The following is a 140,579-nucleotide window of genomic DNA, read 5'->3' on the forward strand; positions in this document are numbered from 1 at the left end:
TACCCAAACATAGTGAGTTAAGAGGGAGGGAGGGGAAAGGGAAACTGAGGTTTGTTTTCTTGGGTAATCTGATTTTATGGAATTATATAAAGATTTTTACTTTCTCTAACTATGGTCTTAGATTATGTCAAATGTGGGCCACTGTCTATAAAAGGTTGGCAAGAAAAGTCTCCTGTGAGATGGGACAGTGTCCTGAGGACACAGACACAAATCAACAGAATAAAGTTAATATGGAAATAATAGGAAAAAATAAGGAATCCAATTATAACTTAGCTGGAGAGAGTGACTTAGGTAAATCACCCTGGACCAGCTTTGGATCATTACTTTTTAAGTGATAAAAAAGGAGTTCATCACCCTGTTGCTGAGGGCCATCCCTGCCCTATGATTGCTTTGTCCCTACTTATTGGGTCACTTGCTATTCTGTTCAAAGAACAAAGGTGGGCAGTCACTATCCCACAGTTCTGTTCTCAGCCCTTCCTCGGGTTGCTCAGAACACCCTTTAGGAAATTCTTATGACTTTATTTTTTGCCAAAGACCAGACCAATGACAAAAGGAAATTTTGACTCAAATATAGAAACATCTCTAGGGAGGGGCTACAAAAATGTCCACGTTCTAAACAATTTTACCAAGGAGTGGCATCCAAATGATAGGACCTGGCTATTTTTAGTATAGTCACATTTCCATTCATGTAAATATTTTCTTCCTCCTCCTCCTCACCCCCACCCCATGTTACTGGGAATTAGAAACAGGGCCTTGGTATGCTAGACAAGACTCTATCATTGAATTACATCTCCAGTACTTTTTATCTTTTTCAAAAAATTTTATTTTTATTTTTGGTACCAGGGATTGAACCCAGGGGCACTTTACCACTGAGCTACATCCCCAGCCTTTTTAAAAAAATGTTTTGAGACAGAGTCTTGCTAAATTGCTTAGGGTCTTGCTAAGCTGCTGAGGCTGGCCTCAAATTTGCAATCCTCTTGCCTCAGCCTCACAAGTTGCTGGGATTACAAACTCTACCACCATGCCTGGCATATCTTTTATTTTGAGACAAGTTTTCTCCAAGTTATCAAGGCAGGACTTGCCTCAGTCTCTCACATAGTTGGGATCACAGGTATGTGCCTTTTCTTTAAGGACAGGGGAATAGAGTAGAATTAGTTATATTTCAGTGCCGCCTTTAATGATTTTTTCAGGCCTATAATGTTCACCAGTTGGGAGAAAAAAAAATCCAGAAGGGCTGGCGGGCCAGCCTCCAGCAATGCTCAAAAAGGCAGGCAGATCCTGAGTCAGCAAATGGGAAAAGAAAACATATTTGGTTTTAAAATGGTCCCATCTCCAAGCAGTATTTGGGGCATTAAATCAAGTTCTGAATTGGTACTAAGCAACTAGACCTAAGCCTTGGTACTAGCAAATTAATTTCTTTAAAACAGAGGTTATAAAGATAAAATCTCCAATGCTACAATATTCTTGAACTATTGGTATAAAATAGCACCTTAACAAACTGATATTTAAGGCCATTAACTATTAACCACCATGAATATGAGACCTACTTTTCATTTATTTATGATCTTGTAAAAATCAATTTTCTCTAAACAAGTGGAATTTGTTACTCTACTATTATCTTCAGAATCACTGTAATCAAAATCTTATCTGATGGGCTGGGGATAGGCACAATTGGTAGAGTGCTTGCCCAGCATGCACAAGGCCCTGGGTTCAATCCCTAGCACCACAAACAATACAAAACAAAACAAAAAAACCTTATCTGAAAATGGTAATACAAAAAAGAACTTCAAGGTCTTAAAATACCAAGCAAATTATAATAACTGACATTAACAAACAAGGAACTGGGCATAGTGGGGACTAGGGCCTGAGGTCCTAGTGACCTGGGAGGCTGAGGTAGGAGGATGCAAGTTGTAGGTCAGCTTTAGCAACTTAGTCAGGTCTTGTCTCAAAATTTTTAAAAATTATAATATTAAAAAGGGTTAGGAATGTGGCTCAATCCCCAGTACCAAAAAAACAAAAGAAATGGGCTGGAATGTAGCCTAGAGGTAGGGTACTTGCCTTGCAAGTAGGAGCCCCTGGGTTCAATCTTTACATAGAAAATCAGCAACACGTCACTGAAGGCTTGGCCCACTTTGTCCTTCTTTTATTTGGCTCCTGGCCTCTTCCTTGGGACTGTGGCTTTGAAAGCCTGTGTGTATGAGAATCACCTGGAAAGTAACTGATCAAACACAAACCTAGGATTCTTGTGTGTGTGTGTGTGTGTGTGTGTGTGTGTGTGTGTGTATGTGTGTGTGTTGCTGGGGATTGAACCCACTGCTCTGTGCATGAGAGGCAAGCGCTCTACCAACTGAACTATATCCCCTGCCCCAAATGCAGAATTCTTTTTTGGGGGGTACTGGGAATTGAATTCAGGGGTGCTTAACCACTGAGCCCACATCCCCAACGCTTTTTTATATTTTATTTAGAGATAGAGTCTTGCTGAGTTGCTTAGGACCTCAATAAAGTGCTGAAGCTGGCTTTGAACTTGTGATCCTCCTGAGCTGCTGGGATTACATGCCTGCACACCATACCTGGCAAACCCAGGATTCTTTACACAGTAAAGACCTGACTCTCAATTTTTACAAAGTTCTCCAGCTGTGGTTTCCAAAACTGGTCATTCAGAATTACCTGGGAAGCTTTGACAAGAACAATGTATTCCCAGGCTGCACCCCTGGAAGTTTGATTTACTAGATTTGAGACTGGGATCCCTAAAATCTTAAAACTTTAAGAAATTAAAAAAAAAAAGTTTCCCAGGTGGTTCTGATGAGCCAGACTTAGGACATTTATTTAAGGTCTACCAAAGAACTTAGGCCCGGATTCACTACGAATATGCATAACCTTGGGTAGATTGTAAATCACCATCCTAGGAAGAATTTAACAAATTAAACCGTCTAGAAGTGATTCGGCACTAAAAACGCTGCCCAATTTAGTGCTTAAATTACCTAATGATTTTCTGTCTATCCACTCTCCACCCCCAGGCCAAGGCCTGTACATAATATTTGATTCCTATGGCTGTGCTAGCCACCCACACTGTTCCTAAAGTTGCTGCAGTGGGTTCTGTTCTGTTAATCTCGCCCCTTTTTTCTTCCATTCAGGTGCCCCAAAGCTTTGAGGAACAAGGCCCCTTGAGTATTATCAAGCCAACTGATAATACAGCATCATGCCTCAGAACATCAACCCAGAAAACCCAGAAAATCCTAATGTGGATTAATTTCTTTGTGAAAAGAAATGCTCTCATTACACAAGGCAGGCAATTTAAAAGCTTGACTATTTTTGAAGCTGAGAGAAAATTAATCATGACTAGAAGTTTCAAAAATAGAGTAACTACAGTTCACCACCAGTAGCCTCCAATCCATAGATGTTCAGCCCCCATCTTCTACATCCCAGAATCAGATGTTTAAATTCCATGTCCAAGACAGAAAGAATCTGAAAGCAATTGGCCTATGAGGAATTTAGGAAAAGACAATTGATCTCATTTTTCTCTCAATCATATATCAAGTGGTAAAATAAGGTCAAAAGTAGATGACAATTATTTTTTTTATTTTCTGGTACTGGAAATTGAACCTAGGAGCACTCTACTTCTGAGATACATCCCCAGTTCTTTTTATTTATTTATTTTGCAGTACTAGGGATGAACCTAAGGGTGCTCTACCACTGAGCTATACCCCAGCCCTCCAGCCCTTCTTATTTTTTATTTTGAGACAAGGTCTCACTAAGTTACCCAGGCTGGCCTCCAATACTTTCTTTTCCTTCCTTTTTTTTTGTCCCTCACCTGTACTGTGATTTGAATCCAGGGCCTTGTGCTAGGTAAGTGCTCCAACCACAGAAATACACCCCCAGTTTTTTTTTATTTTTTTACTTTGAGACAGGGTCTCACTAAATTGCTGAGGTTGGCATCAAACTTGTGATCGTCCTGCCTCAGCCTCCCGAGTCTCTGGAGTTTCAGGTGTGCACCAGCACACCTGGCAGAGAATTAAGACTTTGAAAATACAGATGCTGATTTCTAATTCTTCCCACAAAGTTCCAGATCACAAATTGAGGGATGAAGTAATCATTCTTTCACAGAAGTCACTGACTGGACCACATGAGCCGGCAGCAAGTCAGAGCCAATATCCAGGAGATGCCGAAATACACATGGGTCCCAGGGGTCTTTTTAAGCCACAATGGCCCTTCTTACTGGATAGCTGGCAGGAGACAGTTCGAATATTCTTAATGAAATTGCTGGGTGGGCCCAATGGGAGTAAATGGAAAGGCCTTCTAGAACTGGGATAGAAACAAGTCAAATTGTACTAGCAGCAGGCCCAGCTGGAAGAGGACTTGGTTTGTAGATTGATGTAGTTCCCTTGGGTGGACAAAGACATACTGTCTTCTTTGGAATTGCTCATCATCTTTTCAATGAGGACTCTACAAATAAAGAAATGAAAAATCTTGAGCAAATGGATGGAACAAAAAGAGATATAGCAGGCAGATTCATAAGCAGATGACATTCTATAAAGCTATAGGTTTAAAAGCTCTTGGTCCCCAGTCATTATGGGAAAGAAGACAGTATTCCCGATGTTCAGGAGTTGGCATTCCAGTGGTTCAGTCTTGCTTCATCAGAAGCAAGAAAAGATGGTACTCAGGGCAACGGTACACGATGGGTAAATCTCTGTGCCTGTCCCCAGGTCAGCATGAACTACTCACCTCATGGCTTCATTAATATTTTTATTCTCCTTGACTGATGTTTCTGTCCAACCTGTGAAACCATTCTCTTTACTGAACCGGTCAATCTGGTCCCGGCTTACTGCCCAAGGGGACAGATCACACTGACAAAGAAAAATACATAAAATGCAACACCATAAACTTCCTAGGAAGAGAAACATGTCTCAGATACCTGTAGGCTTAAAACAATTCTCTACCACTGGCTAAGAACATCAGTATCTAAACTCTACAGTCAACATTCTTCCCAAAGAAAGTCACATTCTCTGTGGGGGGAAGAAAGGGGGAATGGGAATGGAAAAGACAGTAGAATGAATGGGACATAACTTTCCAATGTTCATATATGAATTCGTGACCAGTGAAACTCCACATCACGTTCAACCACAAGAATGGGAAGTTATACTCCATGTATGTGCAATATGTCAAAATATATTCTACTGTCATGTACAACTAAAAAGAACAAATAAAAATTTAAAAAGGTGAGTTAAATGGGAAAATAAATAAATAAATACATGCATACATACACTGGATCAGAAATATATGTAAAACAGCTGTAGTTTAATTGCTAAAATGTAGAAACAACCAAGTAGTTGATGTATACTACAATGGATAAATTTTCTTTTTATTTGTTCTAATTAGTTACCTATGATAGCAGAATGCCTTTTGGCATATCATAAATAATTGGAGTAAAACTTCTCATTCTTCTGGTTGTACATGATGTAGCGTTACACAGGTCATGTAATCATATTTGCATATAGAGTACTAATGTCTGATTCACTCTACTATCAAAGAACACATAAGTTGTCATTAATATAATGAAATGTTATAGAGCAATGAAAATGTGCAAAACCTTCATATTTTAGCTCTAGATGGACACAATACCTTTTTAAAAAAATACTTATTTTTTTAGTTATAGTTGGGCACAATACCTTTATTTCAATTAAAAAAAAACTTTTGCTGCATGAAACAATATGGGTGAATCCTACAAATGTATGTGACATTGAGCAAAAGAGGAGACACAGAAAACTGTGAGCCATATGATTCCTTCTGTGTAAGGTTCAAAGAGGCAAAATCAACATATTACATTAATTAGTAATTAGGATGAGGTCACCTTTGAGGAAAGGGAGAATAGTGGTTAGGAAAGATCACCAGGAAGTTTCCTGGGTTATTTTCATGTTTTATTTATCACTTCAAATGCAGATGAATAGACATATTCATCAAATGTGTACATTTCAATTTGTTTAACTTTTTGTAAATTATAAGATCTAATATTTTTTTAACAAAAAAGAAAGAAAGAAAGAAAGTCACATTCTCTACACCTCTTCAAAGGAAGTAGAGAAGATCTTGCCAACTCGAAAAGGGGAAACAGAGGTTCACTATCACAGAGCATTCTTAGATCCACTTTCTGACCACAGAGGCCAGGGGTCATTTTTCTTAGATTGGCCATGTACCTTGTTGGCCAAGAGCAGACAGGGCAGAGGTTCCCCATTGGGCAGTGTGATCTTGCTGTCCAGGTCCTGTTTCCACCTCTGGCTGTTGCTGAAGGTAGTGGCATTGGTAACATCAAACATAACAACACAGGCGGAGGCATCTCGATAGTATAGTCGTGTCATGGATGTGAAACGCTCCTGCCCTGGGGAGAAGAGAAGTTCTTGAGAAGGTGACCCTGACAACCACTTTCAGTGTCCTCTGATGCCCTGCCTGTCCTTCCTTCACTGTGGGCCAGAGCAGTTTGCATATAGGTGGTAGAGGACTCCTGGTTTTCTATCTTAGATTTTCTATCCTTATTAAGCCCAATTACCTCCAAGGCAGATTCTGCACTCTGATTGCTCTAAGTCCAAATCCCTGCCCTGCCATTTGTTATCTATGTGACTTTGAGCAAATCAGACTCAGTGCTTCAGACTTCTCATCTGTAAAGTGAAGATAAAAGCTTTTATGATAGGACTGTTAGAATTAATGAATCAGTAAATTTGAAATACTCAGAAGAATGGTAGCACATAATACAGATTCACTATTATTATTGTCTATTTTCTGGGGATCTTGTTTCTATGGTCAGCTGAAAACCTACAAAAAGCACCCACTTTCTGCTACAGAAGCATCTACCTAGGGTCTGGACAATCCACCATCTCACAAACCCTTCCATACAGACTGCTTTTCATTTATTCAGGACAAAACATCTAAAAACATCTGCAAAAGTTCTATCTCCTCATTCCATGTATCCTCAAAGCAGCTCAATCATTCCAGCTTCAGAAGAAAAAAAAAATTCTGATTTTTGCTGCTCCACTTTTTTTCTGAGATCTTGTTGCTTAAACCAATATTTCTTCCCTTGTTCCTCTCTGGCCTTCCCAGTTTACCTGCAATATCCCACAGCTGGAGCCGTACCATCTCGGTGTCAGACCACTGGAGAACCTTCAGAGCAAAATCCACTGAAAAGATAAGTTTATTATACTTTAATAAAATTTACCTTTAAAAAAATCCAGGGATAGATAGGCCAGGCACAGTGAGTGATGCACACCTGTAATCCCAGTGACTTGGGAGGCTGAGGCAGGAGGATTACAAGTTCAAGGATAGCCTCCGCAACTTAGTAAGGCCCTAAGCAATTTAGGGGGACCCTGTCTCAAAATTAAAAAAAAAAAGAAAAACAAATGGCTATAAATGTGGCTCAGTGGTTAAGTACCCCTTGGTATAATCCCTAGTACAGAAAAAAAAAAAACAAAACAAAAAACTCAGATCACATATGCAGTTACAACTCAAGGGACATGCAACTCTAATCTCATTTATGTATGTGTAAGCCTTGAATGGGCTGAGATGAGCCTGCACTTGTACATTAAGTGTGGGACAGATAATTCATATTCTCCAAGGAGATCTCCAGCTATTCCTCTCCTGTCAAGCCAATTTATTTTGCTACTACTTGTCTCCAAGGCTGAGGTCAGGTAGTGACAGTGATTATGAATTCAAGTATTCTCAAATTAAACAGTTTCAGGAGATTTAGGGGATTTTCTCAGGGAGGAGTGTTGGGGGTGGGGAATAGAGGAAATGAGATGAACACGGTCCCATTTCTACTATCCACATTCAATTTCACTGTTGGTTTCTAATTAAATTGTATTATGAAAAAAATCACCCTGGGGAATTCTACATCCATAAGGCTGTAGGTGAGAACATGATATATGAAGAAGGTCCCCAAGGATTCCTAAGAAGAGGGCACTACGTAGATGATGCTTAAGAGTTATGCCGATAGGGCTCAAGTTGTAGTTCCATGCTGGAGCACTTGCCTAGCATGTGTGAGGTACAGGGTTCTATCCTCAGCACCACATAAAAATAAATAAATAAAATAAAGTACCGTGTCCATCTGCAACTAAAAATATTTTAAAAAAACAGTTATGCTGAAACCCTACCAAATCTGGAGATACCGAGACTCTGAGAATTAAGGATGAACAAGTATGGGGGTAGGGGAAGCTTTTTTTTCCCTTCATATTTTAGCTGTAGATGGACATAATACATTTTTTTAAAAAAATATTTATTTTTTAGTTGTAGTTGGGCACAATCCCTTTATTTCACTTATTTATTTTTATGTGGTGCTGAGGATCGAACCCAGGGTCTCGCACATGTGAGGCGAGCACTTTATTGCTGAGCCACAACCCCAGCCCTGGACACAATACCTTTATTTTATTTGTTTATTTTGATGTGGGGCCTCACACATGTGCTCTACCACTGAGCCACAACCCTGGCCCCAGGGGGAAGTTTTTAATAAGGAAATAGAATAATTCCTGAGGTTGGCAAATATATTTTTCCACATCTGTGACAGAAATAAAAGCCAGATCCAATTAAATTATTTACTAAGAGAAAACTAGAACAATTCATAAAGATGAATAAGCAGAACATTTTAACCCAAATCTATGAAATAAGGTCCCTCATGTTATTTAGGAGTAAGGGGTCAGAGTGGTATGGATATAGTCTGAAACTTAAACAATTCTGCTGGAGATATGTATACACACACACACACACACACACACACACACACACACACACACACATTTCTTTTTGGACAGGGTTTTTGCTAAATTTGCCCAAGCTAACATTGAACTTGTCATCCTTCAGACTCAGCCTCCTGAGTGTTTGGGATTGCAGGCATGTGTCCAGCTGCTGGATTTTCTTAAGGAGGATATTTTAATTGCAAACTAGATGGTTATTAATTAAAAAGAAAAAAAATTCACATGAACCCCAGGACACATTTTCAAAATTTACATTAGCACAAGTTTTTTTTCCTCAACAAAGTTCTTGTGTGTGTTACTGGGGATTGAACCCAAGGACTTGCACATGCTAGGCAAGTGCTCTACCACTGAGCTACATCTTCAGTCCAAAAAAATTACTTTAAGAGATAAGTTTTTGAGTTACTCTTTTCCATCACCAGCTCTTCTTAGTTAAATATCTTCTAATGAATAAAAAGACATGTCTACCTCTAGAAAAAAAAACAAACTGCTCAGCTGATTCCAAAAGGCCACTCTTTAGTGAATTAACTCCTTAGTGTTCCCTCTCTTCCCCAGTTTGAGAGGAAAAGGAGTGGGAATATAGGTCAGAAAACTGGTATATTTTACATTCTTTGGAGAATTTCTCACATTCTTTGAAGAATCCCTAGGTTACCTTCACTCAAGTGATCAGTGGACAGAAGGCAGAGCTTATTGGCTCCGATGAGCATTTGACAGTGTGGCAGACGGCGGAGGCTCTTTGGGTCCCAGTGCTGGCCCCATCCTTGGGTCCTTCAGACCAGTTGGCCCCCTAAATTCCCTTGTCTCGGCCATGTTAAATCCTCTCTACTCCTTCTTCAACAGCTGTCTGTAACCTCCCGTGAGAAGCTGGGCAAAGACCCCACTGGCACCTAACCGGCCCTACAGAGGGTCTCAGCTGCCTCTGCTCTTCAGAGACTGGCCCTGGACTGCTTGAACGCTGCGGGAGTTCGCAGTTGGTCATTGGTATACAGCAATTGCTCACTTGGACTCTCCCTTCCCCATTTTTCATCTTTACACCTTTGCCCTCTTTCCAGGCAGGCGATTCCGACTGGGAAAACCTGGCTGGGGAGACCCAAGAGAGACATGCAAACCAAACTTCACTCCCTCGAGGATCCCAGACACCTACTTCCTGACCCCCAACAAGGATCGGGCACCACGCACCCGACGTGGTCCCCATTTCGGGTTCCATTTGGGGCCCAGGTCCTGCCCGCCCCTCCCCCTGGAGACGTCTCACCTCCCACGGTGGATTTGTAGTGTTTGCTGAAGCTGTCCTGGGAATATCGCTGGACCAGCGACGTCTTGCCCACTGCGGCGTCCCCCACCACCAGCACCTTGAACAGGTGATCTCGGCTGCCCATGGCCAGCAGGGCGTGCGTTTTCGGGAAGCGGGAAATCGCCTATTTTAATCCGTTTGGCTTTGAGCCCGCTTCAAACTAAAGTGAGGCATTCTCAGACCCCAGTCCTTTTAAGCTGCTCTGACGAGAAAGCAGAAAAGGAAACTTTGTGCTAAACCTAAGTGCGCTTCCTCCCCGTGCGGCCGCAGCCTGGGTGGGGCGCAGGGTGCCAGCTCCAGCTCCGCGGTTTGCACCTTCTCACCAGCCCGACCCGGCTGCCGAGAAATCGACCCGGCTGCCGAGAAATCGGACCGGCACCACCGAGCCAAATCCACCCGGATTTCCCCCCGAGTGGTTCCAGCCAGTGCCGGGACGCGGGCCAGCTTATTATACCGCTAGGGACAGACGATGGGTGGCCTCCTCTCACTGAACACAACAAATTACAGACTAGGCGCAGCCCACACCTAGATACCCCAGACCCGGTCCTGCCCCTGCCGCGAGGTGCCTCTGGCCTTCCTACGTAAGTGTCACGTGCGGGCTGCCCAGAGCACTACATTTCCCACTACACTTCGCGGAGAAGAGACCTAGCCGAATGCGTAGACTTGACGCCAGGCCTCCTGGGAAATGTAGTTTCTTCACTATTTTTGTTTAGGGAAAACCACTAAATTCGAAGGCTCTTAAAACTCCTTCAACTTTCTGGAATCCTGTTTTAAAACAATTGTAGGTCAGTAAAGATCCCTTCAGAGATTTATTCGACACGATCTCACCTATCTAAATCTAAATCCAGATATTTTTCTCATATCTTTAAACATTTTATGGAGTTAAGATTAAAATGTTTAAAAAATTAAAATTTATTTCATTAATAAAAGTCCAAACTGACACTGGGATTGGTGGCACACACCTGTAATAATGGCTCTTTGGGAGGTGGAGGCAGGAGGATCGCAATTTCGAGATCAGCCTCTGAAACGTAGAGAGACCCTGTCTCAAAAAATTTAAAAAGGCTGGGAATGAGGCTAGGGATGTAGCTCAGTGGCAGAGTGTTTGCCTAGCATGTGTGAGGCACTGGGTTGGATCCTCAGCACCACATAAAAATAAACAAATAAAATAAAGGCATTCTGTCTATCTGCAACTACAAAAAAAAAAAAAAAAAAAAAGGTTGGGAATGTAGCTCAGTGGTAGAGCGCTTCTGGGTTCAAACCCCAGTATTGCAACAAACAGAAAACACCCAAGCCTCATCCATCCTGCTCCCAAAGAAGTTCATTTCTTGTTCCTTCGAATAGAAAGACAAGTCTAGAACCTTGTGAACATGGTCTCATATTTTCCGTATCACACTACGCCAGGCAAATGCAGGAAAACTTGACCCGTGAGACTAACCATTAGGAAAACTCATGCTAAAAGTTACAACACTTAATAACTAGCCATAGCAATAAAGACCAACAAAAACAAGAGACAGTTCCTCATTCACACTTTCACAATCCCTATAGCAGTATATACTCATATATCATTCTAGTTGAAAGCCAATTTGAGTATACTTCTCCATTTGTTGCTGCTATTGCTCCTGCATAATAATAAAACTACAATTGGGCAAATAATTTTAAGTTTTCAGGCTGTAGTTTTTCTGACTTGCCTGACCTTTAGTGAGACATGAGTTTCACGACAAGCAAAATGAGATCCACTTTTAGTGCTTTTCCGGGGAATAGAGGAAGAGAATCTTCACGCTGTGGTATGACAGCCCAGGACCTGACACCATGAAATTCTACCCAGGACTCCTGATAGAGAGGCTTATAGTCTTTGAGGAAAGAATTTTGCATAGTGTGCAACATATTTAGTTCAAAATGTTTGTTACCGAGGTACATAAAGTTTAGTTCAGCCACTCATCTTTTTTTTTTTTAATATTTTTTAGTTGTCAATGGATCTTTATTTATTTATATGTGGTGCTGAGAATTGAACCCTGTGCCTCACACATGACAGGCAAGTGCTCTACAACTGAGCTATGTCCCCAGCCCCTTAGCTACTCATCTTTAAGGATCCAGTCTTCTTAGTTCCTGTTTGCTCTGACATAGTTGACCACACCTTGGCATGTATTTCCCACATAACTTTTGTGATGCTAGTTTTTCTTCTTCATCCTACTTCTCTGATGATCAACATTTTTAAAATTATTTTTTAAGTCTGATTTGTTTTTTAAAGAGAGAGAGAGAGAGAATTTTTTAATATTTATTTTTTAGTTTCCGGAGGACACAACATCTTTATTTGTATGTGGTACTGAGGATTGAACCCAGCACCACACACATGCCAGTCAAGTGCGCTACCGCTTGAGCCACATCCCCAGCCCTCAACATTTTTTTAAAGAAATTTATTTTAGTTTTAGGTGGACACAATATCTATCTATTTTCTTTCTTTCTTTCTTTCTTTCTTTCTTTCTTTCTTTCTTTCTTTCTTTCTTTCTTTCTTTCTTTCTTTCTTTCTTTCTTTCTTTCCTCCCTCCCTCCTTCCTTCTTTCTTTCTTTCCTCCATCCCTCCCTCCTTCCTTTCTTCTTTCTTTCTTTCCTCCCTCCCTCCCTCCCTCTCTGTCTCTCTCTCTCTTTCTTTCTTTCCTCCTTCCTTCCTTCCTTCCTTCCTTCCTTCCTTCCTTCCTTCCTTCCTTCCTTCCTTCCTTCCTTCCTTCTTTCTTTCTTTTCTTTTCTTTCTTCACTGAGGATCAAACCCAGTGCCTCACACATGCTAGGCAAGCACTACCACTGAGCCACAACCCTATCCCCTGATGATCAACTTTTAATTTCTGGTTTCTTTCCATCCATCTTCCTTTTTGGAGGAATGTCCTTCACATACCAAAGCTGGAGAACAGCCTTCATCATCAAAGATGGGTAATTGGGGTTGCAGTAAACCTGAATAAACAAATTCTCAAGTAAACCTTGTCTTCCACTAGCTTCTACCTCACCTGTATAGATTCTCTTAGTAGAAATCCTAGAATTTACTACTCTAAACCAGATATCCACATGTCCTGTAATTCCTTTACAAATGCATTGTTATTTGTCTAAAAAGTATTAAAGCATCATGATTTAGTCATTTCTTTGGACTTCACTCTCTTTAAAGATCATTATGTACATATAAATTTAATAAAACTTTCATGCTTTCTTTTGTTGATCGGGTCTTATGTAAATTAGGTTCCTAGATCAAAGAAGCTACATACAAAGGGGTGGTAGAGTGGATGTCTCTGTCCCCTATATTGGATTATTGCAGTTACATATTCATTGGTATTCTTGATTCTAGTTTTTTCTCTTTAATTCATCCTATACAACCTGGCCTAAAACACCACTGTTTGTTTCTTCATTGTCAACCAACTGTCTTCCCCACACTGGCTAATCTCCCTGTGAGAGACAGGCCAGGTGTTTAGAGCTTTCTGTACACCTGCTTGCCTCCTCCACTAACCAACTTTACCTCACCTGATCGTAAATGGGAATTTTCCTCTTTCTACAAAATGAGGGCCCTTATACTCTTTAACAACTCAGTTTCAGTTTTTATTTTGTATCTTTGTTTAGGATGATTCACTCATCAAATACTCTTCAGGTTTAGCTGAATGCAGTGGCACATGCCTATAATCTGAGCTACTTGGGAGGCTGAGGCATCAGGATTGTAAGTTCAAGGGTAGCCTTGGCAAAATAATGAGACTCTGTCTTTTTTTTTTTTTTTTTTGAGAGAGAGAGGGGGACAGAGAGAGAGAGAGAGAATTTTAACATTTATTTATTTTTTCTCAGTTCTCGGCGGACACAACATCTTTGTTGGTATGTGGTGCTGCTGAGGATCGAACCCGGGCCGCACGCATGCTAGGCGAGCGCGCTACCGCTTGAGCCACATCCCCAGCCCCCGAGACTCTGTCTTAAATCAAACAATAAAAAGGGCTGGGGATGTGGCTCAGTGGTAGAGGGCCAGTGGACTCAATCCTCAATATTGAAAAAAACCAAACAAACAAACAAACAAACAAACAAAAAAACAAAAAACAACCACCCTCAAACCAAAAAGACTCTTAAGGTTTCTTTCCACACATCTAAATCTTACCACAACTGAAATTCTCAAATGTTAGCATGCACGAGGATCATCTGAGGGTGCTTTGTAAATATGGATATTCTGATTCTGTAGGGCTGGGGTAGGGCCCAGAGGAACCTGTTTGGGGCAAGTACTCATGTGATTTTCAGTTCAGACTCTGTGTTGAGAAATGGTACTTCAAGGCCTGACTTCAACATCAACTAATTTTTGAATATTTTCCTTATTATGTCAGGTATTATTCATCACCTGTGGCATTTACGTTCTATTTGACTTTTGGTCACCTAACTATGTGACCAATTTATAATTATTTACCTTATAAATAACTCTCATGTTGCAAAGTAAACAGAGACTTCAACATTTTGGCTTTGATCCTGGTAATCTGTGAAAGGAGCTACCATTTTTCCAAATCAGAACCGTAGGGGAGATAAGACTTCGGAGGGAAGATTGGCAAGTCTCAGTCCCTCCCCTAAATCACAGAGTTTCCACCAAAGGAGTAATTTTATCACTTTTTTTGGTGGAGGTGGGAAGTGCATTTCTTCCATACCAAGTTGCAATTCTGATGGTGATTTCTCAGAGAGACAGTTATAAATAAGAGAGGGAAAAAAACCGTGAAGTGCCAAACAACTGCTTTGCATGTGTATGTTTGGAACACCGTGTTTTGGAAGCTATGCCTTGCTCTCTTACTATCATGCTTTTGATGGGGGTCTGTACCTCTCATTTTATGCTTCCCACTTTTTAAAAAAAATTTAAACACATAGAAAAGGTAAAAGAGGAGTACAATGCGTACAAGTATGCCCTCCACTGTTTTACCAATTACTAACATTTTGTGACCTCATACCTCTCTTTATGTATACGTTGAACCATTTGAAAGAGAATAGCAGCACTCCAGCCTTGAATACTGTAGCATCCAGTTCCTAAAAATGAAATACTCCTACAAAACCAAAACATTATAATCACACCTAAGAAAATTACCCTTAGTTCTATAATGTCAACTGAGTAATTTACATTTATATGTATTGTCATGGTTTGGATGTGAGGTGTCCCCCAAAAGCTCAAGTGTGAGACATTGCATGAAGGTTCAGAGGAGAAATGATTGGGTTGTGAGAGCCCTAACGCAATTAGTGAATTAATCCCCTGATAGGGATCAACTAACTGGGTGGTAACTGAAGGCTGGTAGACTGTGGCTGGAGAAGGCGGGCATTGGGGTATGTCTTTGGGGTATGGATTTTGTATGGTGAGTGGAGTCTTTTTTTTTATTGGTTATTCAAAACATTACAAAGATTTCAGAATCACATCGGTTACACATCCACATTTTTACATAATGCCATAATAGTAACTGTTGTATTCTGCTACCTTTCCTATCCTCTACTATCCCCCCTCCCCTCCCCTCCCATCTTCTCTCTCTACCCCATCTACTGTAATTCATTTCGGTGAGCGGAGTCTTTCTCTCTGCTCTCTGATCATCAAGTGAGCTGCTTCCTTCCACCACATTCTTCCCCCACAGTGTTCAGCCTCACCTAGAGCCTTGAGGCATGGAGCCAGATTTCTATGGACGAAGACCTCTGAAACCATGAGCCCCCAAATAAAATTTTCCTCCTCTACAATTGTGCTGGTCAAGTCTTTAAGTCAGAGCGGCGAAAAAAGCTGACTAAAACATTTAACTATGGTCTCCAAATATTTTTCTCTTCCACCACGGATCCAGAATGCAATCATGGCCCATGCATAACATTTGGTTTTTCTATTTCTTTCAGTCTCTTTGAACCTAGGATTATGCTGTCTCTAATATGTAGGACCTTGTAGCCATGTGGAATTACATTTATACTAATTAAAATTAAATATATTAAAAAACCAATTCATTAGTTTCTAGCCACATTTCTGTGTGCAATAGCCACATTAGGCTAGTGGTTCCTATTGAGACTGCATAGACGTGTGCTAGTTCTATCACCCCAAAAGGTCTATTGGACAATACCAGTCTATACCACTCATCAGCCTTTTTGTTTGTTTGCTTTTTATAACATTGACTCTCTTTTTAAAGACTCCAGGCCAGTTTTGTAGAAAGTCTCACATTCTGGCTAGGTTGTGGTGGCATACACCTATAATCCTAGCTACTCGAGAGGGCAAGGTAGGAGGATGGCAAGTTCCAAGCCAGCCTGGGCAACAGAGGGAGATCCTGACTCAAAATAATTTTTAAAAAGGTCTGGATGTAGCTCAGTGGTAGAGCACTCACCTAGCATGTGCGTACATGAGACACTGGGCTCAAACGTGCACTTAAAAAAAAAAAAAAAAAGCCAAACCTCACATTCTGTATCATCTATTTCCTCAAGATTAGAAAAAACAGGAAAAACTTTTTTTTCACAGAGAACATGATGTGCACCTTAGTATGTCAGTAATGTCAGGTGATGCCTATTAGAATGAATTCAACAAACATTTGCATAAAGGAGACGGTGTCAGGCAGTCTCCTAAGGGCTTGGAAACTTGACTTCAAATCATTTATATAAGGTTCAGAGCCTGGGGATCCACCAATGTCCTATGAACAAAGTAGAAAAATGCTTTGAAATATGAAATGGAGACCCAGGGGACCTGGTGAGTGGCCCTGCAGCACACAGGAGAGGGATAGACCCAGAGAAGGGTCAGGTGGTGATGTTACAGCTGACCCTCAGCTCCATGCTGCAGACTCCCTTCAGTGATCACAGCATTTGGTGACTGCTGAGGATCCTGGAAGGCAGCTTGGTGAAATGCCCGGGGGCCCAGCTAAGCATTCAGGGGGAAAGCTGTGTGCCAAGGTGCCAACTCTCTCTGGAGAATTCAAAGGGCAACCTGCCGATCACTCCTCTATCCAAGTTTGTGCCCAAGTCTAGGGCTACTTTTGATCCTGGGAGGGTCTAGGCAAAACACCAAATTATAGTTTTCACTGCTTTTGTTGCCATATTTGGCTCCTTGTGAGGACACCTTCCAAACAAAGGCCAGGGAAAGAAGAAGGAAAGGAGCAGAAGCTAGAGAGAAGTTTGGTTTAAAGAGCTGCATGTGTGGTCCCAGCTCTCAGGGTAGCATCTGTCAAAGGAAGAAGCTGGAAGAATTCTATTGAGTTTCCTATGTCCTTCAAACTCCCTAGGACACAAGGAAGCAGAGGTTATCGTTCCTGTGGGTCATACATAGTTGCCCACTGATAACTTCCCTCCCCAGGCACTTAGAAATATTAAGCGAGGACACTGACAGAAAGTATAAATATATCTAAAGAAGGGGTGTTGATCTGGGAAGTTAGTGAGCCTGAAGGCAGAGAGAGTCTGCAAAAATCGCGTCTTAGGGCTCTGTCTGGCAGAGGGACCACAGTATTCAGGAATAGCTGGCCCTCTGTTAAGTGTCCCTATTAAAGAGACTCAAAAGCCAACAAAAAGACTTTGGAGTTTCAAAACGAATTTCTCTGTTGGAATTCCAGACTTCCCAGTACCTTCCGGTTATTTGCCTTCCTTGTAGCTTGGGAACAGGTGTGGCTGGAAGGCTGATGTGTCTGTCTTACCCACTGACCAATTGGCATCTGAGCTTTTGCACAGGTCTCTATGAGTTTGTGGGTCTGAGTCAGCCTCCCTGCTTGAGATGATTTCTACAGGGACCAGGTTTCTGAGTCTCAGAGCATAGGCCAGGCTCAGAGTCATGGTGCATGTACCCAGTGGGGACCTCTCTGTGAAGCTGGCTGGTGCTCCGCTCTGCAGAGCCGTGTCCCACTTCAACTACCTTTCCATCATGGATGAATAAAACCCAGGCTTAGCTGGCATGGTAGCACATGCCTGTAACCCTAGAGGCTCAGGTATCTGAAGTCCCAAACAAAACAAAACAAAATCCAAAAATTAACAAACCCAGGGTAGCACAGGGTCTACCAACTTCTTCACTCAACAGTTCCTTCACATTATCCTACACTGTGTATTGTGAACATTTCTCTTCTTGCTCTGATAATTCAACTAATTCAACCCACATTATGTCATCATTACAATAAAAGTATCTATTCATCAAATCTTCTGTGTGCCCAACCACCCCACAGAGAAAGCATGAAAGCTTTCGCTGTGTGTCTACCTCTCATTATTACTATGTTTTAAAATGAAGCTGTGTGTGGGAACTTCAGGAGACATCCCAAGAGAAGAGTTTGCCATCCTCCATGTGCTTTCCAGGTTTTCTCATTCTGAAACTGGACAACATGATCCTTATTTTCTGAAGGAAAAAGAGGAAGAATATGGTCCTGACTGGAGAAGGCAGCCTGGCAGTTGTATCTAGTTGGAGGAGGAGGAGAATTCTGGGTAGACCCTGGTGTACTGCAGTAGATTCTGGCTGCCAGTCTTGACCCAGATACAAAAAGATGATAACCTAGGTGCTAAGCCCTTAAAGTATGCTCTCTATTTGTTCACTTCCTCTACCTCACATTTGAACATAACGCAAAAGAAACCGAACTGTGGGTAGATAGATGCATGATGGATTGTTCTGTCTTCTACAGCATGGGAGTAGAGGGAGAAAGAAGAGTGGCTACACTTAGCTTGGGAGTGGGAACTCCAAGAGTACCTCAGGCTGTAGTGACAACTCCCTCCATCTTTCCGAACCTGTATAGAAGGGTACTTTGGTTTTTGGCCTGCCACTCAGGAGATCATAGTTAATGTTTTGTTTTGTTTATTTGTTTGGTTTTGGGACCAGGGATTGAACCCAAAGGTGCTTTACTACTGAGCCACATCCCTGGCCCTTTTTAAATTTTTTTTTAATTTTGAGACAGGATCTTGCTAAGTTGCTTAGGACCTCGCTAAGTTGCTGAGGCTGGCTTTGAACTTGTGATCCTGCTGCCTCAGTTTCCTGAGTCGCTACGATTACAGGCATGCACCACAGCGCCTGGCTAATGTTCTGTTTTTGACACTTTGGGAAGGTCAGTTATTTCTTAAAGCTTTAGTTTCTCTTTTGTTGGATTTCTAAGAAGCAATCACTTCATTTCTGCATATTCTGTGAGGTAGTCAGCACCTTAGGAAATATGCTTGAAGTAATGCACGTGACAGTTGGGTTAGATTCAAGGACAGATTATAGCCCGGAGTTCCCTTAAAGCATGCTCTCTATTTGTTCATTTCCTCTACCTCACATTTGAACATAATGCAAAATATTTGTTCAAAATAAGGAATTTATACCATATGAATATGATGCAGCCTGACCTAACTCTCAACTTATTTTTCACTTAACTTTTTAAAAATGCCACCAACAGCTAGTCATCAATCATCCACATTTAACTAAGTGTGAATATAGCCAGAGTCTTTCAAATTATATTTAAGAATTCTTTTCTGGTTGGTCAAACTATCTTCACTTTTCTGCAATTTCTGTTTTCTTTCTAGTGCTTAAAACAAAACAAAACTTTGAAGTCAGACATTTCCTTGGGAGCCAAATTAGATTTTTTTTTTTTTTAAACCCAGGGCCTTATATATTGGAGGCAAGCACTCTACCAACTGAGATATAGCCTCAGTCCTTAAGATTTATATTTAGATAATAAAATATAGCTCAGTGAAAGCACTGTACTGTGCATTATTCAGTTTCTGAGTTTTAGGGGAAGGAGACAACTAACTTCTGGACACTGTCAATTATGTTGCAAAAATATCATCAGTGAAAGGCTGGTGCCTGGGAGGTGTGTTTTAAAATGTCCATTGGAAGAGACTATTTCAGTAGACAATTAACATTTTGAAGTAATGTAAGGTGTCTCGAAAGCAAACCTGAGATAGTAGGCACCATAGTTTTTTTTATTATTTCTGCTGTTTAGTGTTCCTTTTAAAGCTGTACCTGGCCAGTCATCTCATCTGACTCCAAGCAAGGTAGGAAAACAATGGGTTGAGAGATCTGGTTGTGAATATAAGACTTTGGGCAAGATAGTTAACCTCTGAGCCTCAGTTTCTCCCTTATAAAATGGTGATAATAATCTATTTTGAAGTTATTATAGATAATACTGAAGTTGTAAATAAGGCTAATATTATTTAAAAGCATGTTATATACCATAATATAGTCTATTGTAAAACATGATATAAATAATTAACAGGCAATTATCCTTTCTCCCTAACCTTAATAGCCTTTTAACCGATGGTTACTTTGAAGAGTTTTCTAGAGCCCAGGTTTGCTATAAAGACTGGTTTCTGAGGTCAGCACGTGTTCATATGCTCTGTAATATTTTGTAGTCGCCTGTGGTGCCAGCGTTCTGGGTGGGCAGTGGTTCCCATTAGAGGCTTTGCAGTCAGACCTGTACTCTGACACTGTCTTTTTGTATCTGCCATCTCCAAATAATTGCCTCATCACCAATATGTGCCCCTCCTAAGGTTGTGTGGTCACCCTCTGCACTCGGACTTTTGGTACTGTGATTCCCAAAAGCATCAAGTTCACTTCCTTTTGTAGTGCATAGTTCCTTCTGCAGGATGGTTCTTGTGCTTTTTGCTAGGTTAACTCTTATTCTCTGCAGCCTCCAAGAGGCCTTACGTCCCTGACCCCCATGACTTGACTAGGTGCCCTTTCCATCTACCTGCTCCCTGGACCACCTTCCATTTAGTCCTGTGGGCAGCGTATGGACATGGCCTAGCCATTGGTCTACAGTGCTCCCCCACTGCTATAGCTTGGATCTGGAATGTCTTCTAAAGGTCTCTGTGTTAAAGGTTTGGTCCTTAGCTTGGCACAATTGGAAAGAAGTGGAAACTGTTAAGAGGTGGGGCCTAATGGGAGGTTTTAGGTCACTGGGGGTGTGCCCTTAGACTATGGAAAACTGGTCTCTTCCTCTCTGTTTGCTTCCTGGCCACTATGAGGCAAGTAGTTTGCTTCCCAGTTAGCTCCCTGCCATGATGTTTCACCTCACCACAGGCCTGAAAGCAATGGGGCCTACTGCCCATGGATTGAAACCTGGAACTGTGAGCCAAAATCAATCCTTCTTCTTTAGAAATTGATCACCTTAGGGATTTTGTTACAATAATGGAAAGCTCACCAACACATTCACCGTAATATTGATTGGCACTTTTGGGTTTTGTAAGTACCAGGCCCAGAACTTGGTGCTTCATGTTCACTATCTCATTAAAATCTCTTAACTATACTATAAAAAAAAAGTTTATTTGCACAGATAGGAAACCGAAGCTCAGAGAGGGTCAAGGATTTGCTCAAGGTCCTAAGATACAAGCAGGAAAGCTGGGATTTGAGCCCAGGCTTGCCTTGACACCAAACCTTTTGTAGTCAATTGCAAATTCCTAAGGGCTCACAAGGTTGAGCACAGTGAAGACACATAGTAAATATACAACAAATAATAGCTATTATCATTTTGACCTTGTCCAGTTGTAAATCTCTGAATAGAAAAGAACACAACCCAAAGATGCTCACACCCCTGGCACAAGAAAGTTGAGGTAATGTGTGGTGACCACAAGATGATCTCCTGAAAGCAAAGATTCCACCTTTGCCTTCGGGAATGATTCCGAGCACCACTGATTCTCAACAAATGTCTAATATGTTTTCTGTCACACAATCTTTGTACTGAAGAGATGCTTCGGTGTCCATTAGCACTTCGGTCCCTTCCCATTTCTGAGTGAGGAAGGGGTTTGACTTCAGAGGGGGCCAAAGAAATGGCTGGAGTTTCTTTTTGATGAGACACACAGGATGAGAACCATTTAAATAAACGTCCTCTTTATTTTACCAAATATAATTTATCAGTTAAGTTGACATTTGTCAATTCAGTTATAGTAACTATAAATAATTCTCTGAAGACAGTTCTTTAACTTTTGAAGGATACAAGAGTAAACCAATATTGCTCCTTGCAGCCAGGCCAAGGGTACATGCAGTTGGTACAATGGGAGGTGGCGGGAGGGGGAGAAATGAAATCTATTGATGTCAACTTCATTTTCCTTCTCTCTCGCCCCATGGTCCTCCTCTGCTCACACACTCAGAGCAGGGGGTGTACCTGCTTTCTGCTTTCTGGGCAAAGGAGGACTGATTCTCCAGGGACAGCCTGGCTGAGCTCCAGAGATGAGGAAGGTATGAGAGGCTGGAGCAGGGGTGACTGAAAATCACAGGGGTACAGCCTCAGGGTTTGGTGCCTGTACAAGAGTCTGTGTGCAAGTGTGTACTGAGGTGGAAGAAAAGATGAAAGGAGGTCAGAGGGAAGAGCAGAAACAGGCCCAGGCTGGTGTTAATGAACTCTGTTGGACACAACTCCAACTAGATAACCTCTATGATTCCTTCCAGTTCTAAGGATCTAGGATTCCAGAAGGTGGCCTGGGAGGAAATGGGAGAGAAAGAACAGTCTCTAGAGGTCTGGGGCAATTTCCCAGGGTAAGGCCTGGTGCTGGTAGAAGCAGGCCTACTGCCTAGCCTTCTTCCCTTGGAGGTGGCCCTTTAGGTTACAGAGGAGAGGGTTTACGGGGAAAAAGCCTGACAGGCCAGAAGAAGTCTGCATCCTCATGCCCAGATTGGCACATGTGAGTGTGGACAGCTGTCTGAGCTGTTTGGAGCTATGTGCTGGAAAGAGGCAGAGGCTCTGGATTTCTCTCAAGTTTTTTTTTTTTTTTTTTTTTTTTTTTGCTAGGCTGAGAAGCAGAAGAAGCCAATTGGTGTCTGTACTGCTAGTTCTAAATCCTCTTTGGGATGATTAGGGAGGAGAGGGACAAGAAGGGAGAGTGAAGGATGGTAGTTTAGAGATACAAACACTGGTTAAGTAATGGAACTGGTGGCTTGAGGTCTGATCAGCACTGCAGTGTTGGAGTCTAGGAAGAACAAGGCAAGGCCTGGTGTGGTGAAGGAGAAGCAAATGCCTACAATGAGGAAATCTGTCTGCCTTATTGAAAGGGACAGGTGACCTATGTAAGCTGGGGAAGGAGGTGAGGTGAGAGCTGTGATTCCCTTACCACTGGCTAGTCAGTGCCTGGCACAGTACCTAACACATAGTAGGCACCCAATAAATACTGCTAAGTACATGTTTCAGACCATACTTTCTGAACAGCTCATCATGGGGAGGCTGGGAATTTGTTGAATGAGTGAATGAATGATTGTGGGCAGGAACCAAGAGAGACTGACCTTCATGACCATGAAAGCATGAGAGATTTTTAGGAAGTAATAGAGGCCAAGGTGACCACATGATTATGTTCTCAGGGGAAACAGCAGCAACCAAACACCCTTGGTTTCCCTCAACCTCCCAGTCATTCTCCACATATCCTTGCTCTGTCCCTATTCTTGGAACTCCGCTTGGCAAGCTCTGGGGAAGGTAGTGCTTAGATATAATTAGAGAGGAGGGCTGAACAGAGATGAAGACTCAGACCTCCAGGCCCAGGGAGGATGTGGATCTTGGGAAACCTATGGGTAGACATAGATCCACAGGGAGACCAGGCTACTGCTTATTACTTCCTGGATGACATTCATCTGGAAAACAATTAGAAGGAGTGTTGGTGATGTTGACCAGGCAGTCAGGCAATAGGCACGTGCACAAATTGAACAGTCAGTCCACCTTCCTCTCTCTGAGAGCAGGAGAGCCTAGGTCCAGAGGGCAGAGAGTAGGGCTGGGATCACAGGGGGCCTGAAGCAGTTGTCTCCTGCCCAGTGCTTTGACGTTGGTCCATTTCTGTGTGTGTGTGTGTGTGTGTGTGTTCTATCCCTCTGTTCAACCAAAGAAAGAAAGAAAGAAAGAAAGAAAGAAAGAAAGAAAGAAAGAAAGAAAGAAAGAAAATAACATAACCGGAAAACCAGAACCCACTCACAAAGGTTTTCTCATTAGGGCCACAACTGAGGTTGCTAAAGCTAAGCCATATACCCCCAGATTCCAGACAGAAACCCCCTGCCCCAATCCACCTCACCTGGAGGCACCCACCATGAAATTGCACTTGGTGATTGTCTCAAAAATCTACTTGTACTGCTTATCTCAGTCCATCTGTCCTTCCTGAATTCTTCCTACCCAAACTTGGCTCAATGTATAAAAATTCCCATTGAAAATAATGAGAATTTGGTATCAAAGTGAAGTCCTAGAAAGAGGTGAGAGTGGGGGGTGGGTGGGGAGAGAAAAACAAAAGAAAAAATTCAAACAGGAAGTGCAGAGGGAAAAGGCTGAGTGGCCAAGTTAGTCCCCAACATCTGTGTCTCGGTCCCCAATGAGCCAGAGGACATGGAAGCTGAGTGCCAGGAGCCCAGTGCCAAGCAGGTCCCCCAGAGCAGTCAAGTACGGTATGGAGAAATTGTCTGGGTCCAGGCCCCGGCCCCACATCCAGTGCACCATCCAGTCTGCGATGTACAGGAGAATCAGCACCTGGAGAGACAGAAGGTCCTGCTTATAGCCATCCCCTCTCCAGGGGGAGCCAGAGGCCACACAATTGGACCCATTCAGTGTATCACGAGGCTTGGCCAGCCACAAGGGCTAGGCTGGGACAGTGCATTTCCCACTGTGGCAACCTCTCTGTGTTCCTTCACCCTCAATTACCAACAGGCGAGATGAGAGCCTTTTAGAAGGTAAGATGCTGCCATAGCCGGCATCAGCATTACATTCGGCTCCCCAAATTTGCCAAAATAGGGGCTTCCTAACCCGAGTCCTTCCCCACACAGGAATTTAGCCCTCTTGCCTCTAATTCTGGGTCAGCCCATTCTTGGGTCACTCCAATCCTTGCCAGGTTGGCCTCTCCAGGCGCCTGGCAGGAAGCTGGCAGTGGAGTGAGCTTTTCCTGCAGGGTTTTCTCCTCTGGGCAGAGTGGCATACGGATAGCATTTGAGGCCACTGTAGGCATGTTTGTCTGAGTAACAGTTGATCATCCCAAGTTGGCTTTCTCCTGACCCTTCCCCTTCTGCTGTTGTGGGCTCAAAGAATGCAAGTTTACTTTAACATTAGTTTTAGCAAAACAGAACTGTGGATAAGATGGCTAAACATAAAGCAGATGATGCACTGCAATTCAAAATGCTGTGAATTATCTGCTGCTCTGATTTATCAGTGCCTTTACTTACCTTCTATTACTACATATAATTAAGAATGATCAAGATCAGAATCATGCTAGTAGGCCCGGGATCGAACTCAGGGGCACTCAACCATTGAGCCACATTTCCAGTCTTATTTTGTATTTTATTTAGAGACAGGGTCTCACTGAGTTGCTTTGGCTGAGGCTGGCTTTGAACTGGAAATCCTACCATTTCAGCCTCCCAAACTGAGATTACAGGAGTGTACCAAGGTGCCTGGCTGAGAATCTGCATTTTAATGAGATTCACGCACACTTTAAAATGCACTTGGGGTGGGACTGGGGTTGTGGCTCGACAATAGAGTGAGACCCTGGGTTCGATCCTCAGCACCACATAAAAATAAATAAGTGAAATAAAGGTATTGTGTCCAACTACAACTAAAAAAAATATTAAAAAAAATGCACTTCAGTCTAGAATACTGTGGTGGGGCAGGCTGCATCTGCACAGTGCTTGACATGTGGGTTCCTTAAATGACTGTATTGATGTGAGAATGGAATGATGTCAGATCCTTAACCCTGACAGTCATCTGAGAGGTTTCACTCTCAACTATACTTTGCAAATACTGTGGTATGAAAATTTTGCCCTAAGAGACTCAGATGCAGGACCAGAGCTCTTAATGAAGGCAGAAGCCAGAGCTGTTACCTATTTTTAGGCAAACTTGGTTGCTCTCTTGTCCTCTGTCAAGGAAGCTAGGGGTGACAGTTCTAGTACCCTTCACGTTCTCCCTTAACTGCACACAGGTGCCTTGCTCTATGGCCCTGACCCTGGGTGAGATCCAGAACCCATGACTTCACACCCTTTCCAGCAGCTGCAGAAAAGTCCCAAATAAAGAATGCAGCCAGGGGGCCCTTGCGACATGCTCCAGGATGGGAATGGCAGCAGCTGTCCTCACTTCTAGCCTTCAGGCAGTCCCAGGACACACACTGGGAGGAGGCGGCAAAAGGATTAGGGAGAACTCAACAGGGGATTAAGTGTCATATTCTGCCCCTCCACAGATCTAGAGAAAAGAGCAGAGGTAAGAGTGGCCCCAGGGCTTTGCCTTCCAATCTCAGCCAAGGAATGAAGTGAAAACCTCCACTGCAGACCCTCAGCATAACCACCCAACCCTCCTTTTCCCATTAGGGGTTTTATGTGACCCCACTCGCAAGGGAGCATGGCAACTTGAGTACTCCTGTTGGGAAACAGCATATGGTTGGTTCTAAGCCTAGCCCATGCTAAGATTCCTAACACAGCCTTTCTAAAGTTAGGGGTGGGGAGGTTTGGCAAAAGGGGACTCACTACATAGAAAGTGTCACAGTATTATGGAATGGCAGGGTAGATGGGCTCCTATAGATGGACTACCCAGTGCAATGATTTTGTTGCTTTTTCAAGCTGTGGAGCCTTTTATTTAAATGAAGCCCAGCATGCAAAACAGAGGGATCTCCAAGTGGAACTCTGTGGTTAGGCTAGTGATGGTGGTAGCAAAGCACACTTGCCGAGCACCCCTTCCTCTCAATTTGCAAATGTGGGGGCTGGGATTGTAGCTCAGAGGTAGTGCATTTGCCTAGCAGTGTGAGGCACTGGGTTCGATCCTCAATATCATATAAAAAAATAAAATACAGGTATATGTCCATCTACAAATAAAAAATAATAAATCAATTTTTAAAAAATGTACATTGCTGAGGCTCAGAGAGTAAAATCACTAGGTCAAAGTCATGCAGCATGTTAGTGATTCTGCTGGAAACAATGCCTATTCTTCTGAACTCTGTTCAGTATTTATCAGCTACCCAGAGCCAGAGAAGGAGGTGTCTGATGGGCCCAAACTGGGCTACCTTTTCTATCCAGGAAGGGAGTAGCCTTGGCCTTTCCTTGTACTCCTGCTCTTGCTGGGCCATACCTGGAGCAGTGCAGCTGTCATGTAGAAGATGATGAAGATGAGTGTGAGGGTGGTGTGCCCGCCCTGCATACAGCTGATAGTATAGAGGAACACCAGGTGTCCTGGGACCACAAGGAGGAAGAGGACCCGGGCTGAGCGGGAATTCACATCTGTAACCAGAGAAGAGCGGGCATGAGGTTGGTGGGGAGAAAATTTCTGGTCCCAGGCCACGGTCAGGAGGACCCTCACCACTCCCAGGCTGCAGACAGCTGACTGTCTCTATTTCTCCACCCTGTGGTCCCCAGTTCCTAGGATGTCCCAGGAAAGATAACCTTCTGGCCTGGGCTCTGCCCTCCAGAACAGAGGGCAGTTTAGCAAAGGAGAATCCTGGACCTGGGCCTCCCCAGCTTAAGCAAACTACATGATTATAAACCCCTCGCCCCCCAAAAAACTCCAAGGCTGGAATGGGACCAGCAGACTATGAATCTGCTGTTACCAGGACTGAAGAAGGTGGTACAAGGGCTGGGGCAGCGGCGAGGAGCTTGCTCAGAGTTCTCCCCTGGCATCCCATTCATGTGGAGGAAGGTGGAGATGCGGCTGGCCTGCACTGCCACCAGATTGCCCCCAACACCTGAGGGAACACACAGGACGTAGGCTCAGGGTGGTGGGGAGAAACAACCTTCTTACTTTTTGAGTCCATCTGTAGAGGCCTCAGTAGGCACTTCCCAGTCCCTAGTCCTCAAGAGAAGAATACACCCCTGGTTCCAGTGATCTTCTAGGTTCCTCCCTGCTATGGCAATGTGGTGGTCCCAAGAGACCCCAGTGTGACTATGAGAGCAATGGCAAGGAAACAGGCAGATCTGCAGACTCAGAGCCTGATGTTCCACCAGGACAGTGAGCACCTACCTGCCTGCCCACACAGCACAGGGGACAAGCCCTGCCTCACCTTGTATGCTCTAATGCTCCGAGCAAACCCGGGCACCTGGTGCTTATGCTTGGATTCCTTTCGGTAATCAGTTTCAAGTAGTGTTTTGAGCTTCAAATTCAAATCTGGTGCTTTCCCCAGGATCTGTGCTGGTTGCTTTGTTTGCCTTCACATTCTGACCTAGTCTTGCTCTTTTCAGCCTTGCCCTGAGTCCTGGATGGCAGATTTATAGGCAGTCCCAGGACACATGGCTGGGAGGAGGTGGCAAAGGGATCCCCTGGCCATCTTTGCTGGCTGCTTCCACCTGGGTTTGTGCAGTGGGGTAAAGAAGGGTCAGGTATTTCTTTCTGGATCCCTCTCTGCTTTCTGACAGTGGCTTGTCCATGTTGATGGGCTCCTGCAACACGATTCTCTAGTCTCCGTGGCCTTCAGGCCTGAAGGCTCTCCCTTTGTTGCTAGTCTCTGGGTACCTCAATATCCCTTTTGGGTCCTTTTACCCTGCCCCTACCTTGTGAGAAGTCTCTTCAATATAGTCTTAAACTCTGAGCTGGATTCTCTTGCCTGCTGTAACTTGGACTAAAACAGAAATCCACCCCCTACCTCCCCTTCCCCTGTCCCTCTCCTTCCCCTTGATAGCTGATACTCAAACCTCACCATTGATTACAGGTGTGAAGACAGCCATCCCTGCAAAGTTGGGGTCTGAGACGGTCTTGTCCAAGATGAGGCCTCCCACACTAGAGATACAAAGACAAAATGACATCAAGACCACTGAAGGGTTCTTCCCTGGTCTCTGGGATGAAAGGAACAGACCCACCTAGCCTTGGAAACAAAGGAAAGCATGATAGCTCCTCATCTTTTAGTCCTCGCCTCCCTTGCCAGAACTAGCTGCTGCTCAGAACACCCTGACTTGGCACAGTGAGCCCAGAACAAGCTGATGGTGCCAGGTCAGGCAGCCACTTCCTGAACCCATCCCCCAAGCTGGTTTGAGGAGCCACCTGCAGGGTTGCCTGCCTGTGAGGATCTCTTCATTCTGCCTGCTTGGCATTCATTTTCCTTTCTGGTAACAGCACTAGGCTCCTCCTCAGGGAACCACCTTCTCAAATTCAGGCACTGTGGTCCAGATGACACTGTGTCAATGATAGCTCAGCTCCTGATCACCCATTGGTTCAGGGATAGTCACGTGACCAGATGAGACCCAATGAAACTCTATCCTAGGACTTTGCGCAACTGTTGGGGTAAAGAATCTCTCTTCCTGCTGGACTTGGGAGGGGTTAGCAAAGTGTAAACCTGGGCTGTAAGCCATCACTGGGAAGAGCAGAGCCAAGAGACAGACTCTCCTGGGGCCCTGATGACATCATATGTGCCCATGAATCCAGTGGTGCTTTTTCAGTTTCCTTGGTCAAAACACCCTACTTTGGAATGAAACCCAGTTCAGGTGGTGCCGGTCTGCTACACTGGAAAAATGTGAGACTGATGTACTATTGAATGCATTTCTGGAGTCCTCCCTAGACCCTTCTCTCCAGCGGTTTCAATGGAGTCTACTGCAGGGTGTAGGTGGAAACTCAGGGCCTGAGCCTACCTGCTGATGGCCATGGCAATGATGACAGGCTCCCAGCCTGAGTACAACACCTCTCTTGTAGCTGGGCTCCGTCGGGCCAGCACCACCCAGACAGGCAACAGGGCCACGAAGAAGGCACACACCAGGGGGTAGATGTATCTCCAGTGATCTGAGAGGGCAGAAATCAGAGGGGATGAGCACTGTGGCTCCCTGCTCCCTGCCCCCACCCAGGCTCAACCTGCACATGTTCCAACAGACCAACAGATCACCAGCAATAATACACTGAACACCTGTACAACCTCATTTAGTCTTCACTGTCAGCCCAAGAGATCAGCAGCACCAGCCTTGCTCATTTTGTAGATGAGGAAACCAAGGTAGTGAGCTACCCTGACACTGAATTTACTAGAGGCAGAGACCAGACTCCAGGCCTCTAGATCTCAGAGGTTATTATCTCCTATTCACTTCTTCAGCTAGCAAGAAGATGCCAGCTTTCAGTTCCTTCCTTTATCCTTTCTGCTTTATCCCTCTAAGGGAAACAAGATCCACAGGACCAAGCAGGAATATATTTCTGATACTTTATTTCCTATCTCTGCTGCCTGCATGAATTTGAATCTGTTCAAACCAAGCAATTAAGAATATATGACCACATCTCCCAATCCCACCCGAGAGTCCACCTGAGCCACTCTCGGTGGCCTCAGCCTCACTCAGTTCCAGGTAGAGTCCCCAGCTGATGCCTGAGAGCAGTGCCAAGGTGATGAGATCGCCCAGGCTGGCAGCAATGGGTGTGGCCACGTTGTCTGGGTTGATCCCAATCTTGCGAGAGCCAATGATGACTCCAATCATGATCATACCTGGAGAGGAGGGGGAGGTGGGCCAGGCAGGGTGAGTGGAAATAAAGGGGTACTAAGAAAGGAAAAGAGAGAGTGGAGGTGCCAGGCATAGTCAACAACTCTGGGGCAGCCTTCCTTACTCCTGCACTCCCTTCCCTTCCTTACCCAGCACCAGAGAGGCAATGAAGGCTGTGGCTACACTGCTGGCACACAACAGGAAGGCATGTGGGATGCTGAAGTGGCCATCAGGGATCCAGCCAAACACAACGGCTGCGATGGATGCCAGGAAGCCCACCACCGTGGCCTGCACCTGAGGAGAGGAGTGGGCAGAGGCTGCTTAGCTGAGGGCCACTGAGCACTCAGCAGACTCTTCCTGGCCCTAGGCAGTCCCAGGAGGCAGCCTGAACTGGATTGTCCAGTCCTCCCATGCTGGAAGGATGTCTTTATTTATTTAGTTTCACACCAGACACTAGGACTGGGCAGTGCACCCTGCAGGAGCCCAGGACATGTTACTGGCTGAATGAGTGTTCCTCTGGGAACGGGGGCAGAGATCAATAAACCAAAGACTTCAGCTAGAGTCAAGACCTGGGATTCAAGGGGAAAGATGTCTAGTCTGGAATCCGCGTGGCCTCCTGGGGAGATGGGACAACAGTGGCAGCGGACACTTTAGCACTCCTGAGACTGCTCCTACTTAAAGACCCCTACTCCACCTGAATGGGAGATGCCACGGCTCTCCCCATCTTGGTCATTTTCCTGCTTAGCTCCAAGAGTTACTTTGCAGGGTGCTAGAGATTCACTCAGGAGCCAGCTGGGCCTGACCTAAGTCTTTTAGAGACTCATGATTCAGGGGGAATCTTAGCTCATTGGCTTCTATGCTGGCTCTCTTACCTGGATGAGGGCCATGTTTCCAGTGATCATCCTCCAGAGCTCCTTAGGTGTGTCCATTTGTCCAATGTTGGCCTGGGAGAAGGAGGATGAAGGGCTGAAGCTTCAGGCTTGAAAAGGCCTGGGGCTCCATGTGTTAGACCCCTGATCCAATCAAGAGGCAGTGCATGTGGCCTAAGACTCTGGGGCTAGGACATGAACGTCCTAGAAAGCGAAGCAAAGGTGGCTGCAGTGGCACACACCTATAATCCCAGCTACTAGGCACGTTGAGGCAAGAGAATTACAAATTAAAGGCCAGTCTGGGCAACTTTGACCCTTTCTCAAAATAAAATTTTAAATGGGGTGGGGTGTAGTTCAGTGGCAAAGTGCTTGCCTAGGAAGTGTGAAGACCTGTGTTCAACTCCTAGTATTGCAAAAACAAAACAAGCCAGGCACTGTGGCACATGCCTATAATCCCAGCAGCTGGGGGAGCTGAGACAGGAGGATTTCAAGTTCAAAGCCAGCCTCAGCAAAAAGTGAGGTGCTAAGCAACTCAGTGAGACCCTAAATAAAATACAAAATAGGGCTGGGGATATGGCTTAGGGGTCGAGTGCCCCTGAGTTCAATTGCTGGTTCCAAAAAAACCAAAAAGAGCCCCCCCCCCAGCTTAGAGGGTTGGGAAGGGGGCTCCAGAGGCAGCTGCATCACTTTCTTACTCCCAGGACATGTGAGTGGCTGGCGTAGGACTGGGGCTGCAAGTGTTTGGGAAGGACTGGGTAGCATGGGCCAGGAGCAGGGTAGACAATGTTGGATGGGTTATGTTGGTGCCCCCTTCTCTCTGCCACCTTCTCCAGATTCTTGGCCATGCAGGGATATCAGTGGCCACCTGAGTTTTATTGTCACCCACTCTGTGGCCCTGTATCTGGCTCGTCCCTGAATGGTCACAGCTGGTCTAAGGGATTATGGGAGGTGGAAGTGATGAGCAGTTCCTCCCTGACTATTTCCTTAAAGAACAAGATGCCTGGGGGAAAGGGAATGGGCTGGAAGGGGGGCTGGGAGGGCCTGGCTCTGCTCCTGCCCAGCTGCAGAGCAGGGCTGGAGATCAGAGGAGGCCCCCACCTGTGCGGGTTGAGAAACCAGCATGGTGCCCGCCTGTCAAAGCTGTACAAACAGTCACGAGGCAGGTTGCAAAGCAGGGGTTGGGGCAGGCATCCAGGGATGGCTGGGACATCCAGAAACCAAGCCTGGGAACCTCCCATCCTGGGATCTCCCTACACCTGCCCAGGCCCTCCCTTCCCGCCCTAGTCTATGCTTCAGGAAGGCAGAGTGGCCCTCTCCCAGTCTCTGGCTCTGTGTTGGCCAGAATCTTCTCCTCCCAGCCAGGATACTCACTGCAGTGGACAGCCTCGATGCCAGGGTCATTTCCAGGTTCCCCTTGAGCCCCAGCAGTGCAGGCACCAGGATGAAGACCTCGGTCACCTTCTGGAAGACCTCCCAGTGCTATGAGGTGAAAACAGAGCTCAGGAATTTCAGCGTCCCAAAGGACTGGCATTGAGGCTGAGCAGACGGTTGGGATCAGGGTCTTGGGAAGGAAATGGGGTGAGCAGGGAGACAGCACCAAGCACCTTCCCTCCAAGAACCTGGAAGCAAAGCAAGCTTCCTAATAACATAATCCCCATCCCGTCCCCAGATTGGGGTGACCCCTGGCATGGCTCTACTTCCTCTGCAGCCAAGGGGAAAAGGTGGTGGGGACCCACATGGCTGAGCCACCTCAAGCTGGCTTACACCCCAGAACTCCTTTGAGATCCCCGCTCCAATTGCGCGTCCAGCCCTTTGCCTTTAGTCTAGTTTCTCCCTGGCCTCGGCCTTGGGCGGTGTTGTCTCAGCTGTGGAAAGCTGGGCTCCATGGGGCTGGGAAGATTAGAGCGTTTGTTTGGTTTCTATCTCCAAGGGCTCTGGGCCTCAGCCATGGTGACGCTCCTGAGCAGGCTCTGAATTCAGACTGTGCGGGTCGGCTCTAAATGCTAGTCATCTAGGGGCTTTCTTACACCTCTGCACTCCCTCAGCCCTCGTCCCCTCCTTGGCCTTAATGGGCAATGTGGTTTCCTTTATTTATTTTTAGAGTGGAAAGCCTCTAGTTTTGGAGAGAGAGGAGCTGGTGGGCGGTAGGTGGCCGAGTGGATGTGTGCAGGTTGGTCTGGGCGTCGTGGCCTGGAGGTGAAGTGCTGTAATGGGTGAGGGCACTGGTTGAGAGCCTGGGGTCTTCTACAGGAGACCCAGGGAGGGACCTCATGCTAGCTCCCCTCACATAGACCAGCTGGGGATCTCAGCTGAGGACCTCAAACTCCTGACTAAAACGCTCAATTCAGGAACCAGATTAGATGGTCTCTAGGGCAATTCTAGCACCATGACTTTATGGTTAAATATGAGCAAAGCTGCAAGTCACAACCACAGTGAGATATGGAGATACCACCCCACACCCACTAGGATGGCTACTATGAAAGCAAGCAAGCGAACAAACAGAAAATAATGAGTGTTGGCAAGATGTGGAGATTGGAATCCTTGTGCACTGTTGGTGGGATTGCAAAATGTTTCACAAAATGGGGGTGGGGAGGTGGCACCATGGTTCATGCCTGTAATCCCAACTACTCTGGAGGCTAAGGCAAGAAGATCACAAGTTCAAGGTCAGCTGGCAATTTAGTGAAATCCTATCTCAAAAAAAAAAAAATTATAAAGGGCTGTGGACAGAGTTCCGTGGTACAGTGTCCCTGGGTTGAATCCCCAATGCTGGAAAAAAAAAAATTGAAAGCAGGATCTTGAGATATTGATACATCCATCCATGTTCATAGCAGAATTATTCACAACAGCCAAGACATGGATGCATTCAAGTGTCTGTCAACAGATGAATGGATCAACAAAATGCAGTACATACACACTATGGAATACTACTCAGACTTAAAAATGAAAGAAAATCCTGTCAGATGCTACTTTGTGGATGAATCTTAAGGACATTATAAACCAAGTCAACTGCACAAAGACAAACATTATATGATTCCACTTATATGTGGTATCTGAAGTAGTCAAATTCATTAAAAGGAAAAGCAGAAATTGGGTTGCCTAAGGCTGTGGGTGGGGGAGGAATTAGTGTTAAATGGATATAGAGTTTCAGCTAGGAAAGATGAACATTCTGGAGATTTGTTGCACTCCAAACACTGTAAATATACTTAATACACTTCAAAATGGTTAAATCAGTAAATTTTATGTGTTTTTAAATATATATATATTTTTTAGTTGTAGGTGGACACAATACCTTTATTTTATTTTTATGTGGTGCTAAGGATATAACTCAGTGCCTCATGCATGGTAGTCAAGCGACCTACCACTGAGACACAACCCCAGCCCTCATGTGTTTTTTTTCTTAACCACAATAATAATAAATTTTTAAAAATGAGTTAAGACTATCAGAGGGGGCTGGGGGCAGGGAAAGGGACTAGAGGAGGCTGGACACTGGGCAGTCCTATAATGCAAAGAGCTCTTTTCTTTTTGGGATCTCTTTTTTCTCATCACAGTTCAGTGTGCGGATGTTGGGGGCCAGAACAGGAACCTGGGGAAGGGCTCATGGCATCCGCGTCAGAGCACACACTTGTCTTGTAGACCCTAGGATTCTTCTTATACTTTGAAAGGACCCAGGACTCTCCTCAGGGAAGCCCCTCTCTGAGGATGACGGAGGTGGAGGAAGCACCTCCCACCTCAACAGCAGCTCCTGAGCTTCCAGGCAGCCCCTTGAAGAGGTGGTCCCTTCCAAACACTGCAAGGATGTGAATCCCTTCTCACCTCGGAGGCAGCCCCAGTGAGCCCCATCAGCCTGAAGGAGCTCAGGGACTGTTACTCTTGGACATGGCCGGTGCACACCACTGGGGTCCCAGCTCCCTGTAGTCCTGACCTCATTTAGTTTTACTGGCTCCTTCTTCCCAAACTGGACAACAATTCCAGAAGGGGGAAGGGTTCACCTCCTTGCCCCTCCCCTGACGAGGGTGCTGACTGCGAGCTTTCAAAGCACAGCCTCATCTCGTATCCTTGCCCCCAAACATCTGCCCTGTCTGCTTCCACGATGCCAGCTCCATGCACAGCTGAGCTTCCCAGTTAGGTGGGTGCAGTGGGTATGGGCTGGTGGGGTAAAAAGCCTGGGGGGAGATACTTCAGGTGTATGCAAGTTGTATTTTCTGAATTGTTTGTAAGAAATTATTACTGGTCTTTATTTTTTAAAATATATTTTTAGTTGTAGATGGACACAATACCTTTATTTTACTTATTTTTATGTGGTGCTGAGGATCGAACCCAGTGCTTCCCACATGTTAGGCAAGCGCTCTATCACTGAGCTATACTTCCAGTCCCTACTTGCCTTATTTTAAGAAAAGAAATGTGTACAGTTCAGTGAAGCCTTTCTGGTTACCATTCTAAGCATCCCCAAATCTTTTCACTTCCTGGCAAACATGTACCCTTTTTTTAAATTATAGAAACATCTAGAAGGAATGGGGTTTTAGGAGGGATAGGCTGAGACATGTAAGGAGAACAAGCAGCCACAAGAATAGCCCCTATGAAGCAGCCTGGAACTCACTACCTGACCCCTGGCCCAGCAAAGTTGGCACTTGGGTCAGAACAGTCAGTTCCTACACACATACATTCTTCACCCACAAAACCCTCTCAAAGATGCAGTTCAGACAGGGAGGCTGTGACATGTAGGCATGCGCAGGGCTCTGGGAAGAGTGGCTGAGAGGCTGGTGATGTGGAACCAGCCTAGGAAGCAGGGTGTCCTGGGGTTAGGAGTGGGTAGGATGTGGCAGGGACAGACAGTGAGTAGCTCTTCTTCCTCCTTTGGCCTAATTCGGGCCCTTCCTGTTCATTTTGGCTGGGAGTGTGTCTGCCCCTGAAGTCAAAGCAGTTAGCCAAGCTGCCACCTACACTTTCCTGCTCTGCTGGGGATGAAAAAGGGTCCAGGAAGCTCTGCTCTGGCTTAGGGGCAGGGGGAGCATCTATGGATTTTCACTGCTTTTCAGAAGCACAGCCCCCTTCCCTTCTCTCTCTCCTTGGTATGGAAGGCTCATCACTCCTTGATGTTTTAGAAGTGGAGGATGAGACTGTTCTTCCCACACTCAAAACTAATCCTGATTCTGAGCAATCACCCTAAGTCCTGAACCTCAGTGGCCCTGCCAGTACCTCTTCTTTATACATCAAACCTGCCTCTTCTGCCCCATCCAGGCTCACACATCCACCCCCAGCTGTCTTCAAGCTTTCTGGCCTAAGTCTTCTGCTCCACGAGGGTAGCAGCAAGGAGGAAAGTCCGAGCCAGGAAGAGATGGAATTCAGACATTAAGAAGACTTGAATTCTTAGATTCAAGCTCTAGGTGCCAGGCTGCACAAGAACCTGAGAGATTTGAGCTGGAGCTGACCTTTCAAGGTGAGGCCTGGGTTTGAGGTCAAATTATAGTATCCCTGCCTCCATAGGTCTGGAACATGTCCCAGAGGAATCCTTGAGGTGTCTGAACAGAAGGGACTCAGGGTAACACCCAGGCAAATAGTATGTTCAAAAGTGAGAAAAGCAAATGGGGGTCCCCAAAACAGGCAAATGCAGAAGGGTGGTCAAGGAAGATGGGATCTGAGTGTCCTGCCCAGGAACAGTGGCAGCCATGAGGCCAGCTGCTGGAGAACTGCTCCCCACTCTTCCCTGAGGCTACACAGCCATCCATTCTCATCTCTGTAGACTCTTTGGTAGACACAGAGGAGAAGATATTGGGGCAGGTGTCTATCTACTTTTCTTGGGATCCTTTGCAAAAAGAGGAGTTAAAATAAGGTCCTGGGAGTTCCCCATCCTAACCTAGCTGAAAATCCTAGTGGAGGTTGCACACCACCTCCTGCCATCTCCATCCCCACAAAGGCTGACAGGAAAAGGGAGTGGGATGCAGCCTAGGACCAAACTTGGGGGAGGATCATAAAGCACTGGCAGCCTGAAATTCCCTATATAATCCCCTTCTGAAGCCAACACTGGGCCCAAGTCTGCTTCCCTTCCAAATGCTGCAGGAATTTCTGGCTACAGTGGTCAAGGTGGAGGGAACTGCAGTCCACTTAACCTTTTTCTACTCTGGCTGGTACATGAGCTCCACATTCACTGCAGAGGCTGCTTCGCACACACGGAGCAGACCAGAGGGTCAGTAAGAGGAGGCCTTCCAGGAAGAGACTGGGTCTTCAGCAGCACGGGGGACCCTGGACCAAGGAGGCATCTGAACCAGGGCCCACACAGACTTCTATCTGTTGCTCTGTGACTTTGGGATCCTCTATAGCCACCTCCTCCAGATGGGTCTCTTAGATACTTTCAGGCTGTCTCAGTGACAGCCATCTTAGTGTATGAAGGGGGAACACAGGTGTGAATTCTTAGAAATCATTCTGTGTCTGAGATCTTCAGTCTCCCCTTTTGTTCCCCTGGAGGTGGAATCAGAATCTTCCTATAGTCCCATGCTCTGACCTTATGCACTCACCCCCTCCTGTGATCTTGCAGCACTCATCTGCAGGGCCTGCTCCAGCTCAGCTGTAGTGGGAAGGCTGGGGGAGGGGGACAAGGACAAACCAGCCATTGTCATCCACACCAACTGGACCCTCTGGGTGAGGTATGTGAAATGCTACTCTGAGGGAAAATGGTGGCCCTCTGGGGGCACATCAGGCAGCATTAAAGGCCTCTCAATGTCTCAGGCTGACAGGTGTAAGGCCAGATTCAGAGGCTCCAGAATCCTCTGCTGTGTAGTGTAGGATAGGTGGTTGATGGATCCCTCCCTACTCCTAAGAACTTTTGTTCTTGTTCCCTTCAGAAGCTAGCTCCATTGTTCCAGATTCCAATAACTTTGTTCTTCAGGGGAAGATAAAGACTGCAGGCTTAACTGACTGGCAAACCACGGCCATGCTGAAGGTCTCAGATGTTAGTGACACAGGTTCTGGGGACCAATGGTAGTTACCTAATCATTTTAAGCCATAGTTTTTCTATCTATAAAATAGAGGTGATTATGATTTCTACCTCATGGGACTATAGAAAAGTCCCCCAAATGCTTTACTGTAATTATCCAGAAAATAAAACAACCTTCTGAGTTCACCATTGGATCCTGATTCGCCACGCCCCCCTTTTCTTTCTTTTTGTGGTGCTGGGGATCAAACTTGGGGCCTTCTGCATGCTAGGCCAGCACTCCCAGTCTCATACCCCTTATACAGACACCAACTAGCCCCAAACCTGAAAGAATGAGACCAAGGCCATAGGAAAGGGATGGAAATGGTGGAGAAACTCAGTGCTAGCTCATTTCTTCTCTTTCTCCTTCCCTTCCTCGATGCCCTATGAGTGCCTATTGGGGATGTCCCAATAGGCACTAGCTGCCTAACTTCCATGTAGAAACTATTCTCATGAAAACAGGTTTGGGGAGAGGGGAGGCAGTATGGGGCATTTTGACACAAACACCATTCTCATTAATAACCAAATGTTCAGGGTTCTCCTGAAGGGCTCAAGGGCTATGTGGACAGTACTGGAGGAATCACCTAGAACCAACCACATTCAGTACCCTGGGACATAGGGTGAACTCTACCAGCAGTCACTGCATCACTACATGCATGGTTTGTAGTACTGACTTGGCACGGGGAAGTGATGCTGAGCTTTGTGTTCCTCTGGGAGTATGTCAGGAAATACGGGCAGGTGGGTGGGTGGGGACCTTGGTGGGGATGTCCCAACAGGCACAGGCCAGATCTCCTCCTGCTTCCTTATTTTGAGTACCTAGGACAGAGCCCAGAACTTGGCAGGAACTTGAAACACATTGTTGATTGAATTAGATAAACCTAGCACCTGCAGGGCATGGTGGCTCACACCTGTAATCCCAGTGGCTCAGGAGGCTGAGGCAGGAGAATCACAAATTTGAGGTTGGTCTCAGCAATTTAGTGAGGCCCTGAGCAACTTATTGAGACTGTCCCCAAATAAAAAATTAAAAGGGTACCTTCATACTGTGCTTCAAAAACTTTTACCCAGAAATGCAACTTTATCTCTCTGACCTAGGGTTTTAGGGTAAGTCCCAATTCACAATGAGCTAAGCAGTCACCGGCTCTCAGCTTCCAGGTCTTGCCAACTTTTATGCTTCGTTCTACCCAATACCCTCATAAATAGCCCTCTTTGCCCAGGGCAGGTTCATGACAGCAAGGTGAGGAGCAAAGAGGAGAGACAGTTCTGCCCAGGCCTGGTTACACTGTGTTCCAATTTGCAGCACATAATTAGCTCTTTTAGGTCTTATTATGCCAACGCCCCAAATCGTGCATACAGCGCATGTGCCCATCCCCATTCCCCAAGGAGACTCTGCCAAGGTTGCAGGAAGATAATCAACACAAATGCCTTTAAGAGTTTTTCACTTCATCTGAGACCCTCTTGGCAGCTGAATAAATTCCTGCCCAGCAGGGGAATAAAGGAGAGACTTGAAACCGAGCTTTCTACCCTGGGTATCCTTGAAACTTCAAGTGAAGGGGAAAGAAGGCACAAGGAGGAGACCCAGCTAGATGTCTCCTACTGGGCTGGGTTTGGCAGGAAGGCTCAGGAAGCAGCCCTGTCTGTCCTCTCTTCCCTCCCCAAGCCTGAGCTCTGGACTTAAATCTGTTACTGTTAAGCAATACTACCCTACTCAGCTTCTGTAGAAAGTAATGAGACCAAGAAGAAACTGAGGATGTGATCCAAAGGGAAATAGTATTCTAGGAAGCAGCAGATGCTTCTGACAGGGAGGCAGAGAGGAAGTTCCAAGAGTTGTAGTTTCCCAAGGAGTCACCCTGCTCAGACCTTACCTGCACAATGTCCAGCACCATGCCAGCAGCCACAGTCCCGAAGCCTGCCAGGAGGAAGGGGAACAGCACTTGCAGCCCGATGGAAAAGGAGGTCTCCTTGAGTGGGGAGGGTGGTGCAGGGCCGCGGTCCGTGCTGACGTCGTCACTTTCATTGCTTTGGCTGCCGTTCTCCAACAGGGCGTCCTCTTCCCGAATCCCCTTGGCATTGGCACGAGACTCAATCACCACCACCTCCACCCCAGCCCCATCAGGCCCCAGGAACTCTGAGGTCCCGGCCAAGGGATCTCGCCCGGGGCCATCTGAAGAGCAGGGAGAGGGAGTGGGGCCAGTCCCATTCAGTTGGTGGACGTCCTTCGGCTCCGGCTTAGAGGACATGACGGGCAGGGAGGAGAGGAGGGGGGAACTTTCTTTTTTTTTTTTTTCCTGCTTTTCTCTCCCTAACTCAGGAAAGATCTTAGTCTTGGGGGGAACCCAGGCTTGGGTGCCGCGGGTCCTCTTCCCACGGCTCTCTGCTGCTACCAGGCACTGCAAAAACTGATCCACCAACAGGCAGCCCCATGAAGCACTGGAGCCGGGTTCTGGAGGGGAGCAAGAAACTCCTCACCAGGTTCAGCAGCCCACCACTAGGGGTGCAGATGCCTGCCTCCAGCCAACGGGCCTCTTGCCTGGGGGAAGTCTGTCTGACCTCTTATCTTCTTTGGTTCTCAGCGGCAAGCTCCTCAGGGAAGGGGGCATCCAGAGAAGGACCCAGCCCAAGGCTGCAGTGCCTCCGGAGGCAGCCCCTCTCTCGTAAAAAGTAGACCAAGTTCAGATCTTTCAGAACACAGCCTCCACCTGGGGCTGGGACTCCTTCCTGCTCCTCCTGCTCGGTGCCTTCGGCTTCCCACAGCACCTCAGGCTCCGGTGGTCCCAGGGCAGTGTCTGCTGTCTTTCCCCTCTCTTCCAGAGATTTCCTCCCTTCCTGGGAAGACTTTGTGTCTCCCCAGTTGCCTGGTCCTTAAAGTCACGAGAATCTGTATGGAACACCTTATGTGGGAAGAAGAAGAGAAAAAAAAAAAAGAAGAAAGAGAGAGAGAGAGAGAGAGAGAGAGAGAGAGAGAGAGAGAGAAAGAGAGAGAGAGAGAGAGAATGTGTTATGATACAGGAGAGAACAGCACATACTGGCAGAATTCTCCCCCAAGGCAGTAGAGTTTGCTATTTGCCTTTCTCTTTCCACTAAAATTACTTGTTCCTGCTCGGTTATATCCAGAGGCCCAGCAGGTGCTACTCCCACCGTCCTCCCAACCACTCACCCACTGCCTCAGGAAGACTGTGTGGAAGACCTAGTCTTCTCAGCAGCCTGGGGTGGGCAGGGGTGTCCTCAGGGAGATCCCTTTTGAATTCCAACAAGATTCAGGATTATTTAAGTGTGATCTCTCTCTCCATGGGAAAATTGCAAATTCAGTTGTAAACTTCCTACACAGACACCCCGCTACAGAAGGTTACTGTTTACCATCACAAGACAGCAACGGTAAGACAGGACACTGATCAGAGTAAAGCCCTCAGACCACCAAACGCTACAGTCCCTAAGGGGAAAAAACACAACGAAACAGGGAGGACTCCCTGGGCAGTGGGGCAAGCCTGCCAAACCAAGGCCAAGAGCCAGAGGCCTACCCACTCCTGCCCTTGAGAGTCAACAGTGTTACAAAAAGCTCAGACGCTGACTCTGGTCCAGGCTTCTGTCTCTGCTTCTCTTCCCTGTGTTTGGCCCTGTGAGCTTGTCAGACAAGACAAGGCAGTTATCTTCATTTGAAGGGAGAGAGGGTAAAACTATTCTTCATTATTATTCATATATTTCAGTAATCTAGGATCCCCCCTGTTCTCCAGATCAGAATCAGTGAGTCTGATAGAGTGTAATTCCTAAAAACGAAAACAACCCCCCCCAAAATATCAATAGAAAATAAAAAGAAAAGCAAAGAAGCCAAAACCCAAGCACCATAAGCTAATATGCACTTGCTCCTAAATCATGTCTTTGGCTGTCATGGTCCTTCTTTTCTTTGCCTAAAGGGATCCCTGGGCCTTGATTTCACCCTATTTCATTTCATCAGAATGACTCTCACAAATAAAAAATAAATTGAAAGAGGGTTCCCACAGGTAGGATGAACAGGCCCTTAAGTATTCCACACACTTACACTTAGTCAACTCCAGTTGGGGAAAGGCTGAATCAAACCCCAGGAACAGGTCCAAGGGAATTATTTTCTCTTCCTATCAATTCAGTCACCACCAAGACCCCTTTTCCAATCAGTGTACTGGGGTCCTTTCAAAGATCTTCACTAGAGGGCCAGGAGAAACCTCTGAGTTCACTGGCCCATGCCAGAAAAGTTTCTGAGTTCGCTAAAACCTGACACCCCCGCCCCCTCCTGGTTTCCTGGCAGGCCACTTAACCTGAAAGGGGGGCTTGCGGGAGAAGCAGCCGGTCCCTCACCCACTCCTACAGTAAGGAGACTTGGGACGGGCCTCAGGCCCAGAGACGCCCCATACCCTCCTCCCAGAAGGGGACAAAAAAAGACTCGTTTTGGTATCCCCCAACCCTAAGGAGGAGGAGAAGTAACTGGGTGGCCTCGGACGTCTCTCCAGGACTCATACTCAGCAAATGCGCTACGCGCCAACACTCCCGCCCTCCGCTACCTACCCCGGTCCCCAGACCCAACAGCACTGACCTGCCCCTCGCTTGGGAGGAAGGGGGGCGCCTGGTGAGTGGCAGCAGGGGCCCGTGGTCTCGGGGGGTGCAGGGTTCCCCCTCTTCTCATCACTCCTCTTCCTTGGCAGTCCTCCTCGGCCCCCCGCGTGCCCCCCCACACCCCCAGCCAAGGCGAGCGTCCAGCCGCGACACCCGGCTGGCTACATTTCGTTTCTGCGTTACAGCGAGGCCGCAGCTCCGCTTCCACGAGTGGGAGGTGACCGGGGAGAGCAGGATATACCGTCTCGGGCCCGGCGGGGGGGGGACCTGGACGGGGGAACTGGGGAGCCGAGCTCTCTCGTCCCCAATCGCTTGTTGCCCGCCGACTTGGGCCTGACTGGTTGGCTGCCGGTGGCAAACGTGATCTGGGGCAGACTGGGAGGCACCCCCTCCTCCATCAAAAAAAAAAAAAAAAGATTCTGGACGGACAGCTGTAGCAGCCAATCGGGGAGCGGTATGAGGGCGGGCCCAACCTCGGCTCGGCCCCTTTCCTTCGCTTTGTGCTACGAAGGCGGGGCGCCGGGGAAAAGCAGGGCGAGGAGTGACGGGAACTGCGAGCCGGCTGTCGCCACAGCGGCCAGCAGGTCCCTGCGCGCATCGGCCAGTAGCCCGCCCCATGTCCCTGCTGGCCGACGCTCACTACGCAGTCCCACCGCCATCGCGTCCGCTCTGCGGTGCCGGAGCTCCTGTCGCCTTAGAAAGGCCAGTGCGCCTGTGCGCGGGTACCCGGGCATCTCGAGTGCTTCCTTCTAGCCTCTGGCCTTCCAGACGACCGGCCAACATCCCTGCGGAGCAGCCAACCAGCTCCGGTCCCGCGGGCTCCAGAAGCCATCCGCTGCTCCTTCCCCGCGCCTAGTCCCCGGACCCAACCGTCCTTACCCAGTTCTTGGACCCCGCTCTTCTCTCGCTGACTGGTCACGTCGCGCTTCCGCCGGGTTCCGCGTTCCTCAAAGCAAATGACTTGGCCCTTACGAATCCGGTCTTAATAAAGTCCCAGCCTTCAAAGGGGTGGGGATGGGCGGGAGGGAGGGAAAAAGAGGTCAGACTCGTGGCCGGGGTCGCACACGCATCACCTGAGGTAAGGGCGGCGGCGGGGAGGGGGGCGCGCCTTCCTTTGACCCACTGAGCCTCGTGGCCGCACGGGTGGTAGCGGTGGGGCAGATGCCTCTATCCCGAGCGAAATGAAATCCAAGTTTCCCTGACGCACCTTGTGGGATCAAAGAGGGGTGTTCCCAAGCTCGCTTTTTGCCACTTCCTCCCTGGGGTGTCCCCACCTCTCCAACGCAGACCCACAATATTCATTCTCACTGGGATGTTTTCGCGCAGGGGATGTGACCCTTCCCCCAAAAGGAACCCCCACTGTCAGGTTTTCCTCTCTTGTCGGTGGAACCTGTGACCAGAGGTTCCTTCCTGCCCTTTTCCTCGCGGAAAATGGCGCACGGGGCATTTGTACTACGGGAGTTTGGAACAGAGATGTACCTGAGAAGAAGCGTCAGGGCTGGCTATGGAATTTTCAGCACACGTATGCACCGAGGGCACACACAGCAACCTAAGCAAGTCATTCCTTTGGACAGCGATTATAAATACATACACTCAACCAGCCCTGTACTCTCCAATCCAGTACCCTAGGATTAGCAGCTCAGCTACTGGGGCCTTGCATTAAGGGCCTACAATCTTTGGGGACCCAGTGAAGCCAATGTCAGTGTCTCAGATCCCAATTTTGGCTTTAAATACTGAGTCTCTCAGCCTGAAGACAGAAGTAGATCTGATACTGGGAAACACTAGGCCTCCTCCAAAATACCAGGTTTGTAAATCCCTAAGGTTGGGCTGGGAATTATGACTGATGTGTATGTCCAGTCAGGAACTGGAGACAACTTTTCCCTACTCCATTCAATGCCCCCCAACCCACTCTATTTCATCTCCACAGCTTGTTCAGCTACCTATGTATAAAATCTTGATCTTCCTATTTCTTTATTAAATTTTTTTGTAGTTGTAGATGGACAGAATGCCTTTATTTGTTTATTTTTTTAATGTGGTGCTAATCATTGAACCCTGTGCCTCACACCTGCTAGCTCTGTTACTGAGCTACAGCCCCAGTCCTATTTCTTTACATTTTTTAATCCCCCTTATTTCCTGTGGATACTTTTCCAAAAAGTGAATGCATTTTAGACATATGGGATAGTGTTCAAAATCTACATGCACAGATTAACAAATCATAACACAGTGAGTAGTCAGACCCACATAGCCACCACCCAGATTAAGAATTTGATCATTATGTGCATCCCAGCAGCCCTCCTTCTATCCCCTCCTGGTCACATCACCCTTCTTCCCAAAGGAAACCTCTCTTTAACACTATCAATTAATTTTACCTGCCTACTTTTGATTTTTATATAAATGGAACCATTCAGTAGGTATTATTTGTGTCTGACTTCTTTCACTCAATAATATGTTTCTGAAACTCATCTATAATATGTGGTATCAGTAGTTCATTTATTTTAATTGCTATATAATATGCCATTAAGTGAATATGCCACAATTCATCTGTTATTTTGTTGATGGTCATTTGTTTCTAGTTTGGTGTTATTACATGAAACTACTATAACATTTTTTGTTCATGTCCTTTGTGCACTTGTGTTCATACTTTTTTGGAAATATACACAGGAATAGAATTATTAGGCTGTAGCACTGGCAAATGTTTAGCTTTAGCAAATACTACTAAACAATTTTCCTTTGTGCTTGTGTTAATTTACAGTCTTCCCAACAGTGTCTTACCATTCTAGTTGTTACATGTTCTTATCAACACTTAGTATTATCAATCTAAAAAGATTAAAAATTTTAGTCATCCTGTTGGGTGTGTAATCGCATTTCATTGTGGTGTAAATTTGCATTTCCTATAGTCAGTTGTGGTAGCACACCCCTGTGATGCCTATGACTCAGAAGACTAAGTCAGGAGGATTGCAAATTCAAGACCAGCCTGGGCAACTTAGTGAGACCCTCAGCAACTTGGCAAGTCCTTGTTGCAAAATATAAAATGAAAAGGGTTGGAAATGTAGCTCAGTGATAAAGTGTCCCTGGAAGAAAAAAAAAATTGCATTGACCTCATATTGAATGAGGTTGAACACCTTTTCCTATGTATATTTGCCACTTGGATATTTGTTCAAGTATTGTGTCAATTTTCTATTTGGTTTTATATCTTCTTGCTTTATGGGAGTTCTTTATATACTCAGATATGAATTCTTTGTTGATTATTGATATCATAAATACTTCTATAAGTATATAAGTACAGAAGACTTTATTTGGGGGTCTTCTGAAGTGTCAGGGCCACTGGGACGACACTATAATCTATATATTTTGATCACTAGTATATCTCTGGCTCTTGGCACATAGAAGTACTCAGTAAATGTGTTGAGTGAATGATGGATGAGACAGAAGAGTCTTATTTAGGTAGTGTGCCCTACATTGTGCTTGTCCCTAGATTCAAACACCAAGAGGTCTAAAGGAAGCAGATTTCTTCCTAGTCCGGGCAGCTGTAACCTTGGGAAGGGGAAAACATCCCGGCCCTTCTTTTCTGAAAGAGCAGAAATAGCTACAGTCTGTAAAGCAAGAAGCACAGATGTAGGGAGCAGAGGTCACAGATGAAAGGACAGGAACTAGCAGCAGGTAGCAGGCCAGCCAGATACTCCTTTAGAAGAGACTCCTTTGGGGTTGTCAAGAAGATAGTGAAGGTCCCTGGACATTATTGTGGACCTTTGTGTGTCAAAAACCTTCAAAGGTAATGAACTCAAGACAGATCCACTCAAAGTTGGTTAGCTGAAAGCTCTTCCACACTCAGAAACATATTTCCCCTGCAAAGGCAGGTCCCCTGATATTCTGGTTGCAGGGTCTCACTCTTAACCTCTCACTGGGACTGCCCCGTCCCATCTAGCTTTAACTTCCTTATAACTTAAAATGTCCATACTAAAGATGGAAGACCACTAAGTCACTTCCAGTCCCTTATTCTCTACAAAGTCTTCTCACAGGCCTGTTGCATCTTGCAACACTTCCAGCTTGCTGGCTTTCTCTCCAGTGGCCTCTTCTGCTCCTTCGGTTATAGTGCTGAGACTAGGTCTGATCAGGAGTTTGTGATTCCAATTCCTATGGGAAGGAGAGATTGCCCCCTTGAATACCCTAACAAACTCACAGTGTCTTCTCCCTCTGTCCTCCAGAAGGCATCCGGAAGCTAATGGTAGCTTTGAAAACTTCTAAATAGGATAAGCTTGGGGTAGAGTGAAACTGGATGACTTGTCTTGAAATGGCATTTATATAGCAGGCGTAGAATTCTCACTTAGAATTTGATTCTATCGGGAGATGGGAGAGAGTGTCATGGGAAGAGGGAATTGTTGATCACTACCAGGGTCCAGTGAGGACCCTATGATGGAAGGACCCTCTGGGGGTAGCCTTCTTCATTCTTGTCTTGACACTTGTCAGGCAATACATGGTTCAATAAGCTTTTATCCTGAGGTCCTCTGGCTCCATGGCTTTCCTTTAGGGATGGCTGCTATCTACCAGTGCTTCCATGGACTACGTGGATAGTGAAGCATCATAAAATTCCATAGCCCCATGGATCCTAGACCCCCTAACCAGTGTGACAGAGTCACAAGACTCACCTAATATGGCTGGAAACTTTTCTGTCTTTTGTTTTGCTGGGAGAGGGTACCCCCTCCCATTTTCCCTTTGCTGTAACCCCTCCCCTGCTATCTCCCTCCCAGAGGTCAACTTCTTTCCTGCTGCCCAGAGCTGAGGTGATATCCCCTTCCGGCTTCATTCAGTGATAGGAGGATGTAGTGATGTGGGTGGGATGGGGAAGTGTAGCCATCTGTACTCAGCCAGTTGCTGTCCCTATCCCCTTGACTTCTCTATAATTGAGTTCCCTTTTCTCAAAGCCCCCTCATTACCTACCCTGGGATTCTTTGAGGCAGGATGGTTCTGGTGGTTGAAATTGCTGAGTATAGCTGAGAAGCCTTAGCAGCAAGCAAGATAGTCCAGTGAGTTAGAAGTGGGGATAGAGAAGTGATCTTCCAGAGGAATGTGCCACAGCTGTGTAATCATGTGGGATGGATTCATGCTCAGCCACGTATTAGGTATGTGACCTTGGACACATTTTTATGTCTCTGAGCTACATCTATAAAATGAAAATATAACTCACTTTCTCAGAGATGCTGGGAGGATTAGTGATAATACAACATTTGAAAAATTCTCGGTATACAGTAAGACAGCTATGATTTCACCAGAGAGTAAGAGCCACAAATAGGGATTAAGTGTCCAGAAGGGGCAGCTCAGGCTCTCTCTGGGCCTCATACTGAATTCTGGACCTCATGGTGTATGTGGGCATGCCTAACTGGACAGGGTTAAAGATGAACCATCTTAGTTAGTTGGGGCAACACCCCTACAGTGGGTCACAAGCCAAAGATAAGTAAGCTTTATCTTGTGAGAGCCAAGTTACGAGAAGACATATCTTACAAACCAGATTATCTAGTTTCAAATCACCCTCTGTGTTTGTTGCCATTTGATTATTCCCTAGCCCAGGATTTCCTAAACTAAACTGATAATAAAAATCACCTATGGGCACTTCTGGAAATTTTGTTTCCAAAAATCTGGTGCTGGGCCAGAAAATTTACCCTTTTAAAAGTGCCCCAGGTGACTTCCATGATCAGAATTGTTTCAGGAAGCAATGCCTCAACCTGGAAGTTCTCGAACCTGTCATATTAGAACCTCCTAGGGAACTTTAATAAATATATATCTTTGTCATATGAGGAGATGCTGATCTTTGCCTGGGTAGGCTCAGGAACTCTTCAAGGGCATAGAGGTAATTTGATTGAATCTAACTGTGTGGGTTTATATGCTCTGAGTAATCATTCTAAGAAGTAGTGTGTTGCAATAGTACAAGTGGAAAGTGGAGTCAGTGAATTGAAGAAAGGGTTGACTTAAAAGTTATTTAAATTAGTCATTAGGAAAATGACTAATTTAAATAACTAGCAAACCCAGTAAGGTGGTGCACTCCTGATTTCCCAGCAATTTGAGAGGCTGAGGCAGGAGGGTCACAAGTTCAAGGCCAAGATCTTGCCTCAAAATAAACAATAAAAAGGTCTGGGGGATGTAGCTCATGGAGAGAGTGCTGCTAGGTTCAATCCTCAGTATGGGGGTGGGGGTGGGGGTGGGGGTGTGAAATTAAGCATAGAATTACCATATCACTGAGCAATTCCACTCCTTAGCACCTGCCTAGAAGAACTGAAAAGAGAAAAACAAATCATATTGGTTAGAGGAAACAAAGTAAAGTATCAGGCAGGTAAGAGAGAATGTGGCATTTTCATGGGATGCAGGTTATTCAACATGTCTGGGTGCACATAGAGAAGTCTAAGATGTGAGATGGAGTCTTTGATGATACGATCAGTTATACAGCTTAAGACTTTTTAAAAAATGTTTATTCTTAAGCTTTAGGTGGACACAATATCTTTATTTTACATTTATGTGGTGCTGAGGATCGAACACAGTGCCTTGTGCATGCTAGATGAGCACTCTACCATTAGCCACAACCCCAGCCCTTTAAGACTTCTTTAATATGAACTTTATTTTGTTGTGCTGGGAATTGAACCCAGGGCTTTGTGCATGTTAGGCAAGTGCTCCATCATTGAACTACATCCCCACAAATTTCTTGATTTATGTATTGGTTATGTTTTCATAGCTAAATGATGAGTCCTTGAGCACAGGGATTTATGTTTTAAAATTTATATTAATTTTTAAAAATTGCTTTATATTAAAAATTTCCACAATGTTGTTGTCAACATTCATGTGCAAACTTTTGAGTAATTTTTGTTTTCATTTCTTATTCTTTTATCTTTCTGTCTCTCTTTTTTAGGTCCTAGGGATTAAACCCAGGGGTACTTTACCACTGAGCTACATCTCCAGCCCTTTAAAAATTAAAAAAAAAAAAAATTGAGGCAGGATCTCGCTAAGATGCTTAGGACTTTTCAAAGTCACTGAGTCTGGTCTCAAACTTGCAATCCTCCTGTCTTCATCCTCCCAACTCACTGGGAGGTGTACTACCATATTTGATTACTTTTTTGATATGGTCAACCTGCCATTTTAATTTGGATTTCCCCAATAACCTAATCTAAATGAACTTTTAATTTACATTTCTTCAATTCACAGCCTGTATTTTCCATGCATAGCCATACTAAGTTTTGAAGTCTTAGAAAATCATGACCTCCTTACCACAGAGGCCTTCATGATTTCCCAGACCAGGCTCAGTCTATATGAGGTGTATAGAATAAAAACTTATTGTTGGGCCTCCCAGCTACCTGGGAGGCTGAGGCAAGAGGATTTTGAGTTCAAAGCCAGCCTCAGCAAAAGCAAGGTGCTAAGCAACTCAGTGAGACCCTGTCTCAAAATAAGATACAAAATGAGGTTGGGGATGTGGCTCAGTGGGCAAGTGCCCCTCAGTTATTCAATTACAGGTACTAAAACAACAACAAAAAAAAGATAGGGTCTCCCTAAGTTGCCCAGGCTGGCTTTAAATTTGTGATCCTCCTGCCTCAGCCTCCTGAGTCTCTGGGATTACAGAGTGAGCCACTTCACCTGGCTCTTCATTCCAGTTTAGTATGTGTGCTGCCAAGGTGAGAATGCCTTAGGTCTTCAGAAAACAAGATAACCATGTCTGAATGCTCCAAAGATTTGTGGGTTATATTACTGTGAACTAAGGAGACAAACAGCTTTTGAGCTCAGGGAAGAATTGAGCTGTTAAGTGCTGAGCTAAGAGAAAAGAAAATTAACTTGTCAAATCCTTCCTTTCAGATGGTATAGATTCTTGCATGACCTGTTATTTACCATTAGTGCTGAGGGTCCATTTTCTTGCTTCACTTTGAGTTCCAATTTCTGGGTCTAGAGATAAACATGAATTACTATGGTGTTCACAACACTGCATGATGGTTGAGGGACATTTCGTAGTATTAAATAATTTATATTCTTTTCTTTCTTTTTTCTTTTGGTACTGGGTATTGAATCCAGAGGCACTTTACTACATCGCTAGTCCTTTATTTATTTTTATTTATAGATAGGTTCTTCCTAAGTTTTTTAGGGCCTTGCTAAGTTGCTGAAGCTGGTCTCAAACTCCTGATCCTCCTGTCTCTGTCTCCTGAGTCATTGGGATTACAGGTGTGCACCACTGCATCCAGCTTCTTATTCTTCTTTTGCTTTAAATTGTCAAAAATATTTAATGAGCCAGGCCCACTGGCCCAGTGGCTTAAAAGGTTAAGGCAGGAGGATCACAAGTTCAAAAGCAGCCTCAGCAACTTAGTGAGGCACTAACGAACTCAGTGAGACTCTCTCTTTAAATAAAATATAAAAAGGGCTGGGATATGGCTCAGTGGTTAAGCACCTCTGGGTTTAATCCCCAGTACCAAAACAAAACACCCCCCTACCCCCACCATCAAATTTAATGGAATGTTCAGTTCTTGGATAAGAACTTTTGTCCCTTCTGAAAGAAAAAATACCAATGGCCATGTTTTTAACAACCTAGGTACATAATCAAGGAACTCTAGTCCGTCTTTACTCTCTCCTTTTCCCATTCTCTCTGCTTATGAGTATTTTGATTTACTTCCCACCTTGGGTAGTGAGGTGTAAGAGAGTTGAACCAAGTCCTTTGGTGGGTGTAGGGGATGTGTAAGGAAAGCTGCTGGAGCTTTTCTCTGTCATTTAAAGACCAGGTTTCTTTCCTCTTTCTTTCTTTCTTTCTTTCTTTCTTTCTTTCTTTCTTTCTTTCTTTCTTTCTTTCTTTCTTTCTTTCTTTCTCTCTCTCTCTCTCTCTCTCTCTCTCTCTCTCTCTCTCTCTCTCTCTCTTTCTTTCTTCTTTTTTTTTTTTTTGTAAAAGTTAGGTCTGCTAGCAAGTTTGTTGCACCAAAATTGCTATCTCTGTTTTCTGTGGTGAAAACTTGTGAAAACCTCTGTCTAGTCTAAGAAAATGAAAAAAAAAAAAAAGTACCTGCCTGCCATGTAACCACTCACTGTTATATAAATCCCCCCCCCTGGCACCCCCACTGGGTATTAAGTTCAAAGAATTCCCAGACTCTGAGGTCCAGAGATTTTTAGTCATTAGCCCCTCTGGACTGTGGCAACTAAAATAAAACTGCTTCCTGAAAATTCCTTGAGTGTCCAGCCTCACCTGTCCTACATCACCATCCTGCCCTGAGACCTTGAGGCTCAGGCCAGCATTTTGAGCCATTCTCTTCAGAAGCACCCAGGGGCCACTGGGCTGGAATATGTGCTCCTAGAGCTTGGATTGAGAGCAGTTCCCTCTCAAGGGCCTTCCTTCCCACTAGAGGGGTTGGAGAACTATCCTTTATAAAGTTGGAAGAAGTGGTGAGGCTGGATAGCAACAGAGTTCTCTCTTCATTCTTCTTCCAGGTTACTCTGTGGATCATTAGAGACCCAGCTTCCCCAAACTCAAAGAAGGGAAAAAAGCTGAGCCTAGAAGCCGGAGGTGGGGGGTAAGAAATGCAGATAAAGGACAGGTGTGGATGAGAGGTTAGTCAGGAAAACCTGGAGCTAGAGCTAAGAACTAAATGCACCAAAACAGGCTTTTTCCTTGACTGTCCCCTGAATCACAACGAAGGAGCCAAGTGCCACAGGTTCTTGGGATAGGTAGTATGGTGAAATCAAAGAATCACTGAATTTGGGGTGTCTTGACCTGCATTTTAATTCTGGAGCTGCCCCTTAAGAACCATGTCATCTTGGGCAAATGACTCCTCACAACTATTAGCACGGATTTTGGATTCAGAAAGACTCTGGTCCCAATACCTGCATAACTTTGGAGCACCTTGAAGTTACTTAACTGTGGAGACTTAGTAAAAAGGGCAATAACATCTCAGAGCTGTATTATTTTCTGTTTCCAAGAACAAAATACCACAGACTGGATGAGTTCTAAAGAAAGGAGTTTTATTTTGACTCAAGGTTCTCGAGTTCAAGAGTGAGTGCGACAAGGGAGGGTATGAGTTAGTTGGCTCTCTGCTGAGGACCTTCTTGTTGGCAGAGTACAGAGATAGAGCCCCACAAAGGCATTTTTCCATACCTTCTGGTCTCTTTCTTTTTAAACGAAGTGCCACGTGATATTTCGATACATATGTACACGTGCAATGTTTAAATCAGGATAAACATATTTATCTCCTCAAATCCCCAAAAGCCACCAGTAAAACAATCATGGGGCTCCACTCTGATGACTTTCATCCTAATCACCTTCTAAGGTCCCCACCTTTAAAGACCAGAGTCTGATGAGTTTTCCACTCTCTTAATACCATTCGCATGTGACTTTGGGGATTAAGTTTCCAACACATGAAGTATGGGGAGACACTCAAGCCACAGCAGTGGTTGTGAGGATTAAACAAAAGAAGCCATGGGAAGTAGATTCCCTTGGTGACTTGGGATCATGGGGGAACAGTGAGCTTGGAGCCAGGCCATGATGGTTTGAGCTGATTGCCCCCAGCTCGATGTGTAACCACTCTGAAGATCAATTTGTCCCCTGTGAGAGGGGTAGCATTACCTTCTTCCTGGGGTTCTTGTGGGGCTCTGCAGAGATAATTGAGGTTCATGGAACTACTTTGTACAGCTCTGCACGAATGTGAAGGATTATTTTTGTTCTTCAGTTTGCCCTCTAACAAAGGCTGAATAAGTACTGAATTGGCCAAAAAAGGGAGGGCTAGGGAAGGAATGTGAATCTTAGCAGGAGCAGCAAAAAAGCCGGAATAATCCCCACTTGTGTTTCTAACACTGACAATTAAGACCAAGCTCCAAGGAGCAGCTTACATCCACGGAAGGGAGGTAAGGAATTGGGGATGGGGGGGCACTCAGCGGGGTTACGAGGAGAGGGCAAAGGAACCCATTGCAATCAAACCCCAGGAAAAGCAAGGAAGGTCCTTGCCTGGTGAGGGAAAAAGAGAGGGAGTCTCTCAAGTCCCAGTTCTCTGTGTCTCCCTCTGTGACCCTGACTCCCTTGTGATCCACAAAGCACAGCTCCTGGACTTGAGCCAAGAAATGCTCTTTCCAATGCCCCCCACCTGGCAGCTACTGAGCAGATTCAAATATGCTCAGGAATGGAGTCCAGAAAAAAAAAAAAAAAAAGACAGGAGCTTTGCTGTCACCTAATGGAGACTATCTTGTGCCTCTTTGTACCCCACTGGCCCAGGGCAGAGCCCCTCAAACCAGTCTCCCCCTCCTCCTCCTTCCTCATGCCCTCCACATCCCCTTGATCAGTCTGAACCAGACCAGGCCAGGGCCAAGGTCTGCCGGTGCTAAGATCCACTGAGAGGCTGGGCCATGAGTGCCCTTCCCTGGGAAGCTTAGCCCATAGATGTGCCAGGGAAATGTTTCTACAGATTAGTGCCTCCTGGGGTGGGACAGCAACAGCAGGTGGCAAGAACAGGGCAGGGGAGGGAGCAAAGCCCAGAGAGCCCTTGGGAGGAGCCCAAGGACAGAAGCTTTCTTCTGCAGGGCCCAGCCTTCAGAGACAGGAGGTGTGGGGTCCCCCAGAGTCCTCACCTCAGGTTTACCCCTCAGTGTTCAGTTGGTGCTGCACAGATCTTTTTATTTATTTGATCATTGGTGGCAATTATGGTAGCATCAGTTTGACTAAGTCCTGTTCCAGATGTAGAATAAATCGGAGAATAGAGGGAGAGATGCAGAGGCAAAAGAGGAGAGACGAAGAGGCAGCTTGCGAGTTCGAGAAGAGAGGGAATGACAGGGGAAAGGAGGTTCTGGCAAGAAGAGTTACATCATGAGCTTTGGAGAAGGCAGTCCAGCAAAAGTACCCTAGATTTTCACTTCTATCAGGTAAAACTGGGTGGAGATTTTTCAAACCGGTATTTGTTAAGTCAGGCCTGGAGGTAGAGCAGTCAAATAACCAGCAGAAATCAGAGGGGTCCCGTCCCTTCCAAGATAGGAGGGACAAGAAGGCAGTAAATGCCAGTCAGCTTATGGATGCAAATGTTGGGAGGAAAAGAGAAGCCAGATTTCTGCTGACATTCCCTTATTCCTGGCCTTGTCTTCAGTGAGTTGTGGTGAAGAATGGGTGAGATGAGCCATGTATTACAATGTGGTTTTGACCACAACTCTCATTAACCTTGGCTTTGTCTAGGCCCTTAGTTTTGTGTGGGCCCCATATAAGGCACCCCTACCCCTGCTGGCTCCTCGACTTCACAGTTCATGCAGGTGAGGAACGGGCTTCCTGTCAGTGTCAGAATTCTGGATCAACTCAAAGATGAATTTCACCTGAGTCTGGTAGCCTTGGACAGAGATTTTCTCATTGATTCCATGGATGCTGAGGGAAAGACAGATGCATTGTGGGAGAAGGGAAGAGCCCAGTACCGTAGCACAGGTGGCATTACATAGCACTGCCCCCACCTGTCTCCCCTTCCCCTGATACTGCTGGCCTTTGACCCTTGGGGATGGAGAAGCCATTTGTGAGGTTTCATTTGACCAGTTGGTCATCTCCCAAGGGGGCAGATAATGAACCAAATCCTGGGAGTTTAAATCTTTTTCTGCTCTGAGGTCTATTCAGTAGCTTCCCTTTCAGGGGAACTGTCTTTCTAATTCTTTTTCTTTTAGAACAAAGTCCCCAGCTAGACTTTTCTCCGAGCCTACCCCCCCGCCCCCATCCTTCAGCTTACTAAGGACAAGGAAGTTTACGGAGGGCAACACCCAGGGCACCTGTTGGGTTCTCTGCTTCACCTATCAACCTTGTTCTCAGATTGCATGCCCACCAACGTGCCTCCCACCAATACAACCCAACAAATGACAAAGTACACTTGTAACCTCAAAGATGGCTGAAAAGAGAGTAGCTCTCAGCCCTCCCTACTTGGTTTAAAAAACAAAAACATAAAAGCTACTCTTAAGTTCATACTTAAATACTTTCACTCCATTTCTAGGTGATGTATGGTGGGGAAATCTGATCTAGATGTGATAAGTAGCAGAGCTCAGTGGAAATTATCCTCCCACACTCCAAGGTTCAGAATTTGCTGAAGAACCCACAAAATAGCAGATCACATATGCCTACAGTTGACCTCATGTGTGTTTGCTTTCTCAGAGAAATACTATGGAAATTCAAGATAGGAACACTAGTTTTTGTAGGTAGAGAAAATGAGGTCCAGGAGATTAACATACTCTCAAAGGGAGGAAGAGCACCCAAAGATCCCAATTCCACCAGATTCTTGCCAATCATCTGATTATCTCATTCTATTAAAATTTTTTTTTTGTAGTTGTAGATGGACAGAATACCTTTATTTTATTTATTTTTATGTGGTGCTGAGGATCAAACCTAGTGCCTCACACATGCTAGGCAAGTGCTCTGCCACTGAGCTACAGCCTCAGCCCTCCATTCTTTTTATTTTATTTTGTGGCACTAGGGATTGAACCCTGGGCATTTTATCACTGAGCTTAACTTTTAAGATGGGGTCTTGCTAAGTTGCTGAGGCTGGTCTTGAACTTGTGACCCTCTTGACTCAGCCTCCTGAATCACTGGGATTACAGGCATGTGCCACTTTGTCTGTCTCTCCATCCTTTGAAAAGAGGGGCAATTCCTACAAATTCTGGGCAGTGGCAAGATGAACAATGAGGACAGCTGGCTTCTAAGATGTCTCCATTTTAATTTGCTACACCCTGGCTTCCTCCATTCTGTGGTCTGTCTGCTTGGGAAGGTACAGGTCACATGTGTCTCCTGTGTCCCCACTGTAGCTCAAACCTGTTCCACTCACCTCCTGAAGTCCTGAGGCTGAAGGTAGACAGGGTTGAACAGATAGATGCCAGTGGTGAGGTTGGTGTAATGTCGGCTGTCTGTGTTGCCAATACAAGTACCTAGAGAGGGAAGAAGAAGAGGGCTTTCCATGAGAAACCAAGCCAGAAAGTGGCAACAGGTGGGCTAGCTAGAAAATTAGGACCCCTTGGTCACTATAGAACAATGGCTAGGCTCACTTATGAGCTATGCCTATGTTTGTTTTGTCCTGCAAGCTGCCCTTTTTCAAAACATCAGGAAGCATCATTTCAGCCAGGAACTTGGAATCCTGAAGGCATTGGTGAGATACCCTTAGAATGGTCTGAAGCTAAATGCCCTCTTTCCTTGATGACCAGGGAGGCTAATATCTTTATCTCATACCCACAGCCATGGTCATTTGCTACTTTAGAAACCATAAATGTAGCTAGGCATGGTGGCACACACCTGTAATTCTAGCAACTTGGGAGGCTGAGGCAGAGAATTGCTAGTTCAAGGGCAACCTCAGCAATTTAGTGAGTCCTTAATAACTTAGAGTTACCCTGTCTCAAAAGAAAAAATAAAAAGGGCTGGGGATGTGGCTCATTGGTGAAGCACCCCTGGATTCAGTTCCCAGTACAAAAAAGAAACCATAAATCTTCTTTATCACCTGGTCTATATTCTGTATCCTGGTCAGAAATTAACACCCTTTAGGGAATTGTACTGCTATGAAATTCAGTCCTCTCTAAGTGGGACATGATTTCCTGTCATTCTCATCCTCTGGGTGATGATTCTGCTTTAGAGTCAAACCTCAGGTTTGGAAAGTTCCAGAATGTTCTCTTCTCAGTCTCCTACTTTTCTGAGGGCAGAGGAGTAGGTCACATCAAGGACTGGGATTTATCCCTGAAAGGCACCTTCTTTGGGAAAAGACACCCTGGAGCATCAATTCAAGTGCAGTGGGGTGATTTGAAATGGTAATTTGTATTTTGTTCTAATTTCATCTTCTGGTTTCAAATGTAGCTTCATGTGTGGGAGTTTCTGCCAGATGATTTCTGCCCATCTTTTTTCCTATAACAGCTTCACCACTGTGATGAAATGACTGAAAATGTCCCAAAAGGTAAAAAAGTAGGATTAGGGAGCCTTTGAAGGTCAAGAGGGGACAGACCATGTGAGGCTGTGAAGGCCAGGGCTCCTAAATGTTAGGAGAAATCTATAATTAAACCCAGATGGAGGGAACGTGGACAGAGGCCTTTACACCAGAACATCTCTTCCTACACTGTAGACAAGAGATTCTTACACTGGTCAGTCGCCACTCATATCAGAATCCCCTGGGAGTATTTGTCAAAAAGGTAGGTTCCAGAGTCCTATTCAGATCTGGCTAACTGGAATCTCCAACAGTGGGTTCAGATGGTCTGCATTTTTAAGATGTTCTCTAGGTGATCCTCTTCCACTCTCATTTTGGAGAACCACTGTCATAGATAGATTTGGATGATATGCTAGAAGTCTGGGGGCTGGGGATGGTCCCAGAGGTTTCTCTGGGCTGATGACTGAACCCTGCTGCTGAGCTGTTATCCTAAAGTGAATTGGAATTAGAATCTGGGGGAATCTTGCTCTTCTGTGGCTTCTCCAGAGGGGGAGAATTTTCAGCCAATTCTCCTTTCTCTGTCAGAGGGGCACAGGTCTTTGCTAGACTAGGTTAAGTAAGGACCCAGGCTTGACTGATTTAGTTTATTGTTTCTGCTCCTTTCCTGTTTGCTTTCTCACTTCCACCCCAAAGGGAAAATACAGTTCCAGTCCCATCAGGAGGGGAAGCAGCCAGCTGTTTCCAGGATGAACAGCTGGGGTGGGGGTGGGGCAGTGGACATTGGATAGGAAACAGTTCCAGCCCCCGCCTCTCTCCAACCACAGCTGATGAAGTCATTACCTGGAGTAACAATATTGACTTCTGGAAAGACAGATTGTATGGTCTGGTGGAGCATCTGGTAGCCCAAGGCCTGGTCATCAATGGGGCTGATGGGTAGGGGGTCAAAGGCTCTTAACACGTGGAACTGGACTCGGTCATCAGCCACAATGTTCTTGATGAGTTCCAGGACCTCCATGGTGGAAACAAAGAGGGTTAGATTTGTTACTGAACTGCAAGTACCATATGAATTTAAATGGTCCTGATTTCTCTCCAGCAGAGCCCTGGGGTTTACAGAAAAGACACTTTTTTTTTGTTGTTATTGGTACTGGTGATTTAACCCAGGAGTGCTCTACCACTGAGCTACATCCCCAGCTCTTTTTATTTTGAACATGTCTCCATAAGTTGCCTACACCAGCTTTGAACTTGTGATCATCCTGTCTCAGCCTCCTGAGTCATTGGGACCTCAATTTCAACTGACTGGCAGTAGGTGATGTAAGAGCTGGCCCTTCTGAAAAGCAATCTATAGCATGGTAGATTTTGGCTAAATACTTGGGAGACTTGTCTAATAGCTGTGAGTCGGCGGGGAAATTCTGTGAATTTCCCCTTAGGTCATGAGCCACAGACTGGGTGAAAGTGTAAAAGAGTCTTTAGAATAGGAATCTCAACAGCAAAGAGGATGATCCTGCTTCAACTAGAGTTCCAGGTGACGAAAGGCCATACATTTTTCCTTCCCGTCTCTGGGCATCCCTGCTTCCTGTTTGTAACCAACTGCATTGCAGCCAGGAAGATGAGCTCAACACAGACAAAAGCTAGGAGTTGGGATGCTTGTATTCAAGTCTTCTTTCTTTGCCTCCTTTCCTCAGGAAGGAACCTGAAGAAACTCCTGAAAATTCAGCCTGAAATGACTAGAAGCAATCAGCAAAATCCCTGATCCCAGGAAGGATACAGACCAGATCCTGACTCTCCTAGTGGCCTCAGTTCTACTCGTTGAGGGCCATTCAGAATAAACCTCCCTTTCCACGTGGAACCCGTTAAACTTCTGAAGACTCCTGCTCCTTACAGAGAAGTGTTGGAGCTGATCAACATCTGGAACATGGGAGATACCAGTGGAAAATGGAGAAGGAGGACTCTTGGGGCTGCCTGTGTTCCCACCAGGTCTACTCGAAGCTCTGTGCATGCAGCCTTAGACCATGTTCCTGACCCATAAAGCTGGGGCACTAGGGTCATGGTAGTGACCATGATGGATGGGCTCTGTGAGCTTTGATGGATGGAAGATTTCCATTCCTCAGTGGGCAGGTGGGTAGGTGGGCAGGGTGGGCCTGGGGATCCCAGGGGTTTCATCAGATAGGCTGGGAAGGAAGGCCTCTGTGGTGGGGAAGAGAGGAGGGAGGAGTGCCATGACCTAGGGAGATGAAAGCCTGCTGGGTGGAAAACAGCCCTTGCAAAGGGCATGGAATTGGAATGAGGCTGGAAAAAAACTGGTGGAAAGAAGCTCAATGAGGGGAATGCAGTGATTTCCTGGCCCTATGAGCCCCTAGGGAATGGACAATGGTTGGCACCTGATGAAAAGCGGCATAGTCATGGCTCACCCCTCACCCAGTGCTAGAGGACTCGGGGCAGGCCACTGACCCACTCCCCAATCTACAATGAGGAGTGTGCTTCCCTCCCGGTGTGAGGACAGATGAAATCCCCAAGGGGAATAATTTAGGAGAAAGGATCACAGAATGTCCCCTCTTAATGTGTGTCAGGGACCCGTCCCTAACTCATCTGATAATTGTTGGTTGCCTTTTAGATTAATTTGTTGTTGTTGTTGTTTTGCAGTGCTGGGGATCAAACCCAGAGCCTCAAACATGTTAGGCAAGTGTCTACCACTGAGCTACACCCACATGTTAGGCAAGTGTCTACCACTGAGCTACACCCACATCCCATTTTTGGTTCATTTTTGAAGGGTCAGATTAACCTTTTGAATTCTTTTTGGCTCAACCAGAAAGCTGGCATTTCTTAAAGATACCAAACATTTTGTGTAACTTCTGCTCACCCTGAAGTTTTCAGCTCAGATGTCACTCTCTCAGGGAAGACTTGTCTGACCCCACAGAAGGTCTGGTTCCTGGAATATTTTCCAATAGCACAAGATTCCCTTGTCCTGACACTCATCGCTGCCTAGGAGGTTCCAATTATGTTAATAACACTGCAGTTTGCACCTCTGGTTCATGTCTCTCTCCAGACCTGCAGTATTTATAATTGCCTATTACTATGTTATATACATCTTAAACTTCAAAGCTGTTGTATTTCTCATTGAACTTGCTCTTCTTCCTGAGTTTACAATCTTGATCAAAGGAATGAGTGCCTGGTCAACTACCCAGGTTAAAGACTTTGCCTTTCAGTACACATCCATATATACATCCTATCCCGTTGGACCTTTCTCTCTTGAAGTGAATGCTCCTTCTTTTACCCTGTGACCTTGGCCTCAAGACATTGCAGAAGCTTCTTTCTCTACTTCAGCATGTCCTCTGCATTGCCACCAACATTATCTCCCTCACAGCAAATCTATCCTGGTGCTTTCTGAAGATTTCTGAAAGTTCCCTCCTGTCCACAGATTAGAGTTCAAGTCCTCAGCATGGCACACAAGGCTCTACCTCCAAGCTACAAATCCATCTTCTACCAATCTTTTATCTCCTACTACTCTCCCCCAGTTTATCCTCTTTAGTAACAACGAATGTCTTACTTCTAGAAAAGTCCTGGTGATCCTTTAAGGCCCCTACTCAAATTTCTAGAGGTCAGAAAAGATTTTTGTTGACCCTCCACAGTAGCATCAGTCTCCCTTGCAATGGTCCTATGGTAATTTGTTCAACCCTAATTGTTATAATCATAGTGTTGAGCTGTGGTTAGAACGTTCTGGAACTGAACTGCTAGATGTGCACTTGTTGACTATACTGCTTAGCTGCTGCATTGCTCTGTGTCTCAGTTCTCACCAGGCCAATGAGGATATTGCAGTTGCCACTTCACAGGGTGGCCATGAGGACCTGATGAGTGTGCACATGCATGTATAGCTCAGGAGGGTACCTGACGCAGAGCAAGCCCACTATATATATTTGCTACAATGCTCTAAATTATTTGTACTTGTCTCCTACCCCCAGACTCCAAGTTCCCCAAACCAGAGGTCTCCTATCCTAGCCAAGTAGCAATAGGATGCCTTTAGAACTTGTAGATTGAACAAAGGAGAGACTGGATCTGCCCTATGTTGTAGCTTAACCCACATCCTGAGGGTCCCACCTCTTGGTTGTCTAGAACATATGACACATACCTCCACAACTGTCTGTGCAGGGTGAATCCGGATGTTGACTGTGGCTTTGGCCACTGGAGGGATGACGTTCACCTAAGGAGAGAACCACAAACCCTGGCCTGAGCCAACCTCAAGTTTTCCACAACTCATCCCCGCCCAGGAAATACCAATTACCACCGGCAGGGGCAGAGGAAGCAAATTTGATATAAAGATCCTGGGTTTAATTTTCTTAGTCTGCCTTTGTCTTCTCTGGGTCCTTGACATGGGGTTATATTCAGGCCAGACCTTTATGCTTCTTGATCCTGGAGGGAGTCACAGCTGCCCAGAAAGGATTGTTTTCTCTGTGATGACCCTGAGTTGTACCATTGGGAACCTTCTGTGAGCACTTTCTCAGGGCAATCTGGACATTTCTGTTAATGTTAGTGCTTCCTAATGGGCCTCGGTTATAGTATGTTTGAGCCCTATGGGGATTATGATGGGGGTAGGACTTTCTTGTGTCCATTTGTGAAATATGACTCTATTCTTTGTTCAAAGAGGAAGAACCCAGGACTAATGGAAGAAGGCATATTTTGGAGGGATTATTTTTTCCTGGAAGGCTGAGAGAGAACAGATTCTCTGACTGTATATCATTTTTTTAAATAAGTATGCATAAAAACACATGGCTAGGGACAGCTTAGGTGTTACAAATTGGCCTTGTGAGCCAGGCAGGTTCGCACAGACCTATAATCCCAACAACTCAGGAGGCTGAGGCAAGAGGATTGTGAGTTTGAGGACAGCCTGTGCAACTTAGTGAGACCCTGTCTCAAAATAAAAAATAAAAGGGCTGGGGATATAGCTCAGTAGTAGAGCACCCCTTAGTTCAATCCTCAGTGCTTAAAAAAATATTAGCCATCCATCACAAATTGGCTGTGTTATTTTTAATAACTATAACCTCTTTGTGCCTGTTTTCTTAACTGGAGAGTGGGACAGTAATACTCCTACGGCTCTTAGAAGGATCAAATGGAGTAACGAATGTGAAAGTGGGGGACAAAAACACCATTCAAATGCAAGGATACAGTACTGTTATTCTGGTGAACACTACAGGCAGCTGGTACAGATGGCTTGAATCAGGTGACACACTGAACTCACCAGTCAGCTATGCCAGGACTTAATTCTGAAACACCATTCACTTATATTCAATTTGAGCTCCAGATTACAAGACCTTCTGGAGGTTACATTGTATTCTTGGGGAATGGTGTCCCCAGAAGTTGTGATGGTGGCACTGATAGTTATAGGAGTAGTCTGACTTCCTTCAAGATTTCAGAAAGGGAGCCAGGCGTAGTGGTGCATGCCAGCAATCCCAGAAATTTGGGAGGCTGAGGCAGGATGATCATAAGTTCAAAGCCAGCCTCATCCACTTAGTAAGGCCCTCAGTGACTCAGCAATACCCTGTCTCAAGAGAGAAAAATAAAAAGGATGTAGCTCAGTGGTTAAGTGCCCCTGGGTTCAATCCCCAGTACCAAAAAAAAAAAATAAAATAAAAATAAAAAAAATTTCAGAAAGGTCTATTTGTGTGGCTAGGCTTGGTTCTTTTAACAGAGATCACTCTTTTTTTTAAAAAAATATATTTTTAGTTGTAGTTGGACATAATATCTTTATTTTATTTATTTATTTTGATGCTGAGGATGGAACCCAGTGCCTCATACATGCGAGGCAAGCGCTCTACCACTGAGCTACCCTAGTCCATGAAGATGCCTCTTAATGGACCATCTGAATGGAAATAAACCAATTAGCTGAAAAATAATTTTGGAATAAAAATTTATCAAAGCATTGAATCAACTAAAATTTATTTCTAGAAAAGTAAGCTTCACATAGAAATTACGAATGAAGCATGGTGACTTCTATCTGTAATCTCAGTAACTTGGGAGGCTGAGACAAGAGGATTGCAAGTTCAAGGCCAGTCTTGGCAATTAGTAAGACCCTGTCTTAAAAATATAAAAATAAAAAACCCAATCAAAAACCACCAAAACCCAAGAGCCAAAAAGCAAAATACCAAAACCAAAACAAACAAAGGGCTAGGGATATAGCTGTGACAGGGCACCCCTGAGTTCAATCCCTGGTATACTGCCTCCCCCACCAAAAAAGAAAGAAATTATGTTTGTTAAGGTTGGCCAATATTTCATAGATTTTTGAGAAATGATAATATACCATGTTTTAAGTGTCATATATCTATCACGCACATGATAGATTTTATAAATGGCGGTGAGTTTCTCTTTCAACTAAGAGTAACACCAAGAGAGAGTACATTGAATTCTCATTATTAAGTGGTAAATCTTTCAAAATATAGGGAAGATTTAAAAAAGATCTTTGATGGTGGAATGCTTAGAAAACTTTAGTTGACATGTATAAAGTGCTAGGTAAATATAAAGCCTGTTGAATTACAGCTTAAGCACAGGTCAAAGTAACCAACTCCCAAACAATCCTTCTTCATACTAGTGTAATATTTTTTTTGGCATGGGGTAGACCCAAGAGGCAGCATTCCCACTAAAATATGCGCGTGCGCGGGCGCGCGCACACACACACACACACACACACACACACACACACACCGCATTTTTGTGGTAAACCCAGAGGCATCCTCAGCCTATTTTAGTTTTTTGTTTTGAGATGGGTCTTTCTAAGTTGCTGAGGCTGGCCTTGAGCTTGTGATCCTCCTGCCTCAGCCTCCTGAGTTACTGGGTTTGGGGGCATGTGCCACTGCATCCTATTATACATATAGAATTTGGCCAACAATTTCAGAGGGTTTGTAGGCCTTGACCAGACCCCTTTCTCTTGAGGCTTACCCAACTGATGTCACAGGATAGTTCAGTAGTGGCCCTTCCTATTCAAACTGTAGTCAGAGAAGAAAGGGAAAGCCTTTAGACAAAGCTGCAGGATGGAGGCATGAACGGGCAATAAGGAGATGGTATATGGAAAAGCCAGGCCATGTTACCTTGACCCCTGCATTATACATGGTAAGCGCTGTGGTGGTCCTGATCAGCGCATTGGTCACATCATTTCTCTCCAATATCCTAAAACAAAAAGATTAAAGTCAGACATTAGGAAGAACTATCCAATGGGGAAAGAAAGTTCATTCACTTTTCCTGAACCTCAAAAATCTTTCAGGCTGAGAGAGACAACCCGTATGTGTATTAGATGTAGTATCTGAGGCTGAGTTCATTAGTCAGGTTCAAGTGAATCAAGGGGAGGGGTAGGTTTGGGTGGGAGGTGCAGAGAAGGTAAGAATGCTTACCTGCTTACAAGGGGCCCAAACAACCACAGGTTTCTCAAGACTATATTGGTAGGAAAGGAAAACTGAAAGGGAAAGAATGAGGTTAGCAGGATCAGAGGGCTCAGCACTGTAGAGTCACTGTTCCTGCAGCCTGGATCTTCCTATTTCCGACCTGCCTCAGGGCCCTCAGCAATCAGAAGAGCAGCCAACTCATTCTGCTAGAGACCCAGGCAATTGCTACCTGGCTAGGCTTAGCTGATTGGCCAAAATGATTGCTCAGCACCCTCTAGGTTGAGTGGGAACCAAGTCCAAAAGGGGACCTGGGTGCATTAGGTCTCAGAAATGCCCCAGCAGCCCCAAGAAACAAGCCAGATCCCTCATTTTGGCTCAGCCACTGGCTGTGGTTAGATGAGAATGGGCAGAGCACTGGTTAGCACTAGGGCCCTTTTATCACTCCAAAGGTGACTTCTCTGCCACCATTTTGGTCCTTTCCAGGACTGGGGAGGAGTGGTACTCTTTCCCTCACCTCGCTTGCCAGTTGCTGCAATGTCGTCTTCAACAGTCCACTTTTAAACATATTTGGCATTGGCGTCTGCTCCAGTCTGGAAGAGAAACAAAGTTCTCAAGACTTAGCAAAGATCAAAGAGGAGGGAGACAGGCAGAAGTTTTACCCAGTCTGGTCAGGAGGTCTGCTATCTATGCCCACCCTCATCACCTCCACCACCCAATCATTCTGAAGTCAAGTACTCACATAACTACCTCCACTCCACCAGCAGGAGCTTTTCCTGTCCACCAAGTCCAAGTTAGAGTCCCTTCTTACCCACCTTGCCCTGTGCCCCTCTCTGACATCCTGTCTCATAGCACCTACCACACTGCGGCAGAATTGTCAGGTAAATTGTCATTTACCTTTGTCCTCTGCCCTGGCAAGAGGACAAAGGTAAATAAAGGGCGGCGAGCTATGGATGAGAATGACAGGGTCTATAACAACACTCACCTATGGCTGGGATTTCTTAGCAAAGTGGGAAAGAGAACTACCTGCATTCAAATACAAAATGAGGGGCTGGGGATGTGGCTCAAGCGTTAGCGCGCTCGCCTGGCATGCGCGGAGCGCTGGGTTCGATGCTCAGCACCACATAAAAATAAAGATGTTGTGTCCACTAAAAACTAAAAAATACATATAAAAAAAATACAAAATGAATACCTGTCATGGTCAAGGCTTTGTGCCAGGGGAGAGTGTACAGTAAGGAATAAAACAGTCAGTGTCCTCAAGAAACTCATAATTGGGAGAGGGCAGACAGAGAATTTAGCCAGCTCTACTAATCATTGACGATCTATGATTTCAGACTGCTTCGCTGGACTCTGGACTACTGAGTTGCCAGCCTAGCTTTTATCTGCTGGTCCCTGCTTGCCATAGGGCTGCACTGATGGATCCTCTTCTGAACCCAGCCCTTGCCTGGGCGCGCATAGTTCTGTCCCTCCTATGGCCTACACCCTGGTTTCCTAGCCCATCTTCAGGGAAGGAACTTTAGGCTCCTCAAAGCCAAAGTGGAAAAATGCCAGGTCTTTATTTCCAAGTCTCACATGGGTCCAGGTCCTGGAGCAGCTCACCTGCTGAGAGCAGCTGAGAGGATGCCAATGCTTGTCTCCTTTGGGGGTGCTGAAGAGTGGCCTGGAGTCATGTTCACTTGCAGCATGAGGTCAATTGCACCCTTCTCTGAGATGGAAATCCTGTGGAAGGGGATCAGAGATGGTCCTTCTGATTTCTTTTCACCATGAATGAATCCACAGGCCCACAGGCCCATCTGTATGGTCTGGTGGGCTAGGAGGAAGCTTCATACTGCTTTAAGAAATCTATGCGAGAGGTGCAAAGGAAGGGCAAGGGATACAGCTCAGTTGGTAGAGTGCTTGCCTCGAAAGCACAAGGCCCTGGGTTTAATCCCCAGCACCACAAAACAAACAAATAAACAAACAAAACTCAGCCACCCACACCCAAGAGGAGCAGAGGAAGGGGAAACCCAGGACAGGTTGGAGATAAGGGTGGTAAGGCAACAGGGGTTCCAGCATGGCTTATACATACCAGACTAGGGTCACCTCAAATAGGATGCAAACTTCTTCCAAGGTGGGGGATGGGGTGCCTTACTTACATGGCAAAGGGCTTCTGGAGATTGGGAATGAATCCATCCAAGATGAAGCCACACTCATCTACAATGAAGGCTAGCTGGATACCCCTGGCCTGTAGCAGTGCTGACATCTTTTGAGCCCCATTTGTTCCTGATACCTGCAGACATTGAACCCAGAGTCACAGTCTTTTTGGACCAGAAACAGACCTCCATAGATACAGGAGATGATTCTGTTTTACAGAATCCTGGAATGTAAGAGCTGGAGGTACCCAGCGCCCTTCATTTTCACAAATGAAGAAACTGGGACCCAGAGAGCGCAGTGATTTGTCCACAAACTGAGTGGTATTACTGGAAACAAAATATAGCCATTGATTTCCCTGTTCAAATAATTGATTTCTATTACACAAATGTTTCACAGGGTGCAGCTGATGGTCTACCTGCCTGCCTCAGATATTACACAGAGCTTGCTAAATATTCTATGGCATAAGGACCCAGGAACCTGAGTTTTGGTATGGTCCTTAGATAGTTGTGGCACATAGATACACAGAGAAGTTGGCAGGCCTCTATGCCATATCACAAAGACCCTGGAAGAACACAATGGACTCAGGTGAAGTACCTGCCTCCCCCAACAGGGGCCCTAGAGATAGGTTTAGGGTGAGTTGCCTTTACCTCCTCATCATGGCCCAGAGTAATGAAGAAAGATCTTCGAGGCTTATAGTTCCTGGTCAGTAGAAGTTCCAAGGCCTGGAGGATTGCCTAGGGTTCAGAAGTACCATGGAAGAGGAGAAAGACTTATTATCTAAGTAGGGTATCAGGGACAGCTTCTTGCATCAGTGCTGGTAGAACTAGCATGTTATAGACTCTCTTTAAAGAACAAATATGCAGGTTTCAGGGCACTAGTTATGGGGAAGCAGGCCTCTGCATAAAACCTTCACCACCTAGAAAAAAGTGCCAATTATCAGGACCCTGAAAGGGTCCTTCCTGGGAGATTATCTGCTCTAATCCCTATACACTTGAGAAGTCAAGGTCCACAGAAAGCAAGTGAGAGCCGGGCATTGTGGCACATGTCTGCCATCTCAGTGATTGGGAAGCTGAGTCAGGAGGATCATAAGCCTGAGACCAGCCTTTGCAACTTGTAGAGACCCTGTCTCAGAATAAAAAAATAAAAAAGGCTGGAATGTAGATCAGTAGTAGAGCTACTGGGTTTAGATCCTTAGTACCAAAAAAATAAATAAATAAAAATTAAAACAAACAAACAAACAAATAAATAAATAAATAAAATTTTTAAAAAAGGAAGTGACAACTGATGGCTGGAACCTACTTCTCCTGGAACCAGGAGTTTTTCTACCATCACCTTCTTCCTCTCAGAAGTCAGCCAAACATTCCATCCCCAGATTGATCTTTAGAGACCCCAAGGCAGAGAAAATAGCATTTCAGACCATCACAGAGTTCTTGTTGTCCAGTGTCCCCCGACCATGGATGAAGCCATCACGCTCGAGCCCTGAGAAGGGGGGCACCTCCCAGTCCTCTTCATGGGCAGGCACCACGTCAAAGTGAGCCATCAGCATGTAGGGCTGCAGGCTGGGCTCTGAGCCTTGGATAGTAAACAGGTGGCTGTAGTTTCCCACAACTTCATGCCGGATAAAGCTGGTGTTGAACACTGTAGGAAAGACTAGAAACCAAGGGATATAAAACAAGAAAGAAAGTCAGGTTTAACAGTTTCTTTTGGTCTTTCTATTATTTTGTGCTCTCTCTCTGTCTCTTTTTAAAAATGTACATCCTCCTTTAAGAAATCTCTGGGACAAAGCTAGTCTGAATTTTGATCTGCCTGTTCAATCTCTGAATCTCCTCTTCCACATATTTTAGTGTACTATTATTATGTAATAACATGCAAAGACTCCACCATTAAAATGGTAAATATCTCCAGATCTGGCTCAGGCTGACTTTTAACATGTTACCACATATAGAAATCTCTGAAGTTGAGGATCTTGTTAAAATTTGAACATAGTAGTTCCCAGTATACAAATTACTCAGAGCCAAACATGAGCCCTACATTAAAAAATATTTGGAGTTACTTTTAAGAAAACAGCATTCCTACAGTTTGTGTCACAATGGAGATAAAGATTACTGTGTTTGGCTCAAGGTCACACTTCTGTGTGCAGGTGTAGATGTCCCCAGGGTTGATTATTCAGATTATTGGTAGATCTTAACACAAGTGGCTTTAGAGAAAGAGTTTTCTCATGTGAGAAAGAGCTTTGCTCTCCTGTGGGCTTTGTTGGAAGAATCCACATATTCCTCTTCAGATACCTGGAAATAAAGTGGAAGAAGAATGTGGCTTTAATGTGTCAAATAGATAAAATAGTTTACTGTCATTGTATATTTATTTCCCTATTTTTATCAGCCTGGTCCTCCAGTTTGATGACTAAACCATTTGTCCCAGAGTGCTAGAGAAGCAGCTACCTTCTGCTCCTAGGCCACTTTAGAGGGACTGCTTTATAAAGGACTTAGGAGGGGGTCCTCCCAATTCTCCATAAGATTTTCACAGGCCAACAGGGGACTTCTAAGACTCCTTTCCTCCTCAGAGCCATTCTTCCTAGCTCTGTGATCCATGGGTGATGGGGATGAAGGGAGGAGGACTGAAGTGACAGCTTAAAGTTGCTGACTGTCTCGAGGCTTAGAAATGTGTTAGTAATGAGTCTGAGTAGGCCTCAATAGGTGGAGTACATGTATGGGGTATAGGTGTGTGAGGGCAGGTGGGGATGGGAGATACACAGGGCACAGTTTTGGACATTTGCACAGGTGGGAGGAATCGTTAGTTCTATGTTTTGATTATATAATATTTATTGAATGACACATATTTAAGGCAAACATTGAGAGAGTTCAAACTCCACTTGACAATTACATGGCTTAGTTCTTCAAAGGGAAAACCTATAGTGCCTACTCTGCCTCCTTCTCCCTTTTATACCTCCCCTCGATGGGAAAACTCAAAAAAGACCTTTAGAAATTAGACTTTTTTCTCTAATTAGTGACAAAATATGCTTCTTTATTACCCTATTGCTCCTCACCCACAGTGTGCAGCTGACCTTTATGAATGTATTCTCCAAACTCAGCCAAGGCTGTGAAGTTTGACTCTTCATGGCTAAAAGACACTGTTGGAATCTGGATGGCACCTGTCAGAGTTAAACAGACAAAGAGGAAATATTATAGATGATATGGATTGGGCATTTTTGATTAAAAAACATAGAAAGCCCAAGCACTCTGAAAACCAAAAAAATTTAAGTGTCAATAGTATACTCAAGGTGTTTTGGATTTTGGAGCATTTCAGATTTTGGATTTTCAGATTAGGGATGCTCAAGTGGTAAAGTCAATGCAAATATTCCAAAATCTGAAACACTTTTCTGGTCCCCTTTGGATAAAGGTTAGTCAACATATAACAATCATTGTTTTTTCCCAAGTCCTCTGTGGGTAAGTTGTTTTGATTTTATTTTTATTTCTAATAGTACCAGGAATGGTTTACCACTGAGGCAAATCCCAGTTCTTATTTTAAGACAGAGTCTTACTAAGGGCTCGAATCTGCAACCTTTCTGCCTCAGTCTCCTGAGTTGCTGGGATTACAGGCATGTGCCACCTCATCTGGTTTAAAAAGTTCTTTTGCATTCATTATCTTATTGCAGAGGGCAAAACAATTTGGGGGGCCATCATTATTTTCCCTAATTAGAAGATGAGGAAACAAGTTTAGCAAGTTAAGTGAGCTGCCAGATGCCAGAGATTGCTCAGGAACAAAGAGCAGAACCAGAATTTAAAAGAAGGTCTTCTGAGTTTTTTTTTAAACTAATATAATTTTTTAAGGAAAATAAAGGCAGTAGATTTTGAACTCTGATCCTGAGTAGAAAGTGATTACAAATTGCTTCCTAAGTAAGGCTTCACTTTGCCTATTAAATCATCACTCCCTCTGATAAATCTAGGTTTTATCAATCTCAAGTCTTTGCCCACTGTCCTGGGACCCTAAATCAATGAGGCTTGTATGCTTGGCTGCGTAGAGGGTAGATTGTTCCTCATGGACTGGCTCATCCAGAGTTTCACTGACCTTTCAACCAAGCCAACATTGGGGCACAAGATGCCTGGGGAAATAAGGATTAAGATGCTCCTAAACAGGTTCTTCAGTCCTTAGTTTCATCTTCCCTATGCAGGTTTCAGTTCCTGACTTGTCATAAAGCTCATCCCTTTAAATCTTGAAGTCTTTAAAGACTGAAAGGATTCTATTGTCAAATGTAAACACCACTGGGGTGGGAGGACACAATGAGTCATGACAACATTTGAGAACACTGCTCAGACACATTCACTTGGAGCAGCTTGGTCTCCAGGGGATGCCTCTGAGCGACAAATGGACTTTTATGTTCAATTTTGCTAAGGATCATCCCTATAACATTATAGCCTGCCACATGGATGGGAAATTCAAGGTTCAAAAACATTAAAACTGTCTACCCAAGAGCAGACGGAAGCTCAGAACTCAGATGTTTTGCACCCTGCTGAGAGTTCTAAGCCACATTGCTATGAGGTCACTTCTCTAGGTTTATCTATCTATCTATCTATCTATCTATCTATCTATCTATCTATCTATCTATTTTCTTCTGGGTGTGTGCTACTGGGGATTGAACCCAGTAGTGCTCAGCCTCTGAGCCACATTCTCAGACATTTTTTAAAATTTTGAGATAGGGTCTCATTAAATTGCTCAAGCCGGCCTGGAACTTGTGATTTTCCTGCTCTAGTCTCCTGAGTAGCTGGATTACAGGTGTGTACTACCCTTCAGGTCCTACCTTAGGCTCTTATGTAAACATTTGCTTTCTCCAGTGCAAAGAGACTCTGAGCAACTGCCTGCTGACTTTCAAAGGACTATTTATACTATGCTTAGGGAAAGCCCTCTCTACTTCCCAGGCCTATCACTCCAGCATGTGCACAATCCATCTCCAAACATAGCAGTTAGCATTTGTTCCCTGCATCTGCCTGCACATGTTTATGTAGGCAGTTTCTTTTAATCCACTACTTAATGAAAGGGAAAAGACTGGAGTGAAACCCCGTGGGAGGAAGGATCTCATTATCCCACAGGATCTAGCACTCAACAGAAAGTTTCCTCTTTTCACCTGGAAAACAGAGATTTAAATGAATGAGTTGTCAGCATTGTTAGGTTCTTCCATTAGGAAAGGGAATTGGGTACATCCCACACCTCAGGAACATTCTACAACCCCGAGAACAATCTGGAACCCAGTGAATACTCCTGGATATTAGATGTTGACACCCAGTGACCATTCCTTGTTGTGGGACCATGGAGAAGGTCACTTGATCTATGCCTCAATTCCTCTTCTTTGAGGACAATACAGAGATCATTTAGTCTTATTTTAAGAACCACAAGGATTTAACAGATGTGAAATTTTCCAAAGGCTGAAAGTGCTGTTCAAACAAAAGCTGTCGGAACACTGGAGACTGTGTAGGGTGGGAGGAGGACATGACAAGAGGAGCGAAGGTGGAGCCTCCAGGCGAGAAAGGGAACACCGAAGTCACAGAAACCAGGTCAAGGGGAAGAGTGGCGAACCCCAGGTCAGGGCATGGTGTGCTGGGACCCGGCTGGGTATGGGGAGGAGCTCCGACTTGAGCAGCGGCCCTTCTGCCGAGGGAAACGGGAGTCAAGGGTTGACCGGAGAACCGCGGGACTCAAGTTGGTGAAGGGGACCCAGGTTCACCTTTCAGCGCCTCTTTCATAGCGACGAGCTCCTCTTCGCTGAACTCAGAAGGTATTCGCGACGCACCCTGAAACTCCCTGCCCTTCAGGCCATTGGATCTGGAGACAATGGCAAAAACTAGCAGCAACACAGCCGCCAGGGCCACCACGCAAACATTACACCGAGCCATGCTTCTCTGGAGTCTCTGCTACCTGTCGCCCGCCGCCGAAGTTTGGACCTAAACGCCCAGATCTCCTGCCTGGTTCTGTCACTGCTCCAATTCTCGCTATCTGAATTAGCTCCACCCCATTACCAGATATGGCCAATCACCGCTTGGTTTGGGCTGCGGAACAACCAATCGACGCAAAGACTCCGCCCCAGTCCCCGCAAGGCATTTTGGGGGTCGTGGTTTCTCTTCCAGTAGCAGGTTACTGAAGGGCGGAGGTGAGATAGGGCTCCAGATGAGGGTAAAGGTCTTGGTGGCGCTTGGCTTTTCTCTGAGATACTAGTTAATGCCTTGCTGTGTGACGGCAAATCCAAATTTTATTTTTTATTTTTTTGGGGAGGAGGGTACTGGGGATTGAATTCTGAGGGGCTCAAGTACTAAACCACATCCCCAGCCCAACAAAATGTATTTTATTTGGGTCTCACTGTGTTGCTTAGCGCCTCGCCATTGCTGAGGCTAGCTTTAAACTCGCGATCCTCCTGTCTCAGCCTCCTGGGCCGCTGGGATTACAGGCCAGTGTCCCTGTGCCCGGCTGCAAATCCAAATTAAAGCCAGGAGAAGGCAAAGTAAGATGAACAAAGCTTACCAAACCGTACTATGGTGTTTGGCTTCTTCTGAAGTCATTCCCTATGTTCTGTGGGGGAGCTTTGCGGGTTCCGGACTTGATTTCATCTGAAATTGGAAGATAATTTCTCTGTTTATAGATAATGCTTTGAAATACCATTTAGGAGGGGAAGTGACCCACTTTTGCCATCCCAGCAACTCTGGAGGCAGAGGCAGGAGGACTGCAAGGTCAAGGCCAGCCTCAGCAATTAGCGAGGTCCTCAGCAACTTAGTGTGACAGTAAGGGGGGGGGCGGGGGGAGAAAGGAAAAAAGAAATACCAGTTTACCAGCCTAGCGGGTTTGCTTCCATTCAGGTATTTCTTGAAAGTTTGGTTTTTGTTTTTGTACTAGGGATTGAACCCAGGGTGCTTTACCACTGAGCTGTCTCCAGCCCTTTTTATTTTTATATTTTGAGAGCGCATCTCACTAAGTTGCCGAGGGTATTGCTAAATTGCTGAGGCTCTTGCTAAATTGCTGAGGCTGACCTTGAATTTCCAATCATTCTACCTCAGCCTCCCCAGTTGCTGGGATTACAGATATGTACCACTTGCCCAGATTAATTTAAAGTATCCTAATATTAATGTTAATATTGCTTTTTGCCACTCTAGGCAAGTTAACACTAAGACTGTTGGTTTGTGTAGAGGAGAATGAGAGGAGGGGTTGGGCAGGACAGAAGAAAGAGACAGACATTATTACCCTATATATATATGATTACACTCCTGGAGTGACTCTGCACTGTGTACCAGAGGAATGAGAAGTTGTGCTCCATTTGTGTAAAATATGTCAAAATGCATTCTACTGTAAAAAAATAAATAAATTAAAAAAAGAAAAAATATCTTTTGCCCTTTTGTTATGAGATGTTTATTGACTTTTAGGAATCAGTATACTAGAGTGGGAAGTTATATTTACATGTCATTTGCAGGAAAATGGGTAGAGATGAAACAAACCAAATTCAGAAAGTCGATTTGAATGTTTTCTCTCTTATGTGAAAGCTAGAGTGGAAAAAGGAAAAGAGGTGAGGGAATGGTTTCATGAAAATTGAAGGGAGATCCATAGAGTTAGAGAAAGGGGACCTGGTGAAGGAACTACTGGAGAATGATATTGGCCAAATTATATTGTTATATATTATATTTTTATAATTGTGTTATTGATTTCCCTTTGATATAAATATCAGTTTTTTTATTCATTCATCTGTTGGTGGATTCTTAGGCTGGTTCCATGGGTTGGCTATTATGAATTTGTGAATGGCGCTGCTATAAACATGGGTATACGTGTTTATATCACCATAGTATTATGACTTTTACTCTTTAGGATAAATACTGAGGAGTGGCATTTTAGGGTCATATGATGGTTCTACTCCTAATCTTTTGAGAAACCTCTATACTGATTTCTATAGTGGTTGTACTAATTTACCATCTCACTAACAGTGTAAAAGTGTTCTTTTTCTCTGCATCCTTTCCAGCATTTATTATTGTGTGTATTTTGTATGTGTGTGTGGGGGGAAGGTACTGGAGATTGAATCCAGGGTTATTTAACTACTGAGACACATCCCCAGTCCTTTTAATTTTTTAAAATTTTATTTTGAGACAGGGTCTCACTAAGTTGCTGTGTTAAGTTGCTGAGGTTGGTTTTGAACTCGTGATCCTCCTGCCTCGGCCTCCTGAGTTGTTGGATTGAAGGTGTACACTACTGAACCTGGCTTATTCTGTGTATTCTTGTCGGAGTCCAGCTCCAACAAGGGATCTCAGGAAATGAACCGATGGTGAGGAGTTGGCGAAAGCGGGGTGGAGAAACAACACAGACACCAAAGTGAAGGTGTTGATCCCAATCTTTACTTGTGAAGTTGATCATATATACTTTTCATCTTGGCAGGCTCACAGTACTTTGTGGTTACAAAACAGGAATCATTATTCAAAGAAACAAAATATTACGTAGCTACAATTAGAATAGAAGAATGTATCTTGGCTTATGCATAAGCAAGCATTTTTCCTTTCTGTTCGTGTTTTGCTTTGAGCTATTTCTGCTTAGTTAACTTCTAATAATAGTTAGAAATGTCCCAGACTATTGGCCTATATCTTGACTATTCTTTCTTGACTTACTGACTAGAACCGGTGCCATGGTTACAGCAAGTGGTTAACTTGTTATTAATTTTAATCAAACAAGAGTAAGAGCACAGACCATTGTGCACAGGTACAAGAACAAGTTGCCCAGTACTAAGCACTAATCTGTCTTCTTAACATTAATTCTTCTTCTCTAGATTTTAATTTAATTTCTCAAAAACTTCCTTGACAGGAATACAGGGAGTTTCTCATCAGACATTAACAATTTATACTCCACAGCTGAATCATTGCATTTAGAGCAAACAGATCTTAGAAGTAGTTGCATTAATTGGGAAAGTCATGTTTTTTCCTTCATACTTAATGGTCATAGGAGAAATTGCAACTATACTTATTAAAGGAATACAAAAACAGACCAGCCCATTCCCAGAAACATACTGCGCTCCTCCAGAGGATGGATGCCTTACGCCATCCACCTCAGTAGGGCCTTGCCATTGCCTGAGTCAGGGATGCCATTCTGATTGATGGCTGCCATTCTGACTGGATCGAGGTAAACTCTCAGTATTATTTTGATTTGTATCTCCCTAGTTGCTAACAGTGTTCAACAATTTTTTTCGTGTATTTGTTGGCCATCTGTATTCTTTTGAGAAGTGTCTGTCTAGTTCATTTTGCTCCTTTATTAACTGGGTCAATATGCTATCTTAAAAGGGTTAAACTTTCACCTTTTATATTAATGTCCTTTTTCTATCTGGAATTGAATTTTTATATGTGGCATGAGGTCAGGGTCCAATTTATTATTTTTTCCCAACTAGATGATAACCAATTTTCCCATTCATTTAACAGTTTGTTCTTCCTCAGTGATTTGCAATGCCTACTCTATAATTAATTAGTTTTCATATTTAAGTGGGTCCCATTATTGGCCTAATTATTTCACTGATTGTTTTGTTCATTACTATGCTACTGTGACTATCTTAATTACTATAAGCTTTAAAATATGTTTTAATATCTTGATAAAGCATGCTACTTATGAAATTGGTTACTGTAGTAATAAAAATTACATTAATAAGTTTAAAAAATGTGAACCACAGTTATGTTCCTGGAATAAACTACACTGGATAAACCTACTGCTGGATTCCTTTTAGGATTTTTACAATTTTGCTTATGAGCTTCATTTGGCCTATAATTTTTCTTTTTTTGTGATATTCTTGTTTGGCTTTAGCATTGAGTGTTTGGTAGCTTCAGAAATCTAATTAAAGAACACAGTAGAGATTTTGATCTGCTCTCAATATTCATCCTCCCTCATTTCTAAGCAATAAGAATCCTGAGTTTCAGCTCAGCATGATTAGCCACATTTCTCAGACCCTTGTGTCTGCTGAGGTTTGCAATATGGCTATATTTGGAGAATGAGAGATGAACGGAAGTGTGTTATGTGATTGAGAACATGTCTCTGAGGATACACTCTTTTTATTTATTTGATTTGATTTGATTTTAAATATTTATTTTCTAGTTGTAACTGGACACAATATCTTTATTTTATTTATTTATTTTTATGTGGTGCTGAGGATTGAACCCAGGGCCTTGCACGTGCTAGACGAGTGCTCTACCGCTGAGCTTACAACCCCAGCCCCCCTTTTTATTTTTATTTGTGTCCAGTGTTGGGGATGGAACCCACGCCTCGTGCATGAGAGGCAAATGCTCCACCTTGATGCACTCTTTAAAAATCCTTTTCTCCACTCTCAGCTGTACTGACTGCCGCTCTAGCAGCTGTGTTGGACTGTGATGACATGGTCCACTCAGGGGCAAGGCAAGAGGTAAGCTAGAAGAAGCCCGAGCCCTTGAAAGCTTCCTGCACTAGCTGTACTAGCTCTGGACCCACTACTTCTGGATTGTTTTAACACAGAGAGAAATTTCTACCACACTTAAACTACTAAAAAGGAGTAACTTTCCTCCATTTTCTTTTCTTTTGGTTTGCATTTTCTGGAAAAGTGTGTATAAAGTTGGAAAAAAATTCTAATATATTTTTCTTTTTAAAACATATTTTTCTAGTTGTAGATGGACACAATACCTGTATTTAAATCATGTATTTTTATGTGGTGCTAAAGATTGAACCCAGTGCTTCATGCATGCAAGGCAAGCTCTCCACCACTGAGCCACAACCCAGTGTTCTAATATATTTTTCTAATAAACTCTACAAATAAAATCACCTGAAGTTAATCCGGAATTTCACTTAATGGTTATAAAACTTTTCAGGCTTTTGATTATTTTTTTAAATTCCATTTTGGGAAATTATTTTTATTTTACTAGCCATTTATTCATTTCATCTAAGTTTTTCATTTGTAGTTAAAAGCTTAACCTCTGGAACCAGCCTGCCTGGCTTAAAATCAGCTTCTTCACTTACAAGATGAATAACCTTGGGAAACTTACCTCTCTCATCTCAGTTTCTTTTTCTGTAAAATGGGGATAATAAGAACATGAGCCTTTTAGGGTTTTGGGGAAGATTAAGTGAACTGAAATATGTAAAGGACTTGGAAGAGTACATAGCACCTAGTAACCACTCAATAAATGTAAGCTATACTATGTAATTAAATATAATAGTGAAATTAATTTTGTTATATTTCTACTTACACATAACAATTTGATCACTCTCATTTCCTAGTATCTTTCTTTTCCCTACCTTTCTCCCCAAATCTACTTGCTCTACTCTACCTTTTCCCCTTCTATTATTGCTCTTTTAATTAGTGCATTATGTGTGTGTGTGTGTGTGTGTGTGTGTGTGTGTGTGTGTGTAGGATTCATTGTGGTAAATTTGAACATGAAGATAACATAGTTTGGTAGATTTCATTCCCCATTCTCCTCTCTCCTCCCACCCCTCCATCACCTTCCTGTAGTGTTTTGATCTCCAGCCTATTTTAGGATATTTACCCCTTTTTATTATTCTTTCCCCTCCCCCTAATACACACATACACACACACACACACACACACACACACACACACCACATTATCTTTATCCATTTATCTGCTGACAGACACCTAGGCTGGTCCCTAACTTGGCTATTATGAATTGTGCTGCTATAAAAATTGTTATGCAAGTATCATTATAGTGTGCTGGTTTTAGATTTTTTTGGGGAATAATTCCAAGGAGTGGAACAGTTGGGTCCTAGTCCAAAGACTAGGATGTATTGCTAGTCTTTGGAGTTGCCTCAAAAGACTCAATGTGCCAATTTGCAGTCCCACCAACAATGTACATGTGTACCTTTCCAATCACATCCTTGCCAGCAATTATTATTGTCTGTGTTTTTAATGATTGCCATTCAAACTGGAGTAAGATGATATCTTCTCAGTGTAGTTTTGATTTGCATCTTCCTGATTGCTATGGATGTTGAATGTTTTCCTCCTATATTTGTATTTCTTCTTTGGAGACATGTCTGTTTAGATCTTTCGTCTATTTATTCATTTGGGAGGAAATCTAGCCAAGGAGGTGAAACAACTCTACAATCAAAAGTTTAGAACACTGAAGAAAGAAAATGAAGAAGCCCTCAAAAGTCAGAGAGAACTTTGTTGTTCAATGGACAGACAGAGTTAATATTGAAAAATGGCCAGAGTACCAAAAACAATCTACAGATTCAATGCAATCCCCATCAAAATTTTTCTAGTTCTTCATAGAACTAGAAAAATAGTCCTAAAATTCTTATGGAAGAATAAAAGACAAAGAAATCCTGCACACTAAGCAGGAGGCTGGAAGCATCACAATTTCTGACTTCAAATTAATTTACATAGCTATAGTAGCAAAAGCTGCATGGTACAGGCATAAAAACAGACACAAAGACCATTGGAAAAGAATAGAAGACACAGAGACAAATCCACATAGCTACCGTCATCTAATCCTTGACAAAGGTGCTGAAAACATACATTGGAGAAAAAAGTTTTTTTTTTTTAAATGGTGCCAGGAACACTGGATATCCATATGTAGAAAAATGAAACTAGAACCCTCTCTCTCACCCTGTACAAAAAATATCGACTCAAAGTGGATCAAAGACCTAGGAATTAGACCAGAAACTCTGAAACTACTAGAAGAAGACATGGGGCAACACTCCAACATATTGGCATAGGCACTGACTTCCTTAATAAGACTCCTAAAACACAAGAAGTAAAACCAAAATCAATAAGTGGGCTGGCATCAAATTTAAAACTTCTGCACAGCAAAGGAAACAGTTGAGTGTGAAGAGAGATTATACAGAATGGGAGAGAATCTTTGCCAGTAACTATTCCTTCAAGGGATTAATATCCAGGATATATAAAGATCTCAAAAAAGCTTTGAACATATTTGTTTTTCCAACTACTAATGTGAACATTTGGTGTCAATTTTCATTTTTTCTAATAATAGTATTTGAGGATATGCATTTTCTTTGAAGCATTGCCTTCCTGCACACCACAAATTTTAGGCACATTTGTAATCCCAGCTACTTGGGAGGCTGAGGAAGGAGAGTTGAAAGTTTGAGGCCAGACTGGGCAATTTAGTGGGACACTGTCTCAAAATAAAAAATAGGAAGAACTGGGGATACAGCTCAGTGGTTCAATCCCCAGTACTGCAAAACAAAAACAAAACAAAAAAACAAAACAAAAAACAACAAACAAAACATTTGATATGTAGTATTTTCATTGTTGTTTAGGTCTAAGTGTTTTTAACTTTCCATGTGATTTCATTTTTCACTATAAGTTGTTTAGAAGTGTTTTTTTAAAATATTGTAAATGTGGAGCCTGGTGCGGTGGTGCAGTGGCTGGGGAGAATCCAGAGTTCAAAGCCAGCCTCAGCAAAGGGCGAGGCGCTAAGCAACTCAGTGAAACCCTGTCTCTAAATAAAATACAGAATAGGGCTGGGGATGTGGCTCATTGGTCCAGTGCCTCTGAAGTGTCCATTATGATATTTTCTTTTTCATCATGGATGTTAGTAATTTGAGTTTTCTCTTGTCTTCTCTTTGCTAGCATAGCTAATGGTTTATTAATTTTATTTAGTTTTTCAAAGAATGAAGTTTTTATTTTGTCAATTTTTTTCAATTGCTTCTTTTGTTTCAATTTCATTGATTTCAGCTCGGATTTTAATTATTTCCTGTCTTCTACCGCTTTTGGTGTTGATCTGTTCTTCTTTTTCTAGGGCTTTGAGATGTAATGTTAGATCATTTAGTTGACTTTTTCTTCTTTGAAGGAATGAACTCCATTGCAATGAACTTTCCTCTTAGAACTGCCTTCATATTGAAAGGTTAATAAAATAGGTACTTGTCACTCCGTTTCTCTATATGCTTAACAAAACACTGTTGAAATCTTAAGAACTGTTTGCTAATCTTGTTCTCAGAAATGTGCTGTCCCTAACTGTGGACTGTCTGCTAATCTTGTTCCCAGAATGAGCTGTCCCCAACTGCCAAACTACAAAATGTAACTTCTCTCGCTGCCCTCTCCATGGAAAGTATATAAACTCTGCTCAAGCTGTTCTCAGGGCTCTATCTCTCTTTGCTATAGAGAGAGCCCTAGCATGCTGGTCTCCAAATAAACCCACCCTTCTGCTTTTGCATAAGACAGTCTCTTGTGGTCTCTTACTCCGACGTTTCGCCGGACCCTTACATTTGGTGCGTTGGCCGGGAACTGCGCATCGCCGGACAGGGAGACCTCAACAAGACTCTTTAGGGGGGTAAGTAAGGCGCCTTATCTTCTTCTTTTTCGTCTCCTCCTCCTCCTTCTTCTCCTTCTTGTTTTTCCTTTGCGATCGCTCAGAGTCTGGTTTTGGGCTGGAGAGCGTAAGCTCTCAGGGCCTTCTGGTTTTGGGCTGGAGAGCGTAAGCTCTCAGGGCCTTCTGGTTTTGGGCTGGAGAGCGTAAGTTCTCAGGGCCTTCTGGTTTTCTGGTTTTGGGTTGGCAGAGTGTGGTTGTCAGTGGAGAGCGTAAGTTCTCCCTGGCGGTGGTGGATAGACGTGTCCCTGAAGCCACAGACCACGTCTCCTCAAGGGACGCCTTGGGAGACTCTGGGGGGGACGGAGGTGCCCCCATCTGGGAGGGACAAGGTGCCCTCATCTGTATTCTGCTGCCAACCCGTCTGGTCTTGCCGGCATCTATTCTTTCTCTCAGGTTGAATTCACTGTCTGATTTAATCTTTGCCTCTAAACTTGTGTTACACGTTTATTGTTTACTGTGTGTCCATGTTTGTGTCACATTTGTATTGTCCCTGTCCTTGTTAAAGTAACTTTCATTATGAGACAGAGTCATTCCACGCCTCTGTCCCTGACCCTTGATCACTGGGCTGAAGTCCGCATAAGGGCTCAGAATCTTTCTTTTTCAGTAAAACGCCGGACCTGGCAGACTCTCTGTGCTACAGAATGGCCCGCCTTTGGAGTTGGATGGCCTCCAGAAGGATCTTTCTACTCCCCACTAATTTGAAAAGTCAGAGATATTGTCTTTGTCTTTCAGCTGGGACCACATAGCCATCCAGATCAACAGCCGTATATCTTAACTTGGCAGGACCTTTGTGAATCTCCTCCTCCTTGGGTGAAGGCTTTTCTTGTCCCTGTTCCTGCTCCTACCCCTCCCCCTACGATTCTATCTCTCAAACCTCCTCCTCCACCCTTTGTTCTCCCTGAGTCTCAAGATTTGACTCTGCTGGACTCTCCTCCCTTTCCTTATCCCCTGCCTCCATTCCCCAACCCCCAACACCCTCTAAGTGATTCCCCTGTTGCTGACTCAGCTTCTCCACCATTAAAGGAGGTTAAGCAAGCCCAGCACCCTTCAGATGACTTCCCCGAGTCACACATAGACCCTCCTCCCTTGGAGAAAGCTGGCCCGGCTAAAGGAACTCGCCGGCAGCGAATGATTAAAAACCCTGAAGCCCCCGTGATACTTCCCCTCCGTCCTCATGGGCCAATGATAGAGGATGGCCATGGTGGAGAAATGCAAGTCTACCAGTATTGGCCTTTCTCCTCTTCAAATCTATATAACTGAAAAAATAACAATCCCCCTTTTTCCAAGGACCCCACCCGGCTCACAGGTCTGATCGAGTCATTGATATTTTCACACCAGCCTACTTGGGATGACTGCCAACAACTCTTAGGTACTCTCTTCATGACAGAGGAACAAGAGAGAATCCTCCTGGAAGCAAGAAAAAATATCCTCGGACCAGATGGGCGACCGACACAACTTCCCAGCATAATCGAAGCCGACTTCCCCTTGAACCGACCTAACTGGGACCCCAACACCTTTGAAGGTAGGGAGCATCTGTCCACTTATTGCCGGGCTCTAATAGCGGGTCTCTGAGCAGCCGCTAGACGGCCAACTAATTTGACCAAGGTAAGAGAGATTATTCAGGGGCCTAATAAATCACCCTCTATGTTTCTGGAGAGAATTATGAAGGCATATAGGAGATATACTCCTTTTGATCCTCAGGCAGAGGATCAAAAGGCATCTGTCATGATGGCCTTTATTGGGCAAGCTGCCCTGGATATTAAAAAAAAAAGTTACAATGCTTAGGTGGATTACAAGATATGACTTTGAGAGATTTAGTCACAGAAGCCGAGAAGGTATACTATAAGAGAGAAACTGCGGAAGAGAAGGAACAAAGGAGGGAGAAAGAAAGGGAGCAAAGGGAGGATAAAAGAAACAAAAGACAGACTGAGGCATTGACTAAGGTCCTGGTCACAACAACAAATAGGTCAGAAGTTAGGAGACAGGGAGACAGAAAGGGATACCTGGGCCCACGCCAGAAGCCACACCTGGCCTCAGATCAATGTGCCTACTGTAAAGAAAAAGGACACTAGGTCAAAGAGTGCCCTAGAAAGAAACAGCCATGCCAACCAGCCATTCTAACTTTGGAGGATGACTAGGAAAGTCGGGACTCGAATCCCCTCCCCGAGCTCAGGATAACTTTTAAAGTGGAGGGGACCCCAGTAAACTTTGAAGTGGATACAGGGGCAGTATACCCAGCCCTTAAGGCCCCAATGGGCCCTCTATCAACTAAAATGTCTCAAGTTCAAGGGGCTAATGGCAGTAAATATTAGGCTTGGACAACTAAGAGGACCATGGATCTGGGGAAAAGAAAAGTCCATCACTCTTTCCTCCTTCCTAGTGATCCCAGAATGCCTAGCCCCATTGATGGACAGAGATCTGCTCACCAAACTCCGGGCCAGAATAACTTTTAACCCTGAAGGCCCCCAAATGGAATTTCTAAATCCTTCAGTAAAAACTCCTATAGTCATGGCTTTAACTATGTCAGTAGAAGATGAACATCAATTCTTCACACCCCCCAAGACTGATCAAACAGGCAAGCTATCCCAGAAATGGATAACAGATTACCCAGATGCCTGGGCAGAAACTGCTGGGTTAGGCCTAGCTGTGAAACAACCTCCAATAATGGTGGAATTAAAAACCTCAGCCTCCCCAATTAATATTAAACAATATCCTCTGAGCAAAGAAGCTAAAGATGGGATAAGGCCCCATATTCAGAAATATCTGGCCTTAGGGGTCCTAAGGCCCTGTCAATCGGCCTGGAACACTCCCCTGCTACCAGTAAAAAAGCCAGGAACCGGGGACTATCGCCCTGTTCAAGACTTAAGAGAGATCAACAACAGAGTGCAGGACATTCACCCCACAGTACCTAATTCGTACAATCTGCTTAGCACCCTGAACCCTGAGCGAAAATGGTATACTGTCCTGGACTTAAAAGATGCTTTCTTTTGCTTGCCTCTGCATAAAGATAGTCAATTGCTGTTTGCTTTTGAGTGGGTAGACCCAAAAACCAGAACATCTGGTCAACTAACTTGGACCAGATTTCCACAGGGATTTAAGAACTCCCCCACTCTTTTTGATGAAGCCCTCCACAGAGATCTCAATAACTTCAGAACCATGCACCCTGAAGTCACCCTACTCCAATATGTGGATGACCTGCTACTGGCAGCGGACACCAAGGAAAACTGTGAGTCTGGGACCCAAGCACTACTATCTGAGCTTGCTCAACTTGGGTATAGAGCTTCTGTCAAAAAGGCCCAAATTTGCCAGCAAGAAGTAATCTTCCTGAACTATTCCCTTAGGGGCGATAAACGATGGCTCACTGAGCCCAGAAAACAAACCGTTGTGCAGATACCACCCCCATCTAACAAGAGGGCAAATGAAGAAGCTAAATTGGCAGTCCTAAATGGAGTTAACCATGTTAACACTTTCCACACCGGGGGAACATAAGTCAGGAGATTTAACTACGTCGGAGCACCCCGACAACTTAACATCTGAGGACACTGACACTGAACTCCTTGACAACACTGAACCCAACTTGCAATTTCAGAAAGCCCTACACTACATTAAGGATGTACATCAACTCACTCACCTTGGTTCAAAGAAACTGCAGGCATTCCTAAAAGATCAAGAACAGAGTTTTCCACTAACCAGCTCACAGCGAAAAAAATTAGCTGAACGAGTAACAAAAGCCTGTCGGGTCTGTCAATTGGTTAATGCTTACCCCTCCAAGCTTCCTATAGGAAGGCGCCTTCGAGGAACCAGACCAGGAAAATTCTGGGAAGTGGACTTTACTGAAATTAAGCCAGCAAGGTATGGACTTAAATATCTCCTAATCTTTGTAGATACATTTTCAGGATGGAGTGAAGCCTTCCCCGCAAAAAAAAGAAACGGCGCAAATGGTGGTCAAGAAGATCCTGGAAGATATTTTTCCAAGATGCGGCCTGCCTAAGGTAATAGGGTCCGATAATGGACCGGCGTTCATGGCCCAGGTAAGTCAGGGGTTAGCCAGGACCCTGGGGATTAATTGGAAGTTGTATTGCGCTTATAGACCCCAGAGCTCAGGACAGGTAGAAAGAATGAATAGAACCATTAAAGAGACCTTGACAAAATTAAGCTTAGAGACCGACATAAAAGATTGGACTATGCTCCTGCCTTATGCATTGTTTCATGCAAGAAATACTCCCTCTGTTTCTTTGTGTAACCTCACCCCCTATGAAATTCTCTATGGTGCCCCTCCTCCAATAAGGGACCTGACCCCAACTCTAAGACCTAACGATTCCTTTCACACCCCCTTGCTTGACAGACTTAAAGCTTTTAAAAAAACTCAGTGATACCTGTGGAAACAGCTGGCCACTGCCTACCAACCTGGGAACAAAGGAACTCCACACCGATATCAAGTGGGAAACTTCCTCTATGTAAGACGACATCAGGTGTCATCCCTAGAACCCCGCTGGAAAAGACCATACCAGGTGCTACTTATAACACCTACAGAGGTAAAGGTAGACGGAATCACTTCCTGGATCCATGCCTCTCATCTCAAGCCTGCGCCCTGTCCAGATTCTGGTTGAAATTTAAAAAAGACTGGTAACCCTCTCAAATTGTGTATTCGCAGTGTGGATAGGGCTATAGATTCTCCCCTTGGCCACCAGTAGTCCTAACCCTCATCAGCCCGTTCAGCAGCAATGGCTGATCATAAATCCTACTGGACAGGAAGTATGGTCTATCTCACATACAGCCCCCTTAGGTACCTGGTGGCCATCTCTCCACCCAGACATTTGTCAGTTGGCTATAGGTCTTTCCTATTGGGTATCCCTGATGAAGAGGATCCCACTAAAATTCCATTAAATCCCTTCCGTACCATAGATAATAAAAACAAACATTATGGATGTAGGGACACGAGAGCCAGATACAAGTTGGTTAACCTAGATTACTATCTTTGCTCGGCGGACTATCAAAGCCACAAACAGTCACGGCTGTGTGGGGAAAAAAACCGACTTCTTCTGTAAGTCATAAGGATGTAAACATACAGGGGCTACCTAATGGAACCCAAACCTCTGCCAGTTCTCAGACCATTGCCCCCTTGCTGAAGTAATAGGTACTAAGGTATCTGTCCACCCATTCACTCCTCTCTTCTCCTGTCAGTGCCCACACCAGGTCCCACCAGGACTATCCAAGATGTAATGAAAATGGCCTTTAAAGTTGCTTTATCATTACTAAAAACAGGTTACTAAAAATTTAAAGTCCCTCACAGGCTTTTTGGGATACTCACTCCAGTCTTCCCCTCTGCTCTACCTGTTCTACTACTCAAGTTTTTGTTGCTAGGAAAATCCCAAGCCCTTTTCCCATTATTCTTTTACATCTCGCCTTCCTCATTCTCAGATCCACGGAGCTGCTCTCAGCCCCACCTTCCCCGTCCTCCCCCTCTATACCAGGCCCACAGGAAAGTCTTAACTGACCTTCTCCAGAAGTCTTCACTATGGCTGACTTTAGGACTTTCAGCAAAAAAGTCCTTATAAAAGAGTTCAGTATAGATAAACTTCCTCTTTTCATGTTGCCCTGTTCTACTTGGCCACTGGCTGGAAAAATCAGCACTCCTAAGCTAGACACCCCCTTACTAGTTTTTCACAAAATATGTGAACAAGGCCTCTGGCCTTGAGCTGGGACTTCTCAGAGATGGCTACATTTCTAAGATAAAAAAGTTATCAACTGGGCTCCATGGTAACAGCTGACAAAAAAAAAAAAAGTTCTCCCCCTCCCAGGTGTCCTTAAAAAGTTAACTTGCCCAGAACAGAAAAAAAAAATAACAGAAACAAAAACTGCTTTTTGTGAACTTCTGCAGACTGTGAACTTCTGAGCCCCTTTGCTTATATGTTAAGTACAAAATTCTGAAACTACCTAAACTTGGGGTTCAGGGGATTAATTGATTACAACAGAAACAATGCCCTCTGAATCCGGTTGCAACCAAATATAACTTTTCCCTGTCTTCAGTGCTATCTTAGGTACCTTGCCTTGTCCGTCCCTACAACAGTATAATTCTATATACTTAAACATTATTTATATTTTCATAAAATGGTCAACAGATGTAATTAATTATGTAATGGTGCAGATGTTTCCCAGAGTGCTCTATCATGATGCAGGTTCATTTAAAGATCAAATAAGGGGACATACAACCTGGTTCTGCCGGGAACCTGTAGCCCTCACTCTAGCCATCTTATTAGAAATGGGAATTGCTGCAGGGGTGGGCACAAGGACTACTGCCCTGGTCCGTGGGACACAACGAATGACCCAATTAAAACAGTAATGGACCAAAACTTAAAGATATTAGAAACCTCCATCACAGCTTTACAGGAATCTTTAACCTCTCTCTCTCTGAAGTTGTTTTACAGAACAGGCGAGGGTTAGACCTCCTCTTCTTGAGAGAAGAGGGCCTTTGTGCTGCATTGAGGGAAAAATGTTGTTTTTATGCTGACCATACTGGAGTTGTAAAAAATCAATGAGTAAACTAAGAAGACGCCTTGAAGAGCGTCAAAGAGAGAGAGAGACCCAAAAAGGGTGGTATGAGTCCTGGTTCACACAGTCCCCCTGGTTAACTACGCTTTTATCAGCCTTGGCCGGTCCTCTAATAATTCTTATATTGTTGCTAATATTAGGACCCTGTTTGCTCAATCGTGTAGTTTCCTTTCTCCAGGCCCAAATTGGACAAATCAAACTTATGGTAATCAGACAACAATATACCCCACTAGCAGACACAGAATGTGACACCCCCCAATGATCACTTTTATGATTAAAAGTAACCAGAAAAAGAAGTGGGAAATGAAAGGTTAATAAAATAGGTACTTGTCACTCCGTTTCTCTATATGCTTAACAAAACACTGTTGAAATCTTAAGAACTGTTTGCTAATCTTGTTCTCAGAAATGTGCTGTCCCTAACTGTGGACTGTCTGCTAATCTTGTTCCCAGAATGAGCTGTCCCCAACTGCCAAACTACAAAATGTAACTTCTCTCGCTGCCCTCTCCATGGAAAGTATATAAACTCTGCTCAAGCTGTTCTCAGGGCTCTATCTCTCTTTGCTATAGAGAGAGCCCTAGCATGCTGGTCTCCAAATAAACCCACCCTTCTGCTTTTGCATAAGACAGTCTCTTGTGGTCTCTTACTCCGACGTTTCGCCGGACCCTTACAATATATCCCAGGGATTTCAATATGTTGTATCAGTGTTCTCATTTACCTTTAAGAATTTTTAAATCTTCTCCTTGATATATTTTGCAACCATTGTTCTTTCAATAGCATATCATTTACTTTTCAAGTGTTGGAGTAGTTTTATTTTTTATTTTATCATTGATTTCTAATTTCATTCCATTGTGGTCTGATAGAATGCAGACCACATTTTTTTGTATTTACCAAGAGTTGCTTTGTGGCATAATATATGTTCTATTTTAGAGAAGGATCCATGTGCTGCTGAGAAGAAAGTAAGGATGAAATATTCTATATATGTCAGTTCAGTCTAAGTTATTAATTGTATTATTGAGTTCCATAATTTCTTTGTTTAGCTTTTGTTTAGAAGATCTATTCAGTGGTGAAAGAAGTATGTTAAAGTCACCCAGAATATTGTGTTGTGGTCTATTTGACTCTTGAACTTGAGAAGAGTTTGATTGATGAACGTAGTTGCTCCATTGTTTGGGGCATATATATTTATAACTGTTATGTCTTGTTGATGTATGATTCCCTTAGGCAGTATGAAATGTCCATCTTTATCCCTTTTGATTAACTTTGGCTTGAAGTCTACTTTATTTGTTATGCGGATGGGAACCCCTGCTTGTTTACATAGACCATGTGAATGGTATATTTTATCTCAACCTTTTGTTTTTAGTCTGTGGACCTCTTTTCTTATGAGATAAATCTCTTGAAGGTAGCATATTATTGGGTCTTGTTTCAAAATCCAATCTACTAGTCTATATCTTTTGATTGGTGAGTTTAGGCCATTAGCATTCAGGGTTATTATTGAGACATAATTTGTATTTCCAGTCATTTAAAAAAAATTTTTGGCATTTAACTTGACTTGGTTTCTCCCTTAGTTGGCTTTTCCTTTATTGTAGTTCTTTGCAGATTTTCATTGTTGTTTTTCATTTTCTCTTCGTGGAATATTTTGCCAAGACTGTTCTGTAGTGCAGGCTTTCTTGCTGTAGATTCTTTTAGCTTTTGTTTATCATGGAAGGTTTTTATTTCATCATCAAATCTGAAGTTTGATTTTGCTGAATATAAGATTCTTGGTTGGCATCCATTATCTTTTAGAGGTTGGTATATGTTGTTCCAGGATCTCCTGGTTTTGAGGTCTGGATTGAAAAATCTGCTGAGATCCAATTTTTTTTTCTCTTGTGGCCTTAAAATTCTATACTTATTCTGTACCCCAGGCATTTTCATTATAATGAATCTTGGTGTAAATCTGTTGTAATTATGTACATTTGGTGTCCTATAGGTCTCTTGTATTTGATTTTCCAATTCATTCTTCATGCTTGGGAAATTTTCTGATATTATTTCATTGAAGAGATTATGCTTCCTTTGGTTTGAATCTCTGAAACTTCCTGTATCCCAGTAAATCTTAAAATTGGTCTTTTGATGGTATCCCAAAATTCTTGGATATTCTGTCCACGGTTTCCTGCCATCTTCACTGTGAGGTCAACTTTATTTTTGAGATTGTATGTTTTGTCTTCATTGTCTGAGGTCCTGTCTTCTAAGTGATCTAGTCTGTTGGTGATGCTTTCTATTGAGTTTTTTATTTGGCTTATTTTTTCTTTCATTTCAAGGATTTCTGTTTTTTTTTTTCAGAATCTCTATCTCTTTCTTGAAGTAATCTCTTGCTACCTGTATTGGCTCTCTTATCTTTGTTGGGGTTATCCATGGTCACCTGTATTTGCTCTCTTATCTCTTTGTTGGAGTGATCTGTTTTTGCCTGCATCTGCTCACATAGGTCATTTTAATTATGTACCTTCTGAACTCCTTCTCTGACATTTCACCTACTTCACTAGCTATGGATTCTATTGTTGTAGTCGCTTGGTTTGTTTGGGACACTTTCCTCCCTTGTTTTTTCATGATGTCTATGTGTCTTCCTCTCTTGCAGTGTAGATCTGAGGTATTACAGCTTCTGCCCTATTGTCTTATGGTGTTCCTACAGGTTACCAATACCTCACCTTTAAAGGGGAGATCAAAAAATATTACAGCACTGAGTGTACCCAACTGTGCAGTAATCGATCAGTTAGCTTCTGTTTTTACATTTACAGTTTTGTCGATATAATCAGAAATGATGAGTTTGGTTATCTTCTACCATTGAGTCAATAGGTTTGCCTAATGGTTTATAGTTTCTAACAGTAAGAAGCGGGGAGGCTGGGGGTTGAGTGAGAAGTTTATGAGGTGAGATGTGAAAATGTAGAGATATTAGATTATATGACTAGTGAAAGGGTAATCATAACAAGTTGGCTGTTAGTAGGAGAAACAAGAGATAGGCAACCCCATGCAATGCTCCCTGTTATCTCAGCAACAGGATAACTGTTAGCACCCCTAGTAGAGATACCTCTGGTGCAGCCAGGCACACAGGGACCTTGATGATGTCTTACCAGGTCCTTATTTTTGTCCCTTGATAGATGCAGCAATATCCCAGTTTTGTGTTGGCAGCAGCCTCAAGCCTATATGTATCCTGCTGTTGGGATGTGGAGCTAAGCTTTGGTGAATAAGGAACCTTTGCACGGGGTGCCTGTCCATACAGGTGCGGGGGCGGGCCTCTCTCCAGGTGGCTGGGTTGCAGTTACAATTTTAAGTTGGTGGTTGCTTTCTCTAAGCCCTTTGAAGATACTATTTTATAGTCTTCTGGCATCCATTTTTCCTGTTGAGAAGTCCAACAACAATATTTATTGATTTATTTATTGTGGTATTGGGGGTTGAACCCAGGGCCTTGTGCATACTAGGTAAGCGCTCTACCACAGAGCTACACTTTTAGCCCCAATTATTGATCTTTTGTAGTTTACTTCAAGGTGACTAGATGTCAAATGTTTTATTTTTCCTTTTTAAAGCATTCAGCAAAAAATTTATTCTATTTATAGTCTTGGATAAACATCACCATGATCAATTTAGAACATCTTCACCAACTCAAAGAGAAATCCTAAGTTGAGCAGGTGGTGCATGCCGATAGTCCCAGCAATTCCCAAGGCAGAAGGATTACTTTAGCCCAGGAGTTCCAGGGTAGTCTGGGCAACATAGCAATACCCCTGTCTCAAAAACCAACCAATCCCATAGTCTTTAGCTATTATCCTAAATTCTCCCATCTTCTCCTCTACTTGGAAATAGAATTTATATTTCCATGTATTTGCCTATTCTGGGCATTTCAATAGAACACTGTGGCTTGACTGTGTCCCCAAAGGAATCATGTATTGGAAGCTTGATCTCCAATGTGGGGATGTAAAGAGGTTGTGGGACCTTTAAGAAGTGAGGCTGGAGGGCTTTGGGCTGTATCTCAGTGGTAGAGTACTTGCCTAGCATGTGCAGCCCTGGGTTCCACCCCCAGTACTGCACCCACATTCACCCCCCCCACGCATACACAAAAGAAGGTGGAGTCCGGCTAGTGAGGGGTCACAAGACTGGCCCTTCCCATAACCCCAGTTACGATGTGATCTCTCCCTCTAGCTAGTAAATCTACTGTTGGACCCCTCTAATGACCGTGTGTGTGTGTGTGTGTGTGTGTGTGTGTGTGTGTGCGTGTGTGTGTGTGTGTGTGTGTGTGTGTGTGTGTTTGTGTGTGTTGCTGGGGAGTAAACCCAGGGCCTCACACATGATAGGAAAATGTTTTACCACTGAGTCATATCTTCAGTGCTCTAATGGATTTTTAAAAATTCAGCTTTCAACTCCATAATTCCCACTTAAAAATAATTTCTCTTGGGGCTGGGTTTGTGGCTCAGCAGTAGAGCACTCATCTAGCACATGGGAGGCCGTGGGTTTGATCCTCAGCACATATAAAAATAAATAAATAAAATAAAAGTATTGTGTCCAACTATAACTAAAAAAAAAAAATCTTAAAAAATTTCTCTTTATTGACATTATCTCTTTTTACAACATTGTAACCCTACCCTACCTTTACTTCTTTAATCACACTCCCCTCCCAGTTCTGTGAATATATTTATAATGGCTTTTTTGAGGCCTTTGTCTGTTAAATCTGATATCTGGTTGTTCTCACAGTGCCTACTGCCTGCCTTTTTTTTTTTTTGTAGTGCTGGGGATCAAACCCAGGGCCTTGTGCATGCAAAGCAAGCACTCTACCAACTGAGCTATATTCCCAGCCCTGTTGCTTGCTTTTTGTCTGTTGTCTGTCTGTCTTTCTTGCTTCCAATTTTTGGTTGAAAACTGGACATTTTAGATAACACATTATAGCAACTCTAACTATTGAGAATTGTTATTTGGTTGTTTATTTATTTATTTAGTACTGAGGATTGAACCCAGGGGTGCTCAACTACTGAGCCATATATCCAGCCCCTATTTAGTTTTTATTTTGAAATAGAATCTTGCTAAGCTGCTGAGGCTGGCCTTGAACCTGCAATTCTCCTTCCTCTGCCTCCTGAGCTGCTGGGATTATAGGCACATGCCATAACAACCAGCCTAGTTTTTTAGTGGCTGAAGGGATCATTTTAGTGAAGTCTATATTTCCCCTACAGCATTTAGCCTCTGATGTTGCTCCTCAGGAAGGAACAAGTTTTGGGATGCCCATAGTTGGCCCTGGGAAGACAGTGGTATTGAGTGGAAGATTATATCTTTTTCTCTTCCCCTGACTGTTAATCTCTACCAATTGCTGGCTGATTGTTCTATGGTTTTCAACAATGACTTGGGACATAAATTTGTACAAACTAATCCGATTATTTCTTGGCTCATTGGAAGGAATAGTTCCTGAGTTGGAGTTTGATATTTGTTCTGACTCTAGCAAACTCCTTACAACTGTGGTTTTCTCCTGTAAACTGGCTGACCTACTGATTAAGCAGAATCTTTATTAAATCCATAAATCTTCCAGTTGCCTTTTACCACAGTCTCCAGTGTTTTTTTTTTTTTTTCTCTCTCTCTCTGTGCAAGTGTGTGCGCACGTGCACAGGTATGTATGTGTTGCTGGGGATTGAATTTAGGATCTTGCACATGCTAGGCAAGCACTTACCAGTGAGCTACACCCCCAGCATCTCTGCTGCTCTTGAGAGCAACCCTTAGGTTTTCTTATCCATGCTCTATTGTGAATGATGTCAGTTCCTTTCTGAAGAAATTAGGACCTGTTTTATGGCCTGCTGATTCCCCCTAGAACAATCTCTGATTCAATCTCTGAATGTGGAGGTGGAGACAATGGCAAGTTTCTCTCTGAGTGACACCGCTGCTCTAGGAGCTTAGCACTTGCTGAGGGTGGTGGTGGTCAGCAGCCTGAAGTCCTCTTGGCTTGCCCTTCCAGTAATGGAATCAAGGCCTCACAAACTGGGGCAGTTATTAGGACCCCCGTAGTCATAGCATGCTGCACCCAAGTGTGAGCCTCTATTGCATATACTGGGAATGGGAGGGAGAAGAAACTCCCATCTCTTGCCCACATTCACCTAGGATGTGGCCTCAGCCAATAGTGACTCGGGGCAGGACGAGACCTGCTGAAGTTATGTTTTTCCTGAGAAGAGTGCCCTTTGACTGGAACTGGGGAGAGTGGGAATCCTGTGTTCTTGGCTGTAGCATCCAGAGTGGTGTCTTCATCTTGCAGTGGAAGAGAGACACTGGTTTTGGTTCAGATGTCAGACTCTCACCTTACTTACTAAATTTTCATGGATTTTCTGGAATAAATTTTTTTTCCCCATTTGATATTTGCCCCTAGGACTATTTCTATAGCCTTTTAACTTTTAAAAAATAGTTTTTACCAGTGTCATTGGAGAGTTGGTCTGTGGATCTCCTTGTACTGCCATGCCAGGTGTTGATCTCTCTCCATCCTTTCTTTTTTTCCCTCCATCTATTATTGACAAAAATCTTAAAATGATAAAATATACTTTTTCAATACAAAAGTGAGAATCATGTTTAATGAGAAAAAAGTCCTAGAAACATTTAATTACAGCCAACAACAATACAAAGATGTCTACTGTTAACTCTAGCAAACATTATTTTATAGGTAGTAGTCAATGTAATTAGATAAGAAAAAGAGATTTTTATGTATAAAATTTGAAAAGGAGGTAAAACTATAATTATTTGACAACATACACTATACAGCTGACAAAACTACTAGCACTGTCAGAGAATTTAGTAAGTAATAGACAGAAATTAATAGCTGTTATGTATGTAAACAACCAGTTAGTGGAATTTAAAAACAGATTCCATTTGTATGATAATAAATAAGGTAAAAATAATTAGAAATAAATTTGAAAAATGTGTAAGATCTATATGAGGAAATTCTACTGATATTTTTATAAAAGAAGACTTAAACAAATGGAAAGGAATATTATATTCTTGGAAAACTGTATCAAAAAGATGTTCTAGGTGGAGATTAATACCCATGCTGGATACTTAAAATACTACTGTCTTGTGTTGGTCATGTAGCTCAGTGGTAGGGCACTTGCCTAGCAAGAACTGTTAAAAAAACAAATAAATAAAATTTAAAAAATTAAAATACTACTATCTTAATCTATTTGAGTTGCTATAACAAAACACTACAGACTGGGTGACTTAAAAACAACAGAGACTTATTTCTCATCCGTCTGGAGGCTGGGAGGATAAGATAGGGCACAAGAAGCGTCAATGATGAGGACCTTTTTTTCTGACATATGGCTGTATTTTCATTGTAAACTCACATGATGGAGGGGATGAGGGATCTCTGGGTCTCTTTTATACGGGTACTAATTTCATCCAGGAGGGTTACACCCTCATGATGCAGTCACCTCCAAAGGCCGCATTTTAAAATCCATTACCTTGGGGGTTTGGATTTCAACAAACAAATTCTTGAGAGACACAGATATTCAGTCCATAGAGACTATTAAATTTCTATAATTATCTGTCAACTATTATACTTGGGTATGGATTATATTCTTATTTTTCAGTAGTATGCGATTCATTATTATATTTAATTATTTTGGTGTTCAAATTGACTCACGTTTGGTTAGTAGTGTTACTGAAACTTGGTTTGGGGCTCATCCCAAAGAAAAACCAAAGACTGAGAGAGATGGGTGTTGGGGAGAAAGAAGGGCTTCATTCAGTGGCTGAAAATGGAGAAGAGGGAGCTTTGCTCACAAATCAGCTTCTCAGCTCCAGGGGGTTGTGTGGTTATAGATATAAAATAGAACTAATGAAGGAGAAGGATAGGCTAAGGAAGAGAGGAGTATTCATGACTTTTCTGGGAATAGGTAGAAATTTTCCAGAAACTTAGGTGTCCCGTCTTTACTCCTTTTTTTTTTTTTTTGGTACCAGGGTTTGAACTCAGGGGCATTCAGCCATTGAGCCACAACCCCAGTCCCATTTTGTATTTTATTTAGAGACAGGGTCTCTCACTGAGTTGCTTAGTGCCTCACAGTTGCTGAGGCTGGCTTTGAACTCACCACTCTCCTGCCTCAGCCTCCCAAGTTGCTGGGATTACAGGCCTGTGCCACCATGCCCGGCTGTCTTCACTCCTTTCATGGTCTGGTGTTTCCAGTCATGGTGGCTGGTAGGTGTCTTTAGCTTTAAAGGGAGTGGTGGGATTAGGGATGTCTAGGTCAAGTGAATCCTATATTATAGTTGTGGACAAAACATTTCTCAAAATGATCAACGTATCTTCATGCAGAGCAGAGTAGAATCTGACCAAAGGTTAAGGCAAAAAAGGAGACAGACAGAATATGAAGGCAGCCACTGAGCATTTTGTTCTATTCCAGTCCCCATCAGACATCTGCAGACCCAGGGAACAGTCGGTATTTTCAGCAGAAGTGGATTCAGATCCCTGAAGAGTAACCAAGGCAACTGTTATCATAATAACCCACACATCAGAGGTGTTATAGCAAAGCTAGTGGGAGACTAATATATTGCCCAGCTGTGTAACTTCAAAAATTAATGTCTTCAAGTCAATTAAGAGCAAGTGAAGCTAGAAGGTTTATTTGGATTTTTCCTTGGTAATAGAAACCATTTTAATCAGGTTCCTATGACCTTGTGACATACTTTTATTTTGGGAACACTTCCTTGCTTTTTAGCATAAGAAGCTATTCCAGATTCATGTTATATCAATCCTGTCCCAGTGGAATTGTTACTGGGGGTTCAAGAAGTTTCCAGAGAGGTGACCTTGCTTGACTCAGGACAAGTGAGTTTCTTGGCTTATATTATGGAAAAGAATTTCAGCAGGTGCCAGTCAGACACAAAGTTTTATTTAGGAAAATAGGCACATTCAAGGGAGAATGTGGGCCATCTTAAGAGTGAGAGGCTTTTTCATATATTTGTTGTTTGATTGTATATATCACCTCTGAGAATCTGTTCAATTCCTTGGCCCATTTATTGATTGGGTTATTTGTGTTTTTGTTTTTGGTGTTAGGTTTTTGAGTTCTTTATATATCCTAGAGATTAGCACGCTATCTGATGTGCTTGTGGTAAAAATTTGCTCCCATTCTGTAGCTCTCTATTCACCTCATTGATTGTTTCTTTTGCTGAGAAGAAGCTTTTTAGTTTGAATCCATCTCATTTATTGATTCTTGATTTTAATTCTTGTGCTATAGGAGTTTTATTAAGAAAGTTGGGGCTTAATCTGACATAATGGAGATTTGGGCCTCCTTTTTCTTTTACTAGGTGCAGGGTGTCTGGTTTAATTCCTAGGTCCTTGATCCATGCAGAGGGAGCTTTCTATGCCCATCCAACCTAATACAAACTTCTTTTGAGATTCATTTATACAATTTCTGCCTAATGTGATGTTTTGAAGACTTTATTGAAAGCTCATCTGTTGCCTGGAGCAAGAGTCAATGCAGGTTTACAGGGATTTATTTACAGAGACTCACCAATACATCAGATATCCCCCTTTAGCTAAGAAGAAGAAGAAAAGAAAGTGTCTTGTGAGACAGGCAAAGGAAAAAAGACCAAGTCAGGGACTCTTTTTTTTTTTTTTTAATGATTTGTATAGACCAGGTATTGGGTACAAGAGGTAGGGGATAAGAAAGCTAAAACTGCTCACTAAATAGAGTATGCACCAGATTTAGAATTCTAAAAACCAAAATACAGTCTGTTCCAGAAGTCTCTTGTGTGACCCAGTGAGCCATAGGTTATAAAATTGGGGAGGCCAGTACAGTTGGGGATGGCCTTGTCTACCAACCATGTTGGATGCTGAAGCAATGATTCAGGTGGCCATTGTCCATCGATGAGATAGGTCCATGTCCAACATCACCACTATTTATTCCCCTCTTTAGGACCCTTTATTTTTTTTTTACCCTTATTTTATTTATATACTTATTTTTATGTGGTGCTGAGGATCGAACCCAGGGCTTCGCATGTGTTAGGTGAGCACTCTACTGCTGAGCCACAACTCCAGCCCCTCTTTAGGACCCTTTAAAAGCTCAGTGGTAGAGCACTTGCCTAGCATACATGAGGTACTGGGTTCAATCTCAGCACCGCATAAAAATAGGTAAATAAAATAAAGGTCCATCAACAACTAATAAAAATATTTAAACAAAGGGGAAGATTTATTCTCCTGCCTTTAGTCCCAAGTGAGTTTGAAAGATGGACCTTGAAGAATTGGCCTTTAAAATAAACAGCGGTGGCGGAAACCCAGAGTCAGGTCTCTGTTCATTTCCTTTCCCATTTTCAGAACAAGCATTCATTCTCTGATTTATATTGGGGCCACGCCATGTTATAGGGAAAAAAAAATCAATTTCATTTTTCTTTAAGTACTCTGCTTTAAAATAATTCCAATTATTTACTGCACACACAAATGGTGAGTTCTTAGGAACTGAATTACCCATAATCTTTTTATTTGCCTGCTTTGATTTCTTTTTTGTATGTGTGGTTTTCTAAAAGAGAGAGAGAGAGAGAGAGAGAGAGAGAGAGAGAGAGAGAGAGAAACACCAACAGAAGCAGAAGCAGGCCTCTGGGTACTTTTGGAGTCCCCACCAGGAATGGATTTTTAAGTCTGTCCCATAAAGTAACATCCCTTCTAAGTCTGTCTATATTGTCTGCAAATTATTAGTGGGTGATCATCCTCACCCCCATTAAGCAGTTTTCTGGGAGCTTCACAACGCCTGCTACGCCTCAGGAAAATCAGTCCTTTATGAAAAAAATCCATAAGAGATTAGGTAACCTGGATGTACCTGGAAACTTATTATTTTTTGTTGTTGTTTTGGTTTGGTTTAAATAAGCAAGGACACAAAAACCTTGTAGAGTTTTGAGGTACTTTAGGATAGGACAAAGTCAGGTAGGTTTTAATAGAGATTTGTTGATAGCTGACATTTTAGATCATGAGGAAAGATGAATGCCTCATGGAAATCACCTCTCTTCACAGCCAGGTCTGATGTCAAACAAAACACATCTGAAGTATAGTCATTGCTGTCCCCTGAAGGTGGGGCTGTCATTCTTTCAGTTAGATAATACCAGTAGGGTGGGTATTTATCTTGACTAAAATAAGAGGTCAGAGAGAGAAGAGCATACTGCCCTTCAGAGCTCTTATCTATTAAGGCAGTGGGTCAAGTTTGGAATCACTTAATTCCCCAAGGATCCAGTACAGAGAATGTGAAAATAAACATGAGAATCAGCATGATTTTAGTTAAAGCAAAGAACTGAGAATAGTTCCTAGCCAACAGTGACTATATAGGGCATATCAGTCTATCTGGGACATGAAACATGAGAGTACATAGAGTTAGTTTAAAGGGAGAGAGGGAACAGAGGACGAGAAGTCACCCTCAGATCTTGGATTTATAGCAAAAGTATAAAGAGTTAAGAGATGGACTAATAAAATGTATTGGGTCTGAATGTGGTGATTATTGGGGTCACTCCTCTTGAACAGCACTCCTCTTGAGGGTCTCTCTACCTCTGAGCTACTTCCTCAGCCCTTTTTGGTTTTTATTTTGGGACAGGGTCTTGCTAAGTTGCCCTAGCTGGCCTGAACTTATGATCCTTGCTTTAGCCCTCTGAGTAGGATTACAGGCATGTGCTACCAAGCTCAGGTAAAAATGGAGTTTTAAAATGAAAAAAAAAAAAAAAAGAAGCATCTGATTTAAATGACTCTTGTGTGTCCCCTCCTCCTAAACCTGTTAGGGTAACAGTTCTGAGCAGCTTTCCCTCCTAGCCCCTCCCTGGACCCATATCATACTTCTTCCTTCCTGCCCAGGGGGCTTCCCCCATGCCCCAGCAGGGACACCATGGCAACTGTCCACATGGGCTACCCTTGACTGATGGAAGAGGATTGATGGTTAAATGTTTCACCAGACAGTTTGCAGATGCATCTCATAGGGCCCTGGAAAGGTGGTTGCCCTTGGCAATGGCTACCTCTGTGATTCTTGCTTGTGTTGGCTTTGCCTTTGTTCCTGTTTCACTCCTCCTACCTGTCACTCTTTCTCCCTGGAATCACTCTTAAGTAGCCTGTGCACAGGGGTTTGGTCTCAGAGGATGCTTCCAGGCTAAGATGGCATCACTAGAAAAAACCTAAAACTCAAATGGAAGAGATGCTAATCGCTCACTTACCCAAATCCCACAGTCCAGCTGAACAGCAGGACAAAGGATACAGCAAGATTAGTTTATCTGGGATGAATACCATTTTGAAACACATTGGCGTCTCTGCCTCTGGAACATATCTCCCTCCTTCTCCACCTTTTTCTTCTTCTTTTGGTTCTCTCCATCTCTTCATTCCCACATCTCTCTATCCTCCTGACCCTTCATCTCCCTTCCTTCTTTACTGTGTCTCTTCTCTGGTCTTTCATCTCTTTCTATCTCATCTTATTTCTTCCCCTCCATGCCTTTGCTCTTTATTTTTCTGAATCCTCTCATTTCCTTCCCTTTCCTACTGTCAGTAATCAAAATTGTAGCCTTGAGTCCAGAGCCCTGCTCTCCTTGCAATAGCTGTCAATCGGGAGAGGAAAAAGGCAGGGTTCGATTGTATACTCCCCCAAACTGAAGATCCTCAAGGCTCTGATGAGTTTTGATGTTACTGACCCATCATAGGCTTCTCATGAACGTAGAAGAATTGGTAAATGCAGGGTTCACAGTGGGGCTGATGGGGTTTCAATTTCCTTAGTAGTAGTAAAACACAGAGTTGACCCTCAGATCTGATCCTGGGGAGGCAAATCCCTCCACCCAGTCTTCTCTCCCTAGTCTCTGCCTGCTCTTTGTTTGGTCATGAAAATGTATTCCCAGGAGTGAACACCAGAATGTGGAGAGGATCGAGGAGACTCAGAAGGAAATCTCTGTTGCTTCTTCTCAGGATAGTGCAAAGCCAAGTACATCCTTCCAGCTGACCTTGAAGGTGACTTGTTTGCCTCTCTGTAAAACCACCGGAATATGTGCATTTTTCATATTTCAAAACCACTTTATTACCAAAATGAACAAAAGGAAAATGACATTTAAATTAAATAAATTATACAAATATCTCAAGAGATAAGTTCCCAGTCCTCCTGGGAATGATGTGTCACAGGTCAGTATCAGCAAGAACAAGGACGGGGGATGTAGCTCAGTGGTAGAGCAGCACTTGCCTAGTGTGAAACCATTACTGTTAAAACAAACAAACAAACAAACAAACAAATAAACAACCCCAAACAAAACAAAACCATAAAATCTCAACTAAAGTATCAGAACATTCAAAGTTTTGAAATTCTGGATAATTCTGGATTATATTGCTACCCCCCCCCACCTTTTGCGTCTATTCAACATTTGTGTTCTTTCCAAAATATCTCAACACTGAGGTTTTCTTCAGTGTTTTTCCTGGTCCAGTGTGTTTCCAATCACACCTCCACCATGGGCTCCAGAGTACTTTTTGTCCTGGGCATGTCGCAGATCCCTCCTGGAGTCCCTACTCCAGGAAGCTGTGAGTCAGCAATCCCCTTCAGCTCTGGGGCTGGCCTGGAGGGTTAATGGTCATTTCATCAAGTCCCCAGGGGATCTAGACAAAAGGGGACTCTGACTAGGTCTGTCCCGAGACTCTGTGACCTTCCCCCACCTCCTGGGCCCAAGCTGGACTTGGAAGGAGGTGGAGTAGGGGAGGGTGAGTTGTCATTGGCTAAGGTTCTTGTCCTCCTGGAATTTGGCACTTCGAGTGCTGGGCACGATGAATCCCAGATAACATTGTCTTCCGCCTTCCAAGTTTTGAGTTCCATTGGCAGCCAGATGGCATAATGAATTCACAGAGAAGCAATGCCCATGGCCAAGAATGTGCTGGCTTTTCCCCAGCACCCTCTCCTTTAACTCTCAGAAGACTTGCTAGCTGACGAGCTCTCTCAATACAAAGACACACAGGTCAGGCTGAAGTTAGGCGTTGGGATGTTTTTCCCAGGCTGGGCCAGCCCAACCTGTTGGGGTGGGGGATCATTAAACTGGAAAAAAAACTTGAAAAAAACCCCCCAAAACCAAAAAACAAAACAGGAGAATCCAGAAGATTTCTTTGTGCACTTTCATGGAATTTTTACAAAACACTAACACATGAAACCTGTTTGTTTTCAAGTCACCAGTGGGGTCCTCTAGTTACCTCCATAGGCATAGAGATCTTGACCCTGATTTTCATCTGTCCTAGAGGGTGTTAGGACTCCCTGCAGTGGAAGACTCAATCTGGATCCGCCCTTCTCTGCACCTGCACCCAGCTAGGGGATGCACTTGATTCCTGGGGACTTCCTCCCTCTTGTCTCCATTATGGCTCTGGGCTACAAGCTGATAAGGGAGAGTTAAAACATGGGCTCTTTGCCAAGTGAAGAAAGACCAGGCAGTTTTCCTGAGGGGAGGCACTTCCCTGATAGGCCCTGAGGTCCGGGGGACTGTTAGGGCTCAGAATCGACCAGTTTGCTCTGGGTTAGCATTAGCACACCCTCCCCTTCCAAGTCTCCAGTACCAAGAGGGATTCCCAAAAGCTTTTGTGCAGAATAATTGATATCTGTTGCTGAGTTATCAGAGGATTCTGCCTGCTACCTTCTCTTCTTTGGGGTTGTTACTCAGCCTCAAGTGGAAGGGAACAATCCCTGGGAGGTGGGTTGATGTTTCAGGAGATCAAAGCAGTCCTTTGAGGGGGTACCCCTGAGGAGGTTGCGTTAGTGGTCTGAAGGCCCAGGCCACTGCATGGGTAGAATCTGCAGTGCTGAACACAGTGGTCATCTGGGCAGCCTCAGGATGAAGAAGGGACAGAGTCACCCAAAGAGAGAGCTCCTAGGTTCTGAAAAGTGCATGTCTCTGGGTGCAGAGCTGCCAGGCACAGAGTGGGGCAGCTGAAGGAGATAAGGCTCAGCGTTCTAACCAGGTTCATCCCTGTGTCCTGGGACAGCCAGATCCCCTCTATACCCAGCCATGCAGTCATAGAGCCATTCATGAAGCTTCCACACCAGGTCTGCACAGTGGTACTTGTCCTCTTCTTGGCTCATTCTTGGAAGTCAAGGTGTCCGTTGGCTGCCATGGGTGGGTGAGATGAGTGAGCTTGTGGCTTGCTCATTGCTGGACAGGGTCTGAGGGCCAGGGAGGGGGTGACAGGTGGATTCACTAGACTCTGTCTGTCCCTTGGAGGAACAGGGTTTGAGATGGTTCTTTCTAGGGAGGCAGAGAAGGAGGGAGGGGAAGGAGGGAAATGGAGAGAGGAGGAGGAAGAGGGGAAAGCGGAACCAGAGTCCTGGAGGACACACTTCCTCTCCTGTCAATTCCTGTGGTCCTGGGCTTATCCTCTGTGGAGTTCCAGGTGCCAGGTGCTCTGGAGGTCGCGTGGGAACCAGCGGGGCCCTCACAGGGCAGTCAGGGTCTCTGCATGAAACATGCTCCCAAACATCTCCTGAGGGGCCACAGGAAGGATGGGGAAGAGCAAGGGAAAGCGTTAGACCTGTGGGGTCAGGGCGACTGCGACCAAGAGGTGACCGTGTGGACCTCTAGTTAAGTGAGTGAGCGAGTGTGTGTGTGTGTGTGTGTGTGTGTGTGTGTGAGAGAGAGAGAGAGAGAGAGAGAGAGAGAGAGAGAGAGAGAGAGAGAGAGAGAGAGAGAACAGGGCAGAGGCGGGGTTAGCCAGGAGGTGAACTGGGGTACAGCAGTGGCAGGAAGAAATGCCAGAACTGAATTCTAAATGGCCTCTGGTGTGCTGGGTGACCTTCCACTGGTCCCTTCCTTGTTTTTTTAAATTTCATTTTCTCCATTAAGGAGAATGAGGGTTGAAACCGGGGGACGCTATCTGTAGCGTCGTACAGATGGTAAAGCTGTGAAGTGCTGCCTCCTTTGATAAGCTATTTCAGTCTTATACAGGGTTTCTGGAATGTGCTGGAGATTCCAAGGGGGCATAGAAACCAGCCTGCCAAATCTCTGTGGCTCCAGCTCTGTTTTCCAGTGTCTCCCACCTGCCGTCAGCACTCTCAGAGATGTAGTCAGAGGACCATGGAACTCAAATCCCCAAAGAGTGGGAAGAGGCACAAAAAGAGATGTTATTCTTCATAGGTCTAAAGCCAGATTTCTCTAGACTTAGTCATCTGATTTCTTTTGGTTCAGGGTTTTGGAGTAGTACTAATTCTCATGGGTCCTGGGGTGAGGGGACAGTGCCTCTCATTTCTGCATAGCTTTCAGTTCTTAAGGCCTGTTCACTTGTAATAATAATGCATTTGTATCCCCAGAATCCATTCAACTCTACCAGAATAGAATTTTCTAAGAACATTTTTTTTTTTTTTTGGTACCAGGGATTGAACCCAGGGGTACTTAACCACTGAACCACATCCTCAGCTCTTTTTTATATTTTATCTAGAGACAAGGTCTTGCTGAGTTGCTTAGGGCCTCACTAAGTTGCTGAGGCTGGCTTTGAACTTGCGATCCTCCTGCCTCAGCCTCCCGAACCGTGCAGGAGTGTGCGGCAGACATGTGCAGCAGTGCCTGGCAAGAGCAGGGGTCTTTGTTTTGTTCACGGCTAGATGCCCACCCTGCCACTGCATAAGACAAGTAGTAGGCACTCCATAAATAAACCTTTGAATTAGTGAAAGAACAAATGACTCCCTCTTACTGCCCCGCTACTGCCAATCTTGTGGGGGACAAGTATTATTCATATTTCCCTTATTTTAGATGATAGCGGGACCTCGTGGTGTTACGAGACTTTCTCCAGATCACAGTGTGATGGGAGGCTTTCTCCAGAACACAGTAGAGGTAAGAATAGATATCAGTTCTCTAGGACTTGGCCTGGCAACTCTCCCTACCCCCAGGATGCCTTTCAGGGAGTGAGAAGAATTAAGATCTGCTATTAAAAGAAAGAGGAGGGTGAAACTTGGTTTCAAGGTGACTGCTCTGGCCAGACACCAGAGAGTCCTGGGAACACCCTGTATTGTAGGAGAGACCCTCTCCCTCCCTTCCCTTCCCCTCTTCCCTCTGCTCACCTGTTCTAAGTCCCAGTAGCTGGGGCCGTCCTCCTCTGAATCATACAAGGAGAGCTCAGTGGCCCCTGGAGCCTAGAGGGAGGGAAGCCAGTGCAGAATGAGCTCAGTGACAGAAGGACAAAGGGGGCACATGGTGGCAAGGAGGACGCATGGCAGACCCCTGTGGGCGCCATGTTTCCCACATAATTTGTCCTCCTGCTCCTCCTTTCACTTGCCTCATCTGCCTCACAAAATACAGCCCAGCTATGGTCTCTCTGACGCCAGGCAGCTGTGCAAAGGGCCTATTCTCCTTTGCGGACCTTTAGAGGGAGGGAAGGTTTCCTTAGCTTACAAGGTGATGGGCCATCACCTGACCTTGGGGGATTCCTTTCCGGTCTCTGGAAATCTGTAAATGTAGGATAATCAGACTCACTTTGATGCTTTTTCCCTCACCATGCCATTGAAGAGGAGTGTGTGTGTGTGTGTGTGTGTGTGTGTGTGAGAGAGAGAGATTTATATATACAAATGTACTCTATAATAGACAAATATATATTATATATAAATTATTTATAAATATATAAATAATAAAGTATAAATGTATATATATAAACCGTAATAACTGGTCATTATTGGTACAATAACAAATGCTGAGGATTCATCCCTGTCTCCCAGTGGGCTCGGTGGATGGGGTTCATGAAGCAGGAGGGCCTGCTGTTCCCCTAGAGCTTCCCTCTGAGCATGGAGGGCTGGAGCCAAGGCCCTGGGTTTCCCAGGACAGTCTTTCAGCACTTGGAACAGATGGCTTCACCCTCCCCATCTCTTAAGGCAAAGAGCAAATCGTTGCTCTAGGGCCAGGAAAGTCCACAGAGGGCAGAGGAGGTTTAAGCAGAGGCCAGGGGAACAAACAATCTGGGAAGGCCCAGGGCAGGGCCTGAGCTGGGAAGGGACTGGTGGTGAGGGAGGGGTGGCTGGGGAGACGGGGGCAAGGGCCCCAGTGAAGTGGACTTTTCCTGATTCCTCAGCTTCCTAGAATCCCCGACAGTGTTATTTGCATCTCATTTGCATATTACTTATGGAACTAGGAAATTAAACCAGAGGCTTGGTCCCAGCCTCCTCATCCATCGGAAGCCTGAAATCTCCAAGTGCTGCAAAATCAAACCAGGCAGACTCCCCGCTCCCCTCTCCTGCCCAAAGGCCCTTTTAGAAAGGGTGAAGGAGGAGGCGGGAGCAATGCCGATGACAGGGCAGTGTGTACTATGGGTGCTGTAGGGAAATTAATATTAACAAAGGGCCTTTTTTTTTTTACAAGGTACAAATAGTTTTTGAGTGATAGAAAAGTGATAATTATCATCTAATCCTAACTCAAAACCAAAAGAAAAACGCTGTGAAGTAGGTAATAGTAGTTGATGGTGCCTATTCTACAGATAAGAAAATTGAGATTCAGAAAAGTTAAAATGGCATAATTGGTGTTGGAACTCAAACCTTCTCCTGCATTCTTTCTAATGCCTGTTATGTTTGTTTGATCTATATCTATATCTATATCTATTTTGTACTGGTGGTTGAACCCAGAAGTGTTTAACCCTTGAGCCATGACACATCCCCAGCCCTTTTTATTTTGAAACAAGGTCAAAGCTGGCCTTGAAACTTGTGATCCTCCTGCCTCAGCCTTCTATACATGCTATCCAGCTAGCAGGCTGGGCTTTTCTAATGCCCTTTGGTTCTGCTATTTTAGTGCCCTAGGATTTTCCAGCTGCAGGGACCTTACCCCTTGGAAGCTGTGACCTGGAGCTACTTCTCTGGCATTTGCTTGGGCAAAGAGGACTGCATCATGTATGCTGGGGAAGATGTGGTTGCGTTCTAGACACCCATCTTCAAAGACACCTCCATGGCTGATGTCTTTGTACACCTGGGCTGGAAGGAAGCAAGATGACCTTCAGAGAGATAACAGCCTTTGGGGAAGAGGAAGGAGGAACAGAGACACCCAAGGTTCATGTTCTTAGCGCATGTGGGCGGAGGTGCGGGTAGCATGACATTGGCACTGCCATATCAGTTCTGGACAGCAGAGGGCAACATGGGCTTGAGGATGCTGAACCTTCAACCCAGGGCATAAGGAAGCAGTTTGATTGAGGGAGTCGGTACTTTGTGGTAATTTGAGAGGAAAGACTAGCATGTTCATGGGGAAGTTGCTGCCAATTCTCTCCTGAAGGCTCATCTTCCTCCTGTTCACCTAGACCTTTCCCATGTGTGGTTCAGCTCTTACTCTTACCAAATTCTAGGATGGAGTGTCCAGTAAGGGTGGGAAGAATCCACTGAGTCTAACTCTAGACCCCATCCGAGCAGCTTATTACCATTGTAGATTCTCTTCATAAGTCGAGTCTCTGCAGAGCCTAGGACATGCAGCTCTGCTGGCTGGGATCTGACCCTCTGCAGGAAGCTGTGTGTGTGTGTGTGTGTGTGTGTGTGTGTGTGTGTGTGGTGCACGCACGCACCCTTCACATCTTCCTGTGTGTATGCACTGGCTGCATTTCCACATCCCTTTGTTGGGCATATGTGCTAACGCTGTGAGCATCCCTTGCTCCATGGCCCGGTCCTTGGGGGCTGCATGCATATAAGATTTTGAGTGTGCATCTGTCTGTTCCCTAGGTAGTTAGGGCATGTGTGTGCTTTACGCTTCTTTAGATTCATGGACTTTCTGCTTGGAATAGGATCCTCAAGTTCATTAATCAGCCCTCTAATTTACATGGGTGAAAATGGATACCTAGACAGAGAAAGCAACTTGGTTCAGGATACATTGCAAATTAGTGACAGGGCAGATGAGAGTCCTGGTTGTCCCTTCTCAACTCTCCCAGTTGGCCATGGAGACTCCTCTGATACTCTCATAATCTGACCATCTGTTATGACTTGTGACTGGATCCCTTATGAGCAGTCAGCAGTTCAGGGGAATGTTGGGGTGCTCTTATTCAGTGCCCCACCAATCTGTCCCCCCACACACACCAGGGTGCCCTACACGTCCCCATGGATTTCTTACCATGGATGTTCACCAAGAAGACCTTGACTCCGATCTTCCCATAGGTGGAGCTCAGCTAGACGTGTGGGGAAGGCGTTGGGAACAGAGAGTGGGGGCAGAAGGAAAGGAATGTTCTGAGTGGGTCTCCAAAGTGACTCACAAAACCTACTTCAGAGGGAAGGCCAAACAAATAAGCAACCCAGGGAGCCCTGGCAGCCAAAGACAAAAATAGCAGCCGAGCACACCACTTCTCTCTGGAGTGTTGGCTGAAGCCTCCTCTAGAAAGCCCGGCGGAAATGGGGCTTTGCCAATGTGCCGGGCACTTAAAGTCACGGTGGCCTTCTTATGGGGCCAGATCTTTTCTTTTCGTAACTTGGATTCCCGGCTCCACCTCTTTCCCGGGCTTTGTGGCTTTAGGCAGAAGCCACAGGGGAGGACTGAAGAGAGAGACTAGGGCTGTAGCCAGGCCTGGGAAGCAGGTTCAGGGCCCAGGAGGCAGGCTGAGGCCCGAGGAGGGCAGGGGCCTTCACATCTCCTGGCTGCTGGTGACATTGGCCCACATGATCTCTGTGCCCCTCTGTACCCCTGTGCTGCCTCCTTCTGATCCACCCTGAGGTTTGCTGACTCCCTGACATCAGGGGTGGCCACTGAGAAGTCATCAGATGGGTACATTCACTCAGGGTCCCTTGGTTGCCTGTGTGACCCAAGGGTTGGGGACAAGGTGTTACTTTTCTTCTCTCCTAGGTTGGCCAGTGAGGGTAGGAAGGGCCAGCAGACTGTGAACTCGAGCCAAGCTAGACTCTACTCAGAGAGCCCTGGGGTGGGATCCCAGAGGCCTCAGAGGCCTGGTGTCTGTTGGTGTGGGGTGGCACAGGGAGACCAGAAACTCAAGAGATTTACTATCGTGTGCCGGCTCAGCAGAGAGAATCCTGTCCTGGTCATGTCTGGGGAAAGGAGGGATCCCTAGGGGCCTTGAGTCTCCTTCAGCTGGTTGAAATGAGGGCTCCAGGTTAAGGGGGTGTGGGGAGCAGGAGCGGGGGCCATGCACCCTCTCCCTGGGGGCCTCACCTTGCCCAGGGCTTTGATGCCCATCAAGTCCACAAAGCTGACTCCACTCATGTCTAGGATGAGGGTGTGGAAGGTGACAAAGGGCGGGACACTGGCCAGGGTGTCACTGGGCTCACTGGGGGACCCAGCAGAGGCTGATGGCTCACATGGGGCTGCTGAGGAGGTGTCAGGGCTGAAGGTGATGTAGGATATGCTGGCGCCATTGGCTGGGGTCTGGTTGTTGTTGGGGTCTGTGGGGGAGGCGTTTTCAAAGTCCTGCTGAAGCTCCTGCAGGGAGACAGTCTGGGGGGTGGGGTGGGGGTCAGAGGTAGGGACCAAGGAACCAAGTCAGACGTAGCTATGGCCGCAGCAGGGTGAGGAGCATGAGGTGGAAGTGAATAGCTCAGTTTGGTGCTGTGAATAAGGCCCAGGGAACCCCACTGGAGAGTCCGCTCCCAGAGCCCCTTCCTGAGGCAGGGCCTGCAAGCCTGGTCTCCCCCAATCCAGGGAGAGAGTCCAGGACCCCTCCAGAGGAGGCCCTGAAACCTCGGTTCACTCTGCTCAGGAGGAAGGCTCTGTAGGGAGAGCAGAGCTCTTAGGCATTTGCCCACGTCTGCCTGCTCCTCCATGCCTCCCACCCTGGCATGGTACTCTGGGTTGTCTGGGCACCCCAAGAAATCCATGGAAGCTCTCCATCATCTGGGGTTGCTCATGGGTCCCCAGACAGTGTCCTATCTTGGCCAGAACATGGGAGTTCAGTGTCTTCCCTAGGAGCTGGCAGCCCATCACCAAAGAAGATTGCCTGGCGGCCAGCGGGCAGTGCTCACAGACTTCCTGTCTTTGCCTCTCGGTGGGTTACCAGAGCCAAGGTCGGCATGGTGGCTGGGCTGCTCCTGGCCTCTGCTCACCTTGGTTTTTTTTTTTTTTTTTTTTTTGTGGTGCTGGGGATTGAACTCAGGGCTTAGATGCATGCAAGGCAAGCACTCCACCAACTGAGCCATATCCCCAGCCCTCACCTTGGTTTTCATGAAGAGGGACTTCCTGTGTTGTGTGGGCATCATTCTCTTCTCCTGCTTCCTGAGGTATTTTTGCTTGGCTAGCAATACTTTCTGGGGATCCATTCCTGTCTGTAAGGAGAGATTCAACAAGAATCTTTCTTTCTTTCTTTTTTTAAATTATTTTTTATGTAGAATTAAGGATGGAACCCAGGGCACACACAGGCTAGGCAAGTGCTCTCCCAGTGAGCTCTATCCCTGGTCCTTTTTGTTTCATTTTAAGACAAGGACTCACTAAATTGGTGGTGGTTGGCCTTGAACTTGTGATCCTCCCGCCTCAGCCTCCCAGCTAGCTCTGATTATAGGTGTGCACCACCACACCGGGTTCCAGCAACAATCTTGACCTCCACCTTTGCTGGGGTGGTCTGCCCTTTGCTCCCAGCCCTTTTCTACTTTCGTTTTCTGGTCACTCTTTCTTCAGCCCTCCTGGTCACCAAGGACTGAGGCTTACCTTGGCGACAACCTTTTGCCTGAAGATCTCTGAGTTGGCAAAGTAGAGGGGGGAGCAGTAAGTGACGATCTTAATCCCCTCAATTTCCTGAACCTGTGAGAAGGAGACTGAGCTCAGGTTGCAGAAATGTCTTGACTGTTGTTTTTTTTCTTTCTATTTTTAAACACCTCTGCTTGGGATGGGGGCAAGGCCAAAGAGTGAGGTCATCAGCTTGGATTACCTACCCGATTGTAGGTCTTGGGATTCACATAAATGTCAGTGTCCATGACCTGGGCCAGCGCGTAGCCATTTCGACTAGAAAAAAGAAAGATGGCAGACAATGCTATGGTGGGCCTGGAAGGATGCTGGGGGTGGAGCCCAGGTGGGGCAATGTTGGAACAGGGTCCTGTCCTCATCCCTGGGCTTGTCTCTGCCAGTCATTCTGCACTGGAGACACATGCCTGGTGGGGATGTCAGGCAGGCCCTTGACGCAGCTCAGGGGAGAGAAAGGGTGAGATTTCACAAAATGACCAGGTTAGGTGGCCCTGAAGTCATCACTTCCTGGTTCTGAGTTCTTAAGAAGAGAAGGCAGGGTTTCTCCAACATTCAGCACCCTCGCTGCCCTGGCCAGATCCTCTCTCTGTGCCCAGGGCCTGTCCTACTCAATAGGACAATCCCTTTATAGGAAGAGCATGGCCCTGTGCTCTGCCCTGGTGCTCTCCTGGGTGGGTCCCCTTAGGTCTTGGGGACTGGCTGTGCTTCTGGAAGGGTGTTGGGTCTCACCCACCAGCTCTTTCTCTACTTTCTCTGTACCCCCAGCCCGCCAAGACCAGGCTGGCTTCTTCTGGGGGTTTTAAGGTATGAGAAGTCAGACAGCCCATCCTGTGCCTGCAGTCTTGGTTGGGTCACACGTCCTCCGGCCCTGGCAGCATCTCCAGTGCCTGGGCCAAAAGGTGTCAGGTGCAGCGGGCTGAGCCAGGCCTTGGTGTGGGAGCCCCTAACAGGCTGGCCCAGCAACCCGCTGCTGTGCCTGGGAGTCAGGAGGCTGTTACTTACAACTGAGTCTGGAAGACGACAACTAGGACGGAGAAGGCGACACCCACTGCCACACCGTAGGGCAGGCTCAGGAAGAAGGAGGAGAGGAAGCTCACCACCCAGACACACTGTGAGGAGAGAGATGTCAAAAGCAGGCCTGGGGAGAAAAACTGCCTCTTTCAGGAAGTCTTCCTGGATTAGCCAAGTTTGTTCACTGTCAGCACAACCTCAGACCCATCCTTCCCTTTTGATTGCAGGTTTGCAGTGATTTATGTGTTTGTACTTTGGTTAGATTTACCTGCTTCCCTTATGTTGAGTCTGGCTGGCTGCCAGATCATTTTCTCTTTCTTTTTTGGTAGTGCTGGGGATTGAACCCAGAGACTCGTGCCAATAGGCAAGGGCTTTACTACTGAGCTACATCCTCAATCTCTTGCCTATTTAAAAAATAGAAGCCCCAGCATCCAGAGGGAGACAGCATGTATATAATAAGTTTGTGCATCTTGGGTTCAGCGTTTGGTTCTCAGCTGTGTGAGCTGTGGTTTCCTAATCCACAGTCTTGTGGTCCCAGTCTTGGGATCAATGGGTGATCAATATATCAGGTGCTTGGACCTGCACCAATAGCCTGGGGCCAGGGGCCTTTAGGGATCCCCAAATTTCTCTAAAAAGAATCCATCTTCCCGGATTCCCATAGAGAATTGTGGTGAAGGTCAAGTGGAACCACAGCACTATGTGTACATAAGAGGCAATTGCATGTTGGGATGAGGAAAAGTAGATTCTTGGGCTGGGAATTGGGGCATAATTTTTCTTCCCAGCCCCATCATTCCCCATCAGATAGCCCACTCTGTGCTCTGGCTTTGAGGGTTTCCTTCCCTGCACTGAGTGGATGAGCTTCTCTTACTGGAGACAACACAGCCCAGGGGGCTAGAATTCAAGACCTGGGGTTCCCATCCACTCAGCCCCTTGCCTCCTCTGGAGCCTTTGATGGTTTACTTAGCCACTTTGAGCCTTGATTTTGTCATCTTTGAAGGAGGTTAGCAAATCCTCTCCCTGGCTCAAATGCAGCTAATGCAATGTCATCGGTACCTGGGAGCCTGCATTACTATTGCCCAGTGGGAGACGCACTTGGCGTGCGTGACTAATCAAGATAATAAGTCATGCCACAGATTGTTTGTGGTTACTTGGTGCTTTCCCACTGTGATCTCACCTAATCCACAGAACCAGTGTCTGACGCAGACATAACTATCACCCTCATTTACAGATGAGGAAACAGAAGCCCAAAGAAATCTAGTAACTTGCTCAAGACCCTGATCCTCTGGCTTTATGTTCCAAACTTTCTTACAAGGTGATTTTCTTGTGCTATTTTGAACTATAAATTATAAAAATAAGAGTAACTAAGTTTGATTGAGCACAAATACAACTCGGGCAGTGTGCAATTTACTCATATGACCTCGTTTCTTCCTCATAAGCAATCTAAGGGTTGGAGAGTATAAAATACCCATTTCACAGATGAAGAAGATGAGAGTCAGAGAGGTTAAGGAACTTGCTATTGACCAGAGAGCTAGGGAATGACTGAGGTAGGGTTTAAACATAGGATGCCTTTCTCCAAAGCCTGGATGTTTAACTTCTCAGGGAACAGCAGACCGGAGGGCTCAAAGATAAGCTGGGGCTGTGGGTTGGAGGAGGGGAAGGTCCTGGACAGGTGCCCCGAGCTGCCCACTACCTACGCAATCCAGCTTGCTCTTCCTCCACAGGTAGTAGGGGTCGGTGAGTTGCTTGAGGGAAGTCTTGAGGTTGACAGCTATCAGGGCTCCCAGCACGGCCTGGAGAGGCAGAATGTGGCTCCATGTCACCTGGGTACTCCCTTCTTCCTGCACACCTGACCCTGAGACTGGCAGTATAGAGTTGGAGTTCTAGAGCACTTCTCCTGGCAGAACCCCAAACCTCTCCTCTCAATCTTAGGCTTGGAAAGTGCAGTTGCTAGAGCCATGGAATTCACCTGGCCCCATCTCTGTCCTTGTCTCTCCACTTATCCTCAAATGGCTCTTGCTTAAGCCCTGCTAGCCGGGCAGTGCCAGGGCCTGGCACCTAGGAAGTACACAAAGTGCCTGGGGCTATACCCTAAAAATCAGAAGGCTGGAGTTTGGGAACAGTCCTGTACCACGAGCTGTCTCTCCAGGTAGACTCTCTCAGGCTCAGTCTCCCTCCTCCGTAAAATGGAGAGAATAAAACCTGCGTGTCTATCTTACAGGTTGTGATTGAGACTAAGTTTGACAATGACAGTGCTTCATAATCTAAGATCTACCCAACTCCTAGGAATCATTGGTGCTTGGAGTCTCTTGCTGTCTTCTGCTCCTTAGCTGGCTCTTACCTTGGGGAGAGGGTACAGGTAGGACCCCAGGACCAGCATGGTGATCATCACCACCAGAGACACGCACAAGCTTGCCACCTATTCGGAGAAAGAGTTGGGAACAGGGGGATGCTGTGGAAGTCTTGCCCTTAGTTTTTCCCAGAGATGTCTTTGGTGGAGTGGAGACTGAGTAGGGAGAGGATGGGGCTGGGAAGGTGGGGCTGGGTTCTGTTTCACCCCCCCACCCCAGTACAGGGCTCACCTGGGATTTTCCACCAGCTCCATCCACAGCCAGAGTGACAGAGAGCGCGCAGCAAATGACATGGATTTTAAAGAAGGAACCAAAGAAATTGCTGCAGCCCAGGGCGATCATCTCCTATAGGAAGGGGGCAGAGTTGGTGGGAGGGCAGCGACCCAAAATAGTCAGTGTGCATCTAGATCTTGGGTCTATGACTTGCAAGTGACCCTGGTGTCATGAAGTCACACACTACCAGTCAAGAAGAGATCAGCCTTTTGGGATCAGAGTCTCCCCAAGCCCTTAGCTCAAAGGGCCCCCATATCTCTTGCAGGTCTCTGTTGGCCCATCCCACCAGCCCTGCTGAGGGCAGCCAAAGCTACCTGATTGGAATCCACGTCATAGCCATGCTTGCTGGCCAGGGTCCGGCCCATAGCCAGGTTGATGACGTAGCCCACGATGGCCAAGGAGAAGGCTGTGCCTATCATGTCCTTCCACTGCGAAACCACGGGTGACACTGGAGCGGGGAACCTGCCCAGGAGTCATAAAGAAGGCAAGGCCCAGGAGTGTGAGGAGAGGGAAGGGAGTCCTTCCTCAGCCCTCAGGGGCCAGCCAGGGCCCCCTGCTGTGCACCAGGGGCATCTCTTCCTAACTCATCGCTGCCAGTCTCAATCACTGCAGCCGGGGGCGGGGGCCGTGCACCATCACTTCTGTTTCACAAAGGAGGCAGCCAGGCTTCGAGAACCTCCTCATCACAGAGCTGGTCAGTGGTAGGGCCTTGTCTGTTTGTGTCCAGATTCTGAACTCTTGCATTCCCCTAGTTTATGGACTCACGGACCCCCAGTGCTTGAGGATGTCCCTCGCATGCCTTCTTCTGCTCAGTAGGACAGGCTCTGCCCCTGGCCTCCTGGGGCCCAGCATGGTGCTTGGCACACCATGGATGCCTAACAAATCTGGTTGATCCTATTGGTCACCGTTGTGCATGGATAAACAGGGCCAAGAGCAAGGCAGAGGGCCAGCAGGAGAGGCTCTGCTGAACAGCACTGATAGTATGAGACTTGCAGGGGAGGGTTCCTGTGAAGACCCATGTTCCATAAAGCGGTCAGCCTTGTCTGGTTGCGCGGCTCTTCTTGATAATAAGTAATAGTAAACGTTCTCCAGTGACCAGTGTCATCAGTGTCATACTGTTTCTAATGGACTGTCACAGAGATCATCTCGTCTCTATCGGATCCCGGGTGGGGGGCGGGGGGGGCCCAGGCTTCTGGATCACCTGGACTCACCCACTTTGGATCTCTCCCACAATCTGCATGTGATACTTTCTGGGCATCTTATAGCTCCCGGAAATAGCTGTTGCCACCACCACCTGCAAATCCCAAGAATTTGCGGAATAAGGATGAGGATTGGCTCTCTGCTGGGGCCAGGGCAGGGGTCTCTCCCTAGTCTCTCTTTTCTTTGGAGGCACCAAATCACACTCTCCTGCCTCCTTTGGATGGGGGTAGGTGGAGGGGGCGGACACACCCACTGAAGGAGCAGGAAGTAGGAGTAGGAAGGGGAAGTGGGAATAGGAAGTCCCACTCCCGGGGCATGGAATGGGTTCCATGTAACCTTCTGTCCCCTGGCTGTCAGTGGAGGGATGGGGTGAGGGACAGGGAGGGGTTCCCTTGGCCCTATCTCTTCTCACAGCCCCTCCATCCCGGTCCTCCCAACATCCCAGCCTGGGGCAAGGTCTTACCACAATCATCTCCGAAGGAATGGGGAAGCGGATCTTGTGCATGTAGCGAGCGTTGAGCTCCTTCACCAGCACCAGGAAGGCTCCGCTGATGAGGGCGAAGATGAGCGAGGCGATGTTGGTGTGGGGGAGGTTTTTGCAAATGTCAATGAAGGTCTAGGGGAGAGAGCATGAGGCTCACAGGCTCCCACCCCTCGACCCCATACTATCCCGCTCCTGGATGCCTGACTCAAGGGAGAGATGCCCTGAGTGCTTATGGAGGTGAGCAAAGGCAGAACACAGACCCTGGTCATGAACATTGCCATCTCCCACTATCCTCTCCCAAAGGACATGTGGGGAACTCATGCTTTCTTTTCCTCTAGAAGAGTTCAAACTTAAGGAGGGATGAAGATTAGACTTAAGGAAGGTCTTCCCAAGCAGGGACAGGTTGGGGCACTGCAATGGGGGGTGGAGAACCAATGGAAAGTACATTTCTTTTTCTGCAGGAATAAACCACAGAGAATCTCAGGAAGCTCTCGAGGGCATGGGTTCAACTCCCTCCTTCCATGGTGGGAAGACCCGCAGAATCCTCTGAACAATGGCTCAGCCAGCCCTTGCTTGAGAACATCTCAGAATGAGCAGCTCACAACTTCCTTCAACAGTATCCTCTGCTCATGCATCTGCTTGAGGTCTGCCCCATTGGCAGGATGCCTCCCCAGACTCACAAAGACGATGGACCCCGGGCCTGCGTAGGAAGGAATGGTCAATCCAAAAATGTACTTGAGCACGGAGATCAGAATCTGTAGGCCAGCAGCCGTCATGAAGCCCCGGATGAAGGACTCGGACAGGTAGATGGCCACAAAGCCGAACTGCATGAAGCCCAGGCCCATCTGAGGGGAAGAAAGGAGGTGGCGGGAGAGACCACGATGGGTCAACCACCCCTGCCACCTGACCAGCACAAACCCAGGCTTGGAGCTCCCACCGTGCTGGGACACAGTGGCTCTAGGGAAAAGGGTCCTCTGTGGCTTCCTCCTGCCCTTCACTGTGCCCTATGTGGCCGCCACCAGACCTTTGGTTCTTTATCGGGCCTTTGTCACATCACTCCTCTGGCTTTGACTTCCTCATCTGCAAAATAAACTTGGTCCTTCTGGGCGCTTCCTCTCTCAGTATGATACCATCACACACCTGATTGCCCAAGCCAGAAAGTGGAGTCACCCTCCCTCACCTCCCACATCCCATCTGTCACCAAGCTCTGCTGATGCTCCTGGCACAATGTCCACCCCCATCTCCCTCTCCATGGCCACGACCTTGGTCTAGGCCCCTGTGACTCCTGCCTGGGCCTCTGCAGAGACTCCCAACAGGTCCCTCCCTTGGTTCTAATCCACCTTCCAGCCAGAAAAAAAAAACCCAGCGATTCTTATAAACTGCCCATTGGATCCAAAGCCACTGCTTAGGGGACAGACTGACTTCACTGTCTGGCCCCTGATACCTTTCTGGCCTATTCTCTGGCCTTCTACCCTCTGGTCACATCACACTCCTTGCTGATTTCTGGTCAGACTCCCTTTCTGAGGCCTTTGCTTTGGGGTGCTGCCCCCCAGCCCCCGCATCCTTCTATGCTTGATCCTTCAGTCATGGGAGAGCTTCTAGTCATCCTTCAAGCTGAGTTCAAATGTCACCTCCCTTTTGAGATTTTCCTTGACTCTCTCTTCTGTGTCCCTGCAGCCATTTGTACAGAGCTCTGGGGGTTGCTTGTCTCACCTTCATTTATTGGTTGACATGGCTACTTCCTCGGCTGGGCTGGGAGCACCTGAGAACTGAGCCTCTTTTTTATATATCTTTGTATCCTCAGTGCTCAGTTCTTGGCACATGAACCAACCAAAAAACGCTAAGTGAATGAATAAATGAACGGATGAGGGGTGCTCTCGGGGCTGCTTCTTGCTCTTGCATTCTCAGGCTGAGCTTCCCTCCCCAAGCCCTGGGGAATCCTTTGCACTTCTTGGGAGAAGCTCGGTTTACATTGTGCACCTGCTGCCTTGGCGTGGGGCAAAGGGGCGTGAGGAATGCTGGCAGGGAGCTGAGTTTCTCCAAGGGGCAGTGGAGAAAGGCTGTGAGTCTTTTTTTTTTTTTGGCAGTTTTAAAGCTCAGGGCGGATTCATCAGGCGCCATTGCTGGTCGTCGGAATGGTCCTGACATGGGCACAGGTGAAAAGATACTCTGAATTTTTAAGGTATTTTTTGCTCTGGGATGGAGAAGATGGAGAAGACAGAGCCCTAAATCAGAACTATCATCGTATCAAGGGCTCTGGGGCAGGGGCGGAGCAGCCTGGTTTTTTCCCAGGGGGGAACCCTAGCAGGGCTTGGGGCTTGTCCACCTTACCTGGATGATGGCGGTCAGGCAGGCGAGTGTGGCCGACACATGCAGCCTCTCTGTCTCCATGGCTGCCGTGTCCACATAGCTCTCATTGGTGGCATTGTTGAAGACTCGGAATTTCGACTCTGGGGCCAGCTGCAGACAGATGTTACCCACCAGGATGCTGATAACGGCAAAGGTACCTGTGGTGCCCCACCCAGCCAGCAAAAATGAGAGGTTTGGAGCACACCCATGGAAAGGATCCTGATCCCCGGGGAGATGGATCCCTGCACCTCCACCCTCCTCTCCAGCATGACAATGCCACTGACGTCCAGTCACCCTCTGCACTCTCCAACCACCTATGCTTTTACCTAACAGCATCTCATTGACATAAGAGGCCACCATTTACCAGAACCAGAATCAGAGACCAGCCCTGGTGGACAGGCCCCTTTTCTCTAGCTCACTTAGCATTAGAGAACTCCAAATGTCCCTTTAGTGGCCTGCTGAGACCACTCTGGCCCCTGGACAGTGATTTCTCACACCTGTTTAGCCTGTGTAGTGTAGGCCTTATCTTATTTTGTCTAGTTATCCACTCCTTCCAGGGAGGGAGATAGAACAGGTCATGCTGACTGAGCTCAGTGGTTTCTCCAAGGTCACTGAGAACCTGGGACTGATACAATGATGGTCCCTCCAGGATCAATCAGTACCAACACCAGGAGAATGCGATGGAACCCATCTCCCCAGGCCATGCCACCCATCCTTTAGGTCCAGGTCATCTTGCCTATCGAAAGAAGAGAGACCTTACCTGGCACCATCTGGTGCACACCCCCCAGGAAGAAGTAGGTCAGGAGAGGGAAGAAGGAGGAGTAGAGGCCGTTGACTGCAGGAAGGTTGGCCAGCAGAGCAAATGCCATGCCTGCAGGGGACAAGGAGATCCAAAGCTCAGGAGCACTAGAGAGAAGAAGAGGTGGGAGCAGCAGGCCAGGACTGACTAAGGGGACCCCTCACCTTGTGGCACCTGGATGCATCCCCCACTGAGTCCGCCCAGCAGGTCGGGGATGATATAGTCCTTGATCTTGTACTTGGGGATCCAGGAGAGCACCGGCAGCAACCCAAACACCACGGCTTTAATCTTGGCTGAGGAACAGCTACAGGGAAGAAGGGTAGGTTGGAGAGGGATGATAATTCATCTCATTTATTAATTCACAATTCACTTGGATCTCAGGAAACTGAGCATCCACAGACCACGCGGAGGATTCGGAGAAGGCAGAAACTTTCTCTGGAGAGCTTGTCAATGCACCCTGGGCTGGAGGGCTTCTCACTGCTGACTGCTCACCTGGGACATCTGCAAGGCTTGGCTTCAAGGTATGAATTTTAGGGTGGCTCAGGCTTCTGAGACGTCAGGTCCAACCTGGCTCAGATGGCTTTTCTCTAGGCCTGAGTGACTGAGCCTAGGCCTGACTGCCCTCATCCGGGCTCCTGCAGCTCTGGGTGCACCCTGTGACTTAATTCTTGCCTTTCCTCTGTCTCAACTCAGCAGACCCCGTGATGGAGAGAGGTCTGTCCTCTCTTGTTCCCCCTCATACACTTTGAATGTTACAGAGGTGTGCTTGTGAACTATTTGTTGGATAGAAAGTAAATAGTTAAATGGATGAGCCAGTTTTGACAGGGGGTCTGAGTGGGGGCTATCTGTTGCTCTTTTTTCTTAAACTTCCCTCCAAAAGGAAGGCTCTGTTGTCCCTGTGGGGTGCACTGCAGCTGACTCGCTGACCTTTCTGTGCCATGCTCGAGAGCTGGAGTTCCCCCTGGTTTTTGGATGGGTGGAGGGAGAAGAATGGGAGAGCTGTTCCTTGGCCAACACAGGCTAGGGAGAGTTGATCCCTTCCCTGTTTGTTGAGCACCTTGAGGTCCTTTCATGGTGACTCCGGAGCGGCAGGAACAAGGGCTTACAAATTCAAGGGCGACAGCCGGAGGATTGATGACTGGAAGGGGGTGGGGGGCATTTTCTTTTCTTCTCCCAGTTAAGGGAACTCAAATACTCAGGGCCCATCTGGTGACTCACTGGCCTGCTCTGATTAGGCTTCTTTTCCTGCCCGCCACCAATTCCTGCTCTTTACTCTTGCTCAATCATAGTTTCCCTGACACTGGGTCCCCTGGATGTCACCCAAGACTGAAACCAACACAGACAATGCTTTGTGTCCAGAAAAGTCTAGGCAGATTTTTCTGTCCCAACTGACACTGTGGAATGGCATTGCCGTCCGCCTCTGACTGTCCAGTCTTCTCTGGGGCTCACAGGTGCCTCCCTCCTCCCTGGGATGGTGGAAAGGGAGTTGAAAGGGGAAAATAACTTCATGCATCTCTAAAGTCTGATCCTAGGAGAGGATCAGGGGGTCCTTCTGTAGGGGCTCTGCAGGGTGTTGGCTTGTGGTAGAGGAAACTGGACTCCCAAGCAGACACCTGGCTGGGTAAAGAATAATAGGGTATTGGAGGGCCAGTGCCTGCCCGATCTTCTTGCAACCCTGTCCTATGTGGGTAAATCTGAGGTCTGAAAAGAGCTGGAAGCAAGATCAAAAATATCTGTAGATGCCTCATTAGTGGAGAGACTGATTAGCGTTCTAGACATTCATTCATTCGTTCATTCATTCATCAGTCACATATTTATGGAGCATCTTCTCTGTGCCAGGAACTGTCCAAGGCTCCCAGGCCAGCCCCATGGGAATGGAGAGTTCCCTGGCTCTTTTTAGAGTTTTCACCATCCTATCTTTTAGGAAAAAAGCAGACCCTCCTTATTCCTTCAGCATCAGAGCAACCCAAATTTGGGGTTGCTTTGGGCTCAAAGACTGGCGAAGCCCTTAAGTCTGAGGAACACAGCTGCGGGTATGGTGGTGCCCAAACCCTGGGCACCCATGGCTTTGACTGTAACTAGGCAGAGATGGAGCCTCCCAAGGGAAGCAGGGTTGGGCTGGGGCTTTTAGTAAAAACTCAAGTGGGTGATTCCCTCAGCCTGAACCAGTTCCACCTGCATCTCCACTTTAGCCGCCGCCAGTGACCTCAATCCAGGTAACTGAATCAGCTGTTTCTCCCAGGGGAACGAGGGAGCGTAAGCCAGCCCACAGCCAGGCCTGCGCGAGGCCTGCCAGGAGTCTAGGAACGGGGAGAGTGCAGCTGTGGCCCCAGCTCCCGGAGCATGGGTATGCATGGCCTGGGTGTCTTCTTTCTTTGAGGCAAGGCCCATAGTTGGAGTTATCTGGGCGCTGAAAGAGCCTGAGGCTGGTGGCACCGTACCCTGGTAGGTCCCCTTCAGGAGAGCCCAGGAATTTAGGGCCTCCTTTAGGAATTCTCTGGACCAGGTACAGAAAGGAATGTCAAGGAGGAAAAAAGGAGAAAGGGGATGGGATATGGTAGCTTCAGGCGTTTTTTGACAAACGTCATGGAGTGGGGGGGTTCTGCGCTCCCTTCCTCTCCCTATCCTAGCATGTGCATCTTAAGCTCATGTGAAGACCCAAATGGACTGAGATGATGGGGAGGCCCTAGGCAGGGAGTCAGGGATGCTCTAAAACCCTTCTGAAACGGAATGGCTCTTGCTCCTTCTCCTTATCCTCTTTGCAGAGAGGGGGTCTCAGGACAGATAAGCTTGTAGGCTCTAAAGTTCAGGATTCAGAACCCCCCCTTCCAGATCTCCCCTACCTTCTGTCTTAGGAATCCTAGTGCAGGAGCCATGCCCTGGCTCAGGAAGGATTTGGGCAAGGAGCAGAGGAAAGAGGAGACAGGCTCTGGGCCACATTACCTGAAGGCATTGCGAAGTTTCTCTCCCACTGGGTATGGCCGGTCCTTTTTCTCAAACTCATCATCGAAGAGGGTGAGAGAATATGCGGTTCTGTCTACCACGTAGCGGGGCCTGGGCTGGCTCATGTCTGGGGCATTTACAAGCTTTGGGAGAAGCAAGTAGAGGAGAGTGAGGGGGCATCCCTCCCCAGCGGCAGCCAGGGCCTTCTCTCTTGTCTGTTCTTGCTGCAGGGGCGTTTTATTCTGGTCCTCCCCGCCCCCATCCAGCAAGGTGCCTCCCTTCCCACTGTCGCCTTCCCGCCAGACTCCCTTCTTTTGGTGGCCTTCCTTCTCAGGCACTGATGATACACACACTTGCCCTGGCTGTTTTGCTTGGCGCCCAGCACGTGGCTGGCACTCCACACCTGTGACATCACCGTCACCCCCGCCGAGCACCAGGCACAGGGGAGGTGGAAGCACAGAGGTAGAAGTCACAGCTGGATTCAGTGGATTGATCCTCTGGACCCTCTTAGAGCCCCTACAAACTACCACCCTGTCCCCAGGTCTCAGTTCCCTGGAGAAGGGTCATGCCACTCAATCAGTCCACTTGGGACAAATAGAGAGAACAGCCTTCCCGGAGGCAGAGGAATGGCTGGGGTGATTTCAGGAGGACCCTTCTCAAATGAGACATCCAGGACTTCACCAACAGGTTTCCCCAGAGGGAAAATGGTGTGTCCGGGGAAATCAGGATGGTTCCGCTGCCGGTAGCCTCTCCCACAACTTCCTGGGCCCAGCCTCTCCCCCCACCCTCGAGGACTGGTGTCCCTCCTCCTCTGCTTTGCGCAACCTCACTGTTGATCCAGGAGCTGAGTTGGGCAGAGCCTGGTGCTAGGGCCCTTGAGGCCCAGAGGGGTTCCCTGTGGGAACCTTCCCCCGCCCACCACTGTCTTCCAACTCCTGGTCCCTTCTCCTGTGCCCTGACCCCCTAAACTGGAAAGATCTACTTGGAGGAAGGAGAGGGGGCAGTTTACCTCCACCTTTAGATGGAGGGTTTATATTTGGGAAGTGGGGAGGGATGGGTGGCTGTGTCCAGTTTGGCTAAAAATCTGAGATGGGTAACCTCACGACAGGAGGGAGATGGCTCTGGACTTCTTAAGGGAGGACCTGGGGGGAGGGGGGAGGTTATCAGAGGGAAGCAGTCTGGTGGGTAATTTTTGTGGAAGGGGACACTGGTGTGGGGGGGAGAGAGAGAGGGAGGGAGAGGGAGAGAGGGAGGGAGAATGAATGAGTGCATTTACTAAGGGTCTGGAGACCTGTTTGTACTCAGAAGGGTGACATTGCCTCTCTGAATCTCAGATTCCTTGTTAGCAAAATGGGGAGCAGCCCCCCTAACTTCACAGCGTTGTTGTGAAGATCCAATGATGTAATGGCTAAGATTTTACCTACATAAAATGTAGAGAATGATACAAATGTTGAGTTTCTGTCCTTAATGAGGTTGTACTTGAGTTAATGAGGGCTGGGCTGGTGCATCCCATTCATTTGGTCTTGGGATCAAGGTCCAGGGAAAACTGCAGGTAAGGGATGGATTCCTGGAAAAAAAAATCCCATGGATGATACCCCACAGAAGGCAAGATGGGGGCACGAGCCTCCCCACTTCCCCTGCCCAGCCCCTTGCCTGGCACTTAGTCGGTACACAACAGATGCTTGTAGAGTGAATCAATAAATGGTATTTTGGAAGAGACACGGGCAGAAATGAGTAAGGATAATGGCACGTGAGACATTTCAGTGGGAGAAATGCAGGGTGGCATCGGAAAAGCAGCATAGGTTTTACCGCCAGAATGACCTGGGTTTGAAGATTCAGTTTCTTCATCCCTAAGTGGGGATAATAGCAGCCCCAGACAGTTGCTATGAGGATTTGACAAGATCTAGAGTGTGAAGTGCTTGGCTTTTCATAGGCATCCAGTAAATGGTAACGGCGATGATTATAATTATTAAGATGGGAGGATGCTCCCTTCTGTACAGGAGAGACTATTACCCCACCTCCAGCCCTTCACCTTCATGAGGCAGGTTGGCCTCACTTTTCCTCCATGCCTTCTATGGGATCTGCAAGGGTCTGGCTTTCCAAGTGATGTTCTTGGTGGACTCTTTGGAGAATTTTCCAAGGAATCTGAGCTAAAGACCTGGTTTCAGAGAGACTTATATTTTGGGGAGGTGTTCCAGGCCATCAAATAGACCACTTGCAAAGACAGCCCAGCTGGGCATGGTGGGGCATGTCTGTCATCCCAGCAGCTCGGGAGACTGAGGCAGGAGGATTGAAAGTTCGAGGTCAGCTTCAGCAACTTAGTGAAACCTTTAGCAACTTTGTGAGACCTTGTCTCTAGATTAAAAAACAAAAATAAAAAAAGGATTGGGGATGTGTCTCAGGGTTAAAATCTCCAGTTAAAAACAAACAAACAAACAAACAAAAAAATACCCCAAATTTTGGAAGAGATGATGGGAAATTTTGCTTCCATACCCACCAACCCTTCCAAGGCCACTCCCAAAGGCCAGAAGTTCTGGCAGTGCATTGGGAGTGGGAGGCTGCGGTGGGTGCTACTAACACCCCGTCTTACTAAGGCCTACTTTCCCAGCTCCTCCCACTGATTTCCCCATTTCTGCAGTGGTACCTTTCTCCCTGTGTCTCAGTCCCTCCCCTGCCACTCCACTTTGTCCTTTTCCTACCCCTCAGCCTCCATGTTCATTGCTTATCAGCCTACTGTGGTGGTTTTGTCCCTTCTGCTATTTCCTCCCTTCCTCTTCCTCTCTTGTCCATCGCCTCTGCACCTCTACTCTGTCCTTCCACCTCCAGGTCTGGCCTCGCACCTGGACTGTTGCAATCGCCCTCTAACTGATTTCCTGGCCTCCAGCCCTGCCTCCTCCACTCCAGCCTACACCCCCTGCTCAGAAATCTCTGTCTTCCTCATTTCCAGAAGGGTGAAGCCAAACTCCTACTAGTTTTGACAATTTTTGATGTTTCCCCCTCTGGTCTTGTGTGGGTGGGTGGGTGGACTTGTTGGCTGGGTCCCTCTGGACCATCCAGGTGGGTCTGTCCAGCACCCTCTGCCAAACCAATTTGGGTCTCTGCTCACACTTTGCTCTTAACGCCAGTGGCACTGACTGACTCACTTCTGCTTTCCCGGACCTGCCCATCCTTGAGATGGCTTCCGTCCCTCCTCCTCCCCTCTCCTCTTTTTGTCTATGAAACCTTTCCGGACACCCCAGCCTGGAGCCCTCTTTCTCCTCTAGGATCCTCTTCCCAGGCCCCTCTCCAGCCTGAATACCGCTGTTGGCTTTGGTAATTCCCGGCTGTCCTTCTAGAGAAGGGAGGGAGGAAAGGGGCGGGGTGGTGGAAATCCTTCAGAGAGCCTCAAGTAGGTGACTCAGGACTGCCTGTACCTCTGTGGGCAGGCCTCCAGAGGCTGAGAACAAGATGCCAGGGAAGAGCCCCCTGCTTTTGCAACCCTGCATCGGTTCCTTCCCCATACTCTGCCCCATTCTTTTCCAGAAACAGGGTGTTGCAGGGAAAAGACTTGGGGAGCTTTCACAACCCCTGTTTTCAAGTCTCAGTAAGCAGAACCCAGGGGCCAGTCAGAGTTGGGAAGTTATTGCTCAGAGGGAATTGAGGGCTCCCTGGGCCCAAGCCTCTCATTTTGTGGATGAAGAAACTGAGTCTTGGAGGGAGGCGGGGCGGCTCTGAACCAGGCCTTGACCCCCACTCAAGAGCTCCTGCTGGAAGGGGCTCTAGACTCCCCTAGAGACAACACTGACCCCTGCTTTCTGGAGGCTGCCCCCCGCCCCAGTGGCATCCAGAGTGCTCCTTTTGGACCACTCTGGTGACCTTGTTCCCTAGCTGAGGAGACGGGACTGCTGGGTTCCATTTCTTCCATAGAGGGCTCTGCCACCCTGGCCTTAGCTGCCCTGGACAAGGACAAGCAGAATCTCAAATCTGCAGGCTCAGGAGCTGCGCCGGGTCCTGGTGAGGAGGTGACCTCATCATACTTCCTAAGTTCAAGAAGAGGGGTGTGGGGGTGTCACTTCATCTCCAGCCAGTCCTCAGCGCTGGAGCAAGGGGGTTGGGAAGGGTGGGTAAGTGTGGCCAGCATGGTGGGGAGGGCCTTGCCTCCTGGGGTTCTCCAGGCCATGGGGGTCCCAGACTCCCCCAGTGAGGACACCTCACTGTGCTGGCCTAGGGGTGGGAAGGTGAGAGGGGAAGAAGGGAGAGAGGTATAGGGATCATGGCAATTTGATCCCTAGTTAAACACACAGCTCTGCCCAGTGATGTCAGTGTCCTAAAAAAAAGAGCCCAGTGCTCTGTCGCCATAGGTGCCCTGCCTCCATCAAACAGTGACAGCCCCTCCACTGCCTCCCCTCCCCCGCTCCTGCCAGATCAGGGATAAATAGCAGGTGCCAAGTGACAATACTGAGGAACAAAAAGGTGACCCTGGCCCTCCCACTCTGCAAAGGAAAGCAGAGCTGGAGAGACTTGGTAGTGGTGGTGGTGGGGGGAGCAGGCAGGGCTTAAGGCAGGTAGGGGGGGAAAAAGAAGAGCAGATGGGAGGAGATAGGGGTGCAAGGACAATTCCTAAGCCCAGGAAGGGGAGTAGGGCAGGGATTCAGGGGACTTGCACAGTGGCAAGGCTGGGGGATGGGGTACCAAGGGCAAATGGAGTCTGTGGGAAGCCCCTATAATGAGTTCATGCCAAAGAAAGTGCATTGGGACCTCCTCCCAATCATTTTTGTGACTAGATCTGTCCATGTCCCTAGAGTACTGTGGGCAGAGATGGGCGCTGGCACAGTGCCCAAGTTAATGCATGGGAAGCCTTGGAAGGGTGCCCCGTGGTGAGCCTGCGGTACCTCCTGACCCATTATTGTTGCTACTGTCCCCTGGAGGATTCACTTTCTTGCTCAGCCACCTCAGGCTGCTTCCTTGCCTTTCTTTTCCCCTCTGCCCTGTGCCACAGCCCCAGGTTCTTACTCTCCAGAGGTCCCCAGGACGGGCTAGAGGAAGAGCAGAGAGGCTTTTCAGAAGTCAGGACACCTTGGGAGCAAGAAGGCCCGAGCCTGTCTGTGGGTTTTGGTCAGGTCTGGAGGTGACTGAAGACGGTCATTGTGGCAGAGATTAACTTCCTCCTCAGCCCTGCCTGGCTGTGTGCGTGTGTGTGTGTGTGTGTGTGTGTGTGTGTGTGTCTGTGTGCGTGTGTGCGTGTGTGTGTGTGCGTGCGTGCGTGTGTGTGCGTGTGTGCGTGTGCGTGTGTGTGTGTGTGTGTGTGTGTGTGTGGTGTTGGGGGGTGTTCCTTGACGTACCTGTGCCAGGCACGGGAGCAGCCCCGGCTTGGCCAACCTACCCTGGCGTCCTTATCACTGGTTCCTACCTGGCCAGTCGCTGTGTCTGGGAAGAGGAAAGGTCACTTTGAGGCTTCCCCTTTACTCTGAGTGCCTCATCCAGGGTGGGAGTTCCAGGGAAAGAGCAGCCTCTGTCTGGCCAGGGTGGGGATGGGAGCTGGGACAGGTAAGTGTGCTGCTGGGGCCTAGTTGGAGACCGTGTAAGGAGTGCCCTGTCTCTGGCTGCTCCAGGACTGTATCGCCTGCAGGAGAGAGACTCACTGCTGGGACCCCCAGGTCCCCTCTCCTTATCTCCAAGCCACCTTTCCTTCCCACTCTGGCCTCCCTGCAGGGGACAGGCGGACAGATATTGGCTGGAGGAAATGAATTCCTGCAAGAGGAATGGAGGGTAGATGTTGTGAAGTACTTCACAATAGTGAAACCTGAACAAGGTCATGGGAACAGGCACTTGGGGATAGACTCCTAGAGGTCTCTGAGGATTTCAGGGCTAATCTCTCTTGGAAGCAGGGACCTGGACAAGGAGAACAGTAAAGGTCCAAGAATCCAGCTCAGAGCCGAGAGTGGCCAAGTGAAGGGCCATCTCCCTTTGAGGAGGTGTCAGCTCTGTCTTCCAAGTAGTGACCCCCTCACCCTCCAGAGCTCGGTCAGTGTGGAGCTGGTCCCCCAGTCCCTCAGTCAGCTGACCCTGATTATTTAGTACAGTTTAATACACACAAAAAATACCAATCATGTGCAAATCTCCTGGAGGTCTGGTCACTGAGAGAGCAAAGAAAGTCCATCTCTGCCCCCAGGATTTCATACAAATGACCCCCAGAGCTGACTGGACCCCGGAGGTGCCTGGGAGGGCCATTCTGGAGATGGAGGTGGCACTAGAGTATGTGGCCTCTGTGCTGCCCAGGCAGGCCCTTGTTGGGTTCTGAAGGCCAGGGCTGAGATGAGAAAGTTGGGGGCGGGTCAGGGCCTCTGGAGAAGGTGGTCTATGTGAGTGAAGACAGCTATCAGGGGAGGCCTTCTCTCTCCGCCCCTACTTGGTGGCCTGTGTCACTCCAGGGGCACTGGCTTAATGCTGGTCTTCCTCCTGGCACTCAGACCCAAAGGGGCCAAGTCTAGGTGGGAAGTTGGTACTAGAAAGACTTGCTTGGCCTAGGCTGGTGGCCCTTTGAGCTGATTTTCGGGAACAGAGGCACTGCCTGAGGTGGCTGGGACCCCTCTGAGCTGCAGGGTGAGCTCAGACGCTGGGAGCCCGTGAAGCTGGCTCTTCATCCACGGACCTGACCCCAACCCTTCCGTGCAGAAGCATTCATCATGGAGTCAGGTCCCCTGGGCCCTGCTCCCGCTGCCCACTCGCCTGCCTGATGGAGCTGGTCCCTCCCCATCCTCTCCCACTCCCGGTGGTTTCCTCTCCTTCCACTTCTTCCAATTTCTCAAGATTAATGGGGACACACGAGGTTCCATGCAGTTCACACCAAGTGCCCAGAGCTGGTGGAGAAGTGGAGGAGGACCTCTGCAGAGGGAGGGGACGCAGCCACACAGAGCAGGCTGGCAAACAGGCACTCAGAGCTCTTTGCTTCCAAGGCTTGAGAAGAAAGGGGAGGCACCCGAGGAAGGCCACCGTCCCCCTCTCCCTGGAAGGCCTGTGAAGGAGGTTTTGCCTCACTGTTTGGGGGTCTTCTACCACTGCCTCTGTCCCACGCACTCCCTCAACCCAGCTTGGCCTTGGCAGCCAAGGTCTTTCCATGGAAGTGGGGACCCCCTGGGCTCCTCGGAGGGCTGCTCTCAGACTCAGGGGCCAGAGAGTCCTTCCCACTGGTGCCCAGGTGGACCAGCAGCTCACCCTGTGACCTGTTGGTTCCTGTCATCCTCCTCTCAGTCCCCCTGGCGCCCACCCTCTTCCAGGGATGACCCCGGCCCTGTGGGCTGGGCTGGGCTGGATGGGCCTTACCGGTGGGTGAGCGGAGCCGGCTGGGCAGGGCTGCAGGTGTGTCTGGGCAGCGGGCAGCAGAAAGGTGTTCGTGAGGTGTGTGAAAGGGCTCTGCTCAAATAATCCAGGGAGGCGTTTATAAATAACTTCACCTCAGGGCCACGGGGTGAGCCCCGGCTTCTGATTGGCTCCGAGGGGAAGTGGTTTTGAACACTACACCATAGCTAAGCCTGAGGAGATAGGAAAAGGAGATAAGGGGAAAAGGTCCCAAATGAACAGCCCTTTTTTTGTTTTACTGGGGGGAGCAGGGCTGTTTGATGGGAGCTTGGCACTTCCTAAATCCACCCCGAAGACAATAGGTCACATTCAACGGGCCCCTGCCCCACAGGCTCCCCCAAGGCGGCCAGCCGAGGAGGGACACAAGGCAGATTCCTCTCTGAGCTTGCTGTCCTGCTGCTTATGGGCTGGGGGTCAAGCCAAATAGCCTCTTGGACAATGGGAACCTTTGAGGCCACCTGAGGGTGGGACTCTGGAGCTGCTTGCTTTGAAGGTTGTAGATCTGGGGGTGGGGGACAGCAGACCTCTGAACATCCCTGTGGAAGGGCATGAGCCATGTGTGGGAGACCCTGGAGGTCTTTGAAGGTTTGGGGGGCTGTAGCAGAGACCTGGTTCCCAGTTCTGTCCCTGATCTTAAGTCACTAGCGAGTTCTTTGCCTTGGTCTATCCATCAGTGCAATGGGGAAAGCATCTCTGGTCCTCTGACTGCTCAAGTATCAAGTGGAGAGAAGTGGAGGTGTGGGATCTGGTAAGGAGCTCAAGAAACTAGGCCTACCACAATTACATAAAAGGTGCTTTGAAGGCTAGTGAACCTCCAAGCCACAGGCCACTTCCAGGAGCGACTGCCTGCCTGAGCCACGGTTTTTCCAGGCTCAGCCTGCCTTTGGGGGTCAGAGATACCCGCCCTAAGCCCATTGAGAGCCACCAAAGGACCTCAGAAAGCAGTTCTGCATTGCAGGGTGGGAGGTGGGTCGGGGGAGTTTCTTGACATCTCCTGGGAAGGAGAGTCCCCACCCAATGCCAGGTGTCCTTTCTTCAATACATGTGGGGCAGGCTGTCCTAGTCCTAAATTGTCTTTCCATCTCTCTAGAAGAAAACAGGGGCTCTGGAGTGTTGGAGAATTAGTACAGGGGTGCTTCCGTGAGGCACCACTGGAAATTGGGGTAAAATAAAAGACAAAATGGGTCGGTTTCAGTACATAATAGAAACTCGACAAATATTTGTTGAATGAATGAGAGAATGGATTGTCTGCAAGCCCAACCCCAGGGGTAGTTTGTCTATGCATTGCTTGTGTGGACCAGGGGAACACCCAAGGTCACTTAGAGTTGTCAGGGTGTAACCAGACAACTGCCTGAAGAAAACCAGAATATAAGCACCTAAGCATGCCCTGCCACCCAGCTGAGAGAAGGATGCGTGTGTGGACACTGCCTCCAGGAGCTCTTTCTGGCCATTGCAAGGACTTAGCTGGTTCATTCCTGTGGACTTTTCTGCACCAACCGCATATCACTCAATGCAACCAGTGGCAATTATATGCTCCATTGTCAGGTCTTTCCAAAGATGCCTGGGGAGGATGGGCAGGTGGTGCCTGGCTTGTTCCCTTTGGTATCCCTACACCTAGGCCATTGCCTGGTACCTACTAGGAGCGCAATATAGGTTTGTGAGATGGGAGAAGAACTGTGTGATGGGGAATGGGGAAGGGCAGGAATTTGTCCATGGATCATCAAGCATTGTCCTGTGTTGTGGGGAGCCTGACTTCCTCTCAACTTTGGCCAGGAAATTCCTAGAAAGCAGATGAGTCATCCGGCTCCTACTCTACTCCGGGGACAATGGCCATCCAGATCAAATGACTAAGTCCCTTTGCTGAGATACCATGCCCACCAGGGAATCATCTGGCTGTACATCCTTCTGGGCAGAGAAGGCACAGCCTAGCTGACTGAAGCACCCAGGGCTATCTGAAGATGCTCTTCTTCTCTTTTAAATGACCCATGGATATTTGGGGCTACCAATTGGTCTAGTGTAAAATTTGTTCATGTGAGAATCTCCCCTCATTTTGACCTGCTTTATGGAATGCGTGGCTTTCTTGCAGGTTGTTTAGTTTAATTCCCATACCAACCATGTGAGATAGGCATGTTACTCTAATTTTTTTTTATGAGTAAACTGAATTTGACAAAAATGAAATAACTTGCTCAAGGTCACAAAGATCTGGATGGAAGAGAGAGAAGTCGAACTCAGATATTATGGCTTCCAATCCTCTGCTTTGTCCACTATATCACTTTAATCTTTGAACTCACAAAGCTAAGGATGGGGCCCTACTCAATACCTTACCTTTTGGACACTTTCAGCTTCCCTTTCAAATAACTCCCAAGGTCACCTGGTTGCAGATAGCCGGGACTTCCAGAACATGTGCTGGAGTTGGGGACTAGTTAACTTTTTCCCCAACTTTTTCTATTGTCTCAGCAAAATTCTGGGCAGGCAGGCCTAAGGAATATGGGCAGGAGGGATGGTCCCAGAGGTTCCTTCAAAGTCACCAAGGGGATGAACAGGGGCCTCAGGATATGGGCAAGAGTCACAGGTGGGTGGTTCAGAAAGAAGGAACCAGACCAGAGGCTGGGGAAACAGGAGAGGAGGTAGAGCAACCCTGAGGGCTGACAAGGGCGTCTTAGGGTATCTTGGATGGGATTAAACTGAGGTACAGAATTCGGGCTGGTGTGGGGAACACAAGGATATGGAGAGAGAGACAAATAAATAGTAGAGAAAAAGAGCAACGAGGACTCATAAATAATGAGAAGAGAGCAAAGAAGACATTTAACATTCAAAGCAGCTCAGTCTTAGGTTTTATTAAAGTACATGTTTTTTATGATGAAAGCAGGTGAATCTTAGCTGTATCCTCTCTTTGGACCAGTGTCCATTCTCCTTTAGAGACAGCCGACTTTACACCCTAGGGTTGAAAGTTATATTGGTTTGCCCATTCATTCGATCATTCATTCATTCATTCAAAACCCCTCCTTAAGTGTCAGGATCCCATCTTGGAGAGACTGAGATAAATAAGACAAAATTCCCATCCTGAAAAGATCTCATGCTGGTGGGAAAGACCATTGTCATATGGAAACATTGGATGCCATGAGAGACAGGAGAGGCACCTAGCTTAGCCCTTGAGGAGAGGGGACAGAGGTCAGGGAAGACTTCCTGTGGAAGGGGACATATAGGCTCTGCTACAAGTGAAGCCCAGACACCTGAGCTATAAGCCAAACGGGGCCACTCCCTGGAGGAAGTAAGATGGGGGCTGCCCCTGGAAGCACTATTTCTAGAAGGATTTTCCAGCTTGTCTCCAGCCCTCTCTGACTTCTAAATCCTGTGTTTGCGTGTATCTGCTGTACTTTTGAGTTGGCACAGTGGTTATTTTTCAAGTGAGCAAATTGAATCTAGGCCTGCAAGAAGGACACTAATTTTGCTACTGCAGTCCATTCTTGGGCCTCTGGCCTTATCTACACCTGTTGGCTTCTTGCACGAGTGCCCCGTGTGGGGCCTGTGCCAAGGGTGTGGGCAGGATCATGTTTGGAGCAGAGTGGCCCAGTGACTTACGCAAACAGCTCAAGGCCAAAGACAGAAAACTCTTCACCTCCTGCCCTGCGGTGGCAGGATCTGACCTGGCCCTCAGGCTACCAGCCAGCTACAGGAGCGTATGTGACTCCCTGGGAATCTCAGGGAGTCAGCACCCTAGCTGTGGGCTGCTCAGGCTGGTCAGGAGATGGTGGGGGGCAAGGTGAGTGGGGTGATGCGAACTAGGATTCACTGTTTCCATATAGTAAACCTGAGCTCCTACTGTATGCCTGACCTGTACTAGGCATCAGGGATACATGACCCAGTAAAAACCAGTCCTGGAGGTCAAGACCTTGACAAGAACCTGCAGAGGGAGGCTTCCAAAAATGAACACAGCAGAGCTGAGGACATTAGTCTGAATGGAAGCTTAGCATGGCCTCTGAGGCATGGAGGGACTGGCCAGAACCTTTCTAGAGAGTCAAGTCAAGGTTGTCCATGGTCCTTATACATCTGCGACCAGAGGAAAGCAAGTGTCACAGAGCCATGGAACAGGGAGATGCACGACCCTAAGCCCATTTGGTCCTCTTCCATCATTTTATGGATTAGATTCCAAAGTCCCCGACAGGACCAGGGATCTGCCCGAGGTCATCGAGAGAGGTGAGGGCAGAGCTGTGAAGACAACTCAGGTTGGTGTCCCTCATCCCCAATCCCAGCCTCCACAAGAGACAAGAGGTCTTGATGCTCTCCCCTGAGCTGGGCCTGTGTGGCTGTGGCTGCAAAGGGACTGCTGGGCTCCATCTGGCTTTGTTGGAGGAAGGTGGGGGAAGGGTAGCCGGACTGTAGCATTGGCCTGGGAGCCCAGGGTGATGCGGCTCCTAGGTGGCTAGTCCTGCACCTTCTAGAAAGAAGAGTTAGATTCTGCTCAGAACCAGAAATTGGTGGCCTGGGTGAGGGTGTTCAAGGAAGTTTGCACAGCGCTGGGAATGCTATGAGCAGGCCTGAGATTAAGTGGGGAGGGGGTGTTCCAGGCTGTTGATTTGACTGACAGGCCTTCTGGCTGCGATTCTGGCGTTGGGCCCCTAAGCCAAGCACACCTTAACTGCATACACAGGCTGAAACCCAGGAAGGGCTGAAATAGCTGAATGCTCGAGAAGCATGAGATTGGTACTCCTGGGTTCCAAGGCCTTGTCCTTTCTCCAGGGTCTGGCTTGTGCAGCAAGAGCATTAGGTCAGAAGGTGTGTTTTGTGACTTGGGGACAATCACAGGAAAATGATGCATATTTGTCTTTCCCTTTGTAGTCTGTGTTCTCTAGGAAGAAGTCTAAAACTGGGAGTTACTTTTCACCTGTCCCTGGGCTGGTCCATGGAATGGCCCCTCCTCCATGACCCCTGGCCCACACATGTCTGTTCTCTGACTGCTGAACTCACACCAGCCAAAGCTGAGGCCTTCCCCGGGCCTTCCATGTTAGTTTTGTCTCCCCTGCAGCTCCTCAAGGCCTGGGATTGTGTCACAGGCCCTCAAGAGGCCTCAGGATGTAGTGGAAAAAGTGGAGAATTCAGGCTCATATCCTGACCCTGGGGTTTGCTGATCATGTGACCTCGGGCAAAGTGTGGGCTCCTCTGAATCTCAGTTTATTCATTTGTGATAGGGGACAAGTGCAAAAAGGAGGTGCTGTTACGAGGTGAATTTCTTTCCTTGGGACCCAAGCACCTGGCCCGTGGCTGACCACACAGTGCATGGCCATCTGCCTGTCTCCATCATTTCTCTGACACCCCTCTGCATTTAGTCCATTAGCCACACCCCAGCTAGGTGACACTCTTTCTCCCCCTGAACAGTGAACATTCCTATCCTACTTCCTTGTCCCAGGGTGCCAGGAGTGTCAACTTCCCTCTTGTGGCCTTCCCTCCTATCCCAGAGATGCAGCCAAGGGGCAGAGTGGGTTCTGGAAGGCTCTTTTCCTGAGCTGCTCTAGCTCAACAAGCCCTTGAACATTATGGGCACCTGAGCCCTCTAGGCTCAGCCCCCCTCTGCCTTTTGTCCTTTTGGGAGATGTTAAGAAGGGGTTTGTCTGTGTGCGCGCACATGCACAAGGGGGTATCCATGGTGTGGGTACTGGCCAAGAACAAGAATGCTTTCCCAGGAGGAGGGAGACTCAGGGCACATACCACACCTTTATTCTTACTCCCTCCTGACCTCCATACGTTTCCTCACGTCTTGTGTTCATTTGCCTGGCTCTGGGTGCAGCTGGCCATCTGAAGGGCTGGGGTGACGCACCTCCTTTACCCCCTAGATCCCTGGAGCTTCTTCACTACTTGGAATCAACCTGACTTTTTAGGGCTAGACCCACACTAGGAGGGGCAGCCTTTGTGAGAACAGTCTTGCGGGTTGGGGTTGTCTCCAGTTCACACTGGACAGGAGGGAGGATGGAGGGGAGGCCTCTATCCTGAGATTCCTTCAGGGGCTGTGTGGCGGGCCAAGCCTGGACATGTATCTACACTTGGCAAAGTGAACCTCATATTTCTGGGTTTTTTTCCCACTTGTTAGGTCAGGGTCCTTAGCACCCTGATTCCTTCCTCTCCTTCCAGTGACCTCCCCAGAACCAAGCATTATCAAGGGCAGGTTTTCATAGAGAAGCAGTAGGAGATTGGGACCAAGCCAGGACATTCACCTGGGACACACGCAGGGTTCCTTGGCCTGGTCAGCCCTGGCCAACCTAAACTCCATTCTCCCTCTGAGAGCAGAGGGGTAGGAAATGAGCTAAACAAGGTAATACCGGAGTAAGGGTGCAGGAGGAAACATTTTGGGGACCCCCTGGCACAGCAGGCAGGCCCTGGGTGGGCAGGACAAAGGTTGGTGGAGTCACACTGGGGTTTGCAGGGCTCAAGAAGCATCTTCACCCCCAGAGTGCAGGGAGCAGGCCGCAGCGTGAGTGGGTCTGGAGGCCCGTCAGCTGGGGCGAGTTCCTTTCAGGGCTGGGCTCCTGCCGGGGCTGCTCACAGAGCTGCATTGTTCCCTCTTAAGCATTTAGCCTGTCTCATCCTGCTGGTACATTTGTTGGCTGTGATTCCTGCTGAAGACATCTTCAAGGGGCAGGCAGGACGCCAAGCTAGTGGGCAGACCTGGACTGATCCACCGAGCAGGGAGTGCAGAAGCAGCAAGAGCTCGTGCCAGCCTGGGATGTGACTGTTGGCGGCTGTTTGCCAAGGGCACAAGCAAGTCCTCCCTGGATGTTCTAACACCACCTCCAGCGCTGGCAAGGAGGCCGAGAGCAGACTGTACAACCAGAGCATCCTGAGATTGGCTCCGGCTCCCTCAGGAACAAGCTGTGTGATTCTGGGCAAGTGACTGAACTTCTCTGAGCTCTCAGTTTCCTCATCTACAGAATGTGGGTGATAACAGTACCTTCATCAGAGGGGTGTTGGGCAAATTAAACACTTGACCCAAAGTCTGACACTTCCTCCACCCCAGAGGGCTCCATGGCACTGATACTGTCCTTTGTTCTATGCTCTTTCCCCATTTAGTCTGGAATGTTCTCCTTTCTTTTCTCAGTTTTCCAAGTCCTTCAGCCCAAGCCACATTTCCTTGAGGCCTGCCTGCTCAGCTCTCCTAGTACCTCCAGGGGTACCTGGTCTACTCTTCCCTATATGCTGTGAGGGATTTGGCTGTCACCACTCACAAGGGCCCTTATTCCTAGAGCATAGGAGCTGGGTGGGTTGCTTTGTCTCCTTCCTGGACCCAAATGTGCTAAGCAAAGGATCCTGGGAGCATTCCACAGGCTGACTGGGTGCCCAACCTGGGTTCTGCCCCAGGGCAAGAAGAATCCTGACTCACTGTGCTTCCAGAGATACTTAATGGAGGCCCAAAAGGGGAGCTTCAGCTTTAGGGCTCCTCCCGAGTGGGTGGGCCCATATTCTTGTGACGTCATCACATTTTGCCAATTTGTGCCCTCCTCCGACTCGGGGCTGCAGTTTGCCATGGTGAAGCATGGGAGTCTCCAGGTGTCTCTGAGTAGTTTTTTTGGTTCCCAGTTCCTTCTTACTATTGCCTAAGAGTCACGTGGAGAGAGGACCCCTCCTGAGGCCATCCTGCTCTGTCCCAGAGCTCCTATCTCAGATCACACTATGACCAGCAGCCACGCCGGGGTGTCCCAAAAGTGAGGATGGTGCCATCTCTCCAATCTGTGTCACTTGGTGTTATCCCAACCCTGATGGTGCTGTGGGACAGACTGACAGCTACCACCATCAGAGGTAGGACAGGCGGACCATTATGTTAGGACCTGTGGACCCCATTGACAGGGTCCTCACCCATGGAATAGAGAATAAGGTGAGCCAATTCCTGGTGGCTCACAGCTAGATATGTTGGTGACCCAGCTTCCATTATGCCCAATGACAATGGCCTCGCAAACGAGAGAGCAATACATGGAAGGAACCTGGACCATGGCTGACCTCATGATTTGGCTCTTTTGAGGAGAGGAAACTCTTACATTCTATAATCTACTGAAGCGATGTGCTCTTCGTAACAGGAGCTTGGTTATTAACACACATTTGGACCTGAGTGTCATTAAGACCCTCATGATAATAGCTCCTTCTGTCTCTGCTTGAAGTCCCGCATCCCTTCTCTAAGGGCTGGATGGAACTCCAAGGCCTTGCTGTGGAGACAGGCCACAGAGACCCATCTCCTGGGTTCTCCTCCAGGGACTTGGCCATAAGGACCCTTGCTGTAGGGCCAGTCTTGTAAGTATAGGTCCGGAGGAGCCTCTGATTCACCTGCTCTGTAGATTCTGGAGCTCAGTTTGGAGTCACCGGGACACAGCCCTGTGCAGCGGTCAGAGAATCTTCCTCACTGCTGCCCCAGCATGAGATGATCCACAGAGCAGGGAGCGCAGATGAGCATGGCTGGATGAGAGCTCCGGACTCCTGCTTGGCTCACCTCGGTCTCCTGCTTAGAGCGAGGAGAGAGGGCCAGCACCAGGGGTCTTTAGGATCAGGAAAGAATCCTGTGGTTTGGTGACTTTTAGGTCCCTCTTCTTGTCTCCCTGAAAACAGCAAGCAGGTGACAGCTGAAACTGTGTTACTAAGACTAAGAAAATGCTTTAATAAGACATGCTTTAATAATGTCTTGCAGTTAAAGAGTACTTGGAGTTTCTAGAGTGTGTTTATGTGCATTATCTCACCTAGTTGCGAGCGTGGCCCATGACGTGGACAGGGGCGCTTCATCCCCATGTCCATGTGGTTACTGAGGGTCTGCTAGCCACCCCTAGGGAATGTGTGAACTTGGGAAGACCCCAGGGGTCCTGCCTCCTAGCCTGTGCTCTTGTTTCTACATTCTGTGAGCCTGGAAAATAAGGTGTTTTGATGAGGTTCGTAAAGGGTCGAACACGGAGGATGATATTTAGAAGAGGAGGTGGTGTTGCCTTCACAGTCCAGGTCTCCGATTCTTCGGTTCGTGGGAAGGCTACCCTTGATGGGCCCAGATCAAGTGGAGGGCTCTGTTCGGCTCCCACACTGTCCTCATTCCAGTTCCTGCCTCACTCCAAGACTGAGAGGTAAATTGGTCTGTGGCTTAGACCTAGCCAAGGAAGTCTCTAGAAAAGAGGTTCCTGGGTTTGCCGCTCTCAGGTGGACTCGCCTGGGGTGATCACAACAGGCTGGTCTCCGAGTGGGGATGCAGCATATGAGAGAAGTCCTCAGCTCGGGGAGACTGGTGTTGGGGACTTGCTCTTTCACCTCCAGAGGCCCAGCCACATCGAGTGCTTGGGTGGAGTACAGGGTAAAGGGTCAGTGGGGAAGAAAGATTGGCTTGAGCCCAGGGCCCCTGATTTCGCTGCCCCACCAACTGCACAAACACAGTCTGTGTACTGTATGTTGAGAACAATAGACCCCAGGCCCCATCGGCTTCTATAGAAAAGCAGAATGCAGGATTTAGGTTGGACACAAAGGAGTACTTTCCAGGGTTGGGATATTAGATCAGAGACTGGACAGTGTAGAATCTTCTGAAGTCTGAATGACAGTTTCTATAAACGTGAAAGAAATACTTCTTTGGGGCAGGCAGGTGTTTGGGTTTAGAGACTTGCTAACTGGATGAATAAGGTTTGAAATCCCTGCTAGTGAAAGTCTTGAAGCCCAGTCAGAAGGAAAAGCAATAAAAGAACAAAGTGCAGCAGCCACAGGAACTGGACCCCTTGTGAGAAGAGAGGCAGGGGCCCTGGGCTCTGCACACAGTGGGGAGAACTACTGACCTGCTGGGCCAGCCATTATCAGGCAAGTAGGACGCTGGCTCTTGGAACTGTGAGATGTCGATTTCCCTGTGTGCGGGGCTCAGTGACAACTGCCAGGATTACCTGTCTGTCTGGGCAAGGACAGTAAGGATGACAGCAAGAGGGACAGCCAGTGAGGAGAACCGGAAGTGGGTTGCATTGGAATCCTCAAGAATCTCACCCTGTGAGGTGCCCGAGAGGGGTCTTACAAGGGAGAATGAGTCCCTGACAGTTGATTCTTTTCGTTTCTACCTACCATTTAAAAAAATGTCAAACATACAAAAAAAAAAAAAAAAGTGGAAAGACTTCTGCAGCGAGCACCATGTACCTACCGCCTGGATTCCACTGGAAATATTTCATCACACATCCCTTTCTCTGTCCCTCATATTTTTAGATGCATTTCAAAGGGAGATGCAGACACCAGTACACACCAGTACCCAAGTAGTTGGTTCAATTCTTCAACGTTGTATCATTAACTGGAGTTCAATATTTTTTCACAGTTATTTTTACTGCTTTGGAGTATACAGTGGTTCATGGTACTGGCATATAATAGATTTATGTAGTTCCTTAAGTTTTAAGCACGCATGTGGACCTGAGTGTCCTTAAGTTTTAAGGAACTATGTAAATCTATTATATATCAGTACCATGAACCAGTTCTGACAAACAGCTACCCCTGTGTAATTCGAGGCATTGTCAAGGTATACAGAACATGAGGACAACTCGGGAAAGTTCCTGGGTGCCCAGTCCCTAAAAATCTCCATTCCATCCCCACGCAACAACTGTTCATATATATATCCACAAATTTAGTTTTGTTAAATAATTGCATATAAGTAAAATGGAATCATATAATATCTACTCCTACAAAGGGCCAGTACTAGGATAGAACCCAGGGACACATTACCAATTTCCCTTTTTTATTTTACATTTTGGGACAGGGTCCCACTAAGTTGCTGAGGCTGGCCTCGAACTTGCTAACAGGTTGGCCTCAGCCTCCCACGGCACTGGGATTACAGGTGTGCCACCAGCCAAAGATTTTTTTTTTCTACCCTCAGCACAATGACTTCTGCATTCTTTGAGAAAGAATCTGCTTTATATAAAGTCAGACCTTTTTTTAACCACTCAACTCTTGTCCCCAAATCTAATCTTCATTAAGTCCCAGGAAGCAGGGCTGAAGGGCATGGTCAACACCTCAGCGTGCCCATTCCATTTGTTCTTGACCAGCTCAAGATCAAGGGGGCTAGGGCAGAGACACCTGTGAGCTGCGCAGGTTTCCAGACCTCAGCTTCCTCTTTCTGTTACTAACGCCCCTTTTGGGGTACCCCCCTCACCCAGTCCATGGATTCTTCCAACTCCAGGCACTAGGGTCTGGCTTCTCCACACCATCCCCCACCGCCCAGACAAGACCAGAAGGATCTGTTAAGGAGCCATTTACACTAGATAACACTGTAACTGGACCGCCTTTCACCTTCTACCGTGCTCCCATGGGGTAGTGACTTGGTCAGCTTTTATCTTCTCGGAGGCCTGATAGGCTGCAGCCCTGTGCCTCTCAGACTCCCACTGAGTCCCCAAGGACAGGGAACTGAACAT

The 140,579-nt window shown here is 46.3% G+C and overlaps 4 protein-coding genes and 2 long non-coding RNA genes across 12 annotated transcripts; 2 read left to right on the forward strand and 4 right to left on the reverse strand.

Moving 5' to 3' along the window:
* Nucleotides 1–3,558: 3,558 nt before the first annotated feature.
* Nucleotides 3,559–10,628, reverse strand: Rab29 (RAB29, member RAS oncogene family). Of its 4 annotated transcripts, none has more exons than XM_005329497.5 (5): nucleotides 9,979–10,624; nucleotides 7,092–7,163; nucleotides 6,189–6,370; nucleotides 4,723–4,844; nucleotides 3,559–4,443 (listed from the first exon to the last, which is right to left on the reverse strand). In XM_005329497.5, the coding sequence occupies exons 1-5, from the start codon at nucleotides 10,100–10,102 to the stop codon at nucleotides 4,329–4,331; spliced, it is 615 nt and encodes a 204-aa protein (XP_005329554.1). In that variant the 5' UTR covers nucleotides 10,103–10,624; the 3' UTR covers nucleotides 3,559–4,328. The 4 variants fall into 4 exon arrangements, with proteins under 4 accessions (XP_005329554.1, XP_021584915.1, XP_077878832.1 ...); XM_021729240.3 differs by having other exon boundaries at nucleotides 6,189–6,365; nucleotides 9,979–10,015; XM_078022706.1 differs by lacking the exon at nucleotides 9,979–10,624 and adding an exon at nucleotides 9,379–9,885.
* An 11,136-nt stretch (nucleotides 10,629–21,764) lies between these two features.
* Slc41a1 (solute carrier family 41 member 1) lies at nucleotides 21,765–43,071 on the reverse strand. 2 transcript variants are annotated; one of them, XM_005329495.5, is made up of 11 exons: nucleotides 42,663–43,071; nucleotides 39,964–40,989; nucleotides 32,506–32,613; nucleotides 31,138–31,209; nucleotides 30,415–30,559; nucleotides 30,094–30,270; nucleotides 29,441–29,588; nucleotides 28,516–28,595; nucleotides 27,433–27,567; nucleotides 26,958–27,106; nucleotides 21,765–24,386 (listed from the first exon to the last, which is right to left on the reverse strand). In XM_005329495.5, the coding sequence occupies exons 2-11, from the start codon at nucleotides 40,336–40,338 to the stop codon at nucleotides 24,201–24,203; spliced, it is 1,575 nt and encodes a 524-aa protein (XP_005329552.1). In that variant the 5' UTR covers nucleotides 40,339–40,989; nucleotides 42,663–43,071; the 3' UTR covers nucleotides 21,765–24,200. The 2 variants fall into 2 exon arrangements, with proteins under 2 accessions (XP_005329552.1, XP_005329553.1); XM_005329496.5 differs by having other exon boundaries at nucleotides 30,124–30,270; nucleotides 42,663–43,070.
* Nucleotides 43,072–43,714: 643 nt separating this feature from the next.
* Nucleotides 43,715–61,864, forward strand: LOC110598581 (uncharacterized). Its single transcript, XR_005730890.2, has 2 exons — nucleotides 43,715–43,760; nucleotides 59,217–61,864. It is a non-coding gene; the product is annotated as an uncharacterized LOC110598581 (long non-coding RNA).
* On the reverse strand, nucleotides 49,126–87,005 carry Pm20d1 (peptidase M20 domain containing 1). Of its 3 annotated transcripts, none has more exons than XM_078022708.1 (13): nucleotides 72,745–73,013; nucleotides 70,090–70,176; nucleotides 68,446–68,678; nucleotides 67,676–67,762; nucleotides 67,031–67,164; nucleotides 66,495–66,614; nucleotides 65,413–65,488; nucleotides 64,908–64,969; nucleotides 64,608–64,686; nucleotides 61,658–61,729; nucleotides 58,375–58,543; nucleotides 56,458–56,557; nucleotides 49,126–50,599 (listed from the first exon to the last, which is right to left on the reverse strand). In XM_078022708.1, the coding sequence occupies exons 1-13, from the start codon at nucleotides 72,911–72,913 to the stop codon at nucleotides 50,575–50,577; spliced, it is 1,413 nt and encodes a 470-aa protein (XP_077878834.1). In that variant the 5' UTR covers nucleotides 72,914–73,013; the 3' UTR covers nucleotides 49,126–50,574. The 3 variants fall into 3 exon arrangements, with proteins under 3 accessions (XP_077878834.1, XP_077878833.1, XP_005329551.2); XM_078022707.1 differs by lacking the exons at nucleotides 49,126–50,599; nucleotides 72,745–73,013 and adding exons at nucleotides 52,631–55,025; nucleotides 86,833–87,005; XM_005329494.5 differs by lacking the exon at nucleotides 49,126–50,599 and adding an exon at nucleotides 52,631–55,025 and having other exon boundaries at nucleotides 72,745–73,012.
* Nucleotides 80,826–84,998, forward strand: LOC144367196 (uncharacterized). The gene is made up of 2 exons (XR_013426497.1): nucleotides 80,826–81,295; nucleotides 82,067–84,998. It is a non-coding gene; the product is annotated as an uncharacterized LOC144367196 (long non-coding RNA).
* A 13,852-nt stretch (nucleotides 87,006–100,857) lies between the features above and the next one.
* Slc26a9 (solute carrier family 26 member 9) lies at nucleotides 100,858–121,999 on the reverse strand. Its single transcript, XM_005329493.4, has 20 exons — nucleotides 121,858–121,999; nucleotides 119,079–119,218; nucleotides 118,876–118,986; nucleotides 118,098–118,273; nucleotides 116,447–116,611; nucleotides 115,746–115,898; nucleotides 115,294–115,376; nucleotides 114,397–114,544; nucleotides 114,041–114,154; nucleotides 113,800–113,877; nucleotides 113,156–113,251; nucleotides 111,453–111,559; nucleotides 110,642–110,711; nucleotides 110,418–110,510; nucleotides 109,928–110,038; nucleotides 108,933–109,214; nucleotides 107,886–107,940; nucleotides 106,623–106,768; nucleotides 104,879–104,950; nucleotides 100,858–103,308 (listed from the first exon to the last, which is right to left on the reverse strand). The coding sequence occupies exons 1-20, from the start codon at nucleotides 121,980–121,982 to the stop codon at nucleotides 103,261–103,263; spliced, it is 2,373 nt and encodes a 790-aa protein (XP_005329550.1). The 5' UTR covers nucleotides 121,983–121,999; the 3' UTR covers nucleotides 100,858–103,260.
* Between the last annotated feature and the right edge of the window lie 18,580 nt (nucleotides 122,000–140,579).

This window comes from Ictidomys tridecemlineatus, chromosome 10 (assembly GCF_052094955.1).
Source record: "Ictidomys tridecemlineatus isolate mIctTri1 chromosome 10, mIctTri1.hap1, whole genome shotgun sequence".
Classification (NCBI taxonomy): domain Eukaryota; kingdom Metazoa; phylum Chordata; class Mammalia; order Rodentia; family Sciuridae; genus Ictidomys; species Ictidomys tridecemlineatus.

Excerpts from the sequence above, each read along its gene's own strand:
- Pm20d1 (XM_005329494.5), bottom strand. The coding sequence starts at position 72,913 with ATGGCTCGGTGTAATGTTTGCGTGGTGGCCCTGGCGGCTGTGTTGCTG. Across the intron at positions 66,615-67,030 it reads CTCCAGAAGCCCTTTGCCAT|GATTTCCATCTCAGAGAAGG; the intron begins GTAAGTAAGGCA and ends CCCCTTCCACAG. Across the intron at positions 58,544-61,657 it reads CTGCACAGACAGTTGTGGAG|GTCCTGGAACTCATCAAGAA; the intron begins GTATGTGTCATA and ends TCCACCATGGAG.
- Rab29 (XM_005329497.5), bottom strand. The coding sequence starts at position 10,102 with ATGGGCAGCCGAGATCACCTGTTCAAGGTGCTGGTGGTGGGGGACGCC. Across the intron at positions 4,845-6,188 it reads GTCTGCTCTTGGCCAACAAG|TGTGATCTGTCCCCTTGGGC; the intron begins GTACATGGCCAA and ends TTTCTTTGTCAG. Across the intron at positions 4,444-4,722 it reads AATATTAATGAAGCCATGAG|AGTCCTCATTGAAAAGATGA; the intron begins GTGAGTAGTTCA and ends CTTTATTTGTAG.
- Slc41a1 (XM_005329495.5), bottom strand. The coding sequence starts at position 40,338 with ATGTCCTCTAAGCCGGAGCCGAAGGACGTCCACCAACTGAATGGGACT. Across the intron at positions 30,271-30,414 it reads CATTGCCTCTCTGGTGCTGG|GTATGATCATGATTGGAGTC; the intron begins GTAAGGAAGGGA and ends CCTCCTCTCCAG. Across the intron at positions 27,107-27,432 it reads TACCACCTTCTTCAGTCCTG|ATGTGAATTCCCGCTCAGCC; the intron begins GTAACAGCAGAT and ends CTCTGGTTACAG.
- Slc26a9 (XM_005329493.4), bottom strand. The coding sequence starts at position 121,982 with ATGAGCCAGCCCAGGCCCCGCTACGTGGTAGACAGAACCGCATATTCT. Across the intron at positions 110,039-110,417 it reads GGCAAAAGGTTGTCGCCAAG|ACAGGAATGGATCCCCAGAA; the intron begins GTAAGCCTCAGT and ends CTCTCCTTACAG. Across the intron at positions 103,309-104,878 it reads GCTACTGGGACTTAGAACAG|GAGATGTTTGGGAGCATGTT; the intron begins GTGAGCAGAGGG and ends GTGGCCCCTCAG.